This window comes from Canis aureus, chromosome 20, assembly GCF_053574225.1.
Source record: "Canis aureus isolate CA01 chromosome 20, VMU_Caureus_v.1.0, whole genome shotgun sequence".
Lineage (NCBI taxonomy): Eukaryota > Metazoa > Chordata > Mammalia > Carnivora > Canidae > Canis > Canis aureus.
This window is the reverse complement of record NC_135630.1, coordinates 21,772,138-21,916,316: the sequence shown is the minus strand read 5'-3', so window position 1 is coordinate 21,916,316 and position 144,179 is coordinate 21,772,138. Positions and strand designations below refer to the sequence as shown.

At 34.9% G+C, this 144,179-nt stretch overlaps 1 long non-coding RNA gene across 3 annotated transcripts; it reads right to left on the bottom strand.

The window, feature by feature from the left end:
- Positions 1-27,054: 27,054 nt before the first annotated feature.
- LOC144291530 (uncharacterized) lies at positions 27,055-108,660 on the bottom strand. Of its 3 annotated transcripts, XR_013358852.1 has the most exons (6): positions 108,473-108,660; positions 103,868-104,016; positions 67,364-67,464; positions 29,001-29,516; positions 28,129-28,218; positions 27,055-27,809 (listed from the first exon to the last, which is right to left on the bottom strand). It is a non-coding gene; the product is annotated as an uncharacterized LOC144291530 (long non-coding RNA). The 3 variants fall into 3 exon arrangements; XR_013358853.1 differs by lacking the exon at positions 28,129-28,218; XR_013358854.1 differs by lacking the exons at positions 27,055-27,809; positions 28,129-28,218; positions 29,001-29,516; positions 67,364-67,464 and adding exons at positions 102,415-102,565; positions 102,677-102,781.
- Positions 108,661-144,179: the final 35,519 nt, after the last annotated feature.

The following is a 144,179-nucleotide window of genomic DNA, read 5'->3' as shown; positions in this document are numbered from 1 at the left end:
AATAAATTAAAAAAAAAGAGAGAGAAATTAATTTGTTAAGTAATAAGATTATTGATTCATTCTTATAAAAAATTACAATTAAAGAATACGAGGGGAAGATGGCAGTGGAGTAGGAGGGCCCTAGGCAGCCTTCATGCCATGAATACAGTAGATAACTATCAAATCATCTTAAAAACCCCAGAAATCGACCTGAAGACTATCAGAACAAACTCCACCACTAAAGGTAGAGAAGAGGCCATATTGAAGAAGGTGGGAAGTACAGAGACAGAGTTTGGGAAATAGATTTTGGCCTCTGTGGTGAGGAAGGAGCTATGGTCATGGAGAAGGGTGAGAAAAACTAGCACAAGGAGAGAATGAATCCCCATAATAATTGGCTTAGAAAGCAAAAGGGGCCAAATTTCATAAGTTCTTGCAACCAGTGGGACTTGAAGCCTGGAGTATTAAGGTCAGCAGGCTTGGCTCAGGGAGAACCCAGAGGCATTGGGGCTGCTCTTGGAGAGAAGGCAGGGCAAACAGCCTGCTGGCACACACCATGGAAACAGGGATCTGAAGAGCACCTGGGATATACACAGTGGGAAGGTTATTTGCTCATCTTGGAGCCTGTCCCAGAGAGGCAGCATTCATGGAGAGACCCCTCTGGTAACAGAGAAACTAGTAGGCATCATTTCCCTACCCAGCCCCTCAGTATAAGCACAGGGCCACCTGTGGGGACCAGTGCAGCATGGATACTCACTGTTAGCTTGGTCATGTAACCAAGTCCTGCCCCTACTCTAGTGAAATTGGCCTTCCCAGTAACACTTCCTTCAGTCCCCCTCACCCAGAAGACCAGCCCAAACCCTTATGCCAACACCATGACTCCCATCCTTGGAGTTTTGCAGTATCTTGGTTTTGGCAGCAGTGCCTACAGGTTTCATTTCACAAGCAGACCAGAACACATCTAGTTAAAAGTTGCCTCATTCAGGTCAGGGACCAATCACTCCCCACAACAGTAAAGAGAACCTCTGCAAATAACTGGCCTGAAGGATGAATCAGAGTGTATGGAGCACACATTGGAGACGCTCCCTACAGCACCAAGCCCTGGAGAATAGGGGACACTACACTGCAGGGCACTACAGGGCCTTTCCTTCATAAGGCCATTACCCTCAAGAATGGGAGATGTAGCTAACTTTTCTAACATGGAGAAGCAAAAACAAAGTGAGAAAACAGGAATTTGTCCTAAAAAAAGAACATAATGAGCTCTTGGCCAAAAATCTAAGTGAAACAGATATAAATAACATGCCTGATAGAGGTGTAAAGTGATTTTCATAAAGAAACTGACTGGACTTGAGAAAGGTGGAAGACATCAGTGAGACCATTAAACAGAAGGATAAGGAATAACATAGACAAGATAAAGGGCTCAATAAACAAAATGAGAAGACTGCTTGACAGAATGAACAGCAGGCTGGAAAAAGTAGAGGAATTAATTAACAGCCTAAAGACAGAGTTAATAGAAAATGATCAAGCTGAACAAAAGAGAGAAAAAATAATTATGCATAATGAGAATAGACTTAGAAATCTCAGGGACTCCTGTGAATGTAATAACATTTATATTATAGAAGTCTCAGAAGAAGAAGAAGAGAGAAAAGGCGGAAAGGATTTATTTGAAGAAATAATAGCTGAAAACCCCAATGATCTGGGGAAGGAAACACTTATCTAGATCCAAGAGGCACAAAGAGGCCCCCAATGAAATAAAAAACAGATCTACACCAAGACAAAATTAAAATGAAAAAATATGGTAATAAAAATATTAAAAGCAGCAAGACAAGCAACTCTGGATGGCTCAGAGGTTGAGCATCTGCCTTTGGCTCAGGTTATGATCCCAGGGTCCTGGGATTGAGTCCCACATCAGGCCCTCTGAAGGGAGCCTGCTTATTCCTCTGCCTATGTTTCTGCCTCTGTATGTGTGTGTGTGTGTGTCTTTAATGAATAAATAATAAAATCTTTAAAAAAGCAGCAATACAAAATAAGATAGTTACATACGGGGAAACTCCATAAAGCTATCAGTAGATTTCTCTGTATGTGTGTGTGTGTGTGTCTTTAATGAATAAATAATAAAATCTTTAAAAAAGCAGCAATACAAAATAAGATAGTTACATACGGGGAAACTCCATAAAGCTATCAGTAGATTTTTCAGCAGAAACTTTTGAAGCCAGAAAAGAGTGGCATGGTATATTCAAAGTGCTGAATGGGAGAAAAAAATCTGCAGCCAAGAATACTCTATATCCAGTAGGCCTATCGTTCAGAATAGAAGAGACAGTTTCCCAGACAAACAAAATTTAAAGTGTTCATGACCACTAACCAGCCCCGCAAGAAATATTAAAGGGGACTCTTAGAAAGGAAAGACTAAAAATGACAGTATGAATGTAGGAAACACAAATCAGTAAAAATGAATATTTCTTTAAAAAAAAATCAAGGAACTTACAAAACGAAAGGTTGTAAAATATGACACCATATTCCTAACATGGGGAGAGAGAGAAGTAAAGAATGGGTTTAAACTTAAACAACTATCAACTTAATATAGTCTGCTATATGTGAAGATGGCATATACAAACCTAATGATAACCACAAATCAAAATCCGCTAATAAATATGCAAGTTATAAAGAGAAAGAAATCCAAATATATCACTAAAGGAAACCAGCAAACCATGACAGGGAGAAAGACAAGAAAGGACCAGAGAAAATCTTTAGAAACAACCACAAGTAATAAAAAGGCAATAAATACGTATCTATCACTAATTTCCTTGAATGTAAATGGACTAAATGCTACAATCAAAAGGCAGTGGGTGACAAAATGGGTAAAAAACAAAACAAAACAAAACAGGACCCATCTATATGCTGCCTACAAGAGACTCACTTTAGACCTAAGGACACCTGCAGATTAAAAGTAAGGAGGTGGAGAAACATCTATCATGCACATGGATGTCAGAACCAAGCTAGAGTGGCAATACTTAATATTGGACAAAATGAAATGTAAAACAAAGACTGTAATGAGACAAAGAAACACACTATATAGTAATAAAGGGGACAATCAAATAAGAAGATATAACAATTATAAATATTTATGCAACCAACCTGGGAGCATCCAAATACATAAAACAGCTAATAACAAATATAAAAGATCTGATCAATAATAACACAATCATAGTAAGGGATTTTAACACCCACATACATTAATGGAAAGGCAATCTAAACAGAAAATCAACAAGCTAACAATAGCTTTGAATGACACACTGGACTAGATGGATTTAACAGATATATTCAGAACATTCCATCCTAAAAGAGCAGAATACACATTCTTTTTAAGTACATATGGAACACTCTCTAAAACAGATCTCATTTAGGCCAAGAAACAGGTCTCAACAATTCAAAAAGATCAAAGTTATACTATGTATATTTTCTGATCACAACACTATGAAACAAGAAGTCAACCACAAGAAAAAAATCTGGAAAGACCACAAATACATGGAGGTTAAATGACATACTACTAAAAAATGAAAGTGTCAGTCAGGAAATCAAAGAAGAAATTTAAAAATATATGGAAACAAATGAAAATGAAAACACAACAGCTCAAAACCTTTGAGACATAACAAGTCAAAGAAGCAAGAAGCAAGAAAAATCTCAAACAACCTAAACTTACACCTAAAGGAAGTAGAAAAAGAACAACAAACAAAACCTGTAGCCAGTAGAAGGAAGAAAATAATTAAGATTAAAGCAGAAATAAATGATATAGAAACTAAAAACAAACAAAACAAAACAATAGAACGAATCAAAGAAACTAAGGGCTGGTTTGATAAATCTTTAGCCAGACTTATCAAGAAGAAAAGAGAAAGGACTCAAATAAATAAAATCACAAATGAGAGAGGAGAAATAATAACCAATACTACAGAAATACAGTTATAAGAGAATACTGTGAAAAACTACATGGCAACACGTTGAACAACATGGAAAAAATGGATAAATTGCCAGAAACATATAACCTGCCAAAACTAAAACAGGAAGAAATAAAAAGTCAGAACAGATTGATTACCAGCAAAGAAATCGACTCAGTAATTAAAAAAAAAAAAAAAATTCCAGGACCAGACAGCTTCACAAATGAAGTCTACCAAACATTTAAAGAAGAATTAATACCTATTTTTCTCAAAATTTTTTCCAAAAAATAGAGAAGGAAGGAAAACTTCCAAATTCATTTTATGAGGCCAGCATTATCTTGATACCAAAACCAAATAAAGACACCTAAAAAAAGAACCCAATTTCTCTGATAAACATATGTGCAAAAATCTTCAACAAAATCCTAGCAAACAGAGTCCAACAGTACATTAAAAGAATCATTCACCACAATCAAGTGGGATTTATTCCTAGGCTGGAAGGGTGGTTCAAAATTCGTAAATCAATCAGTATGATACACCACATTAATAAAAGACAGGATGAGAACCATATGATCATTTCAATAGACATAGAAAAAACATTTGACAAAGTACAACATCCATTCATGATAAAAACCTTCAACAGAGTAGGTTTAGAGGGAACATACCTCAACGTAATAAAGACCATAAATTAAAAATCAACAGCTAACATCATCCTTAATGAGAAAAAAACAGATATTTTCCTTTAAGGTCAGAAACAAGACAAGAATATCCACTCTCAAAAAAAAAAAAAAAAAAAAAAAAGAATATCCACTCTCATCATTTTTCTTCAACATAGGAGTGGAAATCCTAGCCAAAACAATCAGATAACAAAAGAAATAAAAGGCATTCAAATTGGTAAGGAAGATGGGCAGCCCTGGTGGCTCAGCGGTTTGGCACCACCTTCAGCCTGGGGCGTGATGCAGGAGAGGAGTCCCACGTCCCACGTCGAGCTCCCTGCATGGAGCCTGCTTCTCCCTCTGCCTGTGCCTCTGCATCTGTGTGTGTGTGTGTGTGTGTGTGTGTGTCTCATGAATAACTAAATAAAATCTTAAAAAAAAAACAAATTGGTAAGGAATGAAAACTTTCACTATTTTCAGATGACATGATACTATATGTATAGAAAACTCAAAAAATGCCATCAGAAAACTGCTAGAACTGATACATGCATTCAGTCAAGTAGCAGGATACAAAATCAATGTACAAAAATCTGTTTCATTTTTATACACCAATAATGAAGCAGCAGAAAGAGAAATTAAGGGATAGATCCAATTTACAATTGCATCAAAAATAATAAAATATGTAGGCATAAATCTAACCAAATAGATGAAAGACCTGTACTCTGAGGTCTGATGTACTATGATGTCTGATGAAAGAAATTGAAGATGACACAAAGACATGGAAAAACATTCCATGCTTATGGATTAGAAGAACAAATATGGTTAAAATGTCTGTACTACCCAAAGCAATCTACACATGCAGTGCATTCAGTGCAGTTCAGTGCAATCCCTATCAAAATACCAACAGCGTTTTGGTAGAACAAACAGTCCCAAAATGTGCATAGAACCACAAAAGACCTTGAATAGCCAAGCAGTCTTGAAAAAGCAAAGCAAAGCTGGAGGCATCACAATTCCAGACTTCAAGTTATATTACAAAGCTGTAGTTATGAAAACAGAATGGTATAGGCACAAAAGTAGACAAATAGATAATAGAACAGAATAGAAAATCCAGAAATCCACAACTATATGGTCAATTAGTGTTGGACAAAGCAGAAATGAATATTCAATGAGAAAAAGACCATCTCATCAACAAATAGTGCTGGGAAAACTGGATAGCAACATGCAAAAAAATGAAACCAGACCACTTTCTTACACCACACACGAAAGTAAACTAAAAATGTATTAAATACCTAAATATGAGATCTGAAACCATAAAAAATTCTGGAAGAGAACACAGTCAGTAATGTTTCTGACACTGTAGTAACTTTTTTCTAGATAGATTCCCTGAGGTAAGGGAGACAAAAACAAAAATAAACCATTGTGACTACATCACAATAAAAAGTTTCTGCACAGTGAAGGAAGGAAACAATCAACAAAACTGAAAGGCAACCTGTGGAATGGGAGAGATATTTGCAAATGACATATCTATTAAAGGGTTAGTATGCAAAATATATAAAGAACCTATAAAATTCAACACCTGAAAACCAAATAATGTGATTAAAAATGGGCAGAAGACATGAATAGACATTTCTCCAAAGAAGACATCTGGATGGTCAACAGATACATGAAAAAATGCTCTTCATCACTTATCAATAGAGAAATGCAAAATTACAATGAGATGTCACCTCACATCAGAATGGCTAAAATACAAAGCATAAGGAACAACAGGCATTGGTGAGGATGTGGAGAAAGGGGAACCCTCTTGCTCTGTTGGTGGGAATGCAAACTGTTGCAGCCATTCTGGAAAGCAGTATGGAGGTTCCTCAGAAAGCTGAAATAGAAATACTCTATGACCTACAATTGAGTTATTGGATATTTATCCAAATAATACAAAAACAGTAAGTCAAAGGGATACATGCATCTCTGTCTTTATAGCAACATTATTTACAATAGCCAAAATATAGAAACAGCCAGTGTCCACAATTGATGAATGGATAAAGAAGAGGTGTTATCTCTCTCTCTCTCTCCACACACACACACACACACACACACACACACACACAATGGAATATTACTCAGCCATATAAAAGAATGAAATATTTCCATTTACAATGACATGAATGGAGCTAGAAAGTATAATGCTGGTGACACAAGTCAGTAAGAAAAAGACAAATACCATATGATCTTACTCATATGTGGAATTTAAGAAACAAAAGATATGAGCAAAGGTGGAAGGGGGAAAGGAAGGGAGAGAGGGAAACCAAGAAGCAGACTCTTAACTTTAGAGAACAAACTGATGGTTACCAGGAGGGAGGGAGGGTGGGGGGAGATGGGTTATATAGGTGATGGGAATTAAGGAGTGTACCTGTCATGATGAGCACCGGGTGTTGTGTGGAATGTTGAATCACTATATCGTACACTTGAAACCAATATAATGCTGTATGTTAAGTAACTGGAATTAAAATTAAAAGTTAAAAAAATGATTATAATTTAAGCCCTGGAATAGAAACTCAAAACACAAAACTTGACAATGCCTAAGCCAAATGCAAAAAAAAAAAAAAAAAAAAAAAAAAGGCAAATTTGAAATCTATGGGGAGTCAAGGTTAGAAGATTGCTGAGAAAGAGACCTCCTATTAGTACTTGTCTACTCTTCTTGTTATGATAATGTTAGTTGTCTTATAATGTAGGCTATATGGCTACACTGCAACTTGTATTCTTTTTTTTTTTAAATTTTTTTTCTTAAGTTTTTATTTATTTATGATAGTCACAAAGAGAGAGAGAGAGAGAAGCAGAGACACAGGCAGAGGGAGAAGCAGGCTCCAAGCACCGGGAGCCCGACGTGAGATTCGATCCCGGATCTCCAGGATCGCGCCCTGGGCCAAAGGCAGGCGCCAAACCACTGCGCCACCCAGGGATCCCTGCAACTTGTATTCTTACTTGTACTTCAGCCTTGTCGGGCTTATTAAGACTGTCTCCTGCAACTAGGTTTGACCTTTGTTAATTGATTCTTTAGATCTGGGGACCAGCAAACTATAGCTTAAGGTCTAATTTCAAACTGTTTTTGTAAATAAAAACAAAATTTTGTGTATATGGGAACACAGCCATACCCATTTGTTTGTATATTGTGTATGATTATTTTCACTGTACGGAAAATCTGTACGGAAGTCGCACAGATCCTAAATAATTTGCTTTCTGTTGCTCTCTGTTCCTTTGCCCAAAAGTTATGCCAACCCATACTCTAGTGCATGTTATTTGTACATTTCTTGTTACTCCACTCTATTTAGTGCAAGAATAGTGTTTTTATTTGTCTTATGGTTTGATTTTACGCTGTTGGTAGTTGGAATCTGTGTATTTACATGTGCGCCTTTTGAAATGTCTTTCTACAGAAGAAAAACGACAACTATTTGTTGAATAGCATTAAACTAAATGTAAATCAAAATAGAATCTAGCAGTTTTACTTAAGGAAAGCTATAATAAGGCTCTTACATCTTCTGGACCAAATATTTGTTTAACCTTTTTACAAAGTTCATCCAATCACTTTACCTGGCATTTTGTATTCTTTACTTAATCAAATAAATTATTTTATGTTTTAACATTTTTATTACTATGGCTAAATTTCCATTATAAGGGATAGCATAGAGTTGTTGGCAAAGGGCTGTTGGGGAGGAAGAATTTGCTCTTCAGAGTCCTTATCTCTGGAATAAGAACCAAATTGATGGGATGCCTGGGTGGCTCAGCCATTGAGCCGCTGCCTTTGGCTCAGGGCATAATCCCAGAGTTCCGGGATCGAGTCCCACATTGGGCTTCCTGCAGGGAGTGGGCTTCTCCCTCCACCTGTGTCTCTGCCTCTCTCTCTCTCTCTCTCTCTGTGTGTCTCTCATGAATAAATAAAATATTTTTTAAAAAAGAATCAAATTGACATGAGACAGATTAATGGGAAAAAATCAAATTTAATAGTATATGGGGAATTCACACAGACCTGAAATTCCAAAGACAGTGGGGCAATATGAAGCTAATATGATCTAAAGAGAAGGGTAGAGTCTGAGGAATCAAGGGGGAGAAAGGTCATTAGCAGGAAGGTGAGAGGAAAACAAAGGTTTTGTTTAGAAAACAAAGGTTGCTCTGTTATGTAGATGTGTTTTTTAGGTAAAGAGAAATCTCTGATAATAACACTCTTCCAGATATCTGCCAGAAGTTGAAGAAAGGTAAAGAGCTTTTCCTGAATCTGCTGGGTTTTGGTTGCTTTTAACTCAAAATAATGCTTATGCCTAAGTGGCCCATCTAGGGGGGCCTGTCCTTGGCCTTTGAAGGGCCATCCAGGACACTTTGCTGTTTGTGTGACCATGTGATAAATACCATTTCCAGGGCAAGCTCTGACTTTTCCCTTCTGCCACCAGAGAGTTCACTAGATACCAAGACCCTAGGGGATTGGTGAAGTCACAAGATGGAAAGAGCCTAACAGATATGTTCACTAGGTGGTCACATGACTGGAATAAGTCCCTATTATGCTCACCCTGTGAAACTTGGAGTTTTATTTGTTTCAGAGGCTAAACTACATTAATGAATAATGTTTCTTACACAATATTTTTTTTTCAATTTTTCCCATTAATTGACTGTCCTCTGAGATATAACATACATTAATTCATTAACAAATCAGATTTTATTTCCTTCAAATGACATCTTGTATCTCTGTACTAATTTAAGATTAATATGATATGTATACAAGAGAAACAGAGCATAAGGACTTAAAGACTAAAACTTATGGCTTAAAGAATTATCTACTTTAAGACAATGTCTTGTATTCCGCCTAGCTCATGTGTTGTCTTTCCCATTACATAGGACAGGTTCTTACCAACACATCTCTACATGCATAGGTATTTGTGTAACTCCTTCCCTGAAACCTCTGTAACAGAATCAGGCCCAGTGTCAGGCCTGTGAGCACTCTGTTTGCTTATTAAATCTCTTGCTTTCCTTCATTTTCTGCTATAAGTATATTTCATTAAGTCAGGTTATGACAACAGAATGATTGAAATAACAAATCCAATATAACAAGTTTGCTCTTTCATATGATAACTGCAATCGAGTTTTGATTTTTTGACACAAATTTATGAGGTTTTGGGTTTGTTGTTGTTTTTTTTTTTTTTTACCAAATTAATCAGATTAAGTCACTTTTTGCCATTGGTGAAAATAGAATCCTAACTTTCATTTATACCAAATTATTTTCATTCAACCTATACTTAATAACAGACATCTAATGTATTTTTTAGCAGTAAAATTTTTTTTTTTTTGTTAAAATTAAAGGGATTGCCTAGTGTGGGGAAAGGATGAATGTCTCTACACTCTGCTTGAAATAGGAAAATGAATAGAGTCAGACCTTTTTCCTACTGTCTGGACAAAGGCCACACACAGATCCCCATAGAACCTGCAGCATTTTGTAGGGCACAGTTTTAAATCCATTGGAATAGAGAATTAATTCATGTGGGTGAAATTTCTTTTGAAGAGTTGCATATATTTCTTTGGTTCAGTATCTAGTGTTATATATTTTTTTTAAAAAAATGCCAAGGATTTATTCATAAGAACATGTTTTTTGCTTTGGAAATAAGAAAAAATTAAGTACCATTTACCAGAAAATCCAAACCATTACTCACCTTACCATTCATTGCTTTGGATATAATCAAGGTATTTTATTTATACTACTTAACCTTTTAAAAAGCTGTATTTCTAAAAATCCAGATAATTCCTTTAGCCAGTAAGGGGAACAGAATGTTTGCTGAATGGTAATATGACCCAGAGGATAGCATTATCCTTTCCATATATTGGTTTGGCACATTCTTTTATCTTTGAGTAGAAACAGAAATGAAGGTATTGTAGCCTTTCCTGAAACTTAAGTCAGTTAAAATTATTTAAGTTTACTAAAGCTTCTTTTTAAGTTTTGAAAGTAAGAATACCTAGTGGAATAGTATTTTATTTCTTATTGACCTTATCACCATTGTTAACAAGTATTATTCATTTTATCATAACTTATTTGTGTATATGTGCTTACAGTCTTAAAGCGAATCATAACAAGCTACATTGCATGTATTCACTAGATGATAACTTTTGCCGTCTTTATTTTTAGTAACTCTATAGTTCATCAGAAGTCTAGAATTTGAAGATAAATGGAGCAACACAATATGCTCTACTTGAAAGAAACTCTTAGCCATAAGGGGCTTTTTTTCATAGAAGTAAAAATGGAGGACTGCTCTGCCATCTAGTGGACACATTAAGAAATGGAAAAGTTCTGCTTTTATTGTTTCAAATAGAGTTCTTTAAATTTCACTAAAATGCTGATTTTTTATTCAGCAAAGTAGCACCTGCTCTTTTTACTACTTTTGGCAGCCATTGTGAGGATTTATGTATGGATGGGATAAGATAATTTTTGGAAACTAGTTTAGAGAAAATGGGATTTAGGGATTCCAGGGTAGAAGAAACTGAATAGGGTACAGTACTGGATAATGTTTTCATATGTGGCATATCACAAAGGGAGAGCATGAAAGAGTGAGAGAAAGGAAGGAGAGAGAAAATGATCTTTTTATTGAATTGTTTGAAGGGGGGGATGAGTAAAAAAGAAGCATTGTGTTGCAAATTTTGAAAGCCTAAAACCAGAGTCCCCAGGGTTCAAGGAATAATTCTTTAGTCTAACGTATGGAAAGTTTGGCAAAGAGGGAAAATGTCTTTTGGAAGAAGTTCCAATGTCTGGAGAGAGGGAGAAAAGGGCAGATGAAGAACAGCTGCTGAAAGAAAGTACAGCATGTATGAGGAGTTCTGCAGCCTGTAGCCCGGTGAGAGCAGTGCTTGCTTGATGGCCGTCTTCCTTTACTTCGCCTGAAAGTTACTGGGTTGTAGTGGGAGGGAAACCAGGAGGGAAAAGTACAATGAAAGGAGACCTTTCAATATACTGGATATTAACCCTTTGTTTTACCTAGTTAAAATGAAATAATATCACAAAAGACTGTCAGGTCGTACTACATGGAGAGTCACTCTCAGAGTTTCAGCCAACTCAGTCATTGCGAGGCCTGTCAGGTTATTTTTGATGGGCCTGATAGGGCTATACTATCATGAATAAATGAAGAGGAAAAGAAAAACAACAGGTGGAAATTTTAAAACTTGTGGTGGTCAAGTCCATTGTACTAATAATTCTCAGCACATTAGAACAATTTGCAGTATATCAGATAGGAAAGGAATTCCCCTGTAGCAAGAGGAAGAGTGGTAAGACAAGGAGCCTTGGTTTGTGACAGGATTCCTGCTCTGGCTAGTGACAAGGACAGATTGGGTTCTGACCCAATTCATTTGGAATGGTGCCAAAGTCTTAAACAAAGAGATGATAAATAGGGAATACAATAACATTGGGACTTCTGGCATTGCTTTATGAAGTGCAGAGGACATTTTCTGAGATCTAATAGGGATGGCATTCTACTAGCAGGAAAAAGATACCTCCCAGCCTCTCCTTCTCCAATTTATGGTCTTTTGAAAGGAAAAAAAATATATTTCATGAAGCAGACAAGATGGAAGAATTTTACAGAAGCACATGGATTTTGGGCCTACAGGAGTATGATGCATTCTTAAGATGGTGGTGGGGACCTAGATGTATTGGGCAAGGTAGGAAATTTCTAGCTACCTGGGAACTACAAATGCAGGTGCCCTGGTGGAGTAAGCCTGAGGTGGGTGAGTACGGAGGAAACCTAGAAACTTCTCCGTGGCAACCTTCCATTGTGTTATAGTAATGTGGTCCTGAGTGTTATGTTTCTGCTGTGTGATCTCTTCTCTTTGGATATAACACACTGGGTCAGGAGAAGATAGCTGAGCAACATTGAACCCATCAGATTCTTTCTTTCAAAACTTAAATTGGGACCACTTCCAACTTGGACCTGAGGCTATAAGAAGCTAGACCTTTAGCCTATAAACAGGAGGACTGTGGTGGTGGTTTGTTTGTGGGTAAAGGGGCAGAACAATCTAGTAGATGGAGAAGCAAAGGGAAATGAATGCAAAGTGAGAAGCAGAGATGAGGAATATTGAAAGAAATGTCTGAAAAGTTTTTAATTATCATTTCTAGTTTCTTTCTATGGCCAGCCATATTTCTGCCCTTGAGGTTCGGTTAGATACCTCTCCATCCTTATAATATATACCCTTTTGACTTAAGGAAGCCTCCATGAATATCTGTTATTTGCACAGAGATTCATAATATGGTGATTTTGCCCTCACACTGTCCAAATTCGGCCATTTGAGCCAGTAAAAGGAAATTTGAAAAGTTGGGCTTATTATTAGTTCTTTAGACTTTAGGCAATTGGGACTTTAATCTGACCATGGCCTCAGGAACCTGACCTATATTTTAGATCTGCTTCCATTGCTTGAGACCAGCATGAACCTGCAATACAGTTCAAGATGGGCACTTTTGTTCTGGTCTCTGTTTCTCCCCTTGAAGAACTTACTCTCTAGGACCTTCAATTCTTCCCACATACTTTGGAGTGATCAGTTGCATAGAGGAGCTCTAGTACTAATCTGTATGGGGTTCTCCTGGAAGCCTATGGCCTGGTCTTCATTTCAGGAGAGTGGCCTGGAAGGGGATGTGTAATGGTGATTGATGGAGGGTGTGCCATCAGGCATCCCAAAGGAAATAATATCTTGCTGGAATTTGAAGCTTGAGGGAGACTACCCCAATGAATTGATTTAGTTTCTCCTAGTTAAAGGGTTTAGCCAAGTAAAAAAGACCAGAGAAAAGAGAGAATGTGTGCTTTCAAACACATGAAAGATTTTCATATTGACAGGAGAGAAAAATAAGGAAAGAATGAAAAAGGATAAGGTAAGATACTTCCAGAATTAATAATATGGTGGGTCCTAAAAAAAATTGGACTCTATTGTCAAGTCAATGGTAAGGTATTGAAAACTACTCAATTTGTGTTACAAGCAGTTGCTCTGGTTTCAGAGTGAATGAAAGAGAGCAGTTAAGCAGCTTTTCAAAGGCAGTGGTCCCGAAGATGAGGAAAGATGAATTCGCTCTAATGAAGTATATAGGAGATGGAAGTGATGATACATTAGATGGAAATGTGAAGAAGAGGGAGTTGCCAAGGACAACCTCCAGATGAGCTGCTAGGCACTGGCAGTGCCAATTCCTGGAAGCAGACGTGGGAAGGGCTAATTGAGAAGAGGATAAGTTGAGTGAAGGTAAAGTGCAGGTGTTAAGGGGCTTCCAAAGGGGAGATGTACAGTAGGAAGTTGGAGCCATGTGATTAGAACACTCATGATGAAGTTGGCTTATTCTCCCACTGGCAAAGCCATGTTGTTTGCTGCGTTTTCCATCTGGAGAGCAGAATATTGAGCTTGGATACATGCTTTCCTCTCTTCAAAAATGACTTTCAAATGCAAAAGAGTAGACATGCCAAAGTAGCTGATATAGGCCAGAGAAAATGCTTGCTTACTTCCCAAATTGACTTTTCCCCAGGCTGTGTTTCCAAACATAATGCAGAAACTCCAACCATGCTGAGGCTGGAAGTTTCACACAGAGTGTTCTTGCACTAACAGGAAAAATACACAACCTTGCCCTTCAAAAGCCAAGGTCTACCTTCAGTGTTTACATGTTAGCTTCCCTAACAAGTGAGTCCTTATCATTGTATTGGGCAGCCCTGTTCATAGAAAAGAACATGTCTCTTATCCATAATAAGAACCTTAATATAGCTACTTAGCTGTGCAAATGACCGCACACAAGAGCCAATACAAAACTAATATATTTTTGAATTTATTGAAATGTTTGCCCACTTCCAGATGTCTTCTGTGACTTTGATCTGATTATCCAAAATAGGGAAATCAGTGTGTTTATTTTCCATGCTAAGAGTAGTATTGGCCTGAAGAGTGAGGGGGTAGCTCTGAAAGAAGGATTTCCTTAAAAACTGTGCAATATCAACCTGATAAAAATAAATGTTCAATTTTGAGTTTTCCCTCTGAGATTTTTTAAAATGCAATTTTAGAAATTTAAGCTACTTTAAATCTATGATGGATCTTCACAAATATTAAATAGTGTGGTTGATACAGCCTGTAAAGCATATATTCTGATTATCTTTGATGTGACCAGGCAAACAAGAGGGAACTTTATTCCCATTTATTTAATGGTTTTCATACTTTGATACTGTGGAGGTGTAAAAAAAATCCCTTGATTTAAAACCTATTTCTGATAATTCTAGCTGTAGATATTATGGTTACATTGCTTTATCTTGGACTTTGTGTGTCTATGAAAGAATAAAATGTGAATTTTAATGCTTCTGTATGCCACAGTCTTTCAATTCAAACTCAGACTATAGAGAAGGGAATTGACATTTATGAAACTGTATTCCAAGGATTTTTGTATATTCGAGTTTATTACAATAATATATTGAGCAAGGATTTCTAACAGTTTTTTAGTAAGGAGACTGATTCTCAAGGGATATTTACCTTCACACTGCTAAGTAAAAGGTGGAAACAAAACACCGATCTTTTTGTCTCAGCATTCATTCTGTTTCTACTTGGCCAGAGGTTTCCAAATTGAGTTCTATTGAGTTCAGGGCCATGAGGAGGTGCCTTGGGAGTCACCTTGTGGGGACAATGTGGGGAAGGAAGGGTGTCTGAATAGAGTTTGGTTCCCTGTGCTCATTTTAAGCAGAACAATTCTGTTTTTTGGGTTCACTTCAAATTATAACTTAGGAAAATGGCATTGACTACTCAAAAAACATATTTATAGACTAATATACCATAAATTTAACTCTGATGAAGCTAATTAGTGATAAAACTAGAAAGTTATAGGTAAAAGTAACATCAAGTCTTGGTCTAGTAAACTGTGTACCACCACTTATATTTAAAATGATTTTGTTTCTTTTTCTCTAGTGTTTACTGACAGATGACTTAAAAGGGTATTACTTTCCTATCTATGTTTTTAGGATGAATATACAGGATTCTGGAATAGTGAAGTAGAGTTTTCTAGGTATGCCTAAGAGAGCTAATAAGTAAACACAAGTATGGAGTATAGAAAATATGGAGCCATTTTTCCAGTAAAAGATTAGGAAATTATAGGTTGCAAACAGTTCAAGGCATGCATTCAAAGAGATTATGATTCTGATTGCAGGCAACTCTCAGCAGATATCTGGGCTGGAGGAGAATTCTTTATTCTAACATTTAATTTTTGATCAACTTTACTGAGGTATAATTTGCTTGCTGCTTTGTTATTCTGACTTCTACTTCCAAAAAAACCTTCTCTTTTGTATCCAATACAGAGGAATGGAACCCAAATTATTTCTTTAATAAAAGATGATCACTTGTTTGCTTTGGGGCAGATTTTCTAAATATAATCCCTGGAACAATGGCAAAAGCATCACCTAGGGACCCATTATAAAAGCAAATACTCAGGCCCCACCCACAGACCTAGTGCCTGGAAACTGTTTGGAGGGGGGCCTAGCAATCTATGTTTGAATCAGCCCCCCAGGTGACCCTGATGCACAGCAAAGTTTGAGAACCCCTACACTAGGAGCTGGCCTCTGACCAGGCAAAGTCAATCTAAACACTGGCCAGAGGAAAATAGAATTGCCAGGCTTGTCCCAGAGGTAATTCTAATGAACAAAATAATAACTTCCTGAATTAGGGGCGCCAGAATGGCTCAGTCAGCGAGCGTCTGACTCTTGGTTTTGGCTCAGGTCATGATGTCAGGGTTGTGAGACTGAGCCTGACATTGGCTCTGCGTTGGGCATACAGTCTGCTTAAGATCCTCTCTCTCCCCCCTCCCCCCTCCTTTCTTGCAGGTGTGTGTGCTCTCTCTTGCTCCTTCTCTCTCAAACAAAACAAAACAAAACAAAATCAAACAAAACCTTCCTGAATTAGAATGAGAAAGCTGGAAGAAATTAACCAGCTTAGCTAAAAGAAGCAGAGAAGACACTTAAATAGAAGGAGAGACCAAAAGTTAATAGAGCCCTATCAATGACAGATTGCTAAAATTCCTGTTGATAAAAGAGTGAGATTTGTTTCTCACTTCTCTATGTAGTCTTACAATAAGCTTTCATTATGTGAGGTATGTCACAACCAAAATAGCTTCAGGCATCTTGTCCTTTGCAACTCAGAGCCTACATGGAAGGGAAAAGCATAATAGAGTATTTGAGCCAGCTCAATGAGGAAGGGACAAAGAAACAGTCTTCCTTTAAGAGAGATCAAGCTTGTTGATAAGATATATCTTTCAGACAACAAATGCTTTCTGCAGAACAGATGCTCAAGAGTTACAAGTCTTAATAACTACTTGGATTAATAGGTAATGTGCATTGTGCATTCACTTGTGCAAGATCCATATATATATGGATTCACTTAAGTCATGTGCCCACCAACCATGTTTATATTCTTAATATGTTTTATAGAGTCACAGATAATAACATTAAGGTAGAGGGAAATTAATTAACTTGCTCAGAGACATACATATAATCTGTTATGAAATGAGGGCTTGCACCCTGGCAACCTGGCACCAGAGCCTATGCTATCAACTAAGATGCTATATTGCTTCTTGATGGAAGTTATTAGAATTAATCCTCTAGGTCTGAGATTCTATAAATTGCTTATTTGTCTCTATGGCAACCATATTCAAAGCCATGTGCTTCTAGACTCTGATTTGACATCACCACTAACCATAAGAACCACATGGCTCCTGTGTGTCCCACCAAACATGTGCATATGATTACATTTTATATATGACTCTTAACATCTTCATCACATAAATGTTCTGTATTGTGAACTCTGGTTTTAGTTCATATAAGAATTGTTTACATTTGATTTCCTAGTTGTAATCCTGAGCAAAAGAAGGAGGAAGAGAAGAAAGGAGGTACTGCTGTCTCCTTTCTAGATCATGAATGCATTCAATTGGGTGGACCAATTGAAACCATAGAGGTTTTTCTAAAAGGTATGGAGGAGGCCCTCATCTCCATAAAGACAGTCAATATGCTCCTGAATTGATTCTGAAAAATGCAAGTCTCCCTAAGATACTGGTCATCAACATTTTTACGTATTTTTTAAACACACACAGGCTAATGCAAGGAAAAAATATATATATATATATATTACATATATGTGTTTAGAAGATATATAAATGTTAATTTTATGTTTTAACTCAAAATGAAAATGGCACAGTGTTACACAGCAATTTGATGGTAAAGCAGTGGCTAAGAGCTGTGTCCTTTTTTTTTTTTTTTTTAACTGCAGTCTTCACTGATTATCTGAGATATGCCAGGGATTACATTTATCTATATAGAGGACATGCAGAAAAAAACAATTTGTCCCTACTCTATTTTCATTCTATCATTGTCCAGGCTTTCTCTGATGTTGCAGTATCATTGCTCTGTTTGGTGGGTCAGCAAGCAGCCACTGCCACTGTGCAACTTGCACAGTAGTACCTTCTGCCTTCCCAGAACCTCTTGGCAACAGCCTGCTGACTCCTGCCACCTGGAAGCTTTAGTAGGCAGAGGGCCTCAACCCAGTTCTAAAAATGAATAAGGAATGCTCTCAAAAAGTGTGATATCTTCCACCAATCCCTAGCCTCCACCCTTTGGTTGCCCTAGAATGTTCTTTCCATCAATCCATCACTGGTATGAGTTAAAAGGCTGAGCATATTTTGGTTGTAATCACAAAAGCTAGGAAAGCTGTGTGTGTATGTGTGTGTGTGGGGGGGCAGGTGGGTGGTTGCATGTGCACGTGCACGTGTGCTTGTGTCCCTGTGCATTTATAGGCACATACATGTGGGTTGGTGAACGCGTGGAGGGAATATCAGATAGGGAAGTCAAGCAAGTTGAAGTACAGATAAAAGGAATGGAGGATGAATTTCCAGCTCCTGGCTCAAGATATGCTTCTCAGAAGTTTTGTTATGTTTAGAAGCTCTCCCTGACATATTGAGTACCCACATTTTCCCACTTGTCTGACCCAGTGGAAATGGAATGTGCGTTTTCATAGGCTGCGCAATCTGAATCCCGAAGTGTTTTTTATTTGCTGAGCAAATGTATGATCATTTCAGGAATCCTAATTGGCCTTTAATAAGTTCCTATGTAATCTAAATATGATCCAATGTAATTACAATTTTTCAAATAAAAAAAATAAGATATTCTGGTGAAATTAGATGTCTCAAAGAGCAACTGTTTGCAAATAAAAAGCCAAGGAAAACTTATAGCCATGATTGTGAGCTCATTGCTTTGTATAATTTATATTATGGAGTCATTAAATTCATTTCCTTCGACGTAATATTAGAGATTATGCACAGTGGTTAATGGATTCCCTTTTTAGAAAATGCAATCACATACATCTCTCCACTTCCTTAACATTAAACAAATGATTCAATTTCCTTTCCATTTAGCATAAATCAAATAAAAGCATGATATTAAACACCATAGTAGTAAGGTTAAATAATTAGAAAAAATGATAGAAACAAGTCTATCTGTTCTTTAAACAGAATATAGTTGTTATTTTATAATTTTATCAAAGCAATTTAAAGACAATAATGCTGTAAATTAAAAGCTAAATGCTGTATTTAAAACAATAATACCAACGGGGGGAGAGGCCACTAGGTGGAGCCCATGGTTTCTAAGATTTAAGGTAAGTTTCCAGCAGTCTTAGGATAAATGTTGTCCAGCTATAGAACGATAGTGGCGTTAGGGACACTCAGCAGGCTGGCATATTGGACAATCCTCTGACTACTACAATTAAGAAATGGAGGAATTTGAGACCAGGGTCGTCCATTGTTCTGTCCAAGGACATAAGAGAATTTAAGTACAATTCACACATTTCTGGAAATTAACGGTAATTTACACTGACTATCTGGAAAATAATAGTGAATACTTTGATAATCTAATAGCAAAGAAAATTAGCTATGAGATGTATTTATTAAAATGCGTTTTTTTTCTTATTAGTGGGCATGCAATGTCCACTTTAAAAAGTTTACTATGTGAAAATTATAACAAGAATACACTTTTCAGTGTATTAGTCAAATGGCAAATAAAAGAAACCCATTTGAAAACATTTAGATTGCCTTCATCAAGCAATTACAATCTGTTAAGTGCAGTCAGGGCAAAAAATGTAAATGCAATACAGTTAGACTCTAGTAGCTGTTCTAAGATGACAAGTGGATAACTTTCCATACTGTTGATACATGGTCAAACCTATTAAAAGTAAGTTTAAATTACTGACTTAACAGTCATTCTTTTTTAATTTATCTATAGAAAATTAGAGGTGTATTGAGGTATAATTGACATAAACCGTATATTATAAATTATATAATTGATATTATTAAATTATATAACTTGATATATTTTCACACACACACTTATATACACACAATCATCACAACAAAAGTTGTGAACATATTTATCTTCTTTGAAAGTTTCCTGTACTTCCTTGTCATCCCTTCCTCCCTCCCCTCCTTGTTTCCTCCGCCCCCCCGGTCACCAAGAATCTATTTTCTGTCACTATAAGTCAGTTTACATATTCTATATGGATTTATACAATATGAACACTTTTTGGGGTGTGGTGGTCTGACTTCTTTCACTTGGAATAATTATTTTGAGATTCATCCACATTGTTGCATGTGTCAGTAGTTCATTTGTTTTTATTGCTAAGTGATATTCCCAGGTTTGGATATTTTACAATATGTTTATCAATGCATCTGTTGATGGACATTTGGGCTTTTGGGTTTTTTTCCCCAGTTTAGAGTTATTGCAAATAGAGCTTCTATGATCATTCATGCACTAATTTTGTACAGACATAGATTTTCTTTCTCTTGGCTGAGGGAAACATTCATGCATAGGCATGGGCAAACATAAGTATCCAACTGTTTATGACATTCCTGAACTTTTGTCTAAAATGACTATACAATTTATTCTTTTTTCATGTATAATTAAGTACAAATCTCTATTTTATGGATATTAATAAAAGCAATGGATATCATTGGTTACTTAATTTAAATTAGGAAACAAAAGACATTTTGCTTTTCTTTCTGTTTAATACTGTATTATCCTGTACAACAATATTGAATTTGTCTCTGTAATGTGGAGGGACAGAAATAAATCCATCATCACTACCTTTAAAATACTTGACTATATTAATAACTTAAATGCCATTGGACAATTTATGGGAAAAAGAAAAGAACAAATAGGATTTTTATTTCACCAAAATAGGAATGTGATGAAACACCCTAGAATTGTCAGCTGCTTATATAGCCTCATAATTTTTTCACTTCAGATTTATGATGAATATATGTCTCAAAATAATTAGAGCAGTTTCTATTTCAATGTCCTATCTTAAATCTAGGCCATGTGTTCCTGTTCTTTATTGAAGAAAATTCAATCACTGTATTTCCAGCAGAAATATTTGTCATAAAACTTCTCCAGCGTATTAACTTTTCCAGTAACAAGAGACCCCATCATACTTGTAGCATATCATGGTTTTTATTCAAGTAAGTTATGCTGGCGACAGTTTAAGTTGCACTTTATTATCTTTTGGGGAAAAATAGCTTTGTGTTTTAAAATTAATGAAAGTACATTGTAAGGAAGAAGGTGTCAGTTAAATATTTTTAAAGTACTCCCTTTACTTACCCATTCTATGATCTTATATAAACTACTTGTTTATGTTGGCATCTGTAAAATGGGAATAATGCTTTTATATGCATTTTCTGAGGATTAAGAAAGCTAAAACATATAAAGTACTTAGAAGGGTACTAGTCATACAGTAAGTACTCAACAAATATTAGTTTATATTATTTTTAGAGGTTTCCAAATATATATAAGATAGTGGTAAGTAAATTTATATTGTAAAGAACAAAACTGTATGTGGAGAAACATATTTAGAAACATTGCTTTATTTATTTATTTGTTTGTTTGTTTATTCATTTGAGAGAGAGAGTGCTAGTGGTGGCAGAGGATGCTGAAGAGAGGGAAAGAGAATATCAAGAAGACTCCTTGTTAAGTGCAGAGCTCCATGCAGGGCTCGATCTCACGACCCTGAGATCATGACCTGAGCATGAAATCAAAAGTAGGATACTCAGCTGACTGAGCCACCCCAAGTGCTCCCTTACTTGCTTTCTTATTTATGGATTCCTTTAAAGACCAGTCCTGTACAACCATTCAAATAGAGTTAGATCTTTTTTATACATCTCTAGATTCCCAATGATTAAAACATTTTCTTAAATGCTCAAAGATGTTCTGTGATTTTTTTTTATGGTTTTTGTGTCAAGTGTTTCCTGATCCATTGTGATGAGTTTGTTAAATATGGTCTTTGCTAATCTTCTGAATTATGAAGATTATGTGTGTTAAAATGAACTACATTTAAGTCTGTTTAATTTAAGATTTATTTTAATGTGTGACAATGTGTTACTTTGGTTAGAAAGATGTTAGATACTTTTTTTCAAAAGCAGAATATGCCCATGGGTAATAATTCCTTTTAGTTTCAAACCTACTGGATTGCTAGGTAAAAGTATTTGTATAAGTTTTAACACAAATAATTAAATAATTATATATATGAATAATATATATAATTAAATATAATATTAATATTTAATAATTAAATATATGAATTAAAAATACCCAAAACAGATGAAAAGTCTCCATCGCCCAGGAATAGACAAGAATTATAAGCAGTTTGGCCAGGAAACCTCATGGTAAGATGAGGTTCCATGGGGTTCCATGTCTGTGGTCACAAAAGGTTAATTCTGGATGAAAAGGGGAGGCTGGGACTTTAGGCTCCAAGCAAGGGGGTGTGAGTGGAGCACACGCCTCACCTGCTGAGGGATCACAGCCTACCTTCCTGACTGAAGCTCCTAGGCCATCTACGTCCCATGCCCTACAGTATTTAAAATATAAAATAACCCGACATTATTACATTATTTTTGCAACTGCAAATGAATTCCATTTTAAGATGATATTAGGATAAGGTCAACAACCAGTTTAGGACCTTTCTGTATTGTGAGAAAGGCAACTTAGTCTGGGATTAGAGAACACAGACTAGGGAGTCAGATTATCAAGAACTGAATTTCAGTCCTGTCCCTTCAAGTGTGTGACTCTTGACCTCAGTTTCCTCTTTTATAAAATATGAGTAAAAACAATGCTTACCACACAGGGTTGTATGACGATGAAATGAGTAAATACTTAGAACTCAGCCCATAACAAAAACTATATAAGATTTCTGATTATTAGTGAGTAAAGTATGCTCACCCTATGTATGTCAAGCATCCTATACAGGTCAAGCATTTGGAAAATTGATTATTATATAAAATACTTATTTGGCTACTTTTGCATTGTTTTAAATATCCTTCTCCAGTTTTTGTTTTTGGGTTTTTGGGTTTTTTTAGGCTACTAATGTTTGAGCACCTAAAAGTGAAATAATGATCCTGGATTGAAGTCTTAGCAAATACGGGCATCATCTTTCAATATTCAGAAAGTTTATGCATAGTTCCTTACCTCTAGAAAATATATGTTTCTTAGATGGAATTCATTAGCTCCAGAAAATTGAGTTCAAGCCCCTACATGGGCGTCGATCTCTCTAAAACTTGCTTTGCCTATAGTCTATATTCTTTTACAGGAAGGATCATCCCTCACCTAGTTCCTCAAGCTAAAGATCCAGGCATTTTCCTTATAGCTTCCTTTTTCCTCTCTCTGTCCCTGCCCCCTATCCAATCGCCCTTTCTAAACCCTGCCCATCTGACTACTAAGTATTTTTTAATGTTGAGGCCTCTTCTTCATATTACCGTCCTCAAAAAGTTTCTGTCATTCCTCAAGTGGCCAGTGTTCCTGGCCACCTAACCGGGCTCTCTGCCAGTTTACCTGACCTGTGAATCCATCTGCCTCCCAGCTGCTAGTGAGAGCTCTCCAATGCAAAAGCCTGACAGTGGCTCTATAGCATAAAGTTTCCTCTGTGTTCTAGCCTCCAGCCTCCTTTTCCAGGCTCACATGGGCTGCTCTTACATCTACTGGAAATGAAAGCTGCTCACACTCTATGGTTTTTCTCATGTATGTGCCTTTTCTCATTCTGTCAACCTGCCTGGAATACCCTCGTCTCATCATTCACACTTCCACCATGGTCACTGTATTACCACCATGCCTAGCTGATTACTATGGATTTTACAAGACTTATTTTATGCAGTGACCTTTAAAAAAAAGCTCACCCTGAAGCTCCAAGAAAAGTTTAAATGACCTTCCTCTGGCTTCTAGAATTCTTGGGCCTTTGTATTTTACCCTTATTTATAAATTTTTCTGATAAAATGTTTTCTAGACTGAATTATTTTTAATCCTACTCCATAAATTGGACTTAGTTATTAGACTATAATATGTAGAACTTTGATGTTTGATTATAAAACATGATGCCTTATTAACATTTAAATGCTTTAATACATGTAAATGAGAGTTCAAAATATATAAGGAATTACATGTTAACGCTGTTACCGTATTTTAAATGAAACAACAAAACAAAAAGATAGCTTAAACAGGGGCACCTGAGTAGCTCAGTTGGTTGAGCGTCTGCCTTTGGCTCAGGTCATGATCCCGGGGTCCTGGGATCGAGCCCCATGTCTGGCTCCCTGCTCAGCAGAGAGTCTGCTTCTCCCTCTCCCTCCACCTCTCCCCATGCTTGTGCTCTCTCTCTCTCAACAAATAAATAAAATCTTTAAAAAAAGAAAAAGATAGCGTAAACAGTAGCATGATAGGGGGCTCCCTGGGTGGCTCAGTTGGTTAAGCTGCCAACTCTTGGTTTTCGCATGGGTCCTGCTCTCAGAGTCCTGGGATCCAGTGGTGCTGGGCTCTGAGCTCAGCAAAGAGTCTGCCTGAAGATTCTCTTGCTCTCTCTCCTGGTGCCCTTCCCACCACACATGCTCTCAATCTTTTCCTAAAATAAATGAGTAAATCATTAAAAAAAAAAAAAAACACAGTACCCTGATAGTATGACACCATTAATTTTTGTTTGTTTTTCATTTTGGGGTTTCATTGTGTTTTTGGTGGGGGGAATAGACTGCAACAAACTGCAGGACGAAAACTGCTGAAATGGTTTTTGGCTCTGTTCCCCTTTCCACCAGTTTTTCCCCCTATCAGCAGCTGCAGAGAAGTTTAGGCAGAACTGCTTGATCCAGCCACCCTTGTATATATCACATTACAAACCAATAAAAACCAATTCCAGCACCCCTCCTTTCCCTTCTTCAGCCTTTATCCTGTGTTATTATCTGTGGAGTAGAATGACTTAACTTCAAAACGAGGAGATGGTAGGGTTTACGATGTCTTAAGAAGGGCATTGGAAAAATGTTATTCTGTATGTTATCTAGCAAAACGATATAAATACTTGTACTAAGTGTGCTTTGTTATTTAACATTAATTTGAAGAGAGAGGTTCTCACATGGCTTTTGGTTTGCCTCATTCTCCTACAAAAATAGCATTGACATTTACCATGTGATATTCTGTTTCCGGTATTTATCTGCCTTTACTGATAGCAGAAACTAGTTGTCTATTTTGTTTTCTCAGTGCTTTGTATTGTGCTTGCACATGTATGTACTCGTGATTGTCGAGTAAATTAAATTAACAAATTAAATGAATGCATGAGTGAATAATTCAATTGATCTCTGATACTTTTTTTTAAAGATTTTATTTATTTATTCATGAGCACAGAGAGAGAGAGAGAAAAAGAGAGAGGCAGAGACACAGGTAGAGGGAAAAACAGGCTCCATGCGGGGAGCCCAATGTGGGACTTGATCCCAGGACTCCAGACTTACACCCTGGGCTGAAGGCAGGTACTAAACCACTGAGCCACCCAGGGATCCCTGATCTCTGATACTTCTTTAATGAGGGTGTAAACAGCCAAATGCTATATTTGTATTCACATCAGGCAGCAAACTAAATGAAGAAATTTCAAAAGTGTATTCAAAAATATTCCATTGCAATTTTCACTTCACACTTTAAATTTGCCATACTCTTCCTTTAGTGTTCTCTAACTCAAACAACTGATCATTATTTTCATATATTGAGTAAGATGCATTAGTTTGAAACCTCAGGTGCTTCCTAGCTTTAATCTATAACTGAAGTCTGTTCATGGAGGGCGGGAAGAAACCAAAGAAAAAGGAAGGCCATTCCAGATCTGTAGGTGGCACAATGGCCCGCCAAAACCTGGAAAACTTAGGTAGAGGCCCTAGTGGGGTTTAGTCACATAGACCATCTAGGTGATCTCGTCACCATATCACTGTCTAAAGGCTGTGTCCTTAGGGCAACGTTGGGAGTGGGGAACGTAAGCAGAATGTACGTTCCAAGGACACGGGAAAGGTGAAGAACTTCGACTGCCAGGTCCAGCTCCATGGGGTCAGCTAGTGATCATGTCTTGCTGATGATCTCTCCCAGCAGAATGAGAAAGAAAATAGATGTTCATTTCTATTGTCAATTACTGATTTTTAAAAATATTTTATTTATTTATTCATGAGAGACACTGTGGGAGAGTGGCAGAGACATAGGCAGAGGGAGAAGCAGGCTCCTTGCAGGGAGCCTGATGTGGGACCCGATCCCAGGACTCCAGGATCATGCCCTGAGCCTAAGGCAGGTGCTAAACAGCTGAGCCACCCAGGCGTCTCACTGATTTTTTTAAAGCCACTTTTTGCTTAAATAAAAGGTATTATAAGGAGACACAATAGGGGAAATTTAGAGCTTCTTTTTTTTTTTTTTTAAACTTATTTATTCATAAGAGACACACAGAGGGAAAGGCAGAGACATAGGCAGAGGGAGAAGCAGGCTTCCTCCAAGAAGCCTGATCTAGAACTCAATCCCAGGACTCCAGGATCACGCCCTGAGCTGAAGGCAGATGCTCAACTGCTGAAGCCACCCACATGTCCCTAGAGCTTCTAAATTCATATTAAATTTAAAATGCACTCAATCAAAATTTACATGTTGAATTCAAATTACAAATAGGTCATTTCAACATAAGTTGGACTATAATTTCAGTAGACATTGGCTCTGGTTTTTAAAAAATAATGGAAAATACATTATTTTCTTCTTGATTACTAGATGATCACTTGTTTTTTTCTCACTGATTTTGGTGAAATATATAAAGATTTAGTAAAAGCGGTTGTAGTGCTATGGATGACATAGTATATTTTGAATTATTACTTCCCAAGTTCTTTATAGAAATTATACACACTCATTAAACTTCAAAAATTTTGAGGTTTTATTTGTTAAGAAAGACAATATGTTAACTGGATATACTGAAAAATGCGTTTGTATTCTTCTTCTTTGAGAGATTAGAGGGTTTGTTTTAATCAATACAGCAATTAATAGCATGTATGTTTCTCTTATCCCTAAACATTACTGTGCATGTCTAGAAATTTGCATATTTATTTGTAATTGGGAAGAAAATTCTATAGTGTTTTAAGTAATTCAAATAAATGATAGAGGACCAAAAAAATTGAAACAAGAAACAAAAACAATAACCAAAAAAACTTTTATTCTTTAAAAAATTTTAAATTTACCCAAGGAATTACATAATTTGTTTCAAAATATATCATCATATTCTAGATTAGGGCTACAGTTGTATTAAATGATCATCAAAGTACTATCAAATCCTTAGATCCTAACAATTTATGAGCACTACATCTGCAAAATTCTAAGTAAAATACATTTAAGCAAGACAGACATATATGGAGTTTTCACTCAGTTATTTAATGTCTATAATTGAATAATTTTTCCATGTTTAAATACAATTTTTTAATGAATTTCAAATTTCTCATCTCCTTGCAAGTAACAGGAAATCCTACAAATGGTAGCAGATATAAATACATCCAGAACTAGACCTACTAGTGTGCTTGTTCAGTATTTACATTCTGTTTCTACTCTGCTACCATTATGTATGTGTCTCTCCCTCTCTTGAAAAGGCCTCATTACTTTCTACTACTACTGACTACCTCCAGCTATATTGAATTATTTTGAAATCTTTGGCCAGGATAGGATTACCTGAAGGCTTCTGCTCCAGTTTTTTTTCTCTTCCTCTCACCTCCTTTTCTGGCTAACTCCTACTAACTAATCTTGCAGATCTCAGCTTAGATAATGTTTCCTCCAAGAAGTCTTTCCGGATTACCAAATTCTGAGTTCAGTGCCCTTCTAAAGTGCCCTTCTCCATGTTTCATAGTGCTGTATTTCCATTGTCTGATTTGTCTCTTTTCTGTGCTGAGCTGCTTGTTCTGTGAAGACAGAGATTGTACTAATGTTCACTGCTATGTTTCCACCCACTAACCAAGTAGTAGCACATCCTTATATTTTGTTTACATATTTTCTTGCTTTGTAACGTTTGGAATAAATCCTAAATAGGGACTCAATAAATCTGAATTCTTAAGAGCTTTGATTTAGTCACTCATTGATTCTTCCTATTGTAAATATGTATTATGTACTTATCATATAATAAGAAGTCTGTTTAGCATGGAGATTCATGGATTTTGCATTTCAATAATTAATAGAGATAGATGCAAAGTGCTGGAAGTATTCTGAATATGTAGTCAGTACCTGTATTTGAGGATCAAGGATAACTCTCCAGACAAGTAGAATTTGGGTCATGAGGGCAAAAATATTTCTATCTTCTTCATCACAGAATCCCTAGTGAATAGAATAATGTCATAGCCCTCTTAAAGCTTTGTTAAATAAAGGAATAATTCATTCAAGAGTCAGAGAGAAAGTGGAATGATTTCCACATTAATGCATTAATTGCTTTATAAATGTAAATCTCTGAGAAATTTAGGTTAAAATGCATGTCATTTAATCATACAGGTAATTGAGGCAAAGGTGTATCCCCAGTTTAAGATACCTGGATAAATTCCCTAGTCCACACAACCAACTTTCCTTGCCTATTCCAGATTATGGATCTGTGCTATTTAAAAAAAAAAGTAGTGAAAATGGTTATGCCTGATAATATTGATGTTGTTTTCTATCCTCAATTTAGAATCTCTAAGAAGAAAAAACATTTGTAATGTCCTACTAATCAAACCATCCCTTGTGTTAATTATTGCCATGAAAGAATGATTAGGTTAACATGAATAGTAGTGTAAGGGTCAGTTTAAGACCTTACAAGCAGTGAATCTTAGATGATATAATCAAAAGATTACTTTGTAAAAAAAAAACCAGAGTAAAGAGCATCCAGGGCAACTGAACACACATGAATGTTCACTTATATGCACAAAAATACATCCAGATTTATGTTTCAGGACATAGAAATGAATAGGCAATAGTCATTTTCAACTATGCAAACTCATACCATTTGGATGAAGCACAGAGACTAAATGAACTTCTCCATGATCACATATTTAGTGAGTGGCAGAGAACTTCAAGTTCCACATGATTTTTAATACAATCTGCAGACCCCAGGTCCCTGAGGAACTTACTGTGTACACCTTCCTTGTGTAGTCAAGGTGGAGAGCATTCAACTATATGGCACGTTGCAGTCTGGTGAATTGTCTTATACCTTTGTGTTGGGATCTGACATCTCCACTGCTGAAGGAAAGACTTCTCAGCTCCAGGCTAAGCTTAAAAAGTTCAGGAATTGGGGTTCTTGGCCAGTGAGCAACAGGATAGAAACGCAAAAACAGTTGGGTATAGGGATGGGCAAAAATTCAAGCACTTTTGTATTTTTTTTCTTTCCTACCTCTACTCCAAACTGTCCACTGTTACCAAGTTTTAAGGCTGTTTAAGCAGTCATTAAATCTTACTAGGAGATTTCTAGGCCTAGAGTGGCCTAGAGATTTCTAGGCCTTTCAGTTTACAAATAAAAGTTCAGAACTGGGAGCCATCGAACATTTCCTGGAGCAACAATTCATTGCTTGTCGTCCTGAGCATAAGCTTGGCTCAGAAGGAGAAGATTGAAGGTTTCTCTTCTGTCTTTGCTTGAGAATTCATATTCCCTGAAGAGAAGAGAGAAAAGTAATATATGAGGGAAAGGGTGTAAAAACACATTCTTTTATTAAATGTAAGAGAGTTAGGGGATATATTTTGTGGGTTTTGTTTCAGTATTTTGAAGTGGGTCCTGAATAAGTGTAGTTTATTTTTTTTCTAATGATACACATATGTTTGTACTTGGTATATTGAAAATATTAAGAACATTTGGTTCAGGGACTGAGGCCTTCAGGAAGACAGTGAGAAGTCCAAATGGATGTTGGATAATTATATTAGATATTTTGTTGAATGAGTTTTTACTTACATAAGTTTCACAAGATAGTTGAAAGTATACAAAGCCTTCCCAAGTACATTTTCTCAAGATTTCTTGAGATCAAATTCCAAACAGCATTTCCTATATTAGTGTTCCTTTTCAAGTTAATTTGCCAGGTGTTTCAGCTGTTCTCCAAGAAGTATAATTCATGTGGGGATGTATGTGAACTCTTCTTTAGCTAGTTTATGTTTAAGATATGCTAGGGCTTATTTATTATTTCCTCATTGTTTTTGTTAATACTCTAAATTATACTTGGAAAAATAATGTGTCTATTTCTCTTTCTACAAGCAAATCTGGTCTGTGAGTAATTTCCAAATCATTTTCTCTTATTATTCAATAAATTATATTTTAATAGGAGACAGAACATTGGAGGAGACTTCTTTTCAGAAAGTAATATAACCGAAAGAAAGAGAATCTTATGACTCTAATGCTTAGATTTTAAATTCTTATTAGTTTATTATTTAATAACTACTTTTGTATTTAACTACTAGGCCTGTGGGCAGACAAGATAATTCCTAAATATTATTAAAATGTTTTCAATATTAAACTGATTATATCAATTACTAAACATCAAACAATTTCTGAAAGCTTATTGGCCGTCACTTCAAACACAACTCCCCAAAGAATCAAATTCTCCAGCCCTTCCCATTGTACTATACACACCCATCAAAACTAACCCAGGATCAACCAAGCCTTTTTTTTTTTTTTTTTTTTTTTTCGTTTTTCCCACTTCTTTTTCCTAGCTGTAAAGGGTTTGGAGAAAATTGTGCATCTGTACCTTAAGATTGTATCTTAATGCACGATCTCTGAATTTTGGTGAGTCTTTTAAAAGAGTATTATGCTTTTTTAGTTACTTCAATTAGTTCCTCCTATTGCTCCTCAAAATAGCTCTTAGAACCTTTCTTCACTCATTTTAGGTCTATTGCTTTAATTCTATTCTTTCAGCAGACTCCATCTCCAAGAACAGAGAGCTCAGGAATGATGTTATATACTCTTCCCACCTTTACTTTTGTTTCTGCTCATCCCTCACTACTTTCCATTAGCATTTTTGAGAAATAAATACCCCTCTTTCTTTTTAAAACTTAATTTTTACCTTTGCTTTTTTGAGGGAATGTCATTTTATTTTCTTTATGTGGATTCCATCATTACTCCAATTTCCCTAGATTGTTTTTCAGTTTTTCTCTTTCTACTCTTACCTTCCACTTTGCCTAAAAACTGATGGAAACATTCCCTGCCTTGAAACTAAAACAAACAAAATCCCTTTCTCAACATCTTCTCATAAAACCACCAAATGTTGCTTCTTTCTTTTACTGCCATCCTATAAAGATGCTTTGTGCTTTGGATTTTTATTTTCCACATTATCCATTCTTTCTTTCCTTAATAGGAACATAACTTCTGTGTGTTTGCAGGACCATAAACTTCAGAAAGGCTGACAGTATATCTTGTTCAAACACTTTGCAAAATGGCTAGGCAATCACTAAATATCCATTGAATAAATATATGCCATCACCATCCTGAAACTGTCTTCATTTAGGTAATCAATGGCTTCATGTAATTGTCAAAATGATTATTTATTTATTTATTTATTTATTTACTGTTTGTTTATTTATTACCATCTATATGGCTTTCTGCAGCATGAGACCCTTCTGGAAACTTTTTTTCTCACAACTCTTTCATTTTTTGATTTCCATGTTCATAACTTTTCTCATTTTCTTACCTTTTTGAGTACCCTTTATTTTCTTTGGTAACTTTTCTTCTACTCGCTTCATAAGGTTTGGTGAACTACAATGTCCTTTCTTTTCCTAGTTTTATTTCTTCCCAGAGTGGTTTGCTCTTAACACATATGAAGAATATATGTGTATTAGTTTATCTATACATCAAGAAGTCTGCATTTTAAAAACTATATTGATAAAGCTAGTGTGGAATTGATGCAAGATAGACAAATCGATCAATGGAACAGAACAGAGAGTACATAAATAGATTTACCAATATAAGGTCAAATAGTTTTTGACAAAAGCACAGTGGGCAATCTTTTTAAGAAATAATGCTGAATCAACTGAATAATTACATGAAAAAAAGCATTAGCCTTGATTTCTTCATCAGAACAAGCTATTAACTTGAAATAGATTTTAAACATAAATGGAACAAGCAAATGATTATTTATACAAAATTCAAAATTACTAAACATAAAAGAGAAAAGTAACTGGATTTCATAACAATTAAAAACATCTGCTTATCAGAACATATCATTAAGAAAATGGAAAAGTCTACAGACTATGAGGAAAATTCTGAATACATACATTGAACAAAGGATTCCTACAAATCAATAGCTTAAAAAGCAATAAAAATGGTTAAAAGACTAATTATTTCAAAAAGCAAGATATAAGAATGGCCAATAAGCAACTGAAAAAAATGATCAACATCATTAGTCATCAGAAATGCAAATTAAAATCACAATAAGCTATTGCTACACACTCAGTAGAGTGGCTAAAATTTAGAAGATGAACAAACAGTAAGTATGTATGGTGAAGAGTATGCAGAGCAGCTGAACCTTGTTTTTCTGAGTGTGATAGGGTGCAATCCTATTTGGAAAATATGTTGGCAGTCACTATAGAGCTGAGCATGCTCCTACATTATGATCCAGTAATTCCATGTTAGACATCTCCAGAAAAAGAAAGAACATTTTCTATCCCCAAAACTTGTGTAAAAATATTCACTGCAGTTTTATTTATAATAGCAAAATATTGGGAACAACCTAAATATCCATCAAGAGAAGTCATGTATTATAGAATAACAGAATGGAATATTATTCAGCAATACACTACTTTAAAGAATGAGCTTCTAATGCACATGCTTTAAATGTCAAAAATACCATGTTGAGTGAAAGAAGCTAGACCCCCAAAGTTTATATGATTCCATTCATGTGAAGCTCAAAAACAGGCAAGCTAATTCATGGAGATAGAAATTAAAATAGCTATAACCCTGGAAGGAAAGTTATTTTCTTGAAGGGGTAATTGGACTTTTTAGGTAATAAATGTTCTGCATCTCAATTGGGATATTGGTAAGACAGTTGTATAAATTTTCAACACTTTTTTTAAAAAAGATTTTATTTATTTATTCATGAGAGACACACAGAGAGAGGCAGAGACATAGGCAGAGGGAGAAGCAGGCTCCCTATGGGAAGCCTGATGCAGGACTCAATTCCAGGACCTTGGGATCACGATCTGAGCCAAAGGCAGATACTCAACCACTAAGTCACCCAGGTGCCCCATTGTCAACACTCTTGAACTCTCTTCTTAGAACTATATATTTTACTCTAATTATATCTCAATTAAAATTAATTAAAACATCAATATTTTCATACTTCATTTTGCTCTTGAAATTCAAACATTTATTACTGTTTATTGAGTATCTTTGCCTTCATAGTTCCATGTTGATTGTAATACATTAAATAGTAGAACGCGGTATATTTTTTTCCAAGTTCTCAACTTTTCTTCTCTTCCTTGCTTCATTCGTTGGTTGATTGCATCACCATAACCTCAGTTAGTCAAATCTTAGGAATGTTAAGCCTTTCTGTCTTCTTCTCACCTATTCCCTCTATTCTGTTTCTATTTTGGATGTTTTGTGGTTTACACTTCCAAACACAGTTCTTCTGTCACTTATAATGCTATACTGCTCTTACATCAATTATGACATAAGCCTCTTGCTTTGAGTATCAATTAATTCTATCTTTCATGCAGTTTAGGGCATTTTTCTATCATTCATATGCCGTATGCAAACATGCTATCATTTCAATACCTGCCTACAAGCCTTAATCACTTTATTGTCTATGTAGAGTTTGAAAACTGTTGCCTCCAAACTGGATTTAGTCAACAAAAATGTTTAATACTTATGATGTTTTCAAAATATTAGAATTTGTTGATAACTCTTGACAAACTGCCCATAAAAATTGGAATTGCCAGTTTTTCTGAAAAAAAATCAGAAGGTCTAACAATACTGTGCTTGAGTCCTCACAGATCAGTTGTCTCCTGTTGAGTTAGTCACTCACCATTAGATGGGGGCATGCACTAGCTGTTCTCCACTGTCCCCCTCACTCTTCCTGACAGGTTCTGTTTCACCCAGTCATTGTACTTGTCAGGTTTGGGCTTTAGTAAGACTTGAAAAATAAGAATCTTCACAAATTTGTCTCAGTTTTATTTTTAATGTATTTTCACATGGTCCTTGAAAGTTCACAGGTTTCTTCAGTTACCTTCTTCCCTTTCTGAAATTCTCATCTATTTTCTTTATGTATCTCCATCTTTCTCTTCTTCCTGTACACCAATATCTACTCCAGCAAAACCACAACTCCTACATATTCTGCAGATTAGTTAAAATTTATTTTATTTTTTTAAAGATTTTGTTTATTTACTTATGAGAGATACAGAGAGAGAGAGAGAGAGAGAGAGAGAGAGAGAAGCAGAGACATAGGCAGAGGGAGAAGCGGGCTCCATGCAAGGAACCTGATGTGGGACTCGATCCTGGGACTCTGGGATCACACCCTGAGCCAAAGGCAGATGCTCAACCACTGAGCCACCCAGGCATCCCTGGGATTAGTTGAAATTTAAATATTCTCTTATCCCTTCCTGAAAATTATTATTTTACTTGTTTTATACATTCCTGAGATAACTTATGTCACAGTGTAGTTGTGCCCCCCCCATATCTGATTTTTCTGCAACACTATGAGCACTGGGTAAAGAATCATATCATATTCATTCTTAGATCTCTAGGAGCTGGCGCTTGGTCTGTGCCCTTTGAATTAGCCCTCACAATAATCCTCAAACATACATGTTATTGTCCACATTCTAGTTGTAGAAACTGCAGCTTAGTTCATGTATTTGGCCAATAAAGAGTGGTTCTGTCTGACTTGTGTTTATGGTATTTGTTCCATGAAGCCAAACTGCCATTTTGAATTTACAATAAAAGACATAGATATAATAATTTTATTCAAGAGAAATTTAGGGACAAATTTAGGTAATCATATTTATTTAAGTAAATATATTTGTATATAATGAAAATTACTTAATGTGTTAGAAAATTTAAAACTGATAAATTTGATAGAATGTAGGCTATTTCTTGTAAAGGAATCATATATTGTCAATATATTGAAATGCCTAATATCTTAACTAAAATATAATTAAATTGTTTTTCTACTTTAAAAAAAAGTATGGACAAATTTTAAACTTCACTTAAAGATATCATTAATGCAGAATTGAACAGAAATAAAGATGATAGTACTATATTCAGAATGGTAGAGAAAAAAGAAGCCAATAAAAGGCATGTCATAAATTTCATGATGAATTGGCCATTCATTGCAATTTGCTGCAGTAGAGCAAAACAAAATAAAAAACTATATTATTGTGATGTTAAAGTCAATTGAAGAGAATAAAATGTGCAATTACTACATCAGTAAATACATAGTGACCTTACTTGAAGTTTCCCCTCAATAATTAAATAAAAAACAACAAAATTAGTCACATGGAATTAGGATTAATGTCCAACAAAAATTTTTAAACATTTAACAGAACCTGAGAGTATAACTTTGGACAGCTTTAAAATGGCTTAGATTCTTGTAGACTCAAAGGAAACATCTTTTAGAGAGAAAGATGGTTTAAAAACCTATTATTTTAGTTATGGATACTTTGCAATGAAACTACAACATATATAATTAAAAACTGTCTTACAAAAAGCAAAAGATCTTAATTAAACCATGATCCAAAAGAAATCTTTCTAACAATATTAAAGATTATTTGATTCAAAGTTCAGAAATTTGCAATAATTTGTTTCTAGCCTTAAATTAGTCATTTGATATAAGAGGCACTACTCACTGAGTATTTTGGGTGCATTTTGTGCTAAAAGACTTCCAGATTTAGAAAGAAATGTCAATCCAACTCTTAAAATATCAAATTTATAGTGTAGGTTTTTAAGTTGCCTCTTAATGTCAAAGAAGAATTTTAGCCTAATATGGAAAGATTAGTTTCCATCATGACAAAATTGTGCGTTTACATTTAGCTCTATTTTAATTTTTGTGAAAGATATACAATTTGTGTCTAGATTGTTTTTTTGCATGTGTATATTCAATTGTTCCAACACTGTTTATTTTATTTTTTTTTTTTTGATTTTTTTTTTTTTGATTTTTTTTTTTCCAACACTGTTTAAAAGGCATTTTTTCTCCATTGTACTGCCTTTTGTCCCTTTTCAAAGATCAATTGAATATATTATGTGAGTATTTGAGTATTCCTGAGTGCTCTATTCTGTTTCATTGATCTCCCCCCACCCCCCACCCCCCACCAATGTCAAGCTGTCTTGATTACTTTAGCTCTATGGTAAGTCTTAAAATCAGGTAGTGCCAGTCCTTGGACTCTATTCTTCTTCTTCAATATTGTGTGGAGTATTCTGGGTCTGGGTCTTTTGCCTATCCATATACACTTTAGAATTAGTTTGTTGATATCCACAAAATAACTTGCTGGATTTGAATTTCATTGAACCTATAGATCAAGTTGGGAAGAACTGACATCTTGATGCTGAGTCCTCATATCGACGAACATGGACCATATCTCCATTTATTTTAATTATTCTTTGATTTCTTTCATCAATGTTTTGTAGTTATTTTCATATAGATCTTATACAACTTTGTTAGATTTATACTTAAGTAATAATGTAATGTAAACTGCAATGTAATGTAAACTGTAAACTAATGCCTAATGTAAACTGCAAATTCCACTTGTTCATTGTATAGATAGGAAAGTGGTTGGCTTTTCTATATTAACCTTGTATCGTGCAACCTTGCTATAACAATTTATTAGTTCCTAGAGTTTTTGTTGGTTCTTTTGGATTTTCTACATAAATGATCATGTCATCTCTGAACAAAGACAATTTATGTCTTCCTTTCTAATCTTTCATTTCCTTTCCTTGTCTTATTGGATTTAGCCAGGACTTTCAGTATGATGTTGAAAAGGGGTAGAGAGAGAAGACATCCTTGCCTTGTTTCTGATCTTAGTGGGAAAGTTTTAAGTTTCTCATCATTAAAAATTATGCTAACTAGTAATGTGGTAGGTATTCTTCATCAAGTTGAGAAAGTTTCCCTCTATTTCTAGGTTACTACATAGTTTTATCACAGGTAGGTATTGGCTTTTATCAAATGCTTTTTCTACATTTATTGATGTGACCATGTGTTTTTTCTTCTTCAGTCTGTTGGTATAATAGATTACATTGATTGATTTCCAGATATTGAGTCAGCCTTGCATATGTGGGTTAATCCCACTTGATTGTGGTATATGATTATTTTTATATAATGTTGGATTCAACTTTCTAATATTTTCATGAGGATTTTTGCATTTATGTTCATGGGAGATATTGGTTTGTAATTTTCTTGTGATGTCTTTGTCTGATTTTGGTGTTAGAGGAATGCTGGCCTCAGAAAATAAGTTAGGAAGTACTTCTTTACTTCTGTATTCTGGAAGAGATTGTAGAGATTCATAAATTTCTTCCTTAAATGTTTGATAGAATTCATGGGTGAACCTGTCTGGACCTGGTGATTTCTTTTTTGGAAGGTTATTAATTTCAATTAAATTTAATAGATATAGTCTTATTCAGATTATCTGTTTCTTATATGAATTTTGGATGATTGTTTCTTCAAAGGAATTATCCCTTTTGTTTAGGTTATACAATTTATGGGCATAAAGTTTCTCATAATATTCCTTCATTACCATTTTAATGTTTATGCAAAATTTAATGATGTCCTCTATTTCATTTTTGGTATTAGTAATTTATGTCTTCTCTTTTATTCTTAGCCTGGCCAAATACTTATCTTTTTTTTAATCTTTCAAATAATTAGCTTTTGGCTTTATTGTAATCTTCTCTATTGCTTTCCTGTTTTTCCCCAGTTCCACTGATTTCTGCTCTAATAATTACCATTTCTTTTCTTCTACTCATCTTGGACTTAATTGGCTTTGTTTTTCTAGTTTCTTAAGGTGGAAGCTTACTCTTTCTCCAATGTTCTTCCTTCTTGATGTAGATCCAAATTACTGACCTATATCATTTTCCTTTTTTCTGAAGAACTTCTTTTGACTTTTTTTTTCAAGGAGAGAAAGAATATTGCTCAGCCATTAGAAATGACAAATACCCACCATTTGATTCAACATGGATGGAACTGGAGGGTATTATGCTGAGTGAAATAAGTTAATCGGAGAAGGACAAACTTTATATGGTCTCATTCATTTGGGGAATATAAATAATAGTGAAAGGGAATAGAAGGGAAGGGAGAAGAAATGTGTGGGAAATATCAGAAAGGGAGACAGAACATGAAGACTCCTAACTCTGGGAAACGAACTAGGGGTGGTGGAAGGGGAGGAGGGCGGGAGGTGACTGGGTGGCAGGCACTGAGAGGGGCACTTGACGGGATGAGCACTGGGTGTTATTCTGTATGTTGGCAAATTGAACACCAATAAAAAATAAATTTATTATTAAGAAAAAAAGGAGAGAAAGTCTTTCTATATGAGAAAGTCTTTATTTCTCCTTCATATCTGCTCTATCTGTATCTGGTTCTGATGCTCTCACAGTCTCTTCAAATTGTATTTTTTGTCTTTTAATATGTTTCATAATTTTTTGTTGAAAGCTGTATAGTATAGTAGGTAAATGGAACTCTAGTGAATAGATCCTCAGTGATGTGCTGCAAATATGAAGTGAGGAGAGTGTTCTATAGTCTGTGATTATACCTCAGTCTTTTAGTGAGCCTGTGTCCCTGTACTGTGAATTTTGCAAATGCTTATCGGGTTTTCCCCCCACTTGGATGGGGCAGGAGAATGTTAAGGGATTAGAGTTGGTTCCCTTTACCCAGGTTAGTTAGGCTCTGGTGAAACAGCTTCTTTGAGGGCAGGCCTGGTTAAGAAGAACCAAATGCTCTGGCATATTTTAAAATGGAATTATATCCCACCACCACTTCAGGAAGCATGAGGAGATTTTCCTCTGATATTCACTATGAGAACATCATAGCTTCTGGAGGTAAACTACAAGTTACTATGTCCCTCGTAGTACTGGGTTTCCTTGGAGCTTTTAATTCTCAGACTTGTTCACAGTTAGTCTCCAGAAACTCCTCAATTACACTTTAAGTTTTCCTACTTCAATACTAGTTCCCACTAGTAAACCACCTGCTTTCCTTGCCTCATAAATTTTTGAGGCCTTCCTTGGCCTCATTTTTCCATATTTAAAGCTAAGCAGCATTGAATAGAGACTTTGTTAAGCTTCCATCTTTTCATCTGATTTTCCTTTCTACTTTTAAGGATACTTGTGATTACACTGGACCTACCAGGATAATCCAGGATTATTTATTTTAAAGTCAGGTGATTAGCAACATTTATTCTATCTGCAATACTAATTCTCCTTTGCTATATAATAGCATATTCAGAGATTCCAAAGTTTAAGATGTAGGCATCTTGGGATGGGGGCATCCTCTGTCTATATACTGATATACTCATTTTAAAGGCAAATCAATCCATGCAAGAAGAATAAAACAGCTTTATCAATCCCATACAAATATTTGTTTGTGGTAGGAGGGTTGGGTCAGTATTTGAAAACATGCCAGTATTTTTGGAACAACTTGAGTATGTGAATTTATTACTTCAGTTATAAATTTTATGATATCTAAATACATACAACTCAATATCTTTATTGAAAATTTAGCACCTAGAAGAGGTATAGTAGAAGCATAAGATATATGCTTTATTACAAAGACAATATGAAAAAAGTAAAATATTTCATTATAATGTTATATTAATTATATTTTAAAATCATTGGGTATATACTAGGATAAATAAAATATATTGTTGATATTAATTTTATCTGTTTCTTTTAATTTTTTCTACGTTGGCTACTAAGAAAGTACATATACAGCTTACATTTTAGTTCTACTGGAAAATCCTGGTATAAAGCTATCATGGTTACAGATTTTCTTTATATTGTTACTTGACTTCCCTAATGCTAATTCCATATATAATATAAAAGAACTGAGTGAAGCCTGGGTTGTAGTGTATGAATGTGCAGAACACAGCTGGCACAGCTATTATTGGCTGCTCATAAGGAAGGAATGTTAGACACAGAACACAAATTCATCAAGTCTACCCCATGTGATAGACATTGCCTATTGGCAGCCAGAATCAATATCCATTATTCTACTATTTCTTTTATATTCCATATATTAAAAGATTGAGAAGTAAATTTGCCAGACTCCATCACGAGAGTGTGATTGAAGTCTACCAATGAGATGGCAACCATGTGATTTTTTTGGAAGGCAGAAGGAAGGTAAAAGCCATTCCCTTTCCTTTTGCCAGTGTTTTTTGGGGAGGTTGTACTCTACATTTCATTTCCCTCATTACCAACTTTCTGGATAGTGGCAGCCATTAAGTTGGTAGCAGTTCCTTTCTCCCATGTACCTGATCTCTGGATAGTGACTATGGTACTATGACACATAGTGACAGCTCTCTGGTCTTTCTATCCCTAGCTCTCTTAAAAATGTCACATGCTTTTAATGATCTGTATAAAGAACTTCTTTGTTAAAATGCAAGTCATTTAAAAAAAATAAAAAATAAAATGCAAGTCATTTGATTGTAATTATCATTTTAGTTTCCTTATCACACAGGTTATTAGAAATGCTAAAATAATATCTATTAAATTTCTCGAAAAAATGTAAGAAATAGTAAATGTTCATACTTTTTATGTCATGAGTATGAATTGGAAATGATTGCAATAATCATACTTAGAAATTAAGGCAATAAAGGAAATTCAGTGATCACTGCAAAGTAAATACAATATAGTTCATATAAATCTTATCACATTGGGTGATAAAAAGACACTATAACTATAAATCCTTTATGTTCAAAGGCAAGTTATGTTCAAAAAGCAGAGTTCTTCACTTTAAAAATGGAAGATTCACAATTTATTTTAATGTAAAAATTCCTTAAAAGCCTTTTGTTAACTGGTTTACCCTCAATTAGATGTTATTAGATTTTTTAAAAAATGCACTTTACTAGTATGTTCATACCAGTTTTCATAATGTTGATTCTGACTGCCAGACCCACAAGGAATAAATGATCATATATACTTACTCAATATGCACCTGCTTATAAAGTGTTTTTGAAGAAGAAATTACATTATTAAAAAATTTCTTGTCATTATATAGAGTTAATTTTGAAGTATAGAGATTAGAACCCTTAAGAGCAGCTAGTAGACAATTGTAGTGTTTCAGACAAATTATCACAAGGACTTAAACAAATATGGAGAAATGTGAGTGAAAAGGAATGACTGATGTTGAGTGAAATTTTGCAATACTAAATTGACAGAAATTGGGGATTACTATTGTCAGCCATTGGGAAAGTACCCATGGTGAATTTGAGTTTCCAGAGTTCAGATGACAGGTGTGTCAGCAGGAAAAGGAAGAGCAAGAATGTTTTTACAATTCAGGAGTGGCAGATGAATTAAATTTATAATGGTTGAATTGGGATTCTTAAAGAATATCCACGTAGAGATTCTTGGTGAGAGCTAAGAAAGAACACAAAGAACAGAGAAGAATTGATCCTGAGGACCTTAGGTGGTTCTTAAGAAGAACAGACTTAAAGAAACAAGGGAATATGGCCAAAGGCACAATTTTAGTGTCTTCTCAATATTCTGGAACCCAGATAAGGAACTTGAAAAAGAGGCAAAGAGAGAACAGCTATAAAGACAAGAAAATAAGAAGAATCATCAAATGTTAAAGGCAGAGGACATAAAATAAGTATTCAATAAACTGAAACATACAGAGAGATGAAGAAATGAGACTCCACAAGCACTAATGAGTTTGACAATAAAATAGTGATTTCTTTTTTTTTTTTAATTCTGAGAGTAGAAACCTAAATCTGAAGGGTAAATGTCAGTGGTGCCTAGAGGCACTACCTCCAGACATTTCTTTGTTTACCATTTTTAATAGATTAAAGTATATATCATAACTTTATGGATACTGCCAATTTTATGCATTGTCCATCTTTATATCATTAGTACATATGTTTCAGCAAGGTGTACTTTTCATTTCTTCAATGGACTTTCATTGTTCACAAATTGTATGTTAACAGTAGTGTTAAAATATTTGTGCTTCCGGGATCCCTGGGTGGCTCAGTGATTTAACACCTGCCTTCAGCCCAGGGCTTGATCCTGGAGTCCCGGGATCAAGTCCCACATCGGGCTCCCTGCATGGAGCCTGCATCTCCCTCTGCCTGTGTCTCTGCCTCTCTCTCTGTGTCTCTCATGAATAAATAAATAAAATCTTAAAAAAAATTGTACTTCTTCAAACTTTTAACTATAGTCTATCTTTCAAAAAAGGGAAACAAAAAAAATTTGGTTACTTTTTGAAATGCCATATGAGCCCATAAATTTGATTTCTAAGTTCTAAGAAAACTTACCAACACTAATAATTTTCTAAGCTATTTTCAGTTTTAATATTTCCCCTTTTAAAAAATGGCTCTATAGCATCCAGAAAATAGTCTGGGGGCAGGGATGTCCAAATATCATATTGTTTCTACCTTATGGAGTTGTTTGTATGTTTGATGTGTGGTTGTGGGGGGAGGAGATTTAACATAGGACTAATAAAACTTACTTTCCATTGTGTTCTGTGGTGACACAGCTTAACAGTTTAACTCATACCATATTATATTTACTTCTACTTGTAGCCTTAGGCAAAGCTAAAAATACCAGAGGCTCCTGTTACATCTCTATTTAGATATATCTCTCAGAAAAAGAACAGGAAATAAAAGACTACAATGATACAAATCTCAATTTTCAGACAAAATATTTGAATCAAAGAGGTCAAGACTATTACTCTTAAAGTTGGAAATGATAAGCAAACAGCTCCATATCTTTCCATGTATGCAACTGGTCAATATAATTGATCTTGAGTAATTACATGACATTTCAAAACCATGATTTTTTTGAGGTGTAAATCATTAAAATAAAAATATTAAATATAAACTAGTTTTATAATATTTCTTAAATTAAGAATCTATATTGTCATATTATCAGGCATCTAAAGAACACTTGAATGATCATTAAAATATAGAATCTACTTTCAAATATCTAAAGATATTTAAGTGTGCTAAGCCTCACCAGGGTTTTTAACTTTTATTGTGCTAGATAAGTTAAAGAAATAATTTATATCATTTAAATTTTTATTTTGCTTATTTATGGCCCCTTACTCTTGCTGTATTGTTAGGCTATTTTTCTAAGATTTTGAAACATTCTGTGTCATTAGGACTACTTGATGGTGAGAAATATTTATTTTGTTGGAAATGTGTGAGTTTATAGAATTAAATAAAAATTATGAAAGAAATATTGGTTCTGTTTAACATAAATCATAAATGCTGACTCACCATTTTATTTTACTATTTCTAATCAGACAGGATTAGAGTGGAAAACTTTAATTTTCCTGCACAAATAAGAAAGAGTATATAAAATTTATACAATGATTGTAGTTCTACAGGTTATTATTTAAATGATGAAAAGAAACCATATTACAAAACAGAAGTCTACCTATTGTTTTATTAATGGGCTTTAAGTATAAGAAAACAAGTTTATATGAAATTATAAATGTGACATTTATGTACTATGGCAAGATCTGACTCAAAGTAAATTTAAACGTGAGGCTTGCATTTAATACATCCACATGTTAATGAAGGAAAAAACAAATTTATGTGAAATATTTTTGATTTTACATTCTTATTGAAAAACAGATGCTAGGAACCTCTAAAAGGATAGAAGGATATATTACAAGCCTTCAGAACAAGAATGTATGTTATCATTTCTAAGATAATCCCTAAAGGAACAAAGATTAAAAATTGATGGAAGTAAAAGGAAGTAATAAAGTTCTTGATTAATCAAAAATAAAGCCAAAAACAGGGGAAGGGGTAACACAAAAATAGATAAACCAAATTAAAAACAATAGTAAGAAGATAAATATAAATACATGTATGTCAGTAATTACTACTCTTAGTAGTAAAGATTGTGGGATTAAAATAAAACAAAACCCAACTCTATGATGCTTTAAAAAGTCACTCTTTAAATATAGGGACATTAAAAGGTTTAATACAAAAGGACTGAACACATACAATGCAAATACTAACAAAAATAAAGCTGATGAAGCTCTAGAAATATTAGACAAAATAGACTTTGAGCAAAATAGAGCTCTACAAAAAAGGATCAATACAACTGAAAGATAATACAATCTTAAATCTGAATCACACAAAGTATTACTAAACTATTGGAAATTGACAGAACTAAAAAACAAACAAACAGATAAACCAGTAAATATAGAGAAAGATTACAATACACCTCTCAATAGTTAGTGGAACATATAGAAAAAATATTCACAAGAATATACAAAATCTAAACAAAAACTTTTGAAAACTTGGCCAAATGGGTTTATCAAGAATATTATATACAACAGCAACATAATTCATATATACTTTTTCAAGTGCACATGCAATATACATGTTTTCAAGTACATATACAATAGACCCACAATGTTTGAGGCCATTGACAAAGCCTTAATCAATGATAACAATGGAATTAATTAGAAAATAATAAAAATAAGATAATAGAAAACCACTAATTTCCTGAAATTTGGAAAATTTCACAAATGTATAGCTTTAAATAAATATGTTAAAAAGAGAATGATTAAAAATCAGTAACTCAAAATTCTATCTTAAGATACTAGTAAAAAACAAAACAAAACAAAGCAAAATAATTAATTTGCAACAGCATGAATGGACCTTAAGGGCATTATGCTATATGAAATAAGTCATCAAAGAAAGACAAATAGCATATAATCTCACTTACATGTGGAATTAAAAGAAATTGTAGATACGGAGAACAGATTGCTGATTGCCAAAGATGGGGGTAATGGGGGTGGGCAAAATGAATGGAGGAGGTCAAAATGTACAAACTTCCAGTTATTAAATAACTCATGCGGGGACACCTGGGTGGCTCAGGGACACCTGGGTGACTCAGCAGTTGAGCGGTCTTCCTTTGGCTCAGGACATGATCCTGGAGTACCAGGATCAAGTCCCACATTGGGCTTCCTGCGAGGAGCCTGCTTTTCCCTCTGCCTATGCATCTGCCTCTCTCTCTGTTTCTCTCATGAATAAATAAATAAATAAAATCTTAAAAAAAAAACTCATCGGGATGTAATATATGGCTAATAAATATATTGCATATTTAAAAGATCTTTAGTTTCCTCATCACACATAAAAAATGTTACTATGTATGGTGACAGATATTAACTAGACACTGTGGTGATCATTTTGCAATATATAGAAATATTGAGTCATTATGCTATATACCTCAAATAAAATTAACAAAACTGTAACTAATCAAGACTGATCAAAATATAAGCAGAGAAGAAAAGGTTACCAATATCAAGAACATAGATTCTACAGATAGCTAAGATATAACAGGAAAATATAAACAACTTTATGTGAATAAATTTAATTTAGACTACTCAATGAGAAATACTAAAAATATTCATCCTGAGCTCGGAAAAATGAAAGACAATTCACAACTGGCTACTGTCACAATTTCTAATTGTCATTATATAGGAGATCCTAGCTAGTACTATAAACCAAAGATAAGAAATTAACCATAAAGATTAGAAATACATTGTCATTATTTGAAGACTATCTTATTGTGAACCTAGAAAATCTAATAGTAGTGACTAGAATTAACTATTAGAATTAATTAGCAAATTTAATTTTTTGTCTTATCTTCACAGTCAAAATACAATATCTAATTCTTATGTACCATTAAAAATTAAAAGGAAACAAAAATGAAAATGTTATTTACATTGTATAAAAATATCAAATAATCTAGAAATAAATATATCACAAGATGCATAAGATGCTATGCTTAAATCTATGAAGCATTATTAAAGGAAATTTTTTAAATGTGTATAAATGGAGAGATAGACAATATTCATGGGTTGGAAGAAAATATTGTAATACAGCAATGCTCCATCAAATCAATCTATATATTGACCTAAAGTCTAGTGAAAATGTCAACTTTTTCTGTGGCAGATATTGACAAAATCATCTAAAATTTATATGAAAATCCAAAGAATCAAGAATAATAAAGGCAGTTTTGAAGGAGAGAAAACATGGAAAGTTTTCTAATACCAGATGTGATGACAGCATGGTATTGGACCAAGAGTAGAAAAACAGCAATGGAATAGAACAGTTTAGAAACAGAAAATACAAAAACAATACTGAAATACTATTGTCAGTGGTTAACTTGATCTTTTCAATAAATGGTGCTCAATTAACTATTCATATAATGAAAGTATTTAAATCTCTATGTCACATCATTTATGAAAAAATATCAGTCCTAGTTGATTTGAGGACTTAAAAATAAATGATAAAATAATGCAAATTATAGAGGAAAGAATAAGAGAACATTTCATCAGGTGGGAATGATAAAGGTTTCTTAAAAAGAACAAAAAATGTGCTTATCAAAAATAAATTGTAAATTGAATTTTATTAGTTTTCAAAGTTCTATTAATCAAAAGACACCAGTAAGAAACTGAAAAGGAAAGCCACAGCAAAAGAGAAATATAATACATATATCTAACAAAGAATTTAGATTTAGAATATTGAATAAACTCTTAAATGAATATGAAAAAGATACTATAAAATAGAAATATGGTCCAAAGACATTTCACAAGAGGATATCCAAATGTTTATAAATATGAAAAGGTGTTCATCATTGTTTATTAGGACATACAAATTCAAATAAATCTGAGATAATACTACCCATCTACCAGAGTTGCTAGAATGAAATAAGCTGAAAATATCAAGTGTCTGTGAGCATGTAAAGCAAAACTATCATACATTTTAAGTAGAAAGATAATTTTGTATCATCGCTGTAGAAAAATTGGCTATTACATAGATAACACATATATTTCCTGTAACACAACAATTCTTCTCCACTGTATACATCCTCCAGAATGAATACAAATATTCAGAAATAGATATGTCTTACAATCCTAATAGAAGCACTATACTTAATAGCTGAAAACTACTAAAGTATCCCCCACAGGGATAAATAAATATTGTTACATTCAATAGAATATTGAATGCTATACAGTAAAGAAAATGCACGTTAAACAATGCTGCAATAAAGAAAATGTATCTAACAAACAATGTTGGTTGAAAGAGAAGTAGAAAATTTATTATTCTTCCTACAAAAGTAATTTAGATGATCTCATATTATTAAGAAAGTCAGTTCTAAATGAATTACAAATATAATTGTGACAGAAAAAAATTAAGCCCTTTTAAAAATACTTTATCCTCATTTTAATCTTTGAATGAGGAAGGAGTTCTTGAAAAAAATAAATGCAAACAAAAAAGAAACATATTGATTAAATTAAATGTGTTAACTACATTAAATGTAATTAAGTTACATTAAAGAATTTTGTTTATCAAACAACAGCATAGAATGAGAAGACAAATCACACCTGAGGGAAGAAATTTGCAGTACATTTAATTGATAAAAGTTTCATAAGGAAGGCACATGATGAGATGAGCACTGGGTATTATACTATATGTTGGCAAATTGAATTTAAATTAAAAAAAGTTTCATATCTACAATAAAGAACTCATTATAAATAAGAATAGACAAATTAACAGTAAAATGAGTAAAATACATGGATGTCTTTCTCAGAATAGGGCATGCAAAATGTGTAGGAATATGAAAAGATGCCCAATTGCATTAGCAATTGGGCAACTACAAACTAAAACCAAAATAAGGTATCATTTCCTGTAGGATTGATTGGGAAAAATTTTAAAGCCGGGCAAAAACAAGTATCTGCAATTAGAAGGATTAACATGAACAAAACATGGGAGTATATATTTTACCACCACTTTGGAAATAGTATCACATTACCTAGTAAAGTTGAACATGTACTCATCATATGGTCCCAGGATTCCATTCCTTTATATATTCTTGAAACACAACAATATATATTTTCAACACTGTTGAAAATTGTAGACATAGTAGTATGGTTTATGATGGGAAAAAAAATCCATTCAACTTTTGAATGCCAGTAGGGATTCAATACTAGAATTATTATATGTCAATGAAAAAATGTAAAACTCTAAGTTATGTGCACCAATATGAATGGACCTTAAAAACAGGACTGAAAGTAAATAGTTAGCTGCAAAATAATTCTCATAATTCTGCTTTTTAAAATTCAAAAATGGCAAAACTTAACAATAGATTATTTAGAGATGCATACATACATATTAGATATATACATACATATTAGATCATTTATTTATCTTTTTAAAATATTTTATTTTAGAGAGAGAGAGAACACATGCAAGTTGGGGGAGAGGCAAGGGAGGGAGAGAAAGAGACTCTCAAGCAGACTCTGTGCTGAGGGCAGATCCTGATGCGGGGCTTGGTCTCATAACCCTGAAATCGTGACCTGAGCTGAAACTAAGAGTTGGATGCTTAACTGACTGAGCTGCCCAGATGCCCCAGGTGGTAAAATTATTTTAAGAAACAAGTGAATGATACATACTTCAAAAAAAACTACTATAACAATTCTGAAAAATGCAGGTGTATAGCTGGATACTTGACTCAAGTATATACAATACATAGAGACATATTTCAGATATGTGAAGGCCCCCAAAATATTGTCCCTATGCACTCCTTTTTTAATGAATAATTGAAGTATTAACTAATACTGTAGTAGTAATATAGTAATGTAGTAATACTGAAGTAGTAATGTAAACCAAGATAGAGAAAGACATAGATACAGGAATGGGTGGATCTAACCCAAGAGAAAGGGGAAGAGAAACTTTAGGGTGACTGGGAATCAGGTAGATTTTTAAAATAATCTTAGGGAGGGAGAACAAGCTTCAGGAAAATAAGAGACTTAGTAAATAAATAATAGGAGAAGTGATTTGTTGGTGATTATTGTTTTTGATTTGGTGGTGATTACATCCAGAGAGAAAGAGAAAAGAGGGAAGGGGGTGGAGAAAAAGATAAGAGAAAAGGAGGGAATTCTTGATTTAAGGAAAATAAGTTTGTACAACTAAAAATGCAATTACAGTACAATGCTTGGTGCTATAGTCAACAATAGCATATAGTTATGATGATGTAAACACTAGCTATTTAATTCAATAAGTCAGTAGTTACATAATTACTTGAGGATAAGGAAAGACAGTTTGAAGAAAGAGATCTATCTCCATCTGGCCTAACCAAAGTCAATAGATAAATGCTAAATTGCTAATCACTAATAATAATGTAAGCATATTTTGGTTAGAAATGTGGAAAAAAATGTGGAAAAAATGTCTCTGGAGAAGTTGTCTGAGTGATGGAAAGACATAGGGTTAGGGATCCCTGGGTGGCGCAGCGGTTTGGTGCCTGCCTTTGGCCCAGGGCGCGATCCTGGAGACCCGGGATCGAATCCCACATCAGGCTCCCGGTGCATGGAGCCTGCTTCTCCCTCTGCCTGTGTCTCTGCGCCTCTCTCTCTGTGACTATCATAAAATAAATAAAAAAATTAAAAAAAAAAAAAGACATAGGGTTAGTGACTGCACTCTGCTATCAGCCTTTGGTACATTAGGAAAATTTGTGTACTAATTCCTGATACTTAAAAAAATAATGAATAAAACTTTTCAGGTTTCTACTTTATTTTTATTCTGTAAAACCCCACTAATGTTGATGGATCTGTTTGGTAAATAAATAGTCAATAGCCTGAAAAATTTACAAGAGACACATACAAGGGAGTGATTTTTCTTAAGATACTTACTTTGCAATGGGCAACAGTTATAAAGTACTCTACTGTCCAAGGTCCAGGTCTACGTCAAATGCTGCATGCAGATGATGTCAGTGGATGGTAGATCTCCAAAGGTCCTTCTGAGTGAGAAATCTAACCTGGATGGTCAGCCTCTGCCACAAAAGACCTGTTGTCTCTGAAATTCTTCTTCCACTCTGATTTCCTTTACCAAAGTACTTCCTTTCCATACAATTTTGGTATCTTGATGAGTTAAGCACCCTAAATAATGACATTTACTATTGTTTATATTTTGTTGACATGGTTACAGAAACAGCAACGATGGCAGGCAATTAAACTGACTTCATGATATGCCTTTGCTAAAAGACTGAAGTTCTAATTTTCCAGTTGAACTTGGATCTGAAATTTGGCTTCACATGAGTTCAGTCTGTTCCAGGACAGAGTGAAGCCAAGTTTACATTGTGTATTAAATGCTCCAAAGGTTGACACTATTTTTTCAAACATGACATGCACTTTATGGACTGGAACATAACAGTATGGCAGTAAAACCATAGGATTTATTTAAAAGGTTTCTTTTTCTTTTTCTCTTCTTTTGTCCCAAAGCCTTTACTCTAACATTAAATTCCCCTTAGTTTTTCTCCTGCTATCTTTTATTTGATAAAGAAAGTCAAAGATACCTTAGCTTTGGAAAGAAAAGATCAAAGATAAGAGCTAATCAATCTCTAGTAATTCTTACCATTCATTTTGTTTACTCTCTTCTTAAGTTTCTTGCTGTGAGTCTCTGCAACTTCAAAATCAGAGTTTCATTAACCTTGCATAAAGAACTACTGTTCCCTAACCACAGAAGTTCTAGATATGAGGTTAGAAAGCTCTGACATAAAGAACTAAAGAGGTTGACATAAGGAACTAGATATCCTTCAAAGATGGGATTGCAATTTTCTGTTCCAAGAACTGCACACTAATTCCAGTCTTGTTTTAGGAGTAACTGCTTTCTACCTCTAAAGGAAATAGTTGGTAAACTATTAAGAACTAAAATCTAATCTTGAGGCATTTCATGAGATTAAACTGGACAAATTTAACAAATCTGCTTATATTCCATACATTTCAGTTTGAATTTGTAAATGACAACGAGGGACCCCAAGTTATTCGAAGCAGTCTATAGCTATTCATCACTATTCTGATTGGTGACCTTAGAGCTTCAGTTGAAGTTAAATCTGTACATATGGATGCTAAGTTATCTGATATTTTCAGAAAGAAAATAAAACTACCTGCAGTTTAAAAAAAAAAAAAAAAGGAAGGACAAAAGTAAAATGTGAAAGAGAAAAAAGATTCTCAGTCTGATTGTTTTAAGCTTAGGATATCAAGTTTGCCAGTAATATTGGGTTGAGAGAAATGGAATGATGGGTTTTCTTGAAGGATTGCTTAGTTATACCAGGTTTTGACACTTTTGGGGGGAATGTCAGCACTCATGAATGAAAAGCAAATGTATGCTTGTGCATCACACTCAATAATAGAACCCAGTTCAAAATTAACAATGCTTCAAAGATCAGACTGTGATGGACACTATAGTCTTAAATTGAATAATCCCTATAGAATGAGGGGCTGAGACACAGTATCACTGGGAGAGATGAGGGAGCCCCAGTCTCCTCTATACTTTCTCATTAGTCCTATAAGCATTGGTTAAATTAGACATAGGTCATTACTTAAAATTCAACATATTAACCAACCAAACTCATCATCTCAAGAAGGCATATTTCTTTTCCAGTATTCCTTTTCACTGCAAAAGGGACCACCATCTCCCAGCTAGTCAAACTTGACACCTGGAAATAATCCTTGATTTTTCATTCTTCCTCATAGTCCATGTTTAATCATTCATCAAATTGTTCTTCCTACTTGAGAAATATGTTTGGAATATTAATATCCCTTCTTATGCCATCATCAGTGAAGTTCGAAGGCTTACTACTGTAAAGGTTTCTGATCATTCATTCCATGTGTATTCTTGTCCTTTCCGATTCATTCTTGGCCCAGAAACTAGAGGAATTTTTGTGAAAATAGAAATCTAACCTTATAATTGCCATTCTTAACACCATGGAGTAGCTTTATATTGTCGTAAAATATCTAAAATCCCTACAAAACTACCCACACTATGGTTCCTATAGGTTCAGTCTTATGTCATGTCACTTTATCTTTGATTTTTATGCTGTATTATCTTCTGACTTGCGTTTGGATTTCAAGCATTATTTACAGAATTTATTGGTTCTGGTTTTTTTGCAGGGGAATGTATTTGTATGGTTTGCTTTCACTCCTTCATCCTCACCCTATTCCTACTTATTCTTTTATGTTAGTTTAAGTCTTAGATCTTTAGGGAAGACTTCCTCATCACTTGACAAGTTTAATTCCTCATGTTTTAATCTAATGACTTTGTACACCGAACCTCTTCTTCCTTAATACTTCACACTTCACTTTTCAGGCCAGTGTCCATACTTGACTCTAAACCCCATATCTATTGGAACTTTATCTATCTTGTCCATACCTGACCTCCTTATCTTTATTATAAATTCTGAAACATAATAGAAGTTTGATGAATATGATTTAATCAAAGGAAGTATATCAGAATGATAAATATGTAGAAGCTTACTTTCAAATGCCCAAGACTAGAGATTTTGAAGCATTCTACCTATATTATCATAATTCACATTTTATTTCTTCTGGTCTGCATATTAGAATCATCTGTGAGTATATGCATACATGTATGTTTGTGTGCAGGCATAGGGTAAAGGATAGAGAGACTGGAGGGTTTAAAAAAACAAAACAAAACAAAACAAGATGTGACTGGCAAAGTCCAATTATATATATTTTGGCCAGTAGGGCAGAAAGCACAATGGGGGACAATTTGCCTTTCTTTTATCAAAGACCCTGCCATATTCTGAAGTCTTTCCTAGGGTTCTTGGTATATTCTAGAAAATACTATATATCAAAATAAAAATACTTATAAAATGCAAATAGAAATTCCTTTGAGAATAAATCACAGCACACCCTGATACTTTTGTCTTCCTTTAAAGATGTGAGGTTATGAGAGAATATATAAAACCTAATCCCTTCCTGTGGTTTTAAGAAAATATTGAGAACAAAATACATTCAACCCTCAGTACATACTTGCAGTCACTCCAAAGTAAATGTTTCTTTATATCTTGTGGAAAAAATCATTTTGTGACTCTCTGCTTCTGAAAATGAGCTAGATTCTTTTCAAAGACCACTTCATTAAGAAGTATATATACTTTAGAGGCAACACCTTTCTAAAATTTTGAAACTTGTAATGATATTTCCCTTGAGATGTTTATAAGTTACAAATGGAAATCCTACATCTTTTGGGGGTGGGTGGGTTACATCATATTGTATTATACAATTAAAATTTTTGAGCTATATTGCCATAAATAAATTTGAGCAACATATATTAACCTAGATTTTCTAAACATTTTATCATGCAACCAAACTGTAAGGGATTTGTTTGTTTGTTTGTTTGATATGCCTGTTAAAATCTGAGTCATGCAGGAAAAAAATGGGCAAAATTTAGGTGCAATGGTTAGGAAATTAGTTCTAAACTAGCAACCTTATCAGTCTCTTTTATCCTTCAAATAACCTAGCATCTCACGGCCTGTCATCATTTGTACAATGACAATAATCACACCTATTGCCTAGTACTGTAATGAGAATTTAATAAGAAATGCCAGATTTCCTATTTAAAAGTCTCATTTTCTGGGGGATCCCTAGGTGGCTCAGTGGTTTAGCGCCTGCCTTCAGCCCAGGGCGTGATCCTAGAGTCCCGGGATCCAGTCCCACATCAGGCTCCCTGTATGGAACCTGCTTCTCCCTCTGCCTGTGTCTCTGACTCTCTCTCTCTCTCTCTCTCTCTTTCTCTCGAATAAATAAAATCTAAAAAAAAATCTCATTTTCTCTTCTAAGCTCCAAACCACTGGAAAAAATTGTGACAAACTATTTGTATATAAAAAGATATGTAGCAACATTTAGAAATTTCATCTTTGAGGAAATATTGTAAACCTATACTTTCATAAATTTAACATTTATGTAAATCTTAAAACTGCAATATTTTTTGCACAGGGTAACTTCAAAGATGGAGGTCTTGTACAAATTCTGGTTGTTGCCATCAGATGTCATATAGCAGAAGGGCAAGCAGTGCCACACATATGCATGGGGAGAACCTGACTGGCACTACAGTCAAAGTTCAGGGAGATTCACTTTACAGACTAACAAAGCAACTGCAGAAACAATAACTCTGAATGCTCTTTTACATTCAAATCACTCTCAGCATGTCTGTGAATCATAAAAGGACTTCAAAGAATGAAAAGTCGGAAATTTGAGCACATAGCATGTGGGTTTCTAGACAAGTCTAGGTGTAGAATTGGAAATAACTGATTCAAGTTCTTTGTCAAAATTCTTCCTGCACAGAAACCAGCATCCTACCCTCATGTTTGAGTAAAGGAAAATTCAAGCTAAGAGGAAAATTAAAATACCACAGAATAAACACTCACAGAATCCACTGCCTAAAGAGTCACAATTCAGAGAGAACAAATGATTTTTTCCCAGAGAGAATCGCTGTTAGCAAACACATGACAGTTCACAGGCTTCCGCTCTAGTGAAGCTGACTGCAAATGGAAATCACCGAATCAGACTGGAAATGGAAATTGCCTGCAGGAGTCTCAGTTATTTAAATTTTCCATGATTTCCCCATGTAAGTTTTCCCAGAGTTCATGTTTAAGAAACAATAATGTCAAACCATAATTTCTCTCTTAAAGAAGTAAGAAAGTAATGTTAAAATTCAGGGCTTTCGAATTCTACATTGTTTTGTTTGGTTAATTTCCAGGAGCCACAGATCTGATTACATTGTCTGTTTCTTCATTGCTTCTCAAAGGATAAGAACAGCAAGTTAGTAAATAGCAAAGACTGTGTATAGATCTTTGGAATGGGTTAAAATAATTTCATTTGATATTAAGGTAAGAGGAAACATGAGGTGTAGAAAGCATACCCCAAGGGCAGGTGTATTGGAAAAGCTATTCAGCTGGGTAATGGGATAATTCAACTTCTGAAGCTATCATTTGTCTTTAAGGAAGAATCACAAGTTCATTTTCTAAGTTACAGTTCATTTTGTGTATTGATTTTTCATATATGTCAAACTCTCATCACTGCTTCAATATAAGAATCTTATTTTTTTCAAGATTGTATTTATTTATTCATGAGAGATACAGAGAGAGAGAAAGGCAGAGACATAGGCTGAGGGAGAAGCAGGCTCCCTGAGGGGAACCTGATGTGGGACTCCATCCCAGGTCCCCTCGATCACAACCTGAGCCAAAGGCAGACAACCACTGAGCCACCCAGGTGTTCTAAGCCTTATTATTTTTTTATTTATTCATATTTTAGTTACTTATTTAATAATATAACAAATCCCTATGAATCTACTATCCAAACCAAGCACTAGAGCCTTACAAATAGCTTAATTTTAAGGGCTCCTTCACTGTACCATTTTTCTATCTTCCCCATTCACAGAAGTAAACATTATTCTGAATTTTGAATTTTTTGTAGTAAATGCTGAGGTTTGCTGCCTAGATCATCTATTCAAGAATAAAGAGCTTATTCAGCCAAGTGCTGGGAGTGTTGGTGATTGACAAAGTCTTCTTTAGTCTCCGTCTTGGGATTGAGAACTTTCTCTTTCAAGGTCACGTCCTTTCTCAGAGGCAGCATGTGTCCAGTCAGTGTGTGGGTTTCGGGGGGGGGCGGGGGAGTATAGGTCCAGCCTATTTGCTTTAATGTAGGACAACCCTATGGGACCATTCCAATACCAGTCTTCTCTATGGGGGCTGCTGAGGCCTTTGTTGTTGGTGGTGGCTTTAAAAGTGTATTTTACTCCAATACAGTCTCTCTTCTTCCTTCACTTTCTATCCAGAAATCTCCTCCTCAGATTCTGTTTTCCAGAGACCCAATCTTTGACATTATCCTTGGGCTTTTCCAACAAATGATGCAGAAACACTTGTATATCCATCAACAAACAAATGAAAACAACCCATGACCTAACCCTCACACTTTATAAAAAATGAGCTCAAAATGGGTAATAGACTTAAGTATAATAAATAAAATTATACAACTTTTAGAAAAAATAGGACAGAATATTTGGCATATGAAGAGATTTTCAACATCATTAGCCATTAGGAAAATGCAAGTTAAAACCACAATGAGATATCTTCACCCATTTATCAATCTGGCTACAATAAGAAATAATGACAATAACAAATACTGACAAGGATGCAAAGAAGCTGGTGAGAATGTAAAATTGTATACTGACTTAGGAAAGCAGTTTGACATCTTCTTGTAACATTAAACACTTAATTACATATAACTCAGCTATTGAATAGTCAGGCATTTATCCCAGGGAAATGGAAACTTACGTTCATTCATTCAAACAAACAAACAAAACCCTGTACATGACGAATAGCAGCTTTACTCATAATAGCTGAAATCTGAAAACAGCCCAGATGGCCTTCCGTGGGTGAATGGTGAAACAGGCTGTTGTACGTCCATACCATGCAATTGTCCTCAGGAATAAAATGGAAAAATGATGGATACAGGCAACGACATAAGTCAATCAACAGTGAGATATAATGAGAGAAAAATTCAGTCCCAAAACATTACATACTGTAATATTTCCTTTATGTAAGATTCTTGAAATAACAGATTTATAGAAATGTAAAACAGATCCATAGTTACCAGAGGTTAGGGATAAGGTTAGAGAAGCGTGGTTATTAAAAGGCAATCTGAGGGATCCTTAAGATGGAATTGCTCTATGGGGCTGAGTTCTTGATCCACAAACCTACACTTGTGATAGAATTGCATAGAACTCAGTATACCCAGAAAAATAAATACAAGGTGATCTTGGAAAATCTGAATGAGATTGGTAGTTTGAGTCAATGTTAAAATCCTGGGTGTGATATTGTACCACAAAACCAGTTCTGCAAGATGTTGCTAATGGGAGTAACTGCATAAAGAGTACACAAGACTCCTTTGTATTATTTCTTACATTTGTATGTGAATCTACAATTATCTCAAAATAAAAAGTTTAATTTAAAAATACAATGCTTCTTTTTAAATTTTATAGTAGTTTACACCATATATTGTCTTTGGGACTTTTTTTTTTCTTTCTTTCAGACACCTTCCAACTCATCTTTTGTGACAAGTTAAATACCAAGAGATATACAATTTCTTGAATGTAGATTTCTTTATTCATTTTTGCTGTTGTTTAATATTCTAATGTGACTGCCACATAGTATATGTGCATATTCTTTTACTGATTAGCATTTGTGCTTTTTTCAGCTGTTGTTATTATAGACAGCCTTGCCTTGGTACATGTGATAAATGTGTGCAAATGTTTCTAATTCTTTGATCCGCTCCCATTGCTTCTTCTAATTTGAGATTTATTCAGTGTTCTGTTTATATAAGTTTATTCTTTTTCAATTGTTTTTCTTTTCTAGTTTAAGATTTAAGGTTATACATTTCTTTCAAAAAATTGTTTCTGCAGTTTCCCAAGGATTTGATGTACAATATAATTATTTTTAGTTAGTTTTAAGTTATTTATTTTAAATTTACATTATGCCAACTTATTTCACTATTAAATGTTTAAATGGGTTTTAAAATTCTTTCGAATATTTGGGGATTTATTTATTCGTCTTGCGTTATTGTTGTTCTTTTACATTTTTAACTGAATTGTGTCATCCTGAAAGAACATGATCTAGATGATATCTACACTTTGATATTTATTTTTACCTTATTCATGGCTTAGTGAAATGATTGGTTTTGTGAATGTACCTTTTGCACTCAAGGTAAATGTGTATACTGTAAATTGAGAGCACAGAAATCTGTGTGTCTCCATTAGAATAAATGTCTCATTTTTACTATTCAACTCATATCTTCAGTTTGGAAGGGGGTTGCTATTTGTCTCTTCAGTGATTAATAGAAGAATGCTGAACTCTTCTGCTATATTAATAGATTTGCTTAAACTTCCCAGAAGTTCTATCCCCTTTGTAATTTGTGTAATTTGAGGCTAGCTTATCAGAGACAAGTGCAAGTAAAGTTGTTACATCTTTTGGGTGAATTTAAACATTGATCATTTATGTAGTGACCCTAAAAATGTGTTTTGCCTTCATATCTTTTTTTCCCTGAAATCCTAAGAGTTATATTATCTTTCTTTTCTCTCCTACCTTCAGTAAAAAGCTGAGCTAGTTACCATGAATGTAAAAAGTTTTATTTCATTCCTCCTGAGAGTAGAAAACAATAAACGACCAGTGTCATGGATTATACTGGGATTATCACTTGTGATTAAAGCTGAACCCTATTTAGTAAAAATTTTATAGTAAAGTTACATTCATTATACTTTATTATTTCTAAATATTTGTAATCATGATGCATTAAAAATGTAGATGTTTTAGTCATTTTAAAAATTATTTATAAATCATCAATAACATAGCATAAGTCCCATTTTTATTTCCCTTTAAGCCATTTTAAAATTATGTGTGTGAAATCAAACAATACCCTCTCCTAAAAGAGTAAGAAGAAAAGCTCATGTTTACTTTAAAATCTTCATATTTGGACTTTTACTCTGAGAATGAAGAATCTCCTGGTTAAGGAAAGTTAGGTAGAGTTATGTACAATGTCACATTCTACATTCTAATAAATCTGACACCATCATATCTTGTAAGTAGATCTTACTTTACCCTATATTGCCATATTCATTTTAAGCAGATAAATATAGACATGTGATAAGTTAAGGTCATTTAGAAGAAAAGACAACAACACAACAAACACTTAAGTGGATAAGTATCCTAATCCATTAATAAATAAAGAAATAAAATAATCATCTTTTCCATAAAAATAAGTCAGATAGGTTAGAAAGTATTCAAAACAATGTTTTGGGCACTATAAAATATTTAGCTGATGTAATTAGGACTTATCCTAGCTGTAACAAATTTGGGGCTTTTGAAAAATAATCAGAATATTTTGCAGATTTCCACTTTGGCAAGCTTTTGGGAAAGTCTCCACACAAAGTAAGTCACTGTTTTCCTCATTTAGTGGATGTTTAATGAGTCAATAAAATTTCTGAACTTGTTTTATTTGGGACTTTTTAAATTTGTTTAAATTGTTTAACTTTAAAAGGAATCTAATGGAAACATAATAGACATTGGCTATGGATATGTGCCTCCTTTAACCTCCACTTTCAGAGCAATTTGACAGCAGTTACTGCTCACAGCCTTTCAACTTTGTCTCCAGACACATAGCTGCCACATCTGTCTTAAAAAAGCATGAGTCTGTCTAATCATGTTACACCATCCACCTCTCATCTTAAAAAATATAAGTGAGTATCTATTAATTTCAGACTTACACTGTCAAGTTTTGAACTATCTTTCGAAGCTAGATCACTTTCTAACTAGGTAGGAATTTACATTTACAAATTAATTTTATACTCTTTCATTAATGCTATACTGTCATCAAACTCAGGGATGACATATATTCTTTTAATCATACTGGTTTCTCTCTTTGGCTGATTCTTTACTTTATTCTTAACTGAAAATGGTTGACATTGTTTATCATTATGGTCAGGTAGGATTTTTACCTCTTCAGTGAACTTTGGTTCAGACCCCCTGTAAGCTAAAAATATGTTCTTTCTTCCAAATTGCATTATTAACACATTATGTGTGAAAAGTTGAAAATAGACTTCTAATATATATAGACTTCATATATATATATATATATCTTCTATATAAATAGACTTCTAATATATATATGTATCTTTATATATATCTTATATATAAATAGGCTTCTAATGTATATATAATATATAATATATATATTATATATATATATCTTCAATTTCCCCTCAACCTTTCAACATTTGATGAAATGAATTACTGTGCTAAGAATGAGAATAGAAAGCTGAGCCTAACATGACATTCCGTGTAGACAAAACATTTCTACAAGCATGTGTGGGAAGACTAAATCTTTCCAGGTCAGTAAAGGATAGTTCAAAATTATGAATGATAAAGCAATAAACTGAATTACTAACAACCTGCTAGTTTGTATAAATGAAGAAAAAATCTGTAGTACGGAACTGTTAATTCCCACTGTCCAAAAAGACAAAGAAAATTAAAGAGGTATGTACTTCAAGTAACCTCTGTCCCAATTTAGACTTTGGCTAAAAAATATTACAATGTTCACAAAAGCTTTATAATTGAGGCGAGGTTTTCCTTCTAAAGACAAAAGAAAAAGTGAGTTACATGCATATTTAGCAAACTGGACTCATGTATTCAAAGTTAAGATTATAAATCTGAGCCTCATTTTGTAGACTAGTATTTATTAAACTAACTGTGCTGATACATTCTCAGGTGTTCATGATTGTAAAGAGGTTTTTAAAAATTATTTTTTTAGGGGCACCTGGTGGCTCAATCAGTTGAGTGTCCAACTCAGTTTCAGCTCAAAGTTCTGGGATGGAGCCCCATTGCTCATCACAGAATCATTTTGGCTCTCTCTCTGTCTCTCTCAAATAAATGAATAAATCTCAAAAAAAAAAAACTTAAATTTTTACACTTAGATGATTGTCTAAAATTAATACAAGATATTCTAGCTCACTTAATGACCACTTAAAATGCTGACACAATTGCTAGCAGCCTATTTCTATCTTATAACTTTTTCCTTCCCTTTTGATAGAATTGAGGAGATTTTCCTACAATTATCATGGGCTAAATCCTTTTTGTGTGCCTGGAATATCATCCTGTCTTGCTCCCCACGGACTTCCCTGTTGCAAGTAACACTTTTTTCCCAGAATCAGGATTCATCAATTTCTTCCTTTCATTTTATTTCTATCCGTACACAAATAAGATTTGTTGTCTCTTATCTTATAAAAGCCCACACATGGTCCTGTATATCCCTCTACATATCCTGCTCTCTGTTTCCATTCCAGGGGAAAACACACACACACACACACACACACACACAACTCTGATGATAATATCCAGTTCCCGCCTCCATTTTATCACTTGTCATTCTATTCTAAATACATTCCAGTTGATTTCCCATACTCACGATTCTACTATGACTACTTTTGTGAAGATCACGATTACCTTTACATTATCTAATCAACTCTTTTTTTCTTCACATTATACACACTTCCAACAGCATACAGTAGAGTTGAAAACTCACTCCATAGCAAAACACTTCCTTCTCTTTGTTTCTGTGTTTTCTGATACTATATTATACAGGATTTCTCTTACACTAAAGGGCCTCCTAATCTGCAAGAATTTATTTTTTAATTTTATTTATTTTCATGAAAGACACAGAGAGAGAGACAGGCAGAGACACAGGCAGGGGGAGAAACAGGCTCCATGCAGGAAGCCTGACCTGGGACTCGATCTAAGGTCTCTAGGTTCATGCCCTGGGCTGAAGGTGGCGCTAAACCGCTGAGCCACCAGGGCTGCCCCTAATCTGCAAGAATTTAAATGTGAGTATTCTGGGATCCCTGGGTGGCGCAGCGGTTTGGCGCCTGCCTTTGGCCCAGGGCACAATCCTGGAGACTCGGGATCAAATCCCACATCGGGCTCCTGGTGCATGGAGCCTGCTTCTCTCTCTGTGTGTGTCTCTGCCTCTCTCTTGGTCTGTGGCTATAATAAATAAATAAATAATAAATAAATAAAATATTTAAATGTGAGTATTCCTTAGGGCTCATCATCTTGTCTCTTCTACTTTCCTCTCCCCTCTCTCTACCCTCCCCTTCTCTCTTCTGTTCCCTTCTCTTTGCTTATTCTTGTTTGTTTTTTTCTGAAGTTAATTTAATCCAATTTCATGTTTTTAACCATCATCTTTATGCTAATGACTCCCAGTAGTCCTGACCTCTCCAGTGAACTTCAACTAATTTGGATATCCAAATGTCAACATATCATTTTTACTTAAATGTCTAAAGTATTTCAAATTTACTGTGTCCAAACCAGAACTCTTAATTTCTTCCATCTCAAATCCGTTCTTCCCTATCTCTTTTCTACCTTATTCATCCAGATTTGTAAGGCCAATTTCTCTTTCCCCCACTTTTTACATCCAGTCCAATGAAGGGTTCTATTAATTGTACCTTCAAAATATGACACTCATTGTTCCACTTCTTTCCACCTCCACTCATCTCTACTCTGAGATTCCAATTCACTTTCCTGCTTCCGACTTGATGCTCTGATTGAGGAGTTCACATCAATTTACTGTAGAGTAGCTGAGTGATTTTTTTTTTTTTTTATAAAGGAAATCACCTCATTTCACTCTCCAGCTTAAAACTCACTGATGATTGTGCCTTGTTCCTAGACTCATGTCTATACACTTCAACAGTGCCTACAAGGCTTTCCAGAATCTGGCTCCAAATACCTTTCTCTTCTAATCTCCCACCACTCTCTATCTAGAATGCTGTCTTCTCACTTTGCTTACGTGGCTGCTTAATTTTATCCATTTCATCTCCTCAATGACTTAAAAAAAAAAAGATTTTATTTATTTATTCATGAGAGATGGAGAGGCAAAGACATAGGTAGAGGGAGAAGCAGGGTCCCTGTGGGAGCCTGATGCCGGACTGGATCCCAGGACTCCGGGCTCAACCACTGAGCTGCCCAGGTGCCCCTCCTCAATGACTTTTGATCACTCATTTGAAAGTAGAAGTTTCTGGAACTCTGTTTATACTTTATCCCATCCGATCAGCTTATGCTTTAATTTTAGTCTTTATGACTATCTACAATTATCTTATGCATTCCATTTATGAATATATAAACTTGAAAAGAGTAGAGATTCTATCAGTCTTGTTTCTGATGTACTCTCTAGGACTACACAATGTCTGGTACATAGGCAATACTCATTGAATACAAAAACAAATGGTGACAAGAATTTGAAACATTTCTCAAAATAGGGTCCTTAGACTTCAGGAGCCTATAGAAATATTCTTAAGAACTTATGAGTTTCCAAGTTTGAAAAGCAGTTTTAGATCACAGGGATCTAACAAGAACTTATAAATTGAAAGTATATCCACTTCCTACAACTGTTATAACAAATTATCTTATACTTGTGGTTTACAAGAACAGAAATTTATTTTTTCACAATTCTACAGGGCAGAAGTCTGAAATCAAAATGTTTTCAGGGGCACACTCCCTCTGAAGACTCTGTCTGAGAGAGAATCCTTTTTATCTTCTTCTAGGTTGTGGTAGCTCCAAGCATTCTTTACTCATAGCTGTGTAATTCCAATCTCTGCCTCCATCTTTGCATGGCCTTTTCTTCTTCTCTGTATTCTTAATTCTATGTTTCTCTTATAAGGATATGTATCATTGGCTTTAGGGCCCACCTGGATAGCCCAGGATTATCTCATCCCATGATCCTTAATTACATTTGCAAAGGATCTTTTTTTCTAAATAATGTTACATTCATGGGTCTTGGTATATAGCCATATCTTTTGGAGGATCTACCATTCAACCCACCATAGGAAGTGACATTAGATGTTAGAATTTAGAGTTAAACCTCACCACAATTTGTAATTGTGTCCTAACTCAGCAGTAAGTAATGACAGAACCCACTAGACTATTGCAAAGTGGCAGGCAACAATGGTTTGAAATAATTCTGTGGCATAGAACATGATGATGAAAAGAGGCTGAATTCAAGACACATTTATTAGGTAAAAAGCAACATAATCTAGGTTCCATCCACTTCACAAGTTTTCATTTCCTTTGGAAATTTGTATTCTTTATTTTATAATTGGCATCCACTAATCCTTCACCCTCCTATAAGTGGCAGCAGTGAGAACAAACCTAGACAACTGGACAGAATGTAAAACGTTCAGCAAAGAGCATCAGAGAAACAACACTACCAAAACCAGTCCATATTTTTAGTCATAGAAAAAATGTTTAAGATTGATGCTTTTTGTCTATTCTATTTCAGGCTTCAAATCCATTAGTATAGATTACTTGCATAAACCCATTGTTTTGTTTATTTTTATATTATATCCCTATTTGTTGTTATGAAAGTCACTCATGCATATTGAAGAAAATTTGATGAATACCAAAATATTAAAAAAATTAGAATGACCAGAATGAACCAACACTTTTATCTAGAAAAGTAAGAAAAGCTCACTCTCTGCCCATTATCTCTATTATCACACCATGCAAAATGGCTGTGGAAATGACACCAAACTTTAACTATCAAGGCAAATGTGAGATATACTGTGAGCCCCTCACAGCTAGGCCTCACCCTTCAGTGGCAAAACTCATATACAATGAGCATGCTATACATGGTCAGTCAAGTAAGACACCATTCAGAAGCTATAGAGAGAACAGGTGTTTAAAACATTGTTTTAAAATTTACTCTATACTTAATTCATCTGCTTTTTGAATGTGGGCTGGACTAATGCTAATTTCTAATGAATAGAGCACAGAAAGTGGAAAATAATTTTATAGTAGAGAAACCTGAATATATCTCCTTAACCAAATGAACAAAATTAATATCACCAGTAATAAGTCATGTTAATTTCATGTACTCCTCGATATCATTGAGTGAGCAGGGGGGCACTTGTTCTCTAGAAGTTTTGCAAGAACAAAAACAAAAACAAAAACAAAACAAAAAACCTATAACAAACAAAACCAAAAAGAACATAACCCCGTTCTAATTATAAGAAGCTACCACATGAACCTAAAGTGAGAAACATTTTATGAAATGTTAAAACAGTATTCTTCAAAAGTGTCAAGGTCATGGAAACCAACAAAGCATAGTAAAACTATCAAGACTGGAGTAGACAAAGAAATATGGAAACTAAATATAATATGGTATCCTGGACCAGAAAAGGACATTAGGAAAACAAAGCTAGTGAAATCCAAATAAAATATATAGCTTATTTAATAGTGTTGTACCAATAACCTCTTCCTTTTGATAAGCATGCCATCATATTGTAAGATGTCAATATGAAGGGGATCTAGGTGTAGGATATTTAAGAACTATTTGTATTCCATACAAATATAACTCTTTGGTTAACCTAAATTATATTAAAATAAAGTTTAAAAATTATATATTTCTACTTCAGTGTTACAAAACTAGGACCTCTGACTTGTAAGTATGCATTTTTAGTTGAGCTGTTTTTTCTAATGGACAGCTTAATGAAATGTATGCCTGGGTGACAAACTGTAGGAATTTTTTAATTTAAAAATCAATGCATGTTTTTTAAAGTAAGTTTTGGGTTTACAGAAAAATTGAGCAGAAAGTATAAAAAGGTCTCAAATACTCCCTTTCCTCCATTATAATGTATTAGTGACATCTTAGTCAATTAATATAGAATGTTTGTTACAATCTATGAGCCAATATTGATATATTATTACTGACATCCAAAGTTTACATTAGAATTCACTCTTTGTGTTGTATAGTTCTATGGGTTTTGACAAATGTATTGTTCATCGTTTGCTCCATAAATGTCAAATGTGTGGGGATCCCTGGGTGGCGCAGTGGTTTGGCACCTGCCTTTGGCCCAGGGAGCGATCCTGGAGACCCGGGATCGAATCCCACGTCGGGCTCCCGGTGCATGGAGCCTGCTTCTCCCTCTGCCTGTGTCTCTGCCTCTCTCTCTCTCTCTCTGTGACTATCATAAATAAATAAAAAATTTTTAAAAAATGTCAAATGTGTTATCCGTGAAGATGCAGATGTAGGAATAAAAGACTGAGAAAATCCTAGAGTTGACATGAAATAGGATATAAGATAGAATTATATTAATTACATAGCTAAATAAGATTGACATACTAAATAAGATTGAGAAACACAATATTACACAGACATTGCCTCTACAACAATACTACTATCGCAGCCAGGAAGTCTATGAAGATTCTTCATGGAATGACTCCACAACCTAGACAATCTAGACAAAAAAGAAAGTAGGGTTAGCTAAGCAATTTTTGATTGATTAATCTATAAATTTAGTATTATTAAAGAATAATATTCCAATTTAGTGATTTAAGATCATTACTTCATAAATACTGGTCCAATTGCTTAGGTTTTAGTGTAAACAAAATCTTCGTTAGCTGTTAGTGTAAAAAAAAAAATCAGTTTATTTTGCTGCCTCATTCTATCCAACCAACTTCTGAATTGATTAAAGTTAATTACTAGAAAATAATTTAATTGTAGAATAACAATCTAACCAATCTTTACAAACTCTTACAAAAATAGAAGAAGAGGAAAAAATTAGTTCCATGAGGTCAGTATTAACCTTGATACCAAAGCCAGATAATGGCATCCCAAGAAAAGAAAATTGCAGACCACTGTCTCTTATAAATATTGACACAAAAATCCTCAACAAAATGCAGAAACATAAGTATATATAGGTATAACACTATGATCAAATGAGTCTTGTTTTTATTGGTTAACTGAATATCTTGAAAACCAATTAATGTAATATACCACATAATAGAATAAAAGACAAAAATCACACAATTATCTCAATAGGCACCAAAAAAAGCATTTGAAAAATTCAACACCCTTCATGAAAAAAAAAATTAACAAATTGTTATTCCATAAGGGAACTTTCTCACCTGATAAATCGAATTGACTAAAACCCACAGGTAATATCAAACTAAATGGTGAAAGATTGTTTTGTTCTCCAAGACAAGGAACAAGTTTATCTCACAACTTCTATAGCACAATGTAATGGAGATTCTAGTCAGGATAGTTCAGCAAAAAAATGAAATAAAAGGCACCCAGATTAGAAAAGTAGAAGAAAAACTTTCTTTATTTGCAAGTGATATGATCTTGTACATTTAAAAAATTCTAAGAAATACATTTAAAAAACTATTACTTATAATGAAATTAGAAAGGTTACCAGAATATATGGTCAGTGTACAAAATCAATTATATTTCTAGTCAGTAACAATAAACAAACCAAAGTTAATGTTAAGAAAGCAATTCTATTTCCAATACTGTCAAAAATGTTTAGGAATAAATTTTGAAAAATAAGTTCAAAATGTATATTCTGAAATCTAAAACAAAACAAACAAAAGAAACTTCTATCAAATGATAGTGAAAGTAACCTAAATAAATCAAAAGACACCCCACATTCATGGATTTGAACACTTAATACTAAGGTGGAAATACTCCTGGGATGCCTGGGTGGCTCAATGGTTGAGCGTCTGCCTTTGGCCCAGGGTGTGATCCCAGGGTCCTGGGATGGAGTCCTGCATCGGGCTTCCCACAGGGAGCCTACATGTCCCTCTGCTTATGTCTTTGCCTCTTTGTGTGAGTCTCTCATGAATAAAGGAATAAAATTTAAAAAGAAAAATAAGATGGCAATACTCATCAAATTGACCTACAGATTCCACACAGTCTCTATCAAATCTCATCTGACTTCTTTATAGAAATTGACAAGCTAACTCTAACATTCATATGCAGGTTCAAGAGACTGAGAATAGAAAAAAAAAACTTTAAAAAGAACAAATTTGGAGAACTCAGTTCACAATTTCAAAACTTACAAATGAAATTACAATAATCTAGACAGTATGATAATAGAATTAAGATAGACATATAGATCGACAGGAAAAAAAAAAAAAAAAAAAAAACCACAAACCTCTGAAAATCCAGAAGGCAACCTATACACTTACAGTCAGTTAAATTTGTATAGAGGTATCCAGACAGATAAATGGAACAAGAACGTCTTTTCAACAAACGGTATCCACTGTTAAAGGAATAATGCTCACACCATCTACAAAACAAAACAAAAATCACTTTGAAATGGATGAAAAGCCTAAATGTAAGACCTAAAAGTACAAAATCCTTAGAGGAAAATATGGGCATAAATTTCTGTAGCCTTAGATTAGGCAGTTTCTTAGCTGTGATAATTTTGCAAATTATCTATCTGATAAGGCACTTGGGTCTATAATATACAAAGCATTCTTACAACCTAATAATAAAAAGAAATAGCCTAATAGGAAAGATAAATTTAAAAAGGGCCAAAAGACATATAATGATTAAAAAATTCATAAAATGAAGCTCGACATAATTAGCTATTAAAAGAATGCGAGTCAGAATACCGTTATCATATACTTTCACATCCATTAGGGTGCTATAGTAAAAAATACAGATAGTAAGAAGCATTGACAAGAATGTGGAAATACTGGACCCGTCGCTCACCGGTAGTGTCAATATAAAATGGTGCCTTGGAAAATCGTCTGGAAATTGTTCAGATGATTAAGCATATAGTTACCATATGATTTAGTAGTTCCACTCTGAGGTATATATCCAAGAGAACTGAAAAAATGCCATGAATGTTTATAGAACCATACTTGTACATGAATGTTTATAGAACCGTTATTCATAATAGCCAAAAAATTAAAACAATTCAAATACTTATCCGCTGATGGATGGGTAAATAAAATGTGGTTTTATACTATTGTGAGAAAATGTTCTAAGATTTTAACCATAGGAGTGGAGTATGGGACTGGTTCATTTAGAATAGAACCCTTCCAGTTATTTCAAATGAAATTGACTGAATACAGGGAGTTGGGTGCATACAGTACTGTTGGAAGGACCACGGAAGCAAATGTGAGGTACCTATTACTGGTTTTGGTCACAGATGCAAATGTTATCCAGAAAGTAATGAAGTTGCTGCCACTAGAGGTCAGGAAAATGCAAAAAATGGTGTCTCATCTGCCACCACACCCCCAATGTGGGTGAATGGTAGGGGAATGGCCCTTGTAAGAAATCCTATCTGCTAGGGCCTTTGTGGCTTTCAACTCTGGCAAAGGAAAATTGAGTTCTATATTTTATCTTTCAAGTTACATATAAGACCATCTCATTGGTAGAAATTAACCCACAACCAGAAACATGGAAGCATGCTATTATATCCATTAAATAAAGACATGATAGAGATAGATGATAGATGATAGATGATAGATAGATAGATAGATAGATAGATAGATAGATAGATGAGTAAATTAAATAAGGCACTGTCTAAAGGCCAGCATAGCACAGATGCCAGCAGAACTGTATATGGAAATTTAATTCTAAATTGAACTAAGACTATATTCATTTGAGTTATTCATAGCCTTTTCAGAGGATTACAAGCTAATTTTTCTGGGGCACAAAAGCATTAGCTACAATCTGGGAATGCCTTAGTCTCTTCATTTTAGAAGAATAGATTTAAGTGTCATTAATTTCCCCTGATGACTCAGAGTTGATTTTATTTAGGTCTCAGTTAATGCTAAGCAAGCATCCACACTATTCTCAAATCTGTTAGTCATGATTTGCATTGCTTTAAGTGGTGTTATCACCTGCAATAAACTATTCTTTTTACTTCCTTGTGATGCCTGGGGGTGTTTGTGTCCCAGCTGCCATCTGGCAGCCACTGCTAAGCTAGTGGCCCCTTTTACTTTTCTTAGATTAGTCATCATTGAAAAGTACAGTGTTCATATAAATGTCTGTTCTATAAATGAATGAAAAGGAGCCAACTATGCTCAAAGTCGAAGATTTGAAAATAAAAGATTATTTTCAGAAGAACTGAATAGGATTTGAATTAAAGAAGTTCTAGACTTACACATAACTTTCCAACTTTTACATAATCACCAGACTTCATGTGTGCTGTTTTATTTTCATTGGCTTTAGGTAATTCATTGGCTCTGAGTCACTTGATTTCTATTTATTTATTTCCTTTAGTCACTCACCCCTATACCCTCTGACCTCCCTTTTTAATGTATCTCCTTCCTACTTGGGCATGTTTGGCTTGCATATGTGCTTCTAATCTTTAGTAAGTAGATGATTTTCTCAATAGGATGCTTTTTAGTGTTTCCCTGACATTGTTTAGCATCCTATCCAGAGTGTCAGCTTGCATCCTTGTAGCTCTAATACACAATAGAATACACTCTTGGGTGAAGTAGAAAGGAAACTCTTGTCTGGTAGGCAGAGACATAAATACCAGAGTAGACTTAAGGGTGGTTATGGAAGATAACTAACTCGTGCAGCTTTTGATCCTACCTGTTTATGTCAGGAGGATCATAAGACAAAAGAAAAAATGAAGCAGAAGGAAAGTCAGAGTGAGCTTTGTTTGTGAAGAGGTGTTAATTAATGGTTTCCTGAGTAGAGAAGAGGCAGGCAAAACTTTTGATCTCAGCAGATCCTAAGATAGGACTATGAATTAAAGTTTCAGGTTGTAAGCATTTGAACAACAAGGGCCACATCTGTGCAACTGGCTTGATACAGCCTTAGCAATGTAGTAAAGGGCTTCCAGTAGATGCAAAAATTACATCCAATGAGACCAATATCTGTGATGCCTAGAGAATGTCCTAGGTTTTTCTCTTTCTACTTGGGAGCAAATGATACTGTTTATATTTATGCCTCTGACACAAAAAATTTTTGAGCTGAAGACAATTATGAAGCAGCAAATGTGGGAAAATCTCTATCATCTCCCTTTCTGCCTGACAGCAGAAGGTAAATTCTTTTTTTACTGCTTTCAGCAGCACAGAGGTACCAGAAGAATCTGCAAACAAATCTTACTCCATTACTCCTGCCACCATATATTTACCTTCCCACAGTTTGCTGCTCTTGGAAGCATGAAACTTTATTTTCTGCTGTTATTATCTATGTTTATTATTCTTTGTTGAAGATGGTTATATAAGCCGGAGTTCTAAATGCCACTTTGAGTTACTTTTTTCAAGATTTCTCTGTGTGACTTGCATCACACACATTAATAAACTGTTTTTGTCTTGTTAATCTGCCTTTTTTGTTAAGGAGGTCAGCTAAGAACCTAAGACAATAAAGTTTTCCCCTCCCTACAATGGTTACAGTACAGAATGTGTAAGAAAGGAAGGAGATATAACCTTGGCAATGGGTTTAGGACTATGCTACAGGTAGGAAGTAAGTGATAGGGTAGAAGTTAAACTTGTAATTGAGGAATTTAAACTTCATTCAGTATGCAGTGAAGAGTCATTAAAGGTTTTAATGATAGGGAAGTGACTAGGTAAGAGTTGTGCTTTGAGAAGTTTACTCTGGCCATGGTGTTTACTCATTCACATCTATTTACTAACCAATTATTTTAATAATAAGGAAATACACATTAAATGCTGTGAAAGATAAAAGTGATAACATGATAAACCTTCTGCTTCGATGAGTACAGTTTAGACAGTCATTATAAAATGTACATTATAGCCTTGCTACTTAGTACAAGTAATAAATATCCCAAATGTATGGAAGAAATTGAGAGGAGGGAGAAACTGCTTCTGGCCATTGGGAAGATCAATAAGAAGTCTAAAACAAGAGGCCAAGTAAGAATTGAAAGTTTTAAACCACCAAAGAAATTGCAGTCAGAATAGAGAGGGTAAAGAGAAAGGATATTGTAAAAGTACTCAAGAGATTTGGTCACCATTTTGATTATTGAGGCAATGGAAAGAAAGAATTAATTAAAAATGACTGAATTTCTCAAACCTAGATAACCGGGATGCATCCATTCATTTTCCATTCATTGATTTGCCACATATCTATATAATGATGATCATGTGCCAGGATTTTTTTTTAGTTGTTCAAAGAGAGAGAGATGAACAAACTAGTTCTCAGGGAAGTTGTTGTTTAGGAGGGAGATGGTAACAGGAACAGAAAATTAGTGTTGAATGATTAAAACTGGAAAGTAGAAGGAGAGGTTGATTTAGAAGAGGATTTCATTTAATTTATAATATTTTGAGTTTGAAGAGCTGGTGTATATGAGTTGAGAAAAAGAGGAAGGCCAGGGAGATAGATTGTTATTTATTTGTTCAGTGGAGGTAGTTCAAACCGTGAAGATAAAACCACTAATCAAAGTAAATTACAGAAAGCAAAAATAAGGTTTAGCATAAAATCTTAGGAAATTGAACACCGATTAAGAAGACAGAAGAGGGATGAAAATTTTGGAAGCAGCAATGAACATCACAAGTATTAGAGAAGAAAAAACAAACAAACAAACAAAAAACCAAGGAGCTCACGTTGCTCATTTCAACACAGAGTGTGAGGATGTAGACTGTTTAATATGGCAGTTATAATACAGTAGTTGGAGCAGAAATGAGATTGTAAGCCAGTCTTAAGTGTGAAAGGAAGTAGAGACTAGGTAAGAGCTTAAGAGAGAGGTAAGTTATGAGACATTAGTTTTAAGACTAATGGCCATATATAGTCACAAGTAGAAGAATAGGAATTTTTAGAACCAAAAAGAAAGAGAAAACAAAGTGGAGAAATAGCTAATCAGTAAAGAAGAAAGTGTGAGAGGGTGAGATTGAGTGTACACACAGAGCCTTGGAAGGAGATGGACCCCCTTTCTCAGAAGTGTATCAGGTACAAGAGGATGGTAAGTGTAAAGAACAGGTGCGGTGAGAGGGAAAGCTGAGGAAACTGCTGTCAAATTGTTCTGATATTCTTGGTAACTTAGAGGGAGAATGATGTACTAATTTGGAAGGTGTTGGATTAAGCTTCTAAACATGAGAAATAGAAACCGTTTGGAATAACTACAATGGCAAATGCGATTATGATTCAGTGAAAGATGAATCAAAGGATTACTCACCTACCAAAAGAATCAGCAGAAATTAGAGAGTATTTATCTGGAATGGACTGATATATACAATTTTATGATTTCCTCTACTAAGGATTGGCTGCCTGGGGGCAGACAAAAAGGTCTGGGTGATCCTCATTCCCCTTTCTCATATTCGACCAATCTTGCTACTGGCAGGCACTGGGGCGATCCATCTGGTGTCAAATGAGATACAAAAGGTTTTTCTCTTCATGTTCTCCATGGTTTGTTGTACCTCTTTGATGAAAAGAAGCTGTGTGCCAAAGTGAAGAAAGCAAAGTCACCAAAACATAAGCCCACTCATCTATCACTGACAGTGTTTCAGACTTATTCAGCCCAGTTGTCGTGCTGATGAGTAGGGATAGAATTGCCAGAAACCTGAGGAGAAAAGTTCTCAGAAAGTTAAACCAAGTGGGAGTAATTCATTTTCCCAAACATGGAGTGAAATGTCTCTCCAGAGCAGTAGGAGGTCATACTCAACCTTCAGAAACTCTCTGTATTGCATGACAAGATCCCCAAGTATTTTCTGTCACATTTCTAACCCCTCCTGGAGGAGCCTGGAAGACTTGATGCCAGTCAATGCTAGTTGATCCTTAGGGACATTTCTACCTCCAGCATTTGGAGGATTTATGTAATTTAAAGGTGCCAAGGTTTAATATGCGTCATTGTGACTCATATCTTAGGCTCAAACTCGGAACCCAACTGGGCAAATATAGTTTCTGATTATCAGGAATGAAAAAATAAAAAAAATATGAAATGCATATAACAACTGAGACAGTAAAATAGCCCCCAAAATAGATATTTTTGAAAACTTTAAAGGAGACCATTTTGATAATACAACCCTGAAGGGAGGCACATATTCATTGCCATCCATCTACTCAAAATTAGGAGAAATCTCTCACCAGAGAATTTTTAAACTACAGTAGTCTCTCTTTTCACAATTAATTTTGCTAATGGTTAAGTTCCTAAGTGAGGCAATATGCTTCATGCTCAGCTCTTTTCTTTCTCAAGCAAAGGGTCCCTTGAAAGGATGCCGTAATAAAGCAAAGATAGGGCTTCTTTGTGCCTTTTGAGAGAGTGAGATAGAATGGCATCAGATCTGGGATGACTTTAAGCACTATCACTGCTACATGAGGAGATAAAACAGAAAGCAATCAGTGTCTCTGAGTTGTTTTGAAGCCGAAGCCTGTACTTGAGCAAGGAATTGTTGTAACTAGAACCGACTATAGTCTGTACTAAGAACTGCCTTTGGCTGTAAGTAATGAATTCTGTGCCTGAGGTCTGTATTATTGCTTCTGTTATCCAATATCTTGGTTCCAAGGTATATGCTATTGGACTTGGGCACACTTACAAAAGAATAGTATAGTATAAATTTCTAAAACTGATGGAGACAAGGAAAAGGAAGTCTGCAGTAATGAAGCACTCTCAGCCACTTCCTCAGAATGGGGGAATGGAAGCAACCTAATCTGTAATAATGACTTTTTCTATGTCTGGCTCTTTTTAATATACTATATCACCATATAACATATATATTTAATATATCACCATAACTCTGAAACTTAAGTATATTAAGTTCATTTTTAAAATAATGACTCTGAGGCTAAGTCTTTAAGAACCTTGCTCCATCACACAGTTGAACATAGCAAACCCAGTGACTTAAGTTGTCAAATTTATCCTTGCTTACTGTGTCTTAAAGTATGGACTTTGGACCAGCAGCATTGGCATCACCTGGAAACTTGTTGGAAATGAAAATTCTCAGGGCCTATGCCAGATTGCTGAATCAGAAACTCTGAGATTGGGGCTCAGAAACCTGTGGATTAACGAGCTGTCCAAGTGACTCTGATACATACTGAAGTTTGAGATCCAGCGAACTAGTTAAAACTCTGTTCCCTCTCAGTTTGCTACTCTATCCCCATTAGATGTAGGTTTTAAGAGTTGGGATATCAAACTGGTGTATAGTGAGGCACTTTGTCCATACTATGTGTCCATAATTCCATCATCCACTTTGTCATTCACTTATGCACTCATGCATTCATTCATTCAGCAAGTACTATATAAAGGATTTAATACAGATATTAGATAAATGAAGAGGTTAAGATAAATTGTCCAATGTTAGAGAAACAGGACATGCACACATGAAATAGTTATGCAGCAACATGAGCAATATCCAGCAGCTGAAAGAATGCAAAATTCAGAGAATTCCTCAACATTTTGGATGAGAAGGATATGATGAAATTGTCATAATAGACCTTGTGGAGAAGATAGGACTGTAGGATGGTCTGGGAAGAATGAGAATATTAAACAATGATGGTAATGCTAGAGTGGTAGTGGGGTATTCCAAAGCCTAGAAAAATATTTTTCCCTGGAAAAATACGTTTTATAATTTCCAGAGCAATACCCTATTTTCCTAGATAAGGAAATTGCCACAATGTTGTAAGCATTTGCAGGAGGAGGCTGAGGTATAAGGAAGGAGTCCTGTAGTCAGAAGGAGACCTGGGTTCTGTCCTCTCACAGCTGATGACATTTGGCAAACCTTCTGTTTCTTTATTTGTAAAACAGGAGTTTCAGCACAGGACTTGTTGACAAAATTGCTGTAAAGATTAAGGGAGATAATACCTGTCAGGTTTTCCAATCTGGCTTCTATGTATGTACTAGAAAAGAAGTTCAGTTTTCAAATAAGTTTGAAGAACAATAAGTTAAATTGGAGTTTAAGAGGTAATGATTCTCTTACCTTAGAGGAGAAATCAGTATGTGCTATCCCCCCCAAATTATGGTTTTGTGGTTTTTTAAAAATATTTTATTTTTTTGTTTGTTAGAGACATAGAGAGAGAGAGGCAGAGACATAGGCAGAAGAAAAAGCAGGCTCTCTGCAAGGAGCTTGATGTGTGACTCGATCCCAGGACCCCGGGACCATAACCTGAGCCAAAGGCAGATGCTCAACCACTGAGCCACCCAGGCACCCCCCAAACTTATTATTTCATGGAATTCATTTATTTGAAGATAATTTTTTAACATCTTCTAGGACAAATATTTCAGAGAGTACAGTCTGAAAAATGGTGACTTGCATGATAGTATCTGAGCACAGAGTTGTGATCAATGAATGCTAATTTAACTGGATTTTATGCAGACCAGTTATAGTTCATCCTAGATCTCAATGTTCAGTAATGAAAATGATATAATAATATGAACACATGGCTAATCATTCTAAAATCCTATGACTATAGGTCAGCATTTACTTTCTATACATCTTACAACTTTTGCCAACTTAAATTTGCACAGAATGTATCTGTTTCTGAAAGTGTTCAGCCTCTTTTTAATATTTTGAAGCCTGAAAAATATGAGGACATTGCCAAAAAATATATTTCATGGTTGATACAATTTATAAATGTAACCTATCAAGGTTTTATATGTAATAAGCAAATGTTTGCATAGAAAAAATATGTACATATATAAGTATACACATATATGTATGCACACAATATGTTTTACATGAGGAATTAGATCCAAGTAAGTGTTGTGATTTGTGTGCATAAATAGGACAGAAACTATATATTGTATTTTGTAGTCAACAAATGTTTTCCATTCCCACTCCATGTGTCAAACACTGGGCAGGCAATTCTGAAAAGCATGACAGGATATTCCCCACAAGATATTCATAAGCTGGTGGAGGACAGCAATGTCCATGCATACTATGGTGCTAAGAGAAGGGTAAACATCCCCTGGAAATTAAAAGAGAAAACAATTAATTCTGAAAGGGAGGAGCAACAATGGGAAGTTTCATCAAGAAGGCCATTCTTGACCTAGGCCTCAAATAATTATTTTATATGTTCAGGAAAGAAAAGGGGATAGACTCCAGGAAGAAAAAAAAAATAATTTGGGGAAAGTACAAAGGTATCAGAGCACAAGTTCCATTCAGAAATAGTAAATAAATTGGTGTAATGAGAGAATAGAATGGGAGTAAGGAGCAATAGGAGACTTTGGCTGAGCATCGATGTCAAAGTAAGGTTGTAAAGATTGTTAGTGACAAGGTAAGGAATCAAGACTTTATTTGGAAGAACACAGGGGACTATCAGAAAGATTTGTGATGAGAAAAATCTTTAAAAGGATATTTCTCTCTTCTCAGGGAAATATTCTCAGTGAATCCAATATTTAAATGTAAAAGATAACAATAGTAAAAATATCTATCTGTAGAGCAATCATAATATGCGGGGCACATCACAACATTCTATGCCAAGTACTTCCTAGTTATTTTTTCCTTTAATACTCTCATAACAAGAGATAGAGATTCTCTTCCCCATAGTAGGCATAAAGTCGTATGATGAAATTCACATAGTTTAAAATTAAAGAGCAGAATTCAAATCCAAACTTGTGGGAGTCAGTGTTCTTAGCAACTGCTCCATGCTACCACTAGTTTAAAAATAATAAAATAAGTAGAAGGGAATATAGTGAAAGTTTTTTTTTTACCTTCTTTAGTATAAAAAAAGACTTTCTAAACTAATATTAAAGTCAGAAAGAAAAGTGATTAAGAAAAAAGTAATAGATCTGATTACATAAACAATATTTTCTATCTATATAGAAATAGATTAATTATAAAAAGACAGAAACACAAGCAACAAACTAGGAAAATACTTGCAACTTTTACAGCAGAAAAACAATCTTATATAAAATATTAAGATTAAACAATCTTATATAATATATATTAATATATAAAATATTAAATCTTATATAAAATATTAATATAAAATCTTATATAAAATATAAAATGTTAAATATTATATAAAAATATAATCTTATATAAAATATTTCTTATATAAAATATTAAGAAAAATATGGGTCCTCCTAACAGAAAAACAGGCAAAACAAAGACATAGAAGGATAAATGCTGTTAGGAATATTTAGGGATAGACAGAATGTGAGGAAATGAACACATTCATGCAAAACTGGTTGAGGTATAACTGTTTCCTCTTTTTGGAGGAAAATTTGACAATGCACACCACAATGTAAAATGCGTATTCTCTGACCCGATAATTTCATTTCACAATATTTGTCCTAAATAAAGAAGAAGGTATATTTAGACAAAGAGACAAAATAATTAAATTGTTTGGGAGAAAAGAGACTTTGCAAGATTAAATCAAAATCTTGAGCAGCCCGGGTGGCTCAGGGGTTTAGTGCCACCTTTGGCCCAGGGTGTGATCCTGGAGACCCGGGATTGAGTCCCAAGTCGGGCTCCCTACATGGAGCCGCCTGCCTCTGCCTCTCTCTCTCTCTCTCTTTCTCTCTCTCTCTCTCTCTTCTCTCACGAATAAATAAATAAAATCTTAAAAAAAATCAATCAATCAAAATCTTATGGATGTGAGATATTGATGTTGTTCAAATTATGTTCTTTTCTTTAAACTTACTGAGCAGACTCTGTGGACGTTGGAGTTCTCCTGAAATGTAACAAATTTCCAGGGAGAGATTATGGGTATTATAGAGAGCAATGGACTAATGAGGGACCTTTGTAAAATTTGGCTTGGAGACATGGAATTCAAAGTCATGGCCCTCTTTTCATATGGGATGCATTCTGCAACCCTGGGCTACTCAAAAAGTTGAAGACTGCTTGGGCCTGTAAAACTGCATGCATTTTTAAAATACCATCCTCGCCTACATTCAAGCTTATTAACCCAAGGTCAGAACTTTGAAATTCAGATTTTGGGATGCATTTGTTTGAATCTCACCACTTAAGGTTTCAGTATGAAACTTTCAGTATGGCATTAAGTCTTTCAGTATGAAACTATTCAATAGCAAATACCAGATGCTTGGCGCCTGGTTTCCTGAATTTCAGCAACCAACTTGCTACCTGAGTAGATACTTACCCATGTCACCTAGATATCCCTGTGAAATTTCAAAACTCTCTCATCTTTTCTCAAAGACACAACTAAATAAAAAGTGAAGCCAAGAGATCAAACGTATTTGAACTTGAAAGAAGCTAGAGTTTATAACCCCTATGGTGAAGGAGGCTGAGGAGCAAAGACATTTAAATAACTGGAAATGTTTCATTCTCTTAAAACACTATCTCAGTTGTTAAAAAATAAACACAACAAACACTTCTCCATAATTTAACATCCTCTTACCATATCTCTTAACATAACGTTCCCACTCATTTGAATTTCTGCCAGTCACTGTCTTTGGCTCTTTATAATCTTTTCTATTGAAATAAGAGAAACTTCTAATCTTCACTTTTCTTCAAGAAATATGAATATTGCACAATAACTGTATTTCCTCTGTATGGAAGCAGGGAGCCAGCAGTAAATACTTCTAATTAAAGCTTCACTCTGACATGTAGGAAGCAACCCTTTCCTGACTATGTATCCAGGGTCATTTTATCTATATTAAGGTGGTAACCAAAATCTCATCAAGAATCTGATATTAAAAAAAAAAAAAAAGATTCTGATATAGCTGTGTACTTCCTACCTGAATCAGACAGTATTTTGCATTTGGACATTTAGATCCAGGGATGATGGGACTGTGTTTGGAGACAAAAACTAAAATGATAAAATATTAATGTGAATATACAACATTCTATGTTTTGTTTTAGGTTTTGTTTTTTGGTTTTTGTTTTTTGTTTTTTGGTTGTTGTTGTTGTTTTAGAATATCCCTTCCAAACAAAACAGTTATATTTGTCAGGAATTATTTCATGGAAACGTGATCTAACTACTTATCACTCAGTACTAACACAGGACTTTAGCCTAATTCAGAATCTTAACAGTTAATTTTGAAAGGTGGCAGAAATGGTTCATATATGCTCACCAACACGTCTGGTCAGCTGCCATGTGGCTTCTACTATTTCTTTCCTCTTCTTCTGTAAAAATCACTTTTCACTGGGGGAGCTTGTCGTCACCACCTGAGTGTTACTACTTTTGCCATCTCTGCTGGGCATCATTATTTTTTCTTACAAGATCTGCCATCCAATACTTATTTTCTTTTACTATATGTATATCAGCTTGTTGTTGAATCTTTAACTTCTCTTTGAGCTTTTATTTCGAAGAGGAAAAGGTTTCTCTAATTTCACAGAGAATGTATAGTCAAAAATTTAATCTATTTCATGAAGCATTTCCTCTTGTTTTTTTTTCCTATTTCCCATGTCTCTCACAGTTGTTGTGTTCCTTTGCTTCTTCATTATATATTTTTTTCTTGTCTACTTATAAATCTCATCAGTGTTTCTAGCTGTTCTGATTATGATTATAGGGAATTTATTTCAGAACCACCTCTTGAATGGAAAAGAGATAGTCTAGGAGAAAGCTTGAGTATAGATCTTTTGTCTCAGAATAGGTCTTCCTTAACTTTATTTTGCAATTTGAGGTAAAGATTTCTCCATGCAAGCATACAGATGGATGCCTGGCTTATACCTAAGCCTAGAATGTACATATCCTTCATGGATGTATTCAGTGTTTACTTCCTTTCAGAAACTTTGGAAATTGTTCTCATGTACCAATCACTCCTTTATCTTGCCTCACTAATAGTCTGCTTGTTGCCAAATGCTTATTTGAATGAATAAGTGAACAATGATCCCTTAGGGATGGCAGTTTGATATACTCCCCATAAATATGGCTCTCTATTATATTTCTTCCAATCCTTCAACATTCATCTTTTATTTTCTAACCTAAAGAGGCACCATAACTAGGCCCCGCACAATGTGGAAAGTTTTAAACATCATGTGCTGCAAATTTAAAATAAAACCTAAAAAGAACATGGAGCCACAGCAGCATAAAGGGGAAATATTTGCCAAAATTTTTACCATTTTGACCATCTTCTATAATTTAGGTTTTCCATTAGCTTCATGAGGCTTTGTTAGGTCCTGTGTAGTCCATCAGTAAACATACTGAGTAACCTGAAACAAAACCTGAAACTTTGGATTTTATTTCTAATAGTAATTACTAATTTGTACAGAGAACTCTCTGTATGCCAGGAACCCAGCAAGGGCTTTGTGTGCGTTTTTATTTGTCACAACAATTTTACAGGTGGGTATAATATGGAAAACTGAAGTAAATATCTAAGCCAGTAAGTGATGAAGAACATGATTCCAGCTCAGGCAGTTTGATTACAGAGCGTATCATATGGAGCGTTATAGTGTAGTACCTTAAGGTGTTAAAAATAGGGACATTGGCCTCACCTTAAGTAACGAGTGTCTAATAATACCTTGCATAAACCAGTGAATTTTCCATACCTATAGTCAACTTTTCCTAGTTTATTTAGAGTCTTTTATTTATACTTACATGTATTAGAGGATTTAATAAGTTAAATCGTTTATAAAGCATTGTTTTAGGCACACACATCCTTCTAGTCACTAGCTCAATACCCATACACAGGAGTAAATATAGCCATTAGATAACATTTACTTGGTGCTCTTGTTCTAACATCAAGAAAAGTATAGAAAGTGGGATGCCTGGGTGGCTCAGCAGTTGAGCCTCTGCCTTTGGCTCAGGGTGTGATCCTGGGGTCCTGGATCGAGTCTGATGTCGGGCTCCTGTGGAAAGCCTGCTTCTCCCTCTGCCTGTGTCTCTGCCTCTTTCTCTCTCTGTCTCTCAGGAATAGATAAATAAAATATTTTTATTTTTATCTTATTTATTTAAATCTTTTTAAAAGTAAGTATAGAAAGATAAAAAGAAAATCCTTCCTGTATCCAACATTTTAGTTTGGCTTATATGTGTAGCCAGGATTCACATACCTGAGTATAGTTGTGTTTGGAACACTGCTTTAGTTAAATAACAGCAGTGTCCAGCATTCATTTAGGACTAACTATGTGGAAAACAATGTATCAGGTGTTATGAGAAAAGGGAACTGTACTATGACTTGCCCTATTGTGCTCATATTCAATCTAGAAAGACAGGCACACAGAAAGACACAGATATGACTTTGTGTGATGCAGCCCTATGACTCTTAGTCCTGTGTACTTCATGTTAGGAAGGTTCAGTCATGAGGAAAGGATTTCTGCTGCCTGGGGGTTGGTTCAGGGAAAGTTTTTTGGAGGGGATGACTTTTGAGGTAGAATCTGAAGGATGAATAGGAGTTTAAAAGGCACAAAAGAAAAAAATTCTAAGTCCCCTTATAAAATACATCATTACATGAATTAGAATCACCTACTAGAAAATATGCCTATAAACATAGCTATGTTGAGAAAAGATTAGATAAAACATGATTGAAAAATCAAGTTATTAATTTTATAAAAACTCTAGATTTTTGTATCTTGTGTGAATATTACCATTTCCTTTTATTTTGATAAAAACAATTTTTAGTAGAAACCAATGTATAGTGATTCAGAACACTACTGTAGAATCAGGGGGATATGGCTTTACTTAAATCTTGGCTCTGCTACTTCAGTAGTAGTTAGGTGAGTATATAAATTACTTAACTTCTGTGTCACTTTGTTTTACCAGAGAAATGGGGAGGATAATACTTGTCTTAGTGCCTTGTTTTTTATAGGGTTTAACATGATGTTGGCTCTTAATATATATAAATTATATTATTATTGATGTATTAATTGGCTATAATATATTTAATTAAATTACTAATTACCTAGCAGATTTTTAAAGTCCTCAAAATAGAAAATATCTCACATCTTTCTAACCCCCCTCTAACAAAATTGTCAAAAAGTTCTTACTGTAAGAATGAATACATGCATAAATGAATAGAAAGAGTGAGGGAGTAAGTGAATTTGGCAATGTTTGAAATCTGCCAATTATCTCCTTCAAAAAAGAAAAGCTGCCCTTGAAGTATTTCTGTAGAGTAAAATCAAATATTTATTTTTGAAGCAGGACCTTTTGCTGTGCTATAAAGGTGTGATATTATTCTGATATTATGAGCACATTTGGCTGGATGATCAGAGCTACACAGACCCTGTCCTGCCCTGTCTGTCATCTTTTGGAACTCCCTGACATTTTAGTATAATTCACTTGAATATACATAGAAATTATAAGAATATTTTTCTTTTTTTTTCTTTTATTTATTCATGATAGGCACACAGTGAGAGAGAGAGAGAGAGGTAGAGACATAGGCAGAGGGAGAAGCAGGCTCCATGCACCGGGAGCCCGACGTGGGATTCGATCCGGGGTCTCCAGGATTGCGCCCTGGGCCAAAGGCAAGCGCCAAACCGCTGCGCCACCCAGGGATCCCAAGAATATTTTTCTTTAAAACTTCACATGGATTTAGTATGAGAAGGTAGTGTAAATGAAAGGTGACGTTTTGGCACAGAATTAGCCAACATTCTGAGTGGCATATATCAAAAAAGTAGAATCTGTGTTAGAATATTGAATCCTGGCTAAAAGGTTTTCCTTCTCTCCAAGGAAAGGGGTCTCAAAGGGTCTCTTATAAATAGGTCCTGAAACAATATTATAGAGTTCCCCCAAGAAGCATTGAAATATTTGGATTTAGGTGTATAATGTGTATATAAATGTAAGGAGCTACATTTATAATTGTGTGTTTTGCTGTTATATTATCTTTTTTTCAACCTTAGTCCTCCTCCCAACCCCCCACTACATGCACATGTGCACATTGCATGCTCTCTCTCTCTCTCACACATAGACACACATACACCTTTCTTACTTACGTTGAAAGAAATACAAGATAAGACTAATTCTGTGAGCACCAGACAGAAAGATAATGGGAAGGATTTTGGCAAGAATGATAGGAAATAAGATTGATATTGAGTATAAAGCTGCTCACAAGAGGAAGATTAGAGCAGCTATGGATTCATTTAAGAAAAAATACTTAAAGATTTATGAAACTTAACCAAGTTGAAAGAGTGGAGAAATTAGATAAAGAAAGTATTTGTGGAGGGAGTACTGAGTTAAGAATTGCTGGAAGTAAGTTGAGATTTAGGTAACTATGGAAAAACATTATCTGTTGTAATGTCGGTTAAATGTGGAGCCCTGGAAGAAAGGATCAGGAGTTTGAGTGTATCTATAAATCAGGGCTAAAAACAAACTTGCCAAAATTAGAGCAGAAAATAATTAGATCATTAGTGTTAAGCTTTGTCTGTGGAATTCAGTGACCCAGCCAGGCCCATAAAATTAACTTATTTGGATAAAGCATGCACTCTAAAATTAACAGTGCTTTAGCTGAATATACTTTGCCACCTAAAGAGTACATGATGTGCTGATGACACTTCCCACCCTGGAAAATGTATAAGAGTATGTGACTGTGCTGCCTTAGAAGTCATAGTGAATGAGTTCTTACCAAGGTAAGTATCCTTCTACATGCTTTATATGTATTCTTGCATTTTCTCCATGTTATAAACCTGTGTCACAGGCACTATTATTTCCCCATTTTGCAGATAAAAACTGAAAAGCCATCCTAGCTATTTAATTAAGGAGCTGGTCTGACTTCAGGCTTCAGTACCTCAGCCATTAGCACAACTGCTTTAAAGGGGTACCTTCCTAAGACAGCACATCTCTCCTTTCATTTTTGTGGAATAGGTGATTGCCCTCTGTATATGATGAGGACATCTACTTGTACATGTGTGCAAATGAATGTGAACTCAGGACTTTCCTCTATGTTTTTTGTTTGTTTTTCAGAAGGAAGCCCACCTGCAATTCCCAGTGCCCAAAGCTAGAGAAGTAGCTATCTTTGTAGATACTTCTCTCTCAACTTTTTACATTTGCTACCCTAACAAATCTTACCAACATTACTTTAGATCTCCTGAATCCACCCACTTCTGTTTCCATAGCCTCAACCTTTTACTCACTAGGACTTCTGCTATAGCTTTTCTGTTTGTTTTAATTTTTTCTCACCTAATTCTTTCTCACTCAACCCAATATATCCCCAACTTTGCAAATGGAAATCTTTTCAAAATACTGATTTGATCTGATCATATATCACTCAGTTTAAAAATCTTTAAATAACTTCTCATTACTTATGGTATCAGGACCAAACTCCCCAGCATTGGTCAGGTTAAAAATCTTAGCAAAAATCTTAGCCCTCCAACTTTCAATGACTTAAAGATGAAGTTTGTCCTTCTCCATGGAACAGTCCAGGACAGGGGCTCACAGTTGGTAAAAGATCTTCTGCAAGCATTCATTCAGGGTCCCGGACTGAGAGTGGTGCGACTACCTTTGTCACACAGCTTTCAAAGTCATCCTGCTCTTACCATTGGAGCACAGAAAATGAGAGGTGAAAATGTGGAGGAAGGACACCCATCGACTTAAAATCCTGTTTGAGAGACAGGGACATCAATTTTACTTGCATTCCATGGGAGGAAAATGCATCATATGGCCACACTTAATGCAAAAGATGCTGAAAAATGTAGTTTCCGTTTGGCAGCTCCATGCTGTTATTCTGGAAAGGAGAACAGATTGTAGCACTCTCTGGCTCACCTTTTCCCCAGCTTCATTCTCTACTATTATCCACTTTGCACTCTGTACTCCAGCCACAACTTTATATTTGTACATGAACGTGGTATTTATCTTTGATTTTCTCCTACTCATACTGCAGGTATCAGGTCAAATATTACTTTCTCAGAGAAATCATTCCTCAGCTGCAGATTAGGTTAAGTGCCCCTGTACATCACATGGCTGGTGATCTTTTCTATCACAGCACTTATAACCACTTAATTTTTTTTCATTTTATCTGTGGTTGTTTATTTAATATATTTCTTTGGCACATGGATAGTAAAAGTGTGGTAAGAAATGCGAAAATGAAAAAAAAAAAAAAGAAATGGGAAAATACGGTCCTTGAGCTGCAAATATTTTATTTTGTAGTTTGGGAAAAAGCACAAAAAGTCTTTGGATATAAGATAACTGAAGAAGATATGTTGCAGAACAGTATAGGATTAAGTACCAAATGGGTAATAGTGACACAGAGAGTTATATAATCTCAGATTAGCTAAGTGAGGGCTGCTGTGTGGATGGACAGTTTTCTGGAGAAATAAGAAATGGAGCTAGACCTTCACCTGTAGTGCAAGAACAGTGTCCAGACATTTTGAATAAATGTGAGTCTTTAAAGATACCAGCTAAATACCAAATCTGAAGCCTGAGCTAGTCTTCTATTTCCCAATAAGTTCTTAGGGGTCAGCAGAGTCCTTAGGGAACATTCTTTAACCTCCTGTGACCTCTACTAGGAAGCAGCTCAAAGTTTGGACTAGAGACAGGAACCACCAATTGTTCTGGCCTGTGCCCAAGCAATTGGATGCAGAATGGTTGGCATTCTGTGCTATGTAGTCCAGACGCCCACTCACTTGGCCTAAGTGGGATATAAAATGTCCACACTTTAGTGGATTTGTTATAACTTGGCCAAAGTCTTCAGCTCAAAGGAACTTACATCAACATAAAAATGTCTGAAGTTTTTCAGACTCTGGAGGAAGATTTGTGGCAAGTGAAGTTGCTAGAGGGTGAGAAAAAAATGCGACACACAGATGGTAAAAGTACAGATGTGCTCGTAACCATAAATATATACCCAAAAGATGAAAAGAAATAAAGATCTCACTCCATCAAACCAAGATTTAGCAAATAGGTAACTAATTTAGCAAATAGGTAACTAATTTTCCTTCCTAATGAAGGCTAATTGTGACAGAACTTGACTTTTCACCGTAGATCTATCCCCTTTACTCTCTTCATCTCTCCTGGCAGAGTCCATCTCCCCGTTTAGAGGCTGAAAATGCCAGGCATGGACCACCAGGAAAACTTACAGCTATGGTATGACATGTGACCAATGTTGACCAACTGGGTCCTGATTGGAAGAGCCTTTGGGAAAAGCTTTTCCTAGCAACAAAAACAGAGACTCGTAGAAGGGATCATGTCTTCCTCCTTCACTAGAGAGGTCATGTGCCTCATGGAACTATCACAGCAATATAGTTGATTATAGCATGATTGAAATTATGACAAAGGGTGATGTTGACAAGCACGGAATTGAGATGGAAAAATGATAATGGCATCAGCTTTCATTGCTGAGCCGTTCTGTCATATCCGGAATTCTGTTAATATAAGATCATAAATTTCCTTAGGATTTATGCCACTTTGACTTGGGTGTCCAGTAACCTATAGCCCTAAGTGTCATATTCGATTTTCTAGTCAAATGGAATATTAAATTTTCATTAGATAAAGATAAAAGGTAGCATAAGAACAAAAGTAAAGATTTTAAATTTACAAAAATATCTATTTTGCATGTATTTGTTCATACACTAAGTTAAATCTATCCAGGTAATGTAGTGTCAAATCAGAGGCTGACAAATTGCAATTGCGGTTTTCCTCAAGAATCCAAGCAACTGAAGTAAATATTCAGAAACTTTTGAATTTCAGTTCGTGGCATTTTAGAATTGATTGGTCAGTTTTCCTTATGAAATGCATTAAAATGTCCTTTTCGGTTTTTTAGAAATTTAGTTGAAATGTCATGCCCTCTTCACATTGAAAGTAGAAATTTGGCCTCCATAGAACTGGCAAAAAAGTGAGCCACCTACAAAATCTGTCAATGAAGTGACCACAGTGGTCATCTGCTGTCTTTATTATAAAAATTATAAATTATATTCTCCGTGCAATTTGAAAAGGAATCAAAATTACAAATGCCAAATCAGGTACAGTGTTTTGTAAGGACCAATTAAAGTGAGTCAACCTGAAGTTTCAGCTGTTAATATTAGCTTCAGGGTATATCTAACTCTGATAATCAGTTTTGAATGAAAAAATAGAAATCAGAACTTCAATCTAGTTCTTTAGATATTGATATCAAAATTCACATCTTATATTCCAATCCCCCCAAAATAGAATACACCTCATTAACCTTAAAACCTGATCTGAAAGGGGGATCCCTGGGTGGTTTAGCATCTGCTTTCTGCCCAGGGCATGATCCTGGAGTCCTAGGATCAAGTACTACATCAGGCTCCCTGAATGGAGCCTGCTTCTCCCTCTGCCTGTGTCTCTGCCTCTCTCTCTCCCTCTCTCTCTCTCTCTCTCTCTCTCTCTCTGTGTCTCTCATGAATAAATAAATAAAATCTTAAAAAAAAAAAAAACTTGATCTACAGGAAAAGGCTGTTAGGTGAAAGACTCAAGGCAATCTTTCTTCCTTTTCTGAAAGCCTGTGCCCCCTAATTTTTCTTTCTACAATGTCTTCTGTCTGAAGTTTAGTCATAAAATCTGTTCCCAACAGAAGAGAAAAATGAGGACATAATGGTATGATCTGTGCTTCCTGCCAAGGTCACTACTTCTGTGATGGAGGCACTTTGTACCCTGTTGGTTATTGGATTACAGCCTCTGTTCCTGTCTGCATCCACCAGGGAACCCAGTGCCCTGCCTTGATTTCGTGACCTTTCTGTTTACACTATTTCCCCCTCCGTGCTATGTTTTCCTCTGAGCTATCAAATACTTCTAATTCCTATCCTCAGCCTCTGTGCTTCCTGCCAACTCCCAGAGGCAATCAGGACACTCCTCACCTCTTTGACTCTGAACGCCTTACTTCCTGCTCATTTAACTGTTTATGTGTATGTGTACCACACACACACACACACACACACACACACGTCTGTATTTTTTTCTCTGTGTGTGTGTGTATATAAATATATACACACTTTCTATGTAAATATGTATACTGTCTCTTCTAAAATTGAGAAGCTTTGAAACCATAAAACCATTATCCTTTCTCTTAATTACTCAACTCTCTTAACTACTTTTTGTTGTTGTTGTTCTTTTTAATGTAACAACTTTTAACTCATTTAGCGCTAGCCTTTGTATCTGTATTCTTCCAACATGATTCATTTCTGAGTAGAAAGTTTTCAGAAAGCCTTGGTTTTACCTTCTTATAGATTTAAACCTTGTATTTTATTCTATTCATTTGGAATGGACTTTTAAAAAATGAGTTACTAATTTATTAGGCTGAAAGTGATTAAAATTACTCTTATTCTGTTTGCTCCGCTATATATCACATTGTGCTTGAGTTGCTGTTTTTCTCACGTCTTATCCCACTAGAGTGGGTCCTGCGGGCAGGACCAAGGTCTTATATATGTTAGTACATGCTTAGTGCCTGGCCCAGGGACTAGAATATAGTGGGTGCTTGATAATTTATTGTGTTATAAATGAAAAAAATCTCTTTTTTACAAGATTTTATTTATTTATTCATGAGAGATGCACAGAGAGAGGCAGAAACATACACAGAGGGAGAAGCAGGCTTCCTATGGGGAGCCTGATGTCGAACTGGATCCCAGGACCCCTGGATCACCCCCTGAGCTGAAGACAGATGCTCAACCACTGAGCCACCCGGGTGCCTGAACTTTTCTCATTCTTTAAAAAAAAAACACTTTTTCTTAATTTTAGAGGAATTTGTGTTATAGAGATATAATCTTAAAATATAGAAAATTTAAATCGGTGTAATATGAATTACTGCCTCCATGATACCTGAAACCATAAATATAGTTTTAAATATAAATTTAAATATTTTATTTCATTTATTTTCTAAAATGCATGAAATGCTAATGTCTCATTTTTATTAAGTTCTATTATCTTGGTTACTTTGTAAGTAAAATGCCAATTAATTTATTATATCATAGTAGTGGCAATTAATTTATTATTTGAATTTTCTTCTTTGCATTTCATCCACATCTTCACATCTTTCTTTTTTTCTTTTCAACCTAGCATTTTATTGTTTATTTTTTTTAATTTTATTTAAATTCACTTAATTAACATAGAATGTATCCTTAGTTTCCGGAGGTTTATTCAACAGTTGCATATAACACCCAGTGCTCATTATATCCCAGGCCCTCCTTAGTGTCGATCACCCACCTCCCCTCCAGCAACTGTCGGTTTGTTATGCTAAGTGAAGTCAGCCAGTCAGAGAAAGAGAATTATCATATGATTTTACTCATTTGCGGTATTTAGGAAACAAAACAAAGGATCATGTGGGAAAGGAGGGAAAAATAAAATAATATGAAATCAGAGAAGGAAATAAACCATTAGAGACACTTGACTATAGGACACCCACATCTTTCTACACTTACTAATGCCACTGCTCTTTCTTCTTCCTTTAATTTTTATTATTAATATCACCACATTAAAATAAAATGTAAGCATTTCTTACTTCCAATAGTTCTCACTTGATGAATTTTTAATTATAAAATTCAGTTCTAAATAGGAGAATATATGCAAATAATAAACCCTGACCATTTTTACATACACCTCATAAATGTCATTAAGATAATAAGTAGACTAAGATAATAAGTTCCACACGTGCCTTCTGAGAGAGAGGAAGTGGAAAGTTTAAAGACACTTGGCTTCAAATCCAGCTCCGACATTTTATAGCTGTGTGATCTTCAGCAGTTACTTCTTTTCAGTTTCCCCATTAGGAAAGTAGAAAAAGAGACCTCAATTGGTTGCTAAGAGAGTTAATGGTATTAAAATATGCAAAGTACCTAAGACATTGTAAACAATATTTTATTATTAATTCTCTACTCTTCATTGTATCTTTTTATGTGTTTTTATCAGACACCTAACTATACATACTAGAATTTGATTTTAAAATGGAGAGGAAAGCTATGTTTAAATAATCTATTCAAAATGACTTGTTTCCCTATAACTAATGTAGGATATTGATTGTTCACAACTTCATGTATTTTTTTAAGATTTACTTAATTATTTTAGAGAGAGAAAGAGCAGGGGGGAGGGGGCAGAGGGAGAGGGAGAAAGGGAGCCCCACTGGGGCTTGATCTCAGGACCCTGAGATCATGACCTGAGCCGAAACCAAGAGTTGGCTGTTTAACTGTGCCACCTGGGTGCCCCCAGAACTTAATGTTTTTATGTAAGAGTTTGGTATTTTATAGATAAAAAATGAAACATATATGCTCATATGTGCATCAAGGTATTATTTCTATTTACAAATGACTTTGTAAAACTGAGGAAATTTACTTAGAGAACACCAGTGCACTTCTTGCATTGAGTGGAAGGTACAGGCACAACCAAATCTATGTGGAATCAGAGCAGAGAGTGTCTGTTGTAGTAACTTTGAAGTTCTTAAAAGCCTGGACATTTTTAAAGAATTTTGGCTCTACATTATTTTAAATGTCAGCATGACTAATTCTTATTTTGCTTAATGACATTTCAATTCCATGAGTGTGGCACATGATATGACCTGACTACTCCAAAGCCATTTGCAATCTCTCTTTCTTAGGTTCCACTACCATAGAAGCTCCATAGTTGGAGTTCCAAGTATTCATGTTCCTACACTCACTGCCAGATAAGAATGACCATGTGACCCAGTAATACACAAAAAGATTAGTTTGAAGTCACTGTGCTTACTTACCTGCTGAAAAACTTAAAAAGGGACATTTATAAACTACCCTTTGGCTTTTCCTTACCCATTTCTTCCTGCTTCTACTAGGAAGCGGATGTATACTTGCTAATGCAACAGCCATCTCACAACCTTGAGACAACATCTGTAAGCACCTACCTGTACATGCCGAAAATAACTGAAGAAAAAAAGGAGAAAGTTCCTTGAAGCACTGGACTATGAAGCCCTGGCTACTCTCTGTCCGAAATAAATGACCCTTTTTGTCTAAGTGCCTAAACAGATTTTTGGTTGCTTAAATCTGAATCTAATCCTACTGATACAAGTTTCCACTTGACCACGGAAGACTTTAAAAAAAAGAAATTCTCAATTTTCTCAAGGGAGGTACATAACTAGTGTTTTCTATAAATATTGAAGTGGAATTATAATTTATCACATAAAATGGATAATTAAAACATGAGGACATACTTCTCTTCCAGATCTGATTGAAAAAGCCCACACAGAACACTTGCTATATGATATATCATCTGCAGTTCCCCAGCATAAGCATCATCTGATAACTTATCTGAAATCTAGAATCTCAGGATTCCTCTGCTTCACCTATGCAGAATCTGCAAATTAAATGTGATTCCCAGGTGATTCATATGTATGTTAAAGGTTTTAGAATGCTATGTGAATTGTGATCTCTTTGAAATGAAAAAAAATAATCTTTAAAAAATTTATCTTTTATATCTCTATTTCCTAGTACAATGCCTAAATAGAGCATAATAAGGCCAGCCAAATATTTGATGAATGAAACATAATACTGGCTCAGTGTCAATCATTAAATTTTATTATAGATTTGATTATCAGAAATCTAACCATTTTTTTTGCAAAGGAGAGCTTGTGGCTATGAGGAAATGAGTAATGGGACAGACATGATGTAAAACAGGAAAACTGGTTGAAAAGTTACAAAGCTTAGGATGAAAAAAAACAATAGGCTCTAGTTTTGCACTAAAATGAAAAGTTTTAAGTAATATGGGCACCCCTAAGAGAAAGAGTTAAAGATAGAAAATTGACAAGTGAGTCATAGAGAGATGCCCTTGCCAACATTCACTATTTTTCCTGGAGCCATTTTGATTTATCTATCCTAGGTCGGTAGTTCTCCTATTTGGAAGCATGATGAATCACTTAACTCCTAGGAAAGTTAGGAATGCTATCCCAGGAAAGTACATTTATGCATATACACACACGCGCACACACACACACAAAGACACACACACTTCAGACAGTTTTAAGAAGTACACAGAATATCCTCAAGTCTACCGATCAAAGATGCAGTGGACTTCATATACAGAGCCCTTCATGGAGTTTGAATTTTCTACATTACTAATTAGGTAGAATGATCTATTAAATCTAGACATGGCTTAGAAAAATAGATTAAGGCTACCTCCTCACATATCCTAAATCCTAAATTAGTTACCAGTTTAACTTTTGACCGAATGGAAGCATGGTCCTTCTACTAAATTCTGCCGGCATTCTTCTGTAGGCCTGTTGTGACTAAATGAATAAGCCAAGATGGTATAAGAAATGCCCACAGATGTGCTTACATATCAGACTGAGGAACACTTGGACTCTGGCACAAATGAAGTGTACTTATCTTAAAAACATAAAGGATATGTTAGAGAGTTACTTTTAATATTATAGGCTCTTAATGTGAGTATTACAGGTTGAATTGTGTCCCTCTCAAAATATGTTAAAGTCATAAACCCTAGTCCCCAGAGTATGACCTTATTTGAACTAGGGTTGATGCAGATGCAATTAATTAAGATGTAGCCAGACTTAAGTGGAGAGGGCCGTTAATCCTGTATGATTGGTGTCCCTACAAGAAACACAGAGACAGATAGGAGCAGAGAACATCACATAACTGATTGGATGGTTATCTGGCACAATAGGGTTACAGGCAGAGGGAACGGCAAGCACAGAAGCTCCAAGAAAGAAATATATTTGCACATAAGAGGAAGAGAGGTGGCAAGTGTAGCTGGATAGAGTGAGTGAGTGAGAGAGCAACAGGAGATGAGTTTGGAGAAGAAAATTGAGGGAGATGGATGATCCATAGACTGCAAGTCATTGTGAGGATTTCGACTTCTATGTGAGACGTGAGGTCATTGCATGATTTGGTGCAGAGGAGAAACATTATCTGACCATTGTTTTAACATAATCCTTTTGGTCACAGTGTGGGGAACAGACTAAAGATGATCAAGGAGAGACAAAGATATCAGGCAGCGGCCATTCCAATAATTATTGGCTTGGATGAAGTATGTGCTATGGAAGTGGTAAAATTGGTCAGATTCTGAATATGTTTTCAGGGTTTGCTGACAGACTAGGTATATAGTGCAACATAAAGTGAAGAATCAAGAATAGCTTCAAGAATCCTGACCTGAGCAATTAAAAGAATGGAGTTGCCATATTCCCAGAGGGTAACACGGGAGAGGACTGTGGCAGGGAAAGATCAATCTGTTTTGGCATTAAAACTGATGGTTACACATCAATATCTACCCACCTCCTCCTGAGTTGTCATTAATAACCTAGAAAGACAAGCATTCTGATGAATTTTAATGAGAAGCCTTGGGTCAACCAATAGGAGAATTCTCAAAGCAATCCCAAATATTTGACTCTAGGTCCAGGCTGTCACCATTCACTATATGAATAATGCCAAAAATGGTAGTCATTCTCTTCTAAGCCTTCATTCCCTGGCAGCAGGAAGGAGTTGATCAGAACCAACTACTCATATCCCTTGAAGGCGTTTTTAATCTAAGTCACTGTTTTGAGGTACTCTTGGAAAAGTCACAGGGCTCTGTGATCTCCAAAGGTAAAATGGAAACGATTAACGCTTACTGTGCCCACCTACCTTCTTTACAGGAATATTGCCCAGGCCAACTCAGATAAAATATACAATGTAATATATGTGCATGGTAGCCATAGTGATACTATTTTGTTGCAAGTAGACACTTTTGAACTATAGTCATTATATTTGGAAGAATGTAAGGTGTTTTGAAAGAATCAGAAAATAAACAGCTCCAAATAAGTTATTTTTACATTTTTTAAAAGATTTTATTTATTTATTCATGAGAGACACACAGAGAAAGGCAGAGACAGACATCTGCTAGAGGGAGAAGCAAGCTGAACCAGGATCACGCCCTGAGCTAAGCTACTCAGGCGTTCTAGTTATTTTTACATTTTAAGGCAAAGACAATTAGTAACCTTTTCCCACTGAATAGAAAATGTTAATAAGATGAACAGGTTTTGAAGGGGTGTCTGGGTGGCTCAGTGATTGAGCATCTGCATTTGGCTCAGGTTGGGATTCCAGGGTCCTGGGATTGAGTCCCACATCACGCTTCCTGCAGGGAGCCTCTTTCTCCCTCTGCCTGTGTCTCTGCCTCTCTCTGTGTCTCTCATGAATAAATAAATAAAATCTTAAAAAAATATATGAACAGGTTTTGACAGCAGAACAATAAGATATTCAAGGATAGCATATCTTCTGCAGTTCTTGGAGGGTGCACATCTAGGCCATAGCAAATAGAAATCAAACAGCAAGAGCAAGAAAAACATTTGCATAGTATCTGTCCACCTGAACTTTGAGAACATGTGAAGGGGTTGAACTAACTGCAAGAGATATTGGGTACAAAACAAGGAATCATAGTCTCCTGTGGACCACTGGAGACAAGTGTAAGTGTGGATTCATAGGACACATAGAAAACTATGGAAGAGGTGGAAGAGAAACAAGATCAAGGAGAGGAAAGAAGGGATTTTGGCCTTATCCAAAAGGGACCTATCCACAAGTGATCCATGTATTACATCAGCTTCAAAATAAAAATGAATTCAAAGTGTTAGAAATATAAACAGAGGTATGTAAGGGTCCTGTGTATGTGTGCACATGTACATACTGTATATCACTGGTTCTTAGCCCCATATAATTGCTAGACATCCCATTCTTACAAGTTCCAGGTATTCAAACACGTCCCCAGGAATGTTTCACTGAAACTCATTTCAGCTAATCCACAGCATGAGATATTTTTCTCCCTGCTCTCTAGACAGGGTCACTTTCTGTTGGGTCACACTATATCTTCTGGGCTTTGCTTCCACTTAGTGCTGGTATCTCCAGTAATCCTGTCTGGCATTTCTACCTCTATTACGCAGAATAACCTCTCTTTCTGGCATTTCTACCTCTATTACGCAGAATAACCTCTCTTTCACAACATCCAGAGTTTAGCCTCCTCAGGCTATGCCATTGCCATTCCTGTTAGAAGGCCTTGAAGCAAGGAAGGTATCAGTACCTATCATATTGTTTGCAAGATGGCAAGAGAAGATTTTTGCAGAACCTCTAAGTGATAATTGTACCATGTTCTATATAAGAGTAACAGAAATGCCCCTATGTGTGTCTTCTCATTCAAAGAACAAAATACTGCAAATCACAAAATAATGTTTGATTTAGTTCACTTTAATTTAGAAGGTTTACATATGTCATAAAAATAAATCAAGGAAGAGACATACAAATTAATCAAGATCAAATGGGATGTTGAATTTTTTAATGCTGGGAATCACTAAATAATATAATAATATTATTATTTCCCATATTTATTTTCAACATCATAAAACATGAAAATAAAGTTTGTCATCAGGTCAAAAGCTTTTAATCAATTCAGACTACATTTCAGAGTGCCACTGTGAATTGCCTGCACCAGCTGTTTTGCAGCTGCAGTGAATTTGACATGCTCTGGAATCACCATGGAATGCTTCAAATCCTTTGGAAATACAGAGTAAAGCCTAAGGAATAAAAATTGTAGTCTGCCATGCTGGACAAAATCAGGGAAGACATATTTTAGAGAGTATGTGAATATAATTATTTTAGAAAATTCCAAATATGAGTAGCTGTAGTGTCTAGGAGATATAATTTTATACATATGTGTATATATATATATATATATCATACATTCTGATGATACCACTTTTCAATGATTTATTACAACTTTTTTCAAATAGAGAAAAATTGAAATAATCTTAAGGTGAATACCATCCATTTACCACCTATTATTAACATTTTACTATATTTGCTTTATCACATCTATGAGTCCATCAACTTGTCTTATTTTCTATAAAGTTTTGATACTTTCTTAAATTTACATAATACAGAAGTACATGATTTATAAGAGTCAAATGTAATGTTCCAGAATATGACTGTTAGTTCCCAATCTGAATTATTATGGATATTTAACATCAGAAGAAACCTGTAATATCCCTTTACTGTAAGCACCTTATTTTTCAGCTATAGAAATTAAGGCATATTAATCTGAAAGAGTTTGAGTAAGAGCACCCATCTGCTTACCTGACTAATTAGTAACTAAACCAAGCTAGGATCCTTACTCTGTATTTTACATAAACATGTACTTGGAAAGTAAGTGAAAGCTCTAAAGTGTTAATAAGATGAGGAGAATCATTGAAGCATGTTCTTTGTTAGAAAATTGAAGTGAGGGATCCCTGGGTGGCGCAGCGGTTTGGCGCCTGCCTTTGGCCCAGGGCGTGATCCTGGAGACCGGGGATCGAGTCCCACGTCGGGCTCCCGGTGCATGGAGCCTGCTTCTCCCTCTGCGACTATCATAAATAAATAAAAATTAAAAAAAAAAAAAAAGAAAACTGAAGTGATTTTAAGTTAATAGAACAATGCACAGTTGAATTAGTGGTGAGATTTCAGGAGGAAGTGGAGCTAAGTGAGTTAAGAGCTGAACATCTACAAAAATCCTCCCACTGTGTAATCAAAACAACAACAATAACAATGACGATGATGACAAACCCTGCTAAAACAGCTCGAATTCTAGCATCAATATTGTATGTGTGCCCAGTTTTCAAACTGATGGAAAGTCACGGGGATGAAGAATTGAAGCCTGAGTATTGGAAGTGCGGAATTTGAGTGGGAAGCAGTGGATCTGCTGCTTCAGATCCAGTTTGACAAACTCATAGATTGTCACAACCGGCACAGTTTGGAGAGCAAGGAGGAATATGAACTGTAGCTTACACACTCTCTTGAATCCATTACTGAGAGTTCTTAAAATTAACTTGCATGTTTCCCACAATGGAATCCTCATTGTGTTCAGCCACATACTTACCTGAGCTGCAACTCTGTTTAGACAATGAATGTGACACAATGTAATTTCTTGTTGCTTTTACATTTTTATGTTTTGACACAATTTTTAAAAAAGAGTTTATTAAAAGAGAGAAAGAGCAGGACCTGTGCAAGCAAGCAGGGAGAGGGGCAGAGGCAGAGGAAGAGAGGGAATCTCAAGTCTGTGGAGTGAGTGTGGAGCCTGATGTGGGGCTCGATCCCATGACCCTGAAATCATGTGGCGAGCTGAAATCAAAGGTCAGGTGCCTAACAAACTGAGCCACTCAGGCACCCCTGACAGATTTTTAAAAGGAAATTTGAGAACGATGAGTAAATATATATTAGAAAATTGTTAGAATTCATACTTCAATGTTACTAAGGCAGCAAATGAAGGTTTTTCCCTTTTCTCCTTCTTCTTCCTCTCATATCCTTTAAAATTTTTCTTCTCCAGGGTTATTTCCTCAGTTTCCAGCTAAGTGACTAATATATTTTCCATGAGACTACAGTTTTAATGATTTAGAATTCTTAATAACTTACTGGGAAACAATTAAATTTTAGCTTCTGGAGCCCTACCCTAAAAGATTCCAGTCTTTTATGTTTTTAACAAACTTTCCAGGTAATTTTTAAGTGATGAACAATTTAAAACTACCAGTTTGTAGAATTCTACATTAGAAGTCAAGATGTCTTGGTTCTAGTTCTGGCCCAATGATTATTGATTTGTTGAGTGGCCCTATGGCTCTGCTTACTTCTAGAATTTATTCCCCCTGTAGATAGAAGATAGTAAGCCCACGTATGAAGATAAAACAAAATTTATTTTTATCTTATAGAGTTCTTTCTTGGCACTATAAATAATACAATAATAATGATCTTGTAGGAAATTAGCAAAACTTAATCATCTATTTAGAAACCTGATATAATATCTAATACTTAGTAGTGCTCAATAAATGATAGTTATTGTCATATTTATAAGATTTTTTTTTATTTTTTCAAGTTTTTATTTAAATTCCAGTGAGTTAACATTCAGTGTTATATTAGTTTTAGATGTAGAATTTAGAAAGAATTTTTTTTTTATATTATTAAGAAACAGGCATTAAACTCATCTGCTATACAAGACTGGCCCTTTAAAGTGCTGAATTGACTAAAATATGTATGAATAGTAGGATCATCATCTCTCTAAGTATTCCATTGATCATAGTTTTATCAGATTACTCACTCATTTTAGGGTACCATAAATGAGGGACATGTGTTGAGTCTTTATGTTATCAGTAAGGCTTCCAGTCCACGGTAGGCCATTAGTAGTTAAGTTGGAGAGTCAAAAGTTACACACGTCTTTTTTACTGCATAGGGATCAGCACTCTTAACCCTTTCCTTGTTCAAAGATTAAGTATACCAATTAGTGACATAAACAAATTTCTTGTTAGTGACATAAACAAAATTTCCTTTACACCATGAAGAGTAACTATTAGCACCCCAGCTTTCTCTCTAAGAATGAGAAAATGGATATGAAAACCCTTGCTCACTAGTACATGGTTAGTAAATTAAAAGGCTGAGATTCAAGCCCATGATTTTGAGTGGAAATCTTGTCTGTTTTTCTTTTTTTCTTTTAAAGATTTTTATTTATTTATTCATGAGAGACACAGAGAGAGAGGCAGAGACACAGGCAGAGGGAGGAGAAACAGGCTCCATGCAGGAAGCCCCATGAGGGACTCAATTCTGAGACTCTGGGACCACACCCTGAGCCAAAGGCAGATTTCAACCACTGAGCCACCCAGGCACCCCTTGTCTGTTTTTCTTTGGTTGCTCATCTGTTTTTATTTTTGTTGTTTCTGTTTTGTTCTATTCATAATACTGGTAGTACTAGATGTGAAGTTCATAATAGCAACGACAGTGAATGTAACCAAGACCTTCAATGTAATTGTACTTTGATCAGAACTCCTCACAAGAATGTAAGACCATGCACTTGTATTTTCCCCTCTGAAAATGTTTCCTGTCATTTTTTTTTTGTTCTTAGTACATTTTCTAAATTAATATCCATTACCTTACAAGAGATTGAAATGATTGCGATAACAATTTCTTCCACTGAAACGATCTTATACACATACACAGAGGCATTAACCATTTCATTTTGTGCAGAGACCAGTTTTCTGTGACTTTAGATTTACTTAAATCCAAATATCAATTTGATGAGATATAAGCTAAAATCAGTAAGTGTCAGGTACAAGAAACAGCATGTCAACCGAGTTCTGCTTGTTCTACTGCTTCCCTAGAGAACACTTAACAAGATTTATGCCATAATTTTACTGTAGAGGGTTGGCTTACAAAAGGTATTTTCTATACCAAAACACAAAAAGTATATTCACCTTGGGAAAACATAAAGATCTATCTCCAGAAGCTATTTCCAGCTGGTCTTCCCTAACCACAGCTCAGTGATTAGACCAAAGATACATGTTTTATGCTAAGATCTAGCAAAAGTCCAAACTTTGAAAGTAACATCTGCAGAGAAGTTGCAAGCCAACATAAAAACATGTTCATTGTTATTGAAATTTTGAAGCTTGCGTTCTTTTGAATTTTTCTGCTTCAGTGGGTATTCTTTATTCATAACCTCTCCAAGGCATTTTCTTTGGAACACAATAGGATGGTTCGTATTCTATTTTTTTTATTCTCATAAATTATTTGTTAGTTGTCAAAGTCTAAAGTTCTAAAGTGATGTTTTATTTCCTTTTACACCTACTCACCTAAACCTTCAATTCCAAAAGGAAGCTGCTGGAAAGTTTATACACCTACCTTTCTAAAAAATTGGTTAATAAAACACTGATTGGATTTCTTAAGGTCCATGTGATATATCTGACTATATTTATGTGATTCAGGTAATTATACTTGGCCTAAATGTCAGAGATTAACAAATGTGACTCAGGGAGTCTTGTTTTAGAAGAAACTTAGAACTAGTTGATTGTCATGTCTTAAGATAGGTTTCACCAAAGTTATCCCATTTGACTCACTTTAATTCATTCAACAAGTGTGGACTTTGTGCTTACCCCCTACCAAGAGTTATGGGGACTACAAAGGAAATAGAAGTCAAGGTCGATTTAAGGAACTTAAAAAACACAATAACGGATACTTGTTTTTCAACAATCAAGACACGGGAAACATCTTGAAACAAACAAAAAAAACAATTCATATCCTTATGAATATCACACCCCAATGATGAAATGCCAAGTGCACTATACAGAAAATAAATATAAAAGGAAGACTGATGTTCTTTAGTTCTAATAAAAAACCTCAGTGGTTTAATCCCATTTTTTAATGTTCAAGAAGAATTAGTAAAACATGTTCTATATAATTCATTAGTTATCTTTACTCAAAAATGCTTCCTCAGTAAATATTTAATTAGAAACTTCTTTGGAAAAAATTTTCAGTATTAAGTAATTAGACAAAAAGCATTTTATACAGCTATTGAAAAACAAAAAGGACTTTTCCCCCTCTACTTCATACGTATATGTAATTTGCAAGAGTGAAAAGGGAAAACCCAGGCAGGGTTTAATGAACTCTTCTTCATTCTGTGATATTATAGTATTAAGGCTTTCTGCTGGGTTTTCACTTTTCACAAGAGGACAAGTCTGAGGTGGAAATCATCTATTTTTTCTAACCACACCTTGGCATGCCAGTAATTTAGTCTCCTGATTTCTCATACAAAGGAATGACTAAGAGATTGATTTGAGAGGTAGCAGGGAAACAAATTGGTCTCTGGCTGTATTTCTCAATAAGAGTCTTACATTTCCTTATGAAAATATCTGCAAACATTAGACATCTGTTTAGTTTTGCCACCTTCAATGTTCTGCTTTATTCATTCTCACTCAAGTCCAAAGTCAATCTCTTCTATTGTGCTTGGCTTTTGTCAGATAAGAATGACAAGTAAGGAAGGGATTATCTCTCGACTTCAAATCTCCTTTTGCCATAAACACACACAGACACATGCAGGCATGCACGCACACACACATTTACACCCCTCATATACCAAGAGATAATTTTAGAACTTAATTATTTTCTCGCCTTTACCACGCCTAAAACTTCCCGTAAGGAAAAAAGTTGATACATAGATTCTTAGTAAAATATGACTGAAAAATCCAAATTCCTTACTGTTCAGTCATTAGATTTGAATTACACTTCTTTAAAACAGGGACCTTGTCTGTTTTACTCACTGCTATATCTTCAGGGTCTAGGGCAATGACTAGCATTTAATACATGCTCAATAAATGTTTGTTGAATGAATACATGCGTTCAAAATAAAGTCTTTTGGCAAATTGAGCAACTCAGGGCATCAGGGGAAATGTCTTTTTGTTGTCCCTGAAATACTTCTTTCAAGGCTGTGTATAATTTTATATAGGGCCACACATGTAGTGAGTGTCCTTTCTTGTCAGCTGCCTGCCTCACTTCTCCATCCTCATATTAGGGTATAAATCTTCACCTCTACCCTAAATCTAAACACAGACCTGATAAACCTTCCTGGGAATATTAGAAATGCAGTGTATTAGGTGAGTTTTGACAAAGAATGAAGATGAGTGCCACAACCCCACCTAGCCTCACAACTACTGAGGATTAGGCCCTAAAGCAGCACAGAAGAAATTTTTGTGGGGGTGCATGTGATTGATAAAGGAAAAGTGGCTCGGCTCTCTGTTTCTCCTAGAAGCACAGATATAAAGTCTTCTAAATATTTAAATAATTGTATACAGAGAGAGAACATAAGGCAGGGATAAATCTGATTTAAATGCTTATTTTTGTGCCACTGGCTCTTGATTTCTGAGTTGGAGGAGCCAGAGAGAAGAAAATATTAAAACATCTGATACAGTTGACCTCCTGTGCTATATGAGAAACCTTTACTATTGCTGTGTAAAAGCAGTAAATAGTCACAGGACTGGCAGGGACTCACAAAATAGTCCTTTATTTCCATACTGACTCGGGATGAGATCCACCCTCCTACACCACTATGAAGCTTCTAAAAAACAAAGATACTAACATTAAAGTTCAGTATTTCCTGGTTTGTGTTGCAGCCATGTAAGCCAAATTTTCCATAACAAATTCCAATCTGGAGTGTCTATTCATCATACACATACGTGTGTGTGTGTGCATTTATATGTGTGTGTATGTGTGTATATAGATGTGTAGAGCCTTCTGTCCAAACTAGCTTTTAGTCAGGTGCTGACACTCGCTCCCCGAACTCTGCATCATCTGAGAATTGACAGCAGAAATTCTTAAATGAAACCATTTCACATGCACAATGCAAAGCCTTGAAATCACTGTGTGTCTGTGTCTTCTTTTGTCAAGGGGAACACAGCATGTTTGTAAACATGTGGCATGGAAAGAAGAGCCAGGCAACGACAGCAAGCCCATGGCCCACCAATTTCCTGTTTGTCTCTGACATTATGTTACCCCTGGCAACTAATGGAGGAAATAATCTCCAAGAGAGCAGCACTTCTTTTCCTTATTATAAGTTCAGAGTTTGGCAAGTAAAATAAATTAAAACCTTCTAACTGCCTTCTTAATTGCCAAAAAGCTTTTATGTCCCCATTCCCTTCTTCATTAACTTTCTTCCTTTCTTCCCTCTTGAAATAGGAGAAAAAGCAATAGAAATAGACACCTAGATAGAGATAGAAAGATAGATGAACAGAAAGAGGGGATAGGGAGAGGGAGTTCTCTTTCAGTATTTTGATCTGCTCAAAACTATAATGCATTGAGTTTATGCAGGAGGAACTTTTGATAAAAATTGCACAATACCTGCAGAGCTACAGTGAATCAACTTCATTTTAATTATAAAAAGTGACATAGCTGGGTAGATCAATGTGTCTTGCATGACTTTTTTTATCATACAGACAAAACCAAGTCACATAAATCCATTCATTCATTCAGTTGGCACTTGCTGTAAAAAATAGAAAGTATTATGTTGGATGTGTACATTTTTACTTTATCCCCTTTTAAGTAGAGTTGAAGTTACTGGGAAATGGAATACTGAAAAGGTGAGATAACTTGCCCTTGGTCACATTATGGTGAATTCAGGGCCTGTTCTATTTGATCCCAAAGCTGGCATGGCCCGCACGCTATTCATTCTCTTCATATTGTGATGTGTAGTGTCTGAAGTAGTGCAGAGATAAAATGAGAGAGATTTTAAGAGGAGTACACCAAAATAAGGAAATTATCACTAAGAAATTGAGCAATTAAGTATTTTATTTACTGTTCTTTTAATGAGCAATAGCCAAAAAAAAAAAAAAAAAAAGGAAGGAAGAAAGGAATCCTCTGACTCAAAGGACAGAGTCAGAGGTCATTTGATTGTTATCATTCCAAAGACCATGGCGACTACAATGCATAGCAAAAATTAAAATACCCTGAAATTATAAGATTGTCTATGATAGACATGTGGTAGAGATTTCCCCCTATATAGTTGTCCCCTTATTTACAGGGGATATGTTCTAAGACCTTCAGTAGGGCAGCCCGGGTGGCTCAGCGCTTTAGTGCCACCTTTGGCCCAGGGTGTGAGCCTGGAGACCAAGGATCGAGTCCCACAACGGGCTCCCTGCGTGGAGCCTGCTTCTCTCTCTGCCTCTCTCTCTCTCTCTCTCTGTGTCTCTCATGGATAAAAAAAAAAAATAAAATCTTAAAAAAAAAGACCTTCAGTAGATACCTGAAACTGGGTAAAATTGAACCCCATGTATTCAATGGGCTCTTGAGCAACAACAGTTTTAACTGCACAGGTCCACTTATACATGGATTTTTTTTATAGTATAGTACTGTAAATGTATTTTCTTTCTCTTCCTTATAATTTTCTTAACATTTGTTTTCTCTAGCTCACTTTATTGTAAGAATATAGTTTATAACACATATAACATGCAAAATATGTGTTATCAACTGTTTTCAGTAAGATTTCTGCTCAACAATAGACTGTTTAGTAGTTAAGTTTTGGGGGAATCAAACGTTATATGCAGATTTTCGACTGTGTGGAAGTTTGATACCTCTAACCCCTACATTGTTGAAGAGTCAACAGTACTATGTTTTTTCCCATACATAACTACCTATCATAAAGTCTAGTTTATAAATTAGGCACGGTAAGTGATTAATAACAATAACTAATAATAAAATAAAACAATTATAACAATGTACTCCAACAAGAATAATGTGAATGTGGTCTCTTTCTCTCAAAATATATTAATATACTGTACTCACTCTTCTTCCTCTTGTGATGGATGATATAAGATGATAAAATGCCTACATGATGAGATGAAGTGAGGTGAATGATGTAGGCATTGTGACATAGTATTAGGCCATGTCAGAAGGAGAATCATCTGCCTCTAAACCCAGTTGTCCACAGATAACTGAAACCACAGAAAGCAAAACCGTAGATAAACTGGGGAACTACTGTATTTGACAGCTGTATAACATTAGTAATCCTGTATACATTTTTTAAGATTTTTATTTATTTATTAGAGACAGAGAGAGAGAGAGAGAGGCAGAGACACAGGCAGAGGGAGAAGCAAGCTCCACACAGGGAGCCTGATGTGGGACTCGATCCTGGGTCTCCAGGATCACACCCTTGGCTAAAGGCAGTGCAAAACCGCTGTGCCCCCGGGGCTGCCCCCGGTATACATTATTAATGATGATATGTAGAGCTGAGACTTTCTAAACTATTGGGGGGAAAGAAGTCGTATTTAACAATACTAAAAGACTAAATTCTCTTCCTATTTTCTTTTTAGAAAATAGTACAAAATTATTATAATATAAAAAAATACACAGAAAAAATTAGGCAAGACAATAAATAAAACTATTATGCTTTTCCTGGCATTTTGATGCTTACTGTATTTATAACGTTGGAAAATTTGGAATTTTTGCAATTCTTTCCATGATTTTTTGATGGATCTCCAATTGTATAACCTTCCATATTGACAAAACCTGGATTCAACCCTGTAGGACAGGGAACTAAAATAATTGACCTTATTTTTCTAAGAAGTTTACATATTTATTCCAAGTCAAATTCAGTTACCAAAAATAAAGGATTGTTTAAATTTTTCCTTTTTATTTTCATTAGATTCTACCAAGGTGAAGGACATTTAGATAGTTGCTCATTACATGGTACTTCTGTTCTGCTGCTTCGTGGGCTGACAAACTAAATCCAAGCAATTGGTTTAGAAATATGCAATGACTCAGTTTTGCCATCTATAAAGTGACAGAATGAATTAGATGGTCTACTCCCTTTCCTTTGGTCTCCTTGGTTATACATTTTGCTAAGTGAGAAAAAAAAGAGACAAATACTCATCACAAATAATATATAACAACTATATAGTATATATCTCAATTTAGGACAGACTTCAACTCTTTGTGGTTTAATCGCAGAAATAATGTGGTACCTGTGATACATGCTTCACAGGGAAATTCAGAGGGTTGGTAATATAATACCAATAAAAGGGCCTGGAAAAAAAGTAGCCCCTAAGAGTGAGGTGTCCTGAGCAAATGGGATTATTCCAGAATGGCTGCAGTCCCGTAGCTTCATGAATAATCCTTTAAAAGCAAAAAGATAAACCCTTGAGGTTAAGTTACAGCTTGATGAAATACTTGAAATGACCAAAGTTGGAATTCCGACATTGTATTTCAGAGATATGGAACAGCTACAACCACCATTTCTTATACTTGTCCAGAATAATGTCTTATTTTCTGTCCTCTCTCCATAAATTAGAACTTCTTAGGCTAAGCAACTTTTTGTATAAGTGCTACAGGCATAACACGGTGGCTGCCAGCAGATAAAAGAGGTGCTGAATATGTTTTTATGCACCACTGGCCATAGACTCAAATTTTTAGTTTTTTTCTGTGTCTTTCCTACCTCCTTTCCTTTCCTACCTTTGTTAAAAGAACAAAAGACAGAAGTTAACATTTTAAACATTTACTCATAAAATGGCAAAACTGAGAACAAATGTCAAGGCGTAAAATAATTTAATACGCTTTAAATCTCACCAACCATTGCAAATGTAAATTCTGTTCTGATTCATTCAAGGCATTTTCCTAAATTCAAAGTCCTGTGGAGACACAGTCTGGACTCCTGGTACTTTGGTGCCTTGGAACAACTTTGACAGAAATAGCCCTCATAGAAAACTGACTCTGAACATCCTTGGGAGGTTTCTAAGGGCCACTCCCAGCTGATGGGAGGCAAGGCATCCCATTGCCTCCTGAGGACTCCTGAGAAGTTCTTAGCTCACTTGGCCAAGGTTTCCAGATTTTTGCATCTTTCTGCTCCACGTGGCCTGAGGAAGAAAAGAAATATCCACCTCGGTAGATAAATCTTTTCAGAAGGCAATACTGCCCAGATTTACCCAAACCTCTCAGGGATTTTCCTTCTGGTAAGGTGTTTGCTTCCTGTTTCTTCTAATTTCTCTACATCTCTAAGAAATTCTGTCCTTTAAGCTGACTAACTGGCATAAAAGCGAAATACACACTAAACTACCTTCTTTTATAAGCTCTTCAAGTTTTTTTCTTTTTATAACGCTTTCCTCCCAGAAGCTTCTAGCACTTACGTCTTAAAGGGACCTTAGATTTTAATCAGAGCCTTTATTTTAAAAAATGATTGAACAGCATACTCGAGTTTTGAAGGGTTTATGGAAGTTTCCTCTCTTAACTAAAGAGCCCTTAGTCTAAACAAAAACTCAAATACCAAGATTTTCTTGATAAGTAGAAAAATTACATTGCTAGAAAGTGTTTAAATTCTACTGGTAATACAACTCCTTCACAGCACAATAAAATGAATATTTCTAGGGATATTCTGTTATGAAAATAGGGTTTCCTTTTGTCTTTCTTGATAAGCATGTACTGTTTTGATAGTTCTTGGTCAGAGAAAGGCAGTTACATGTATGGATATAATTTTCTTTGATGCAAATTTCTCCTCTGTTACTTTCCCTACCTCCCATTTGCAGTTATGTGTTGCTTTATGAAGCACCTGTGACACTGTTAACTTTATTTCTCCAAATAAATAAGGTCATTTATTCTAGTTCTGCTCCAATAGCTTGAAAAGTTCCCATTAAATACCCAGGTATCTTCCTAATTAAAGCAAATGCTAAACTCTTAAAGTCCCATTGGAAAAGTCCTCTGATGTTTGACACCATCAGCAAATCAGCAGTGAAGGCTTCTGTTTAAGCTTCCTTAAGCTACAAAGGCATTTCTTCGACTGTGAGCCAGGTACTTAGGTGGTATAACTTTTCCAAAGAATTCCAGAAGTAACCCTTAGCTTCTTGGGTTGGAAAAATACCTCTTATTTATATGAAGAATCCAAAGCTATAAATGAAACCTAGACTTAGGAAATTATCCTTGGAAGCTTACTGCACAATATTTTGTAGTATACAAACCCAGTTTCAAAGGAAATCCTTGTTAATTGGAAAAAATATCTTCGTGTGATTAGTGAAAATGGTCTAGCCTGAAGTTCTTAAAGGAAGAACATCTCAACTGGTATTTTTTTTTTTTAACTGATTCAAATAGCCGTGACCTCTGGTATAATTCTGGTTAACAGAGCCAGGCAATTGCTTTTGAATTACCTCTCCACACTAAGTAATCGTGAATAATGTCAGATGTGTTTCTTTTCAGGCTGTTAAAGATTCAGGATTCAAAATATGTGAAAGGAGGATGTGTCTGCTTTGGAGTTTTTCCTGCAGGCGAGCCCACTTTTAATTACTTCTATTCTAGCAGTCAGAGCCATGCTTCACATGAAGGAGGCTAATGTTCATGTACCCTCCCAACAGCCTCCTCCTGTCTCATTGTCCTGACTTGCTCCTCATGCCAATCCAGCCTTTATACCCCCACAAAGTTACCATCTGAATATGTGACATTGGGTGGAAGATCTTTAGATGTTCTCAATTTCTCATAGGAAAGGGTTCAAAGTCCTTAACGTGATGTCCCAATCTTAATCTGGTTTGGCTCTTTCCTGCTGGGTCTCTCTACTAATGTGCTGCCCTTGTCTTGGTACCCTAGCACCTGACCAAGTCTAAATACACCCTGATCTCTCCAAACTCTGCTGCTTGACTTGTGCTGAAATTTTATTGTCTGAAAAGCCTTTCAATCCATGGATACCCTTCAGGTATCAGTTCTTCTAACACCTTCCCCAAAGACACCTTCTCAAATAGTCCTACACTTAAAAAAATCTTTCCTTCTTCCACATCACATAGCATTTATAAATATTATGTGTTTATAAAATCTATTCCATGATGCCTTATGTGGTTGTTTAAATATGTTTCTGTGCTTTCTACTGCATCATCATCTAGGATGCGTAGAGCTCTGTATCTTACCCATGCTATAGGATTTTATGACTTCTCCCCATTACTACCTCATCCAAGGCCTAGAAAAGAGGTTTGCATATAGAATTTTAAAAATATTTGCTATTTAATTGAATTATCATAGATAGCTGCTTGTGATGGTAGTTTTCTACATGTAAATAAAAATTAGAGTACTTGAATACATTAGGAATATTTTGACTCAACAAAAGGAATATTTTGACTCATATGAAAGTATGTTTATGAAGAATATTCTTAGCAAAATTTTCTACTCTCATTTGATTCCCTATAAAGAGTAGAAATCCCGCCCCCTCCCCCCCAAAAAAATAGAAGAGCTGATTGCTGGTAATGCATTGTGCTGATGTATTTAAATGCCATTTGTCTTCAATTTCTGTTTATTTCAAAATAACAAAGTAATTGTAAGAAAAATGTGTACACACACAATACCAAAAATGCAATTATATAAAAGGAATTTCTTCATCCGTTCGGGCTTCTATGACAAAGTACTATAGACTGAGTGACTTACAGACAACAGACATTGTTCCTCACATATCTAGAGACTGAAAATCTCAAGGGAGGGTGACAACATGGTCCAATTCTGGTGAGAACTCTCTTCAGGGTTGTAGACTGCTGACTTTTCTTTGTATCCTCACATGACAGAGAACAAAGGGGAAAAGCAAGTTTTCTTGTGTCTCTTGTAAAGGACACTAACCCCATTCATGAAGGCTTCATCATGACCTCATCTAATCCTAATTACCTCACAAAGGTCCCACCTGTTAATGTCATCACATTAGGTGATAGGCTTTCAACATATAATAAATTTTGGAGGGACACAAACATTCTATCTATAACAGAGAAAAAAGTGGAAATTATGTCTTCTCCCGCTTTTGTTCCCCATTCTTCCTTCCTAGAGGCAAACTTACCAGTTTATTGTGTATCATTACATAGACCCTACCCCCTTTTCTTTCTGTCTCTGAATTGACCATGATGTTTTGTTTCAAAATTAGAACATTTGCTTGATTTAGAAGAAGTGCCAGTTTCCCTTAGTTCATGTAACTACCAGTAAGTTCCTAAAATCCTGGTAAATTCCTAAAATCCTTCAAGTATTACCAGCGAAACAAGTTCTCAGAGTGATGCTCTACATCTTTGTCTTCACAGTCTATGTTCACACATGTAGTTAGATGATATTTGTCCTCTTGCAGAATATCTATAGCAGAAAAATAATAAAATCAATAAAATAACATTACAACATGAAATAAAATTATCTTTTGAATACTATAATCTAGCCAATATAGCACTATATGAGGCTATAATATATAATATGTATATTAACATATAATATGTTATATTAATCCTCACAACAAAGATATTGATTTTTGCCTAATCCATGGACATAGATGCAGAATGAGGTTTAAGATTGTAGGGCTGGCCAGTAATTGAGATGTAATTCAGCATAGGTTTATCAGACTCCAATTTCAAGTAGAATCTCAAATCATGAAATTATATGACTCCATCATTTGGCTCTATCACTTCATAATTATTTTCTTTCTTCCTTCCTTCAGCAGTTAGTATCAAATTATGTCATTTACATATGTTTCAGGTTGCTATAAGATTATTATAATATATATATATTTTAAAAATCCAAGAGTATTTCAAAATAGTTTTTGGAAAAAAAACAACAACAACAAAACTGAAAGTCATCCTTAATATTCCACTCCTTAATTTCAAAGTCCCTAGAGATAAATTAAAAAGTCTCCTGGAAATTCATATGCAATAAATTTGTCCTAAGAATTTCAGGTTGTAGGCTTGTCACAATAGTAGCATGCAAGCTAATTCCTTATGAATACCCTCAAAATTGATAAAGTTAATAAACATACTCAGAAGATAAAAACTGGTGCAGTGCAGATGAGCTTTTTATTTCCCTGAGTAATTGTCCCAGAGTCCTTTTGAACTTGTCATAATTCCTTCCAATTTTTCTGTTATTGAGATACACTTCAAATTTTGTTTTCCTGATTTGAAACAGCCATAACTGAGGCACAAACCTATTATTTATACCTTTTTTAACTTTCTTTTTAAATATTAGGTCATATATAATTAAACAATGTTGATTTAACAAATTCTTCAAGAAACAAAAAGCAATATACTAGAAAAGATACTGAGTTCAGTCTCAGAGTGAGATGTGGATTAAGCTTTTTTTTCTTTCTCTTTTTACTTAGTCTGCTCATTGTATAGACCGAATCTACTTAGAATATGACAACAGAGTAAGTCATTATTGTGTGTAATTGTTACTGTTATTTTTTTGTTACTGTTATTATTATTTTGTACCTTGGTCTTTTTATCCATAGAGAGCATTAAGCCAATGGAGGAATCTCCAAGGTCATTTCAAGGGCTAATACTCCACTCTACGTTCTCCTTGAGAACTCGTGACTTCAGACTCTGTGCAACCTGGGACTACTGGAAAGAAGAGGATTTTGTGAAAGGAACACTTGGAGGGGGATCCCTGGGTGGCTCGGCGGTTTGGCGCCTGCCTTCCGCCCAGGGTGTGATCCTGGAGTCCCGGGATCAAGTCTCACGTCGGGCTTCCAGCATGGAGCTTCTCACTCTGCCTGTGTCTCTGCCTCTCTCTCTCTCTGTCTATCATGAAAAAAATAAATAAAATCTTTAAAAAAAAAAAAAAAGGAACACTTGGAGCTCCCTAGAGGGTCATCTTTTTGGCCTTACTGCTTCCTTGAGTTCTCAAATTGTGGTGGTGACTGGGTCTTCCATGCTTGCCTGGTCTTTAATTAAAATAATACCTTTGATATCAGGGGAAATGAAGAACTGAGAGTTCTGGCATTGAAAGCATTTCACATTTCTTTTTTTTTTTTTTTTTTTTTTTGCATTTCACATTTCTTTTGGATATTTTGGATTTGGCGTGAGTTGTGGCATCTTGCTTCTGGTGATCCAATGACACCAACCATTTTATTTTATTTCTTTAAATTTTTTTTTAATTTTTATTTATTTATGATAGTCACAGAGAGAGAGAGAGATAGGCAGAGACACAGGCAGAGGGAGAAGCAGGCTCCATGCACCGAAAGCCCGACGTGGGATTCGATCCCAGGTCTCCAGGATCGCGCCCTGGGCCAAAGGCAAGTGCCAAACCGCTGCGCCACCCAGGGATCCCACACCAACCACTTTAAACAATATCCTCCTCCTCTCTTTATAGCACTGGGGTACAGTTTAGGATATCATTGTCTTGTCTGAAAGACAACAATGATTACCAAGATTAGCTTTGTTTTGTTATGACACTTACATAAAAGGTTTTAAATATTTTTTAAGATTTTGCTTATTTTGAGAGAGAGATCACAAGAGAGAGAGAGAGAGATCACAAGAGAGAGAGAGATATCACAAAAAAGAGAGCATGAACAGGGCAGAAGAAGGAGAAGCAGGCTCCCCACTGAGCAGGCTGGCTTCCCACTGAACATGGAGCCTGATGGGGTGCTTAATCCCAAGGACCCTGTGACCATGACCTGAGCCAAAAGCATCCACTTAACCAACTGAGCCACCCAGGAGCCCCAAAAGGTTTTAAATATTTAAATATTTAAATGCAGATACAATTGAGGGCTTCCTATAATCACCACATCTGGCTAATATTCAACTACGAAATGCTGATGGCAAAATATCTCAAACCTATTACTATTATAATAGTTTATTCTTCTAAATAGTTTGAACAAGAGCAATTAATTTGGAGAGGAAGCAAGACATTAATTTAAAAGACTAAAAACATATTTGACCTTCCTGGTTCTTCAAGCTGGCAAATCAGGTCATCCAGATATATGCTTATTCAGGAAGAACTAGAACATCCATGGGAGAAATCGCTTCTTTGAGAAGAAGGTTGATTTGCAACACATTAAATTCTAACACTGCAAATTTGCTACAGGTATGGGATCATTCTTCACATATTTTATACTGTCTTTTATCCATAGTCTGAATGTTCAGTCAAGCATTTATTCAGTATCATTAAATTGATAAATAGTCTTCAAGATATTTTGCACATTTTGTCAACTCTGCTGAAAGCCTTTTCCAGAATGGATAGCTATGAAAAGGGTTGGGACGCCAGTCAAATTTTAAGATTTAATTTTTAAAAAGTTGCATACATTTAAGGCTATACATTCTATTTGCCAAAGACCTTTTACTTTTACCTTTCCCTTTGGATTTCTTAGTTGTTTTTGCTGAAAAATGCATATTTTAAAGCTGTACACCCACCATAAACTCAAGTCAGGTAAGGAGGTAGTGGAAGTATCCTCTAAATTTAATAATTGACTGCTCTTCATGGAGTTACCCTGACAAACTACAGAAGTTAGAAAACTGCGTTTTTTTTTTTTTTTTCTGTTGTGTTTCACTGTGTTTTCTCCAGTGCAGTTTGATTTTTATCAGTAGGGTGTTGACATCATTTCCTTTCTAAGTGGCCATTGTTTAACACTGGTGGAGAAGGACAGGAAAGGGGCAATATATTTATTTATATAAAAGACTCTAGTCAGGAAAATGTTTTCTTGGGTACTTTATTTCTTCATTGTCAAAAGTGAGGTTCTTACAAAAAAGATAATGACAGTATTTTGCGTCTAACACAAAAGCATGGTTAGTTTGTTTTTGTTCATGAAGCTTTTACTGACCTCTACCTCACTTTTCAAAAATAATCTTTCTTTTGGATATTACTTTTTATCTTTCATAAATTCCAGAAAGATATTTTGACATGAGGATCCCCTGAAATTAAAAAAAAAAAAAGAAAACCAAAACTCAAAGACATTAATGTCTAGTGAAGATTGAGTTGTCTTCTATAATTCAACAGTCTCTTCTTAGTGCAAATCCAGCTAAAATGGAAAGGATTAAACTTTGAGTTGATCAAAAGATTGGAGGAGGCTTGGGGTTTCAGTTCAATTTAGAGGCTGAATTAGAAAGCAGTGAGAATGGAATAATAATGAGAAAGTATATGATTCCCTGAAATATGCTTTAATCCTTTTTTCTTCTTCTTGCCATGAATCTTTTTCAGAAATGCGATTCAGAAAATAAGTTCAGAATATGATCTTTTGGATCAGGCTAAAAATATTTCTTCTCTATGTCTTTATTAATAGTGTAGTATGAGACATTTCTTTGCTTATTAGTGAATCTAAAGCTAGTTTTTTCACTTAATAAGAATATTAAATATTGATACCTAGTATTTTTTAGTCACTTAACTGAGTAGATTTTTTCAGTCATTTTATTCTCACAAAAACACTGAGAAATTGGTTCAATTATCAACCCATATCACAAGGTAAGAAACACTGAGACTTTCCTAAGATCATGCAGCTGGTTAATCGCAGAACTGTATTTTAAACCCAGGCAGTGTGACCAAAGCCTACACTTTCAGAACTGTTACATAGATTGCCTAATGTGAGATGTTGTTCATTAAGCATATTGTTCTCAATGTATTTAAGAAAAAATGATATAAAAATATATGCACTCTTATCCTTACTCTACCTTTAAGAAAATAAGATATTTATCACCAGGATTCCAGAGCTAAGCTTTAGGGTCATAGAGATGAATCATACAGAGATTCATCTCTCTTCCATCTCAAAGCCTGATGATGGAGGAAACCACTTTATATACTTATTTATTGGATTGTATGGTTTTAAAACAGTAACTATGGGTTCATTTAAGTTAATAAATTGGAATAAGTTCAAAAATAAATTCTTAAATAACTACCTGTGGCCAACATGAAAATCTTACTTTTTATTTAGTAAGCATATGTACCTATATGTGATTGCATAGCAATAGATTATCCTTATTGTTCCAGAAAGAAAATGTGCCATTTCATCAGACAAACTATAATATCTGACTGATAGGTACATAATAATTTTAATCCCTATAGCATCCCAGTGAACTTTTCCTTTATTTAGCTCATAGTCTCAATGATACCACAGGTACTGACAAGGCAACTTTATTATGTGAAAAGCAATGGAATGGAAAAAACAAACATAGGCTTGAGAGTTATGAGATATACCATTCCTGACATTACAAGCACTGGGACTTTAGGCTTTGTCCTCATCTGTCAAAATATGGATACGTGTCTCCTTTGCCATTGAGTAAGTAGTCTTCGGGATTAAATGATATGTTAAGTAAAGCATCTTACAGGAAAAAAAAATGGCTAAAACGGTGTCCATCATAAGATGGGCTCTCAATGAACATGAGTCTCTTGTAAAACCTCAATCTTTCAGATTTCATGGCAACATGAAGCTGGCTTAGTACAGTTTCTATGAAGAATACTGTTGTGACTGTTATTGTGGAAATGTATTTGATGGGAATAATAATAACATAAGGTCAGAGTAAAGCAGGCTAGGTTCAAGTCTTTCTCTTGTATGTGTTCTTTTCACATGCCTAGAAGAGAGACTGTCCTCTACTCACCTGCCATCAGGGCCTCCTCCTGGAATTTTGTAATGGACAGATAGCTATTGAGCTGGCCATTCCCAGCTTCCAGGGCACATGGGCAAAGATTCTATTTGGGTATTTCCCGTGCAGATAAGCTGCTTATAAGGAGAACGTTTCAAAAGATTAAAATTTAAGAACACACACACACCAGAGAAGCCCTGACCAAAGTTCCTCAGCAATCATTCTTTCTTCTTATCTACGACAACTGAAATTTTTCTTTAGAGATTTTAAAGTCCTACTTTTAATGAGAATAGAAACCCAGAAAGAGGAAATAGCTTGCTCAGAACTTGGTGTGTGACTCAGGTGCCTAACTTCCAAACCATTGTTCTTCCCAGGCAGTAGAATGTCATCAATGTCTGTGTAACTGTACACAGCTAAGCAGACCTGTAGCCTAATATCTGTACTGATTTACATAAAGGAAATGTCACTACAACAAATTTGAACGATCATACATATCTTTACTGTGGGTTTTTCTTTGGGAGAAGTTTAAAGGATTTATAGGGCACTTAATTCAGCCTGACTTCTTAAAATTCATCTGGAGACATTTCTTCCACCTGCAAAGTTTAATTTCTTAGAAGCTAAGATTGTACCCAATTTCTATGTACGATTCCCATGCACACTCTCCTCCATGACTTTCCATCTCCTCCTCACTAATAACTATCCTATCCTCTCTAACGGGAAATGTCATCCTTCTCTGACTCTGATGTTCTTAAAGCAAGGAATGTCTCTAAAATTAGGGGAATGATGTCCTCCATCATCTTGTATGTTGATTTGTATTTATTTATTTATAAACATTTTATTTATTTGTTCATGAGAAACCCACAGAGAGAGGCAGAGACATAGGTAGAGGGAGAAGCAGGTTTCCTGCGGGAAGCCCGATGTGGTCCTCAATTCCTGGATCCCAGAATCATGCCCTGAGCGACAGTCAGATGCTGAACCACTGAGCCATCCAGGCATCTCTTGATTTGTATTTATAATTATGACATATTTCAACCTTCTTTTACAAAGTTCTCAATATTAAAATGAAAAAAACTTGTCAAAATATCTATGTTTTCAGGCAATGGTCAGGAAAATATAGGCTGTTACAGAGAAACTGCCTAAACCTGGAGCCATAACACCTCACTCTGAATCATTGTTGACAAAGAAGTAAAACACAGGCTGAGGGGTATAGTTCGGGTTTCTAGGGAACATCGGGTTTGGAGTCAGTACAATGTAATTGCATTTTCTCTACTTTTTTTTTTTATTGTGTTTTTATGTTTGTTTTCTTTCCTGAATTGTAGGGCAGATTGTTCTGTCCCCTTGGGCTAGTATTTTACCTAGTATAGATTGGCCTTTCAATACATGTACAGGAAAGAATAAATGGATGAACAAATGAAAATATCCATGAAAACAATTTTTTTTTTTTTGTAGAAATTGAGTGCTGGGGAGGGCAAGAGGAAAAAGAATTACCCAGATTCATAGCTCATAGCCCAAGATGATGGCAGAAATCTGAGTCGAACCGTATTAAAGATATCCCTCCCTCCTGCTTTACAAATCCTTGCAGAGCCTGCAGTCCCAGCAGTCATCTCATTCATTGTCTGGGAACAGGGAGGCAGCTTTCCTTTATGATCTATTGTCAGAGTCCACGGGGGCTAACAGATCCCATCTGCCTGGCACAGGGCTGTAATCCCCTTTGCTGGGCTCTCTGGCTGTGAGGACGCCAGGCTGGGAGCCTTCATGCCCTGTCTTCCCAGCTGCCCATTTCCTGCACATCCTGCCAGGTTCCCATCATCTCTCCTCTAAATAAATAGCTAATGTACTAGGCCAGCGAATTTTTTAGATTTTACACATCATAGAGTCAAAGGTAGCCTAAGTCTGAGTCTCCTCCAGTTGATCTCCTCTACCCCCATCATCACTTAACACAGGATCTTCCTTTGCATTGAGAGCTGCCAGTTACCCAAAGGGAGATAAATTAGCAGCTCTCCCAGACAAACAGTTCAATAAGGGTGAGAGCTTGACGAGATGGGCTGTGGCTGTAGCATTTAGCTTACAAATCCAGTTTTGAAATTGCAAAGGTGCTTTAATAGCATAAATAAACACTATAAACATTTTTAAAATTCCATCTGCCTTATCTGATTGAGACGGATCCAGGTTATCGCAACAGCTAAATGGAAATGCATTTTAAATGAAACAGGAGGCAAATCTAGATACCTTATATAAGCACAGGAATAGAAGGGGGGGGGGAACACTCTAGTGCCTTATCTCACCTGGAGTCCCTAGAAAAAAATGATGTTATTCTTAAAGAAAAATTTTAGCTGACAGAGTGGCCGGTTGATAGTTCTATGGATTTTAATAATTTATGTACCAAATTTTAGCTTTAAAAATTCAATGAGATAAATTTGATTTTAAAGTATAGTCTGAGTCAAGATAAACTGATAAGAATACAGCAAAATAATTCATTGCTCTCAAAATTGCTTTTCACTGATAAAAAAAAAAGTGAAATTGAACATTGGATAAACTAATTTGAATTTGTAAAATTTTACTCCCAGAGAGGCATTCTTCTTTTATAGATAAAGGACCAACAGCTGCATATTTACATTGTGATATGCATTGATGTGATTTCAAATATTTCCAACTAGATGTTTAGCAGACATACCAGGCTAATGGGAATTCCCAAGAAACAGGTTTTCTGTTTCTTATTTTTTCTTAGTCTGTAGTTACAATGCTGCATTGCTGTTTCAATGAATTAGCAATTACCCACATTCAAAGAAAACTGTTATTGAATAATTAAATGCATCATATAGTCATTTTTGAAGAGACAGTATCCAAAAACCAATATTATTTAACACCAGCAACTCATGCCCTAATATAGACTGGCTTACAATCACCAGCTATGATTCATAATCATTTAGATAGTAGATCACTTTCTTAATCATCAAATGTACAGCATAAAGAAAAGCTAATTAAAAATAGAATTAACAAAAAACAAAAGTATTTAAATGTTGGTTCAAAGAAATTGTGATCATTTTATGTTTTTCTAAATCTTATTGGTCATTGATAAGAGCAACTTTGCCCCATATTCAGTGAACATGAATAAAAGAAAGACTTGATTTGCATGCAGTGTTGATCACTGAGTAATTTTAGAAAACTGCTAGTCTCTGAAATATGAGTACAATAGGAAAATGAGTGTTGCAGTCTTGAATAAAATTCATAGAAGTAGTCTCAGATTCTTGCATAGTGGAAAGCACTTCAAAATACTTCAAAATACTAAGTGACATCAAAGGAATGTATATATAACAAGAGTTATCAATCCGAGAGTCTAAAATTCACCTGCCCTATCAGTGTCATAATTCTTTCATTTGATGAGAGTTAGCTTTACACATTAATTCTTAGCTCTTCCTATCTTTTCCTTTCTCCCCTATCTGTTGTAATTTCTTTTAAGACAGTTTCTCCAACTCATATCCATGTTATATTGTGCTAAATGAAACAACTCTATACCATCCAGCTCTATGACATTAAATGGTGCAGTAACTATTTAGACTAATGTTTCTTTAGGTTGCTGCCAACCCTAAATCATCAGCTGGCAATCCTATGGCTTTTCAGTAAGTTTTATTCAAAATGCACAAAAATGCCTACATATTTAAATTGTTTCATTCAAGTAATAAAGTGATATGATGTTATTAAAATTACAATCTGGAAATACATATATTACTGGTAAGGGAGAGTGTTTATGTTTTATTTTTATTTTATAAAAATTATAAACACTGGTATAACAATTATTATACATATGTGGGGGCAGTGTCCAAAATATATACATCAAAATAATACATCAAAATATATACTTCAAAAATAATTTACTATGAGCAATTGCATTACAGAAAATCCTGTTATTTCATTTCTGTTTAACAATATTGTCTAATTATCTACAGTAACTGGATGATACAATTTTTTAGAACTTCCTATGATAAAAATTCACTTAAAAACAAGGATTTATTATTGGTATATTTGTCCTACTATCTACTCATCAAAGATAATAAGCAAAAATATTTCATTCCCTGGCTAAGCTTGAAATAAATTCTGTAAATACACTATATGTGGTATTGTGTAATAACCACATCTCCTCACTTCTTTTTTAATTTAATTTTATTTAAATTCAATTAATTAACATATAGTGTATCATTAGTTTCAGAGGTAAAGTTGAGTTATTCATCAGTTGCATATGACACTGAGTGTTCATTACATTACTTGCCCTCCTTAATGCACATCACCTAATTACGCATCCCCCCCACCCACCACCCTTCTCACTTCTAACAATTATCCTTAAATTCTCCTTTTCCAGGTAGTCTATGTGAAACTATTTATAGGGATTTCCATTTAAAATCAGACTAGGAGGCAACAAAGTAGATCGAGCCCAAAGAATTATGAGTGATTAGAAGGAATTAACACAGGGAAGAGAAAACATATTTTTGGGAGCCCCTGAGGAAATCTTTCAAGGCTGCCATCAGTGCTACAGTGAATCTCTGACACATTTCAGGGGGAGATCGGTCACTCTCACTACAGTACACGATGAGAAAAAAAGAGTCCAAACATCTAAGAGTCCTTGGTTGATTAGTTAAAATCTGTCATCTTTATTAGTAAAATGAAAATACTTGTTCTGCATGTTGTCAGTAGGACAAGTGCTTTTTTTCTTTAGTCATTGTTCCTATTGTTCCATTGTCTGAGTGGAAATCCATGATAGACATTTTCTAGTGATGAGACATGTTTTTTTGTTTTTTTATCCAAACAGAATACATGGAAAATTGATATTTAAGTGCTGAGCTTCTACATCATGACACTCTTTGTTCAAGGTCATGTCCTGTGAGTAGTAATGTATATACTCAGGTTGTTTACCAGAAAATATGTAACTTCTACAAGAATCAAAACCATGTCTTATCTACTACTTTATACCTAGCATTAGCTTACAAAGAAGATATTCAACTAATACTTGTTGAATGAATGAATGAATCAAGAATGAATAATAAGTGAGCACATGATTTAAATAATTCTAATTGAAGGTGAAGTGCTTATATGTGAACAGTCATGAAGAGATATTAAATCATAAAGCCCCAAATAGACTCAATTCTATATAAACTTTTCTCATAGCATGAGAAATATGCTATAAGAAAATAACAAGGAATATTAAGATTAAAAGCTTTTCTAAAGGTTGCTAGGTCAACCCAATAGCAATTAGATAAAGCAATTTGGTCCACATTATACACTATGCAATAAAATTCTGTGTCTAAAGTGCCACAGAAAAAAGAAAATTAAATTTCATCAATTGTTTGAGGGAAGCACTGGTGAAAATGTAAGTTGATAAATACCTAAGTTTCCTAAATATAGGAACAATAGAAGAAATGCTAAAGTAATCAACCTTTAGCTATCTAAAAATTCAGAGCTATTGTAAAGTTTTTAAAACGGTAAGACTATCTAGAAAAATATTTACAACAAACAAGAAAAAAGTATTTTTAAATATAAATTTATTTTAAAATTGGAAAAAGGTGTTCCAATGACTAGGTAAAAAATTCAATTAGTCAATTCCCTCAAGAGAAAGTACACTTAGTTAACCAACTTATTCAAAAGACTGCAATCTCAATAAGAAGCAATACATAGAATTAGAAAAAAAGCAGATGGTACAATTTTTCACCTATTAAAGTAACCATTTAAAGTTGTAACGTCTAATGGTCTTGGAGAGCATACTAACAATGGTAAAGTAAGTCATACTTCGTTGATAGCAAGCTAAATTAGCACTATCCTTTTGAAAAATCATTTGGCAATATGTTTCAAGTACTGTGCTTTGAAAATATTTGCATATTTGTTCTAGCATTTCCATTTTGTAAGATTCACCCATTTGAAAATAACACATAAGATAACTCTCTGTATGAAAACACTACATTTTATTTATACAAGTGAAAACAGAGCCAAAAAATGTCCAAGAATAAGGAGCAAGCTAAATAATTAGGCATACCTATTCAAGACTATGAAGGGACGATTGCAGTGAGAACTATGGATATGAAAAAAAAATGTGAATCCAAAAGCACGACATTTCCATTTATAATATGTTTGCAGTAATATAAAATATATGCATCTGGGAAGCGTAGCATGATAATATTTTCATGTGAGAAGAGGATATCTTTATTTCTTGCTTCTTCCATCCTGTTGCCTGGAATATTTATGAGTTGTAGAGGCTTCTTGATGGGGAGACAGTAGCACTTGAAGGACAGCCATGCCTGAAGCTTGAATAAAGTCTGAGGTCCTGAAGACCTGTTGGAGCTGCCACTCCAGCAAAGGACTGATTACTTCGGACCACATATCTAGGCTTTTATTTATTTATGTAGGCTCAGCTGTCTGCGTTTTTCTGTTATTGTTCGGTTGTTTTTGCTGTAATCATCTGAATCTAATCCTAACCAATAGGTAATAAGAACTAATGTAGGATTGATTCTATATTTACCATAGATGAGCAATTCAAAATTTTAATTTCAGTTTTAAACTGAATAGTAATATATTTATTTAAAACATAGTATGGTATACTACATCATTGAATGTCATAAATTCAGTATTTTAAATTGCCCTAACTAAACGTGTTATTTAGCAAGATATTTATTAAAATAAAAACAGTACCCTGCAATATACTGTCATTATTAATAATCGTTAAATTCAAAAGTTCTGAAAAAAACTTTTGAAAGTAGTTTAATTGATTCGATTCATATTTTTTTCTTGTTTCCAGTTCATTTCCCACCCTAACAATGAGGATTGTCCTCTATTTTCAGTTTTTTTCCCTTTTGTTTCAGAACCATCATGTTCCTCTCACGGGAACTGGCTAACTCTGTTTAGTTTTGGCAGTCACAAAATATGTTCCCAGGACAAATGGCCCATGTATACTGTGAAGTGTACACAATTCCCAGCTCAGAATAATGCTACATGCTAACAAGCAGATGCATACAGCTGGCTTTTTAAGACTTGGCAAAGTCCATTCTTTGTTCAGCTTTCTTACGATTAATCCTTACGTGATTTTTCTGAACATTTTACACTGGCCTTATTTTATACAAGAACATTTATATTGAAAGAAAATTAAATACATACACATGATACATATACAAAAATTAAGTTCCAGGGCTTTTTTTTTTTTTTTTTTTACTTAGACCACTGAAATCTTAGCATCGCTATCTCTAGAAATTAAATATTGTAGGTGCTACTTATAACAAATCAAGTATAATAAGGCATTAAAAATGTCAGAAATGTTTATTAAAGTAAGTGCTAAGTCAATGGAATAAAAAACAAAAAGTAGATTCTATTTTGGCAGCCAGCTAGAAAATATGTAAACATGAAGGAAAGCAAACTTAGCAAAGTTTCCATTTGACTATACACAAAAAGAATCACATGCAATTTTAATTATTACTTTGCACCAATTCTGGGCTACATGGTCAAAAGAAACTCACTTCTCCTTAAGGATTTATGATCTAATTGGTCACAGCTCAAAGAGGCAGAAGGAAGGAGAGAGGGAAGGAATGGAGGGAGGGAGGAAAAAAACAGACACAATGCTATGTTCAACTTATGTTACAGCTAATTTCTCTAGCAAACATATATAAATATCCAGCAAATTCTAAAGACAAGAATATCATATGTACATATACACACACGTATACATATATGTATGTATGTGTGTGTGTATATATATAATTTTATAAGCTAAAAAATCTCATTGAGTCATAAATATATCTCTCATCATTTTTAGATTATATATGAACAATTTTTTAAAATAAGAGGTTCAGCATTAAAAATGTCCTATAATTCTTAGACCTTTCTTTCTCTTGGGTGAATTTTATCTATATTGTGTACAAGTGTTTGAGTCAGTGACTCTGAACAGTTTTTTGTGATACAATACTCAGTGAGATGAGTATTCACTATGAAGATGGATTACTCTGTAGTTGCTATATAAAGCTCGTAGTGTGACAATTATTTTTTTTTCAAAACTATGATCAGAAATACAGTTAGAAAAAAAGTGACACATAGGATAATCAATTAAGAGTTAAGGTCTACAAGTTCAGCTCAAATGACCTCTCCACGAAAAAGCTTATCTTAGAGCCTTACCTGTTCCCCTGAATAAATATGGCAATTGGTCTGTGCCTCTGCTATGACACCTGAATCTGACAGCTCACATTATAACTATTAGTGTATTCTTACATAGTAAGAATCTCCTAATAGTCACTCTTCCTCCAATCTTGTTCCTCTTTAATCTGGTGGTTCTTCAAATTGAGTGTGCAAGTTCAAGTGGAATCACCTGAATAGCTTGTGAAACCATGTATTGGTGAGTCCCCATCGTCATAGTTTTTGATTCAGTAGCTCTGGGTGGAGTCCAAGAATTTGCATTTTTAACAGTTCCCAAGAGATCCTCATTCTGCTGGTCCTGAGAATATTTGGACAACCACTGGTCTAATCTTTTCTCCGCCAAGGAGATGGAAAAGGTTTTAAAAGCAAACACCCAAGGATATTTAAAGAGCTCTGATATCTTAAATAGTCTGTACTACAAGGTGCTTCCATTCATACCACACTTCTCTCCTGGAATCCTATTTCTTATGTGTCCCCTTCTTCACACTCTAGAAATGGTCTTATTAAACTTTGTTGAGATTCCAAACGTGATTTTTTTTTTCTCTCTTCGGGAACTTTATGTTTCTTCTTCCTAGAACACTCTTTTCTTCCTCTACCTGGCTAACTCATAGTCAAGTTTTAGGTATCAGGTAATCCTTTCTACAAGCCTTTCTGCCTCCATAGGAGGTGTTGCTTCTATGTATTCACTTAATACTCTTTCTGTTTTAACCTAGCAATCATACAATAGCTCCTCACTCATTCATGGAGTCTATGTTGGACAAAGGCAGCATTTATCTAGTTCTCTGTTATCTAGCACAAAATTTATATACTAGCTACACCCTAAAATTTTGTGGAATGAATGAAGAATTTAATAAGTGAGTGCCCTGACTAAACTATCACATTGTAAGCTTATGGGATGAAGAATTTGGTGGCTGAATTTTTATCTTCTTCATAGCATCCACAATTGTGCCTTGTACATTGTTAGCATTATGGAGTGATTATTTGGCTAACAGAAGGGATAGACAGGTATAAAGATGGGTGGAAAAAGGTTAGTGGGTGGATGGAATCATGGGAACAAAACACCCAGTCCAATACCACAAAGTAGGTAGAGTATTCAAAAAAGCTGCATAGGAATTCTCTTATATTTACTGAAACAAACAGAACAAACAAGCGAATTCTCTGACATAGATTCACTGAGGCTAGCCGGTAAAAGGAAAGCAACGGTAAATATCTGTCAGAGAAAATTGCTAAAGAAATTTTTGAGGGAGTAGTCTATCATCTGAAGGTCCAGGATTACAAGACAATAGATCTTACTGGAAAAGTATTCCTGGAATATGGATAAAGAGAGATGTTCCAACAGAGACAACGTCCATATTAATAGAGGAAATGGCAATATCGCATTACATTTAATGTAAGTAAAGAGCCATAACAGGAGAATATGCAGACACTGACTTCAGCTGTGGCTGCCATCTGGTAGGTCACAGTGTGGGAAAAACAAAAACTGTGACACAAGGGAATAAATCATGAGCCTGGGAACTGGAAAATCAGAATTCTGTTCTTCATTTCAGCTGCTGAATTACTATATGAACTTGAACATGCTGAGTGCTTTAGTTTCCTCATCTATGAAGTGGGGCTAATAAAATCTTCAGTAACACAATGCAGGGATGAACAGGGATCTGTGAATACTAAAAGCCCTCTGGACATATTACTATTCTGAGGCAACTTCAGACATGTTTTTTTCCACAGTCTCAGTTTTTCCCTGTATTCAAGTACATCTAAACTTCCTGTAATTTTGCAGTTTTATGGAGCCTGTGTTTTATATAAAAGTGTATTTCCCAAGCTGCTGAGTACAGTGATTATTCTTGCCTTCAGTAAGAAATTCTGCAGATAACAGAAATAATTGGAATTGAGCAGCTGCTAGCTTTCCCATTTTTTTAAACAATTATGAATGGTTTCATTTTGTGTATTATTTACTGCTCTTACATCCTCTCTTCTTGCAGCCCAGAGCCAAAGACTTTCTGTTATAAGCCTGTAGAGATTAAGAATATAATTAAGAAGCAGCAGAACTGTGGTTGGCACAACCTCGAGCAAAGATAGTTGAAAAAAACACCATTGAGCAGGAAAGACAACTTAAAGCAGCAACCATCCCCCAAAATGCAGTTCTAAAGTGGGGAAAAAAATGAAACCTGGAGAAAAACATTTGATACCTATAAAAGGCTTTCCAACCCTCAGGGGAAACTCAGCAACAGAAGCAAACAAATACAGCCAATATATAACAAGGAAGATAAACGTAGGTTTTCCCAGATGCCTCTAGCAACTATAGAATTGTCTTTGGCTTCATTGCTATTTACCTTGGGTGAGTCAGAATGTTTGCTTTCTACCAGGTAGAGCTTTCCAATGGTGGTTTTGTTCATGTGACCCCTGGAGCCTGAAAGGCCAGTTCTTTCCATTCCCTTCTTCCAATTTCTTCAGCACCTCTGTGAAGATGTCCCAAGCTCTTCCCAGGTAGAAATATCTGTCCTATCCTCATGTCTGTAATAGAACAAAAAAATTCACTCTCAAAATTGCTTATTTTATCTCTCCAGCTTTATAAGAGCTTCTTTTGGATAGGGACCTTCTTCATGTCTGCACTGCCAGTTCCTTGTCCAATGTTCCTGTCACATAGTAGATGCTCTATAAATGTTGTGTGGCCTCTCAGCCTTTGGATGGGAAGACCTTTTTTAACAAGAGAAAACTGTGTGATTCAGTGCCACCTGACAACGTAAGTGCCACCGTCATTACTTGATTTAAGACTAACCACATTTCCATTTTATCAGGAACATCGTCTGTGTTTATGGAAGCTTACAAATTGCCTCCTTCAGAATTCATAAGTAACTGTTCTTTCCTCATATTACTACAAAGTCAAAGCAATAAAAGCATCTTACATCACATATTTGGCATTAGATTAGCTCAGTGAGAGCATTTTCCATATAAAGATCAATGAAGAAAAATCCAGAGCAATTACTAATTAAATGAAGAGATTTTTTTTTTTCCTGATTCAGAGCCAGTTGATGGTTTTCACTGAGATGTTCCAGCATCTCCTTCCGCAATGTGCCCTCATTTTCATGGAACAATCTTAAGAATCTTAATTTTTTTTAAAGATCTTATTTTTAAGTAATCTACACAACATGGGGCTCAAACCTCCAACTCTGAGATCGAGTTGCATACTCTACCAACTGAGCCAGCCAGGGGCCCCTAAGAATAACAGGCAGATAGATGTCCAGTATTGGAGAAGTACAGTACTTTACTTTTTTATAGTAGGCACTCAACAAACTCTTAAGTCTAGAGGATACAAATGTTAGGGAAAAAAATAAGTTTTGGCTATATTAAAATAATGTGGTTGATTTCAAACTGAAGCCACCAGATATATTATATTCTTAAGCCAACTAATGGCGGTGCACCATGCCAAATAGTGAACTGTAAAAATTGTGATGCTCATTTATGAAATGATACCCACTAAATAATGCCCTTGTTTTCATGAATGAGTAAAAAAATAACATTGGAACTTCACCAAAATTATATCCTGTCACAATTTGTTGACATTGAGACAAAATTTTATAGAAGTAAAGCAAAGATTTTGCATTTTTTTAGTTTTTTTACTTTATCACCTTCTCATATGCCTTTTGTCCTATGCCTATGCCCTTTGGGCCTTATTAATCTCATTTAAGTAATAATTAGCAATAATTTAAATAGATTTCAATTAATGTCTAAACTATTTAGTCTGCTATCTTCCTGTGATTTCTGGAGAAATTCAAATTTCTCCAGAACATTTTTAAAGACTAAGTCAAAGCAAGTGTATGGAAATAATGGTCATGCCTAAGAGATTAATCCATGTGGGTACTGGTTTCCTAGAGAGGTGCTTACTTCATCACCAAGGAGTAGAATGTGTAGAGACAGATTAGATTCTATGGTTCAAGGAATGCTTGACAAGTACATGGGTAAGATGGAGCATCTGTAATTAACAGCCATTTTGACGATAACATCAAGGCCAAGGATGAAGGGAGCCATCTGCGAATGTATATTATACTTGCTTTCTTCCTAATGTAATGAAGCCTCATGCAGAAACTGTATCATCTCATACATACTGGTTCAAATATATATATCATATCATATACAGACATATACAGATATAGAAATACTCATAGAATTAAATATTCTTTCATGATGTGATTGTAAGTGAATGTATAGTTTCATTGTAGACTTTATCATTTGTTTAATCCCTCTGTGGAGGATCATTTAACTAAATTCTTTTTTTCTCCATTATAAACAAACGCCCTGTAAAATAGCTTGTTAGATAAATATTTGCCTTCATCCTCAATTAGGAATGTAACTTTGGGAGGGCAATGGAGTGCTTATTGTTAAGGACTTTGGTAAATACCGCTGATTTTCTCTCCAGAACAAAAGAAACCATATACTTCTGTTCCAATTCAATTTAGGCATTCCCTTTCCTTTTTTCCCCTTTATTTGTATTGATACTGCATTTTATAATTACTTTGTTATTTTTGTTTGTGAGTTGCAAGAGATAGTAGTTAAATTTGTCCATCAAATTTAGAAACTCAGCAAACACACTATCCACATATAGGCAGGGTAACTCAAAATTGATTGATCTTTTTTAAGATTTTTATATATTTATTTGAGAGAGAGAGAGAGAGAGAGCACAAGTTGGGAGGGGCAGGGGCAGAGGGAGAAGTAGACTCCCAGCTGAGCAGGGAGCCCATTGGGCTAAAGCCCAGGACCCCGAAATCATGACCTGAGTCAAAGTGAACCGCTTAACTGACCAAGCCACCCAGGTGCCCCCAAATTGATTTATTTAAAAAAAAAAAAAACTGTTGTTAACCTTCATATATATAAAATAACATAATTGATATATTTTATATATTGGATATTAGTGCAGTTGACATGTTATCTATAAGTCTGTGGCATCTTTATATTTCTTCTGTTAGAAATTCTTGTGCTGCCCTTTGCCTATTCATCTACTACTACATTTATCTTTTTCTTACTGATTGACAAAGCTCCTATATGTTAAAACTATTAATTCTTTGTTATCATATATTCAATAATCATTTTTACTAGTTTTCCTTTATATTTATTGTCTTTTTTATGAAAAAAAAAAGACTTAGTGCTGAGTAATACACAACTTCCCCATTAATTTGAAGCATATTTTTATTAAGTAATAACATAAGCATTATTATATGCTGCTTGTACTTAGTTCAATTTCAGGACTTTATCATATGTTTTATTTTCTGTTTGTTTTTATAGTAGTACCATAAAAATAATTTTTTCTGTTTGTTTCATAGAATATTAATCTATTTTATTGATTTTTTTTAGATTTATCATGTTTTAGTGTCTATTAGTGTAATTACCACCAACCACCTTATTACATGGTTAATTTTTTTGATTATGCTTGCTCACTTATTTCAAATAAACTTTTTCATAATTTTGTAAATACAGCCCTCACCGAAGTCATGTTAAAATGTTGATTTGGATTGTATTATATTGTAAAATACCTTAAACAGAGTTAGTATCTGAGGATTTATTTCTTACAATATTTTTTTTTGTTTTTTTATTTATTCAAATCAACTTTCTTTAAAAAATTTTTAAGATTTTATTTATTCATTTTAGAGAGAGAGAAGAATAAGAGTGGGGGAGGGGCAGAGGGAGTAGGAGAGAGAGCATCTCAAGCAGATTCTACACTGGGCATGGAGTCTGCCACAAGGCTCGATCTCATGACCCTGAGATCATTACCTGAGCTGAAATCAAGAGGCAGATGCTTAACTGACTGAACAATCCAGGCACCCTATTCAAAAAACTTTTATATCAGTTAATAAAGTTTACTGTCTAAGATTTTCATAGATTTTACTTTAATATTCTCATACAACCAAAGTTTATTATATGGTGTTTCTACCATGGTACTAAAATAATCTACACAAATCCTTAAGATTGCTAACAAAGTTGACTAATTTTGATATTGTGACTATGTCACTGTAAATCCCTACTGCTTCTACTAAACACAATATGAATTCAAGTGCCATTGGTAAATCTGATCTGATTCTCACATGTGAATAACCACCTATAAACAATAGCTATGGAAAGTCATATATTTATAAAAATACTTTTAAAAAGCATCATTAAAAATCTACTTACAGATAAATGTTACATCTTCCATGCAAATAACTTATTGTGCAAATATTATTGAACATAATTGTTAGACGCTGATAATTTACATTGGATGGGAACTTAATTCCTACCCTGGATAAGTTTTAAAGTAAAAAACAGAGAAGATAAACATTCATCTTATAAAACAAGTGTACTAAATGCTATAACAGAAGTGAGCAAAATGCTGAGAAGAGTAGAGGTTGGTTCCTAGGTTAGACAAGTAAAGCTAATTTAACCCTTCAAATGTTCTAAGTATTCCAAAATATTTGGAAAATATTCAACTTCTATAACAAAAAACTGATGAAAAGCATCATATTACAATACCAATAAACTTTTTTAACAGGAAAAAATAATAACTGGAAATCTAATGCATATAAAAATGCCGTTTTAATTAGACTCAAATATAGGTAAGTAGGAAAAAACATATTTGAAGGCTCTATGTTTTGAGGTTCCCACAACAGCAAAATTCACAGTAAGTTATGATTTTACTTTCATTATTAACCCTGTCATTAGTTCTATCAGTCATGATTAATATCAAATTTTGACTTACAAATAGAATGAAGAGAAATGGAAGGTAGCAAATACCAATTAAGAAAATTAACTAAACATTAGAGTAAAAAGGGGAGTAAAAAGGGGAAAAAGGGGAAAACATTAGCAGAAGACTGGTGCATTGTAAATGATTATACGAAAACAGAAAGATGTGTTCATATATATAATATCCTCAAACTACTTGTCTATTAATATTAAAAATCTTTTCAATTTTAAGGTTTACAAAGTGTTTTCACTTGCTGGATTTCACATCATTATTCCTGTATTTTAGTGAACATTATTATGGCTATTTAAAAAAATATCAGAAAACTCAGATTCAAAAATCATGTGACACCGTACATCCAAAGTCCCCTAAATAGTAAGTGGTTAAGTTAGGTCTCAGGTTGACCTATGTTTTTCATTGCCTCATGGAAGCCTGCAGTGAAGAAGAAGGGTGGATTTTTAGAGTACTAGAATTCATAAAGTTCTAAACTCAATTCATTGACCTTTCTCTTGCACTAATCTTCCTTTACATGCTTATAATACCTGCTTATATTTTGCACTTAATACTCAACTCCTCAAGCACACAATAAAAATTCAAGTGCCATACCATGTTAATGACTCCACTTTTCTCCACATCTAGATTTGTTATAATACCTTCTGGAAAGCTAGTTTACTTCAAGAAAGTATTGCTTCATTGCTGGAATTACTGTATAATTATTGCTTCATCAGAAAGATCTGATCACTTTGAGAATTGAAAGAATTTGGTATTTTGGTCTTCTGATTAATTTGTCAGTATCATAGAAGAAAACTTGAAGCCTATTGAGGATAAAGGATGGGTGGACCATTTTGTTCAAATTTCTGCCCCCATTATATAGCTCCATACTTGGCACAGAGTAGACATTCAGGGATTATTGAATGACTGCATTTATGTCAATAGATAATTATCAAATTACTTTGCAATTATAGCTATAACATTAGTGATAGTCCTCTTAAAATCACATTACTTTTTTCTGGGATTATATTCTCTGAACATTAAAACAAACAGAAATAACATCTAAGGTAGAAGGTGAAATGAGGTGGGAACCTAGAATTTGGATCTCATTTTCTGACATTTTCACTGGGTAAAACAAGTTTTAAGTAATAGCTCATCCCTTTTTCCTTTCCTCTCTCATTTGGGTTTTGACTTTCTAACTTAAGGTGAATTACTACTTACGTCATAGAAATCTTCCCACAAATCTGAATTCTTATTTACAAGTCTATGATTAATTTAATTTTTGAATTGGAATAGATGTTTCATCTGAAAGAAAGAAAAGAAAGAAAGAAGGGGGAGGAAGTTAAGAGAGGAAGAAGGAAGGAAGAGGGGAGAGAGAGAACATAGCCTTAAACTTTTCACCAAAAAAGTACAGCATTGGGGTGTCTGGGTGGCTCAGTTCATTAAGTGTCTGCCTTAGGCTCAGGTCGTGAACCCAGGGTCTTGGGATCGAGTCCCACATCAGGCTCCCTGCTCAATGAAGAGTCTGCTTCTCTCTCTCCTTCTGCCCCTCCCCACCCAGCTTGTGCTCTCTCTCTCATGCTGTCTCTCAAATAAATAAATAAAATCTTTTTTTAAAAAAAAAGTACAACTATTTTAAAATAGTAGATGATCCCTAACATAAATCCCAAACTATCCATTGTGCCAATTATGATAAATGTTTTCTGACTCAGATTTTATAAAATGAATCTTTCTTTCCATACTTTTACTGCCAAGCAGTTTTTTGTTCTGGCCAAGAAGGGTGAGGAAACCTCCACAAATAGTTTAGATATTTAAGTCACAATCATATACAAAAAAAGAAAGAGAGAGAAGGAAGAGGGGGGTTGGGAGGAAGTGAAGGACGGAGGAAAAATGTGTTTATTTTTCTCTAAAAGAGGAGGGAAAACTTCCATGGCACTCTGTATGTTTTTTTTTTTTTTTGAACACCTTCCCCAAGTCATACCTTAACTCCACATAGTTGTGGTATGGTAGAGACTAAAAGAACATGCTACCTACATGCTCAACCCAGTCTGAAAATCCGAGTGAATTTTGACATAGCTTTCTTTATTTCTCTTGTGGCTAAAAACAACACAACACAAAACAAAACACTGTCCTGCAATCAATTTTCCCTTTATAACTCCTTTCCTAGCCACGCTGATTCCCATTTTCTTCATTGTTACCAGCACAATAAAAACTTGAGGAAAATTCAAGGGAACACAAGAGAAAAAATAAGCGGGAACTGCTTTCTTCCTCCATAGACTGCTGAACAGGATACACTGGGAAATTAATTTCATTTAACGCATGTGATCATAGCTTTTGGGAAGCTGTAGCCTAGAAACAAATCACTTCCCCTAAATGTAATGTGAGAAGATTCCACCGAGAGACAAAATGCCACTGTTAGAATGGCAAGGAGCACAAGGGTGTCTGGATGAAACCTGTCCAGAATCCCTAATGTGTCTGAGAAGCCCCAGTGCTATTCAGCAGCCTAAGCGGGTGGCTAACCTGGAAGAAAGATTAAAGCCTGCATTTGAGGTTTCCAGAAATCACCTTCTGGATGTGACATTGTTTAAAACATTTTCTTTCCATTCTGCAATTTCAAAAAGAGTTGGCAAACAACAAGAAGTACATCATAAATCAAAGCTTCAAGCAGGGTACAAGTGTAGCGTCAGGCCGTTGTGATAAGAATTTCCACAGCAAAAACCCAGTTCAGCAGAATTCAAATGGATGAATGTGATCGTTAACAAGGGCACTTAAAGACCAAATTCTCCTGATTTTTCAATTAGTTCCTTCACTCAGAAGAGACCTATTGTGAGAATAAACATCATACTCCCAGAAACTCCATTCACTTTGTGATGCATGGATAATCTAGTGGTCGTAAGAGGGGGGAGCTTTGCATCTCCGTGAAAGCAGGAGTTCTTGTCTGTTTGATTTTAACTCTGCTACTCACTGACAGAGATTAGAGGAAGCAATCCTCCTCATATCTCCCTTCCTCAAAACATAGGAAAACACAATAATTTAAAAATTAAAGAAGTAAGAATAGCAAAATCTGCATTGTCTCCCAAGAATCAATTGCAAACTGCCACATTCTACCTACAGGTTTAGTCAAGGGCACTAAGAACTTTTGAGACAGTCAGAGAGAGAGCAGCAGGGATTCTAGCAACCCTTGGCAACAGTAGGATGGCTCCAGCCTAAATGGCAATTGCCATTGCCCTGGCAAATAGAGAAATCCTTGGGGAGACTGCCTTTCTGTCTGTGCAGGTGGTCCCTGCTGAAGAGACACAGAGCCTTTCACTACTGGACCTGAGGTGTATACAAAATGCTATTTTAAACCTGACACCAGCAAATATTTTCTGTTAAGAGTCAGATAATAAATTTCGACTTTGTGGGCACCTGCGTGGCTCAATGGCTGAGTGTCTGCCTTTGGCTCAGGACATGATCCCAGGGTCCTGGGATCGAGTTCTGCATCGGGTTCCTTGCAGGGAGCCTGCTTCTCCCTCTGCCTGTGTCTCTGCCTCTCTTTGTGTCTCTCATAAATATACATAAATATAATCTTTAAAAACATGTTTTTGACTTTACAACCCTTATGATCTCTGTCATGACCATTCACTTCTGCCATAGGCAATCTATAAATGAATGAGTGTGCTTATGGCCCAGTGAAGTTTTATTTAGAAAAGCAAGTGAGACCAGAATTAACCCATGGGTTACGGTTTGCCAGCATTTGTTCTAGGTTGTTTTGTCCTGAAAATGCTCCATAGTTCTATTGTTGGATGTTCTTTACGTATTTTTTTTCCGTGTAATAGAAGGAAGAAGAATGGGGATTTTACAGAATGAATACTGGGAACAAAGAGAAAATTCCACCGAGAAAAATCAGAAACCAGAGAGATAGAGAGCTACAGCAGATCAGAGCCATTTCCAAGTTATTGAACATTCTGTAATAATTAATAAGGTCTTTGAACCAAGAAGCCACACTCTTAGACCAAATGTAACAACAAATTAGAATGCAGAGTAGACTCTTTATACTGTCCTATACTTATTCCCTTAAATTCATGGATTGAAGTTTACACTCAGAAGAAATTGCAGGCTGCTCTGCATGCATTATCCATCATTCATGATTCATTTTATGTGACATATAATAAAACATATAACTTATTAGAAAGTTTCTATTAAAATTTTGTTATTTTTTTTTTAATTCTAAGTTCAAAATCCCCTTCATATGTTGTTAAACAGACCCATCTATCAGACATATCCTACCCATGTAATACAGGAAAGATCTTGAAGCCCCAAATAGACAAAATTGACAAGTATTTTTGAAATTATTCACTAAGGTTTCACTTTCCTTCTCATTCAGCTCATAATTTCTATCCACCACTATAACTACAATTATGGAAACAGCGTTAATTACCCCTCTTTCCGATGGACTCACTTTGGAAAACTCCACAGTAATTAAATCCCGTTCGTTTACTCTATTACTGCACATATTAACTAATGGACTGGCTGAAGAAAAGTTTCCATTTTGAATCCCTTCAAATTTAAGAGCAAAATCTCAAATAAGCACTTAAAACTATGAGAAAGTCTACCTACCTAGTAAACTCTCTTGCTCTCTTAAAATGACTTTTTTGCCTTCTCTGTATACCTCAAAATATGCAACATCCCTCTACCTTCATTAGCAGATGATGACCTTACTATATATACAAAAAAGAAGCAACCAGTTCACAACTGACTCATTTTTTCACAACCCCCTCCTCCTCTATCTCTGGCCACAGAATTTGTCTTCTCTCCTATTATAATCAAGCGTAGGCCTGAGCCTATCTCAATCAACACCTTCGCTTGTGATCTACATCACTCTTCCTCCAGCCTTTTCAAAGACTTTGATTCTTCCTTTACTTCCTTTTTATTCATTATCAATTTTCCCCCTTTTTGGGGTCTTTTCCATCTTCACACAAACCTCCCTTTTGATCACTCAACCCACCCTTCTTAGACCCCATTAAGATGTAATTGCCCTCCTCTTCTACACCACAAAACACCTCAAAGAATTGTCAACAATCTCTCCACTTCCTCACCTGTCAAAAACTAATTCTTATTTGACACAATCTATTTATTAAATATTTATTAAATAAATAATAAATGACACCCTTCCTCCAGGTTTTATAACATAATAGTATTCACAACATACCTTCATTATGGTATGTGTTATCTATTTCTAGAGATTCCTCCTGAGGTATAAACTCTGAGGTAAGGACCAGATGCTATTTTCTTCATTTTTTGTGTTGTAGAACCTAGCACAATGCCTAGCACATGTTGGATAGTTGATACATGCTAAAAAAAAGAAAAGTAAAAAAGCAGAAAAGGAGTCAGCAGGGGCCTATAATGTATTTCTGCTGGACATGGCCTGCAGAATAAGTATTCCTTTCACTGTATAAAAGAAGCAAAATACTACAACTGAATAGGGAGTGACTTTTCTGAAATTTCTGCCCAGTCCAGTTTAATGATGATATGTAAATGATTAATAATAATAATAGTAATAAAACTTTAGTGATTAAGAAACCATTATGACAAACCAACATATAGAAGTCCATATATAAGATTGGACCAAAAGCTTAGGCAATACTTAGAGATAGACTTGTGAATAAGCATGTTCTGAAGAGTGATGCCTCGTTATACCAGCTGCCTTTTAAAAAATCTCTATACATAGGTGGCCTCTGCTCTCCCTCCCAGCGAACTACTTGAATTACTAAAGAAATAACTTTAGTTTTATGGGCTATGCCCAGCAATTAGGCATAATTTAAACATAAAAAATAAACACTCTCATTGTCGTAATGGAAGTAGTTTGATAGTTTTAATTTTATACATGAACAATATATTTTGTAAAAATGACCACAGTCCTTGAAGCATATTTTTGTGGGCATTAGATAATTGTTCTTCATATAAGATTGCATTTGTAACTAAGTATTCTATCCACCTTGCTTTTCCTCTTGCTCCTCCATTTCTTTAACCCAGTCCGTAGGTGGAGTCAAGCAGAGCTTTGAATTTCTACTTTACAGTTATGCTAAGACGTGTCAGGCACTTACCCAACAAATACCTCCTGGAACCCAGAAGATGAATGTGGTTTTCAACCTCAGTACTCTCCTGGGGGGGAGGAGGAGTCCCTTGAAAGAGACTTTCCCGGTTCTATAAATATGATCAGAGGAAGGAGGGAAGAAAAGGGAAACTCCTCCATTTAAGCTAATAGAACCTTCACTCAACCTCTTGTGATTATAAACAGGAGTTCTGGAGCTAGATTGCCTATGTTTGAATCTTAGTTCTGGCACTTTGGGTGACCTTGGGTAAGTTATTGAATTTCTTCGGTCTCAATTTCCTCATCGGTAATATGAGAATAATAATAGGACCTATTTTGTAGACATGTTACAGAGATTAAATAATCTAATATGTGTAAAGTGCTTAGAACAGTACCTACCAAGTAGCAAATATCATTTAAGTGTTAAATGAAATAAATATTTTTAAGCAGTACAAAATAGCAGCCTACTGTGAATATTATCCTTCTTATACAACAAGTGGATGAGAAAATAAAGTTCATGTAAGATGGTGCTCAGATTAGGGTCAGTTATGAACAATAAACATTGCTATATCCTTGGTTCTGGAATAATGCCTGGTGGGTAGTAGATGATCAATGAATATTTGTTGTGTGAATAAGTATGATCAAAGGCTTGCATTTGGGCTGAGTATATACTATATAGTCTAAGGTCAGAATTATAATCATTCAGATAAAATAATTAAAGTGCTTTTGCATCTAACATCAAAGATAGATGTCAGGAGTAATTAGAACTTCTGCTGTATGCCACAAAACCTGACAGATTCAGGGGTGGAACAGATGGGAATTAAACCTAGAAACCAATCAGGACAAAATAAAGTCTGGTGTTGGATAAGTGGTGGTCAGTATGAACATTTATAGGGACTCAAAATTCATCTAAAGTATAATTCTCCTTATTCCTCAGACAATATGTACAGATACAAAAAAAAAAAAAAACACACACACATGGCTGCTTGTCTTGATTCTTTTCACAAATGAGAATCTACTTTTTATTTTAAGATAGGTTTAATCAGTAGGTTATTCTGTGTCATAATATGCTAAACCCTAACTCTATATTTCATTAACCCATTTTTTCCTAGATCTACTCTCTGAAGCTTGAGAATATGGCAAATAATTATTCTATGTAATTATCTTTCATATATTTGACACCACAAGTATAGTTATCTTGTTTTCATTTTCTTTTCTCCAAGCTAATTATTCCTAGTATATTTAACTACTCTTCCTCAATATGGCTTCTTTGTAGTCCCTTTAGCTTCTGGATAGGTATTAATGTCCCTAACAAAACATTGAGCCCAAAAGTGAAATTTTTAATAAAGACAAATCAAGGAAACAGTACACAAAACACTGGAGGCTATTACCTCCCCATACACAGACACTCTATATTTATTAACAAAAACTGCATTAGATTAAGGGTCAACACAATTTTTCTATAAATGGTCAGATAGTAAATGTTTTAGGTTTTGAGCTCCATAAAGTTCTGCTTCAATATTCAGTTCTGTTTTAGCATGAAAACAGACATGTATAATATGTAAATGAATGAACAAGGCTGTATTTCAATAAAACTTTATTTACAAAATAGTGGATTTTAGTTTGCTAATCCCTGCATTAGCTATTCTTATGCTTTCAGTCACCTAAAACTTCTGGATTTTCTTCATTTGCTTCTAAGCTGTAGACCTCCACTTTTACTTTATAAAGACTTTAAATGTGTCCCTATTAAAATTTGTAGGATTAGAGGATTAGATTTAGCCTATACAGCTAACATGTCATAATCATTTGGATTCTGTTAGTCATAACATGTAAAAACTATTCTCTAGATCATGCCATCTACATTTTTATAAATATGCTTTTTCTTCTTTCCAATTCAAAATACTGACAAAATTATTAAATGAGACAAGATTGAGGAAAGAATCTTTTGCAATGAAAGTCCAAGTTAAAACCATTGATAACCATGCTTTGGGGACATTTCTTCACTTAGCTACTACAGATTAATTTTACCACTCATTTTTTTATTTTTTTATCATAATAAAAAACTGTCAAAGAACTTAATGGACTACAATAGCAATATCTATATCCGTCTTCTAATATTAAAGTTCATTAACTCAATGAAAGAATCTAAATTGAATTTTTTTTTTTAATAACCTAGTGAAGTTTCCCAATAGTCTAGTATGTAAGTCTTTCAATTTTCCCTATTTAGGGCAAAATTAAATACAATATTTGAAATCTCAAAGTCAAATTACAGCTTATCCAGCAAATAAGTTTCTAGTAAGCATTTGGAACTGGAGTGGATTGTATCATTAGAAAATTGGTTTTCCAGTCATTGAATGCATTCTGAAAATGAAGGATTAAATTTGAAGATGTCTTAGAGAAATTCATGTATTAGTTATAGTGAAATAAATGATAATAAAACCATGTCTGTCTCTGAATGTCTTTGAGATTTACAATTTTGTTAAGCCAAATAAATATAAAGGATTTAGCAAGGAAACAACCTCTTGTCTTGCCGCAGATAGTGTCTAGCTGCAAGGAAAGTTAAATACACAGCAAATAGCTACATCTCATACCTCACTTGCATTATCAATCCTTTGTTAAATGCAGCCCTTGATATTACACTGGCAATGACCTCAAAACACAGGATATAGAATGAGATTGAATTTCTAACAGTCTGGAAGTCATGAAATATTTATTTCTACATAGGAAAAGAAGGGGTACAATAATTATTTTATTACTCTTATTAGATATTCAGACATTTAAATTATGCCCTTAGCCTAAATAGGGTAAATCCGCAAAGGACACCAGATATCCCCTTCTCTACTTCATTTAGAATATTTATCTGACCATAATTTGTTTCAAGGATATTGCACTGTTTTAACTGATAGCACTACTGTCTGAATTGTGTATAGCATTTTAAGCTAAGAGAATGGACTAAGGGAAATCTTTCATTAAAATGTAAAAGGAAAAAAAATGTAAAAGGCTGGCTTATGGTTATGTATAAAAATCTAACTTAGGTAATTCCTTCTCAAAGTTATTTCCATCAAAATCCATTGATTAGGTGAAAAGAGCTTTCACTAAAAGCAAATAAGTAAATAAGTAAGTAAATAAATAAATAAATAAATAAATAAATAAATAATAAAAATATATGAAAATCTTTAAGCCCCGAAGTTATGACATTTAATAGCAACATAGTAACGTGATTAAAATGCAGTCTCATGAGTATAGTTTTATTAGAATTTCTAAACAAAAAAATTCTGTTTGATTGCTTATTTTAAATTCATGTGGGATGCCTGGATGGCTAAGCAGTTGAGTGTCTGCCTTCGGCTCAGGGCGTGATAGAGTTCCAAGTTGGACTCCCTGCATGGAGCCTGCTTCTCCCTCTGCCTGTGTCTCTCCTCTGTGTGTGTGTGTGTGTGTGTGTGTGTGTGTGTGTCTCATGAATAAATAAATAAAATATTTAAAAAATAAATGAATAAACCAATTCATGTAATATACTAGACCCTTGGTGGCATATTTTGCCATTATTGCTGTTATCTGTGAAAAATCATGGTATACACTTACTGATAGGTAGAAATATTTATCTTATTTTTCAGTATTCCCTCCTTCTCCCAACAGATTCCCTTATACCAAAGCCTTTTTCTGTTGCTACAGATTGGAGAAATCATAGTTCATAGTTGCAGTTCTTGCATGGAACTTGAGATTTGAAATTTATTTTAACAATAAACACAGTATAGAACTCAGAAGAAATCAAAGCAGAATGATAAAACTAAATAACTACTGATTTTGCTATGCTGTGAATGACCAGAACATCATAATTTCTTTTTAAGAATGATGAACCTGATTATTTGAGCATTTACCATTCTTTATGTTCAGAAAAATACTACTTTACTTTGATGAAACTGTTTCTTCCTGACTCTAATGTTGTGCCTAGGTGGAGGCTGCCAGCACAGTTTCACTTCTGTTTTCATCTGACAACTCAGCTGGTATGACTGAGGACTATCTAACACTCTCATAACCTAGTGATTGTACAGGACATAAGTAGACATCTCAGGTTCTGTCAATCTGAATTTATCCCAAGATTTTATGAATTAGGAGCTAGCTAGTCAAAAAGACATCTAAAGTCAGAACTGGAAGCCATAAATAATACTGACTGGAGATCAGTTAAGATTCTTTTTGTTACAATCAAGAAGAAAATAATAAATTCTAATTCTTACACATAAAGTGGCAGATGGGAGATGACATCAATAGAAAGGGCAGAGTAAGAACTCTCAAATATTCTTTGCTCAATAAAAGCAATAAGAGCATTGGTAAAAATTTTCAAAATTAACTTTGACTGAATCAAAGCTCATCCTTTTTCCTAGGAACATTTTTAAAAGTAATCAGCAGCAATTGTTTAACATTATAGTTGCCTGAGTTGGCAATAACAATTGGGGCAAACAAAGTGATTCAAAGAAAAGAACTGGAGAATGAAATGTCTACAGAGGGCTCTTAAAATCTCCAAGATATTCCTGGAAATCTAGAAGGCTATGTGCAATGCATAGGACTCTGTGCATGTCCAGGAAAGATGAAAAAAATTCTAAGCATTGGCCCTTGGCTGACCTTGAAGCTCCACCTGAACAGGAAATGAAGGCTAAGGCAGTTGTAAACTGCCTATATGAATATTGAAGGCATGTCCCAAAATGGGTACAGAGCCACTCAGCAAAATGGGCATTTATTGATTTACGGCATTTAAGGAAATATCTCTCCAATCATTAGGTGAACATTAAGTTTACTATGCAAAGATATCAGTGGCTACATACAACAAATACCAATGTTAAAGAGTTAGGTCAGGAAAGTCAATAAACAAATAGCTCCAACAACAGTAAGCAGCAGCAACAATAATAAGCCCTGTGGATGGGAGAGAATCTAATTTCCAGAGTTGTCACACAGTATTATCTAATGTCCAAATTTAAAAGGAAAATTATGAGACATGCAAATAAATAAGAAAATATGGCCTATACACAAGGAAAATATGTGATAAATCAGTAGAAACTATACTGAAGAAACAAGACATTGGATCTATTAAACAAATATTTTAAATCATTATTTTAAACATGCTCAATGAACTAAAGAAAACCATGTCAAAAGAGCTGTGGGAAAATATGGGAACAGTGTCTCACCAAATTGAGAATATCAATAAATGGATAAAAATTTTAAACATAGGTCAACTGAGATTATCCAATCTGAGTGTCTCAGTCTTTTTGTATTGTTATAACAATATATCACAGACTAAGTATCTTATAAACAACAGAAATTTATTTCTCATAGTTCTAGAGGCTGGAAGTTCAAGGTCCAGATGCCAGGATGGTCAGGTGAGAGCCCTTTTCCAGTTGCAGATGTCGCACTTATCTGCACATAGTAGAATGGGGCTAGGAAGTTCTGTGAGATCTCTAATCCATTTATGAGAGCACTACCATCATGATCTAAGCCCTTCCAAAAGCCCCACTACCTAATACCATCATATGGACATTAGAATTTCAACAGAAGAATTTTAGAGAGATACAAACATTCAGGCCATTGCACTGAGAAGCATAATAATAAATATAATAAATAATAATAATGAAGAAAAGTGAACTGGGCCTCAGAGACCTGTGGGATACTATAAAGCATATCAGCATAGGTATAATGGAAGTACTAGAAGGAAAGGAAAGAAAGAAAGAGGCAACAAAGCATATTTAGAGAAGTAATGCCCCAAATTTCTCAAATTTAATGAGAAACATTAATCTGCATTTCTTATATGTGTTCAATAGCCTCTGTATTGTGTAGATTCACGGAGATCTGAACTTAATTGCATTATATTCAAGCTGTTGAAAGCCAAAGACAAGTTGGAAAGAGCAAAAGAGAAACAACTCATCAAGCATAAGGATCCTCTATAAGATTAACAGGTGATTTATCATCAGAAACCATAGATATCAAAATATGGCATATTCAAAACACTAAAAGAAAAAGTTGGTCAACCAAATATTCCATATCCAACAATACTATCCTTTAAAAAATCAAAAATAAATTAAGGCATTTTCAGATAAATAAAAACTGAAAGAATTTGTTGCTAGAAAGCTTATTCTACAAGATTTATTAAAGACAGCCCTTTACAATGAAATAAGAGGACATTAGGGAAACACTTAAATCCACATAAAGAGGAAAGGGCCCTAGTAAAAAGTGCTATCTAAGTAAATATAAAGGACAGCTTAAATGTCCTCTTTTATGTGACTTATCTGATCTTAAAGATAATTTCATAAAACAATACTTATAAATATTTGTCAATGAACATGCAATGTATAAAGAGATATATTATAAAAATAACAACATAAAGAATGAGGGAAAGCAACATAGGAGCAAAAATTTGGAAACTATTTAAATCCACTGTAGATTAATCCAAATTAGTTTGTTATAAAACGTTAATTGTAATCACCAGGAGCAAACATTAAGAGAATACCTCAAAGTTATATATTAAAAGAAACCACAACAAGTCAAAATTTTACACTAGAAAATATAGAATTAACACAACAGAAGGCAGTCATGGAGATCTACAAAATTTTTAAAAAAGGTATATAGAAAACAAATAGCAAAATGACACACATAAATTCTACTTTACTAGCAATTACATCAAATGTAAATATATTAAATGCTCCAAACAAAAGCAGAGATTAACAGAATAGATAAAAAGGGACATTGTTCAACTGTGTATTGTTTATAAAAGACACTATTTATTTTTATTAAAGATTGTATTTATTTATTTCAGAGGGAGCAAGCAAGAGAGAGCACAAGCAGGGGAGGGGCAGAGGGAGAAGCAAGCTCTCCACTGAGCAGGGAGCCCAATGCAGGCTCCATCCCATGACCCCAGGTAATGACCTGAGCTGAAGGTAGATGCTAAGCTGACTGAGCCATTTACGCACCCTAAAAGAACTCACTTTAAATTCAAAGCACAAATAGATTGAAAATAGAAAAAGATACACCATGTAAATAGTAACTAAAAGCTATAGTGGCTATACTAATCTCAGACATAGTCTTTGGGACAAATTGTTGCTAGAGGAAAAGATGAATATTAGTGAAATATATAGTGAGAAAACAGTGAAACTATAGTGAACTATAGTGAAACTCTCAAGAAGACATAACAATTATAAACATAAACACATCCGACAAACAGGCTCAAAAAACATGAAACAAAAATTGACAGAATTGAATGGAAAAATGGAGGCAACTCAACAATTATCACTGAAGTCTTTGATACTATACTTTTCTAACTGAAAGGACAACTAGAATAAAAAGATAAACAATAAAAGTTGTTGAGAACGTAGAGAAATTAGAATCCTCATACATTGCTAATAGGACTATAAAATGGTACAGTATATTTAGAAAATAGTTTGGCATTTCTTCAAAAGCTAGACATAGAATTACTGTGTGATTCAGCAGTTTAACTCCTTGGCCTATATCCAGGAGAAATGAAAACATATGTCCACTTAAAAACGTATATACAAATATTTCTAGCACTGTTATTCAGAATAGGCAAAAATTAGAAACAACTGATGAATGGGATAAGTGAAAGTGGTCTATCCATACAATAGAATGTTATGTAGCCCTGCAAGTGTTGATAAATGCTACAACATGGATGGAAACATTATTCTAGGTAAGAAGCCAGACACAAAAGATCCCATGTTTATATAATTCCATTTATATGAAAGGTCCAGAATAGGCAAATTCATGGAGTCAGAAAGCAGTTTGACAGCTTCCAGGGGCTGAGGAAAGGGGATGGAGAATGGAGACTGCTAGTTTGTAAAAGATTTATTTTCAAGGTAACCTAATGTTCTGAAATGAGATAGTGGTAGTAGTGCTACAACTTTGTAAGCGTACTAAAAAGCACAGAACTGTACACATTAAAAGGTGACTTGTGTTATGCAAATTATATCTCAAGCGTTAGAGAATAGCAAAAACAACCTCATACCTAAAAGGTCAAGGACACAACAGACTAGTAGTACGGTCTGAGGCTTCCTATGCTGTCAAGTACATAACTTTGAATCCAAGGGTACAATAAGCATCTCCAGAACCACACAGTTTGTCAATCAAATCTGGAAAAAGGTGACACAGACACTAGTGAAAACAAGACACTAAGAGATTGAAGAGGATATACAGCTAGAAACAGAGAAAGGGACATAGTGAGGAAATCGGACACTGAGAGAGTGGGGTCAGCTATTGCATTCTTTTTCATGGTTTAGTTATCAGAGCCAAAAGTCTCCTTTTTTTCCACTTAAGCCATTGGGTTAGATTTCTGTCACGGGCTGGCAAAACTCTGGAATAATAGCTGTATTTAAAGAAAAAACACCACTCAAAATGACTTAGCTCATTATAACACTAAATAGGAGCATATTGCATGGTGATGAGTGAAAGTGAAGATATAAGAGTGTTGTATTTCCATATCATTGACCAGCAAGTTGTTAATTGATAATTTAAACTCAGATCCTTAATATGGTGATTCTGAAACTTGAATTAAAAATCTAGATAGGATCAAAGCTCAGAATGTTCAGGAAGATTATGATTGTGAGTTATCAAGGCTGATTGTTAAGAGCAACCTGTGCTTGTCTAATCTCTATGTTTTAATGCATTGGGCAAGCTCTTATATTACTGCTACAGAATTAATTTCTAAACTGTGGAATAAAGTAACCCAAACAGTAGATTTTTTTCTACATGAAGTATGGCTTATGATTTAGTTTTTGAAAAGCAAAAATTCATTTTCAATTATTATTTTCTTTACTAAATGATTTAATTTGGCATAATTAAAAAAACTCTTAGACATTTATTTTATAAATAAAATCTGTTAATCTTGTGAAATAATGCTAA